Source organism: Nelumbo nucifera, chromosome 2 (genome assembly GCF_055504915.1).
Source record: "Nelumbo nucifera cultivar China Antique chromosome 2, China Antique-T2T, whole genome shotgun sequence".
Classification (NCBI taxonomy): Eukaryota; Viridiplantae; Streptophyta; class Magnoliopsida; order Proteales; family Nelumbonaceae; genus Nelumbo; species Nelumbo nucifera.
In genome coordinates this window covers 29379099-29523277 of record NC_142650.1, presented here as the reverse complement: position 1 = coordinate 29523277, position 144179 = coordinate 29379099, and the positions used below count along the sequence as shown (strand labels likewise).

At 36.2% G+C, this 144179-nt stretch overlaps 4 protein-coding genes, 1 long non-coding RNA gene and 1 pseudogene across 9 annotated transcripts; 3 read left to right on the top strand and 3 right to left on the bottom strand.

The window, feature by feature from the left end:
• The first annotated feature begins 22620 nt into the window (after window positions 1–22620).
• On the top strand, window positions 22621–24181 carry LOC104588581 (uncharacterized). 4 transcript variants are annotated; one of them, XR_016083147.1, is made up of 3 exons: window positions 22635–23391; window positions 23849–23984; window positions 24070–24181. XR_016083147.1 is itself a non-coding variant. In XM_088899415.1 (2 exons), the coding sequence occupies exon 1, from the start codon at window positions 22747–22749 to the stop codon at window positions 23377–23379; it is 633 nt and encodes a 210-aa protein (XP_088755541.1). In that variant the 5' UTR covers window positions 22621–22746; the 3' UTR covers window positions 23380–23391; window positions 23849–23990. The 4 variants fall into 4 exon arrangements, 1 of the variants encoding a protein (XP_088755541.1); XR_016083146.1 differs by having other exon boundaries at window positions 22635–23528; XM_088899415.1 differs by lacking the exon at window positions 24070–24181 and having other exon boundaries at window positions 22621–23391; window positions 23849–23990.
• Window positions 24182–57060: 32879 nt separating this feature from the next.
• On the bottom strand, window positions 57061–58438 carry LOC148802035 (uncharacterized). The gene is made up of 2 exons (XR_016082228.1): window positions 58299–58438; window positions 57061–58160 (listed from the first exon to the last, which is right to left on the bottom strand). It is a non-coding gene; the product is annotated as an uncharacterized LOC148802035 (long non-coding RNA).
• A 1035-nt stretch (window positions 58439–59473) lies between these two features.
• Window positions 59474–65013, top strand: LOC104588582 (Major facilitator superfamily protein). Its single transcript, XM_010246575.3, has 3 exons — window positions 59474–59797; window positions 62774–63684; window positions 64117–65013. The coding sequence occupies exons 1-3, from the start codon at window positions 59474–59476 to the stop codon at window positions 64601–64603; spliced, it is 1722 nt and encodes a 573-aa protein (XP_010244877.1). The 3' UTR covers window positions 64604–65013.
• Window positions 65014–65946: 933 nt separating this feature from the next.
• On the bottom strand, window positions 65947–69352 carry LOC104588583 (uncharacterized). The gene has a single exon (XM_010246576.3). It carries the CDS (start codon window positions 66971–66973, stop codon window positions 66251–66253), a length of 723 nt encoding a protein of 240 aa, XP_010244878.2. The 5' UTR covers window positions 66974–69352; the 3' UTR covers window positions 65947–66250.
• A 5608-nt stretch (window positions 69353–74960) lies between these two features.
• LOC109114088 (putative LRR receptor-like serine/threonine-protein kinase At1g56140) lies at window positions 74961–111125 on the bottom strand (annotated as a pseudogene). Its single transcript, XR_016082438.1, has 24 exons — window positions 110731–111125; window positions 106749–106953; window positions 102829–102900; window positions 95584–95655; window positions 95341–95412; window positions 93154–93225; window positions 92992–93063; window positions 92811–92882; window positions 86953–87024; window positions 86796–86867; window positions 86629–86700; window positions 86406–86477; window positions 86253–86318; window positions 86045–86110; window positions 83966–84010; window positions 83812–83836; window positions 83317–83329; window positions 82738–83123; window positions 81854–82052; window positions 81602–81769; window positions 81188–81306; window positions 76105–76501; window positions 75858–76008; window positions 74961–75723 (listed from the first exon to the last, which is right to left on the bottom strand). The product of XR_016082438.1 is annotated as a putative LRR receptor-like serine/threonine-protein kinase At1g56140 (transcript).
• Window positions 111126–130214: 19089 nt separating this feature from the next.
• On the top strand, window positions 130215–137852 carry LOC104588584 (calcium uptake protein, mitochondrial-like). Its single transcript, XM_010246577.3, has 7 exons — window positions 130215–130718; window positions 131094–131161; window positions 133940–134175; window positions 134332–134415; window positions 135282–135495; window positions 136801–137097; window positions 137216–137852. Exons 1-7 carry the CDS (start codon window positions 130343–130345, stop codon window positions 137429–137431), a joined length of 1491 nt encoding a protein of 496 aa, XP_010244879.1. The 5' UTR covers window positions 130215–130342; the 3' UTR covers window positions 137432–137852.
• Window positions 137853–144179: the final 6327 nt, after the last annotated feature.

Sequence of the window (144179 nt, the reverse complement as noted above, 5' to 3'; positions counted from 1 at the left end):
TGTGTCATCTATTACACCAACACATTTTTATAAAAATATATACAACGAGAATTTAAATGCAATTTACTAAAAATTAATTATTATTAAATAAGCAGAATATGTGGATTGTTATCTCAAACCATGGTAATACTTAGAATTGTTTAGAATCTCAGGCAAAACAACATTAAAGTCTCTTAGTCACACAATCTCTTTTCCATATTCACATAAAGCCTTCGATACAGAATTAAAGTATCGAGATAATGTTTCCCCTAAATGTAAAAACAATCGGTTGTATCTCGAAGCGATTTATTGTATTAAATTATCTTCAATGTCATCCAAACTTGTTTATTAGTAAAGACGTATTGATTATCTTTGACTAAATCTCTCTGTCTTAAAGAAGCTATCAAATTGATCAACTCATTTGGGCATTTTAAACATTTCTAAATATCTTTTACCATTGTTTAAATAACATTATACAAATAGTTTGGTCCAATTAATAAGTTGTCATGATAATGTGTTTTTTAAATAATATCATTCTATTTCTTTGTAAATGTATATAATAAGGTTATATTAAGATGTTTATGACTATATGCAACAGTTGCTCTTAACTTATAGTATCATCAATTTTTACTTGAACACATGTTAATGTTTAACAATCAATAAGAAATAATATCATATATAATGTGATAAAAAATATATTCATTAAGTTATTTTTAAAGGAATCCATAATCTCATTAAAATCCATTCATCAAGTTGCATTTAAAGCAATCATTAATAAGAAACAAAGTTTAATATATCTAAGTGAACAAAATATAAAAATAAAATAAATTAGTCTCTCGTGCCCTAAGCTTCCTATCCACAATCTTAGTAATATATTTCTTCATAAGTTAAAATGGCAGCGTTAGATACCATTTTTTTGCAAATGGCTTGTAAAACATTTTATAAAATTTGTAGTAATGCCGATACTTTAGTAATATTGTGTTTATGCCACAATAATCTTTAGTAATATTGCAAATGGCTTATAAAACATTTTATAAAATTTGCAAATGGCTTGTAAAACATTCTATTGTGTTTATGCCACAATCTTAGTAATACATTTCCTCCTAAGTTAAAATGACAGTGTTAAATACCATTTTTTGTAAATGGCTTGTAAAACGTTTTATAAAATTTACAATAATCTCGATACTTTAGTCATTTTGTTGTGTTTGTATCTACCATCATGATTGCGATTAATTATTTTTTCATTCTCTTAACTATTGCATTCAACACAGATACCAATGAAGCTATTCTTTTATTGACAAGTTCAATAAATTATGGCATAACTTCACCGATGTCCAATGTCTTATTCTTTCGACTTTCCTTCCTAGCATTTGAAATAAAAATTTTAACAATATCAGCAATAATATCATCACTTTCATTCACCACATCCTCAATAAATTGTTCAGTTTCAATATAATTTGCTTGAAATCTAGAGAAAATTACACCCTATGTGCCAATGTGGTAGCAGACCAACCAATAGGAATTGTCCTCCCAAATATCACATTGAGATGATCATATTCTGGACAACCCATGGTGCAGAACCTCTTAGCTGTAGAAATAACCTAACAACAAAAAGAAGAGATATAAATAATTAAATTCAAAACCAAGTTACAAACAATATAAAAGTCTTCCAAAAAATGTTTGAGTTATACCGCTAAATACATGCCCCATGTCTTTAATGATTTTATGACCGTATGTTTTTCTTCATTCCAATCATACCTTGTCTACCCAAATCTCAAATTTGAAAACTCTTTATACCTAAACATTAATTCTTGAATCTTATTGCTAAAAGACTTTGCGTTAAAACTTCAATTCAAGTTTAGTGGAAAAACTCATTTTTAATTTCATTCCATGCACTGGTCTTTAAACACCCTCCAGTCATCCTGCCTTTTTGGACTTCTTCAACCAACAAATCAATTAATATGTTTTTTTGGCCCAAAGTTTAATTCACTTGTCTAATTGATGCACTATTAAATATAATATTATTTATCACACTAGTAAGCATCTATAAGGCTCCGTTTGGTTTGTAGGAAGATTTGGATGGGATGGGAAAGTGTAAAAAATTACCTTTCCATTGTTTGGTTTTATATATAGAAAAATAATAGGAAAACACTGTTACGAGGGAGAAGAGAGAAGAGGAAAATGGAAGGAGAGAGAGAACTCCACGACTAAACCTCCGATTTGTGTTTGCGTGGATCTGAGTTCTGCCATGGCGGAAACATCTTCAATGGTGGTTACTAGTAGTAGTGGTGGTGCAGCAGCGGCGGTGGTGCAGTAGAGGTAGTGGTTACCAACAGTGGCAAAAGTTACTAGTAGCGGCGGTGGTGTAGCATTGATGGTGGTCACCAATAGCGGCGGGGTAGAAGATGAAGATGAATAAACTTAAGTTTTCTCAAGTTTTTCCATTGGGTTGCACGGTTTTGGTGCGACCCTGATTCCACAATTTTGGGATCTCGCATCCCACTTTTTTCTCATCCCATTCCCCTATTTACCTTGAAACAAATGAGAGAAAAATATTCCCTTTTTCTCATCCCCATTCCACAAACCAAATGGAGCCTAATAGTCATTCATATACCAAACCAAAAGAAAAAAAAATAAGAAAAAAAACAATGGATTGTAAGAATCAAAAGGTATAAACTAATAAAATATCACACACACTAATACCATTAAATGGGTGATGAAACCATACTTGTTATGATAATGCCCTTAAGCAAGTAAAAATGCTTATTATAATCTTGAAAATGTTGAACTAAGTGTTGCTTATGTTTTAAACAAAAAAAGGAAATAATGAAATTGGCTCATAAATTAAGACCTCATTAAAACAATATCTATAAAAGATTATATGGAAGAAAACTATTTAGAAATGTTTTATAAATAACCAGTAACTAGTTAACAACTAGAAGAAGAAAAAAAAGAAGAAAAACACTAACTAGTTAATAACTAAAAGAAAATTCAAGAGTGCATCAATCGGATATTGAATTTTGTTACTCTAGGAAATATTTGTTAGCACCAAAATATTTGTTATACACAAATATGGTATCATATATGTGTAAATTAGCAAAATAATTTTATTTTATGCATTGTTTGTCTACTTTGTTGGCTCTAGTGGATGTAACAAAACTTACCATTTGATTAGGGTTCTCTTTTACAGGTCCCATACCTGGAAGGATTTGTTGTTCTCTATCCATGAAATGATGAATATGAAGGATTGACTTCAATGTCAAGCCTTCATTTCTTTTTTTTTCATTTTTATTATAAATAGTAAAATGTTATTAATGAAAGCAAAAAGAAAAAAAATACAAGAAAGAATAGTTTTGAGAGAACAAAGTAACATAAACAAATAGTGTCTATTAATAGGAGATTGTACAATGTAATAATTGATACATCTCTGAGTTTATTAACTTAATTTTTAGTTTAATTATTCTCTGATTTTAAAATTAGTGAGAATCCTTCATGAGAAGATCCTGATTTCATAAATGGATGAATGTTATTGTTCACCACTGTGTTTATCTTTGTACAAAGAAGTAAAATTATGTTTGTCATTGAAATCTTAATTCCTTTGAATTGTAACATAAAAGAACTAGAATTCTAGCATTATATGTAGTATTCATCCATACCGTTTTTGGTTCAAGAAACATCTATTGTTGAAGTAAAATTAGTAAATGATACAATATGCCATGATGGAAAAGTTTTCCTTTTTTGATACCAACCACATAGTTGACCAAACCTACCATGATGTCTGTTTATATACTACAAAGGTAATTCTTGAAGCAATGCATTGTTCTTGTTAATTTGATAGATTTGAAGATTTACTTGCTTATAAGATTTTGAATATAGTAATGAATTTTATGCGTTTGATTGTTGATTATGGAAATAACTTCTGCAAATTCTTATTTTTCCTAGTGTTTTCTAAAATTCTGAGTTGCTTATCTTAAGTGGATTTTTGTTAATAGCACTTTGTTTTGATGGTTGGGAAATCATCCCCAATAAAAGTATGTGTTTTGGATTGATAGCAAGCTCCTTTTATTGGAATGAGTTGGAAGCTAAATGTGTAAGGAGTATAATGGACGCTTGGCAACAGTAACATCAACTCATAAATAATCCTTGTTAGAAAACTCTGCAGCACTATAGTCAATGGTTGCTAGGTTGGAGGAAAAGGCTTCAATTCTAATAGTGGTTTTACTTGGGAGAAGCTTGGAATGGACAATGGAATGAGAATTGTAACTGCAACTGTTCCTCTTATGTGGTATAAAAATTTGCACATGAAACTGCAACTGTTCCTTCTAGTTTTGGATTGTAGCACTTAGTGTTTTTCTTCAGAAGTGCATGCTAATCCTTTTCTTGATTAACCATTTGTGTTCACTTCTAGTTGCTTTGTTAATAATGGCTTTTAATTCTATTTGAAACTTTTCTCATCACATTCTGATTTGCATGAAATTTCTGTTCACAATTGGTTGGATTATGGCAACTCTGTAACGGTTCCTGATGCAAACCAATTTTGAATGATGTTATGCCTTTCTTATCTGACTATGCTTTTTATATGCCTAGTGATAGAACTTGGTTGTACTTGGGTGTTTGTGGCATATGGGTCTCCATACTTACAATATATCTTTCTACCAGTATGAAAAGAAGAAAAAAAAGTGGGTGGGGGTTTAAGAGCAAGTGATGAGCCTAGAGACTTCTATAATAAGAATACATTTGAGTTGATTTTGGTGGATGTGTCAGAGATGATGTAGTATTAATGTTAAATTTTTTCCATCATTATTTCTTAATGACATTTTTTTCTCTCTTTTTTCTTCATATGAGCTCAAATGTAGCTTTGATTTCAGTAATGTCCTATTTGTATGTTTTATCTCTAACTTCCTTGTTATGGTGGTTTCATGATGTGATTGCCCTATCTCTTTATTTCCAATTCTTAATTAGAGATTAATGTCATTTTTTTTTTTGTTTTTTTAATGGAGTTACACAATAGGGGGTAGCCCATCACCCAAAACCCATATCACCCCCAATCCCAGTGCAAGTGGGATTCGATTCCAAGTCTTCACTACAATCGGCCAAAGACAATTCTAACCAATTTACCTTGCAATGCCATCCTAAATGCTTATCAATACCATTCACTATGCATCTCTATTATGAGTAGGATATTAAACCTATGCTTTATAAGTGCCTAATAAGTTTTCTAATATTTCTGACTCTGCATTTGTTATTTACAGATTCCTACGTGACACAGTGAAGCCACATGTGGTGCATCGAGATATTCGTGCCAGCAATGTAATGCTTAATGAAGAGTTTGGAGCACATTTAATGGGTGTAGGACTCTCAAAATTTGTACCATGGAAAATACTTCTAGAGTCTTGCTCATCTACTAGTAGGATGGCATCTCTTAAAAGGCTTATGTGAGAAATTATCTATTCGCTTTTTTATGATGCTTAAATGGAGGAAGGTACAATGATCTTAGATCTTTATACATAGGAATATGAACCAAAAAGAAAAAAAAAAAAAAGATTTCTATGCATAAGAACTAAGGTCACATAAAGCTGCAAGAAATTATTATGGGGTTAAGCTTATGAACGAACTGCAGAGCAAGGGCTTAAAAGCACTGTTGGAGTCATTAATTAAGTTTGTTACACTTACATTCTTGGGTTAGGGTTCCTAAACTGAAAATAAATTTCAGTAAAAAATGTTCTTAGTAGATCTTACTAAATCCCTTCGCTATATTGGCAAAAATGTGTTTTAGATTTGTTTCTTTAAACTTGACCTATATTTGTTTTCAAAAACTAGAAATTTAAGTATAAATGCCACTTTCTGAGGCACGATTATTTTCATAGGGTTTGTAAGCAATGAAGAACAAGTTCAGTAGCTGACTTCCTAGATTTCATTCTATAGTTTGGAAATTATTATTCCTGCTTAGTTTACAAGTCAAGCTTACCAATGTTGGACATGATATGTGCCTAACTACATGGATATATACTTTGCAACATCATGGCTTCAAACTTATATATGTGTCTTTATGAAGCACTTTTGTATAATCTGTTGAGGGATTGCAAAATATTGCTCATCCTTTTACCTTTAAAAAACCCCAAGTTTTCCTAATTTAACATTTGAATTTTTTATTTTTTTATTGCTAGCCACAATTTGGGGTGGTGATAAATTATCTCCCAAAACCTTTGTCTTCTTCTGTGGCAGAGATTTGTTTGCCAAAGAAAACTAAAGGTGATGAAGAGGAAGAAAAAAAGGTTGGTTCTTTTAATAATTTATTATGTGGCATAACTTGTGAAAGCTATTAAGAGAACAACAACTTCAATGAATTACTTAGTACAGGCTTGCTCTTCTAATTCTTCTACTAGTTGAGTAGTACTGAAAAACACAGCTAGTGGAAGTTGACTTGCTCTTCCACATTTTAGCAACCTTAACAATGAACAGTGCCACAATCACAAGGAAGCCACTAACTAAAGAGATCTCACCTCATTAAGGATCCCTTACCCTTAGGACCGGTACCAGTGAGTGAGTGAACCTCATTATTGATCGGTTGGTCCTAAGATCATATGTATTATGGCCTTTCGAAAGAAAGGGATTCCAATAAAATTTTCCATACTTACTGAATTATAATAGATAGGGGTGTCAACGGTATTTAAAAATTCGATTTCTAATTTAATATTCAACATAATCAAATTGAATTCGGATAATTCAAATATCTAATCAGTCGAATTTGGATATCTTATTCTTACCGAATAGTTAATCGGATTCGAATTTGGATATGACCTGATTCAATTTGATAAATATCCGAATTCGATAGATTATTTAATTCTTATATATAAAATATTTTATATAATTTATATATAATAATTAAGTTATATAAATAATTTATATATTTTATATATTTATTAATTATCTAAAATAATTAATTAGTCAAACTTGAATCAAACCAAATATTCAAATATTTAATCGGATTCAAATTCGGATTTTGCCTGATCCGATTTGAATTTGGTCTGTTTACACCCTTAGTAATAGAAGAGAAATTTTAAAGAGAAAAAGAAGTTAATAAGCTATTTCATCAGATCTGGGATGTAATATGGTTCCGAAGGATGAACCGGATATGGACAGTTCCAATAAGATTTCATTCTTGAACAAAAATCCATTTTTTGATTTATTTTATCTATTCCATGACCGGAACAGGGGGGATATACGTTACACCACGATTTTGAATCAGAAGAGAGATTTCAAGAAATGGCAGATCTAGTCACTCTATCAATAACCGAGCCGGATCTGGTGTATCATAAGGGATTTGCCTTTTCTATTGATTCCTACGGATTGGATAAAAAAATTATAATTATTAATTAATATGATAATATGAAATTAAAAATTTCAATTAATATGAAATTTGAATTAATTATTAATATTAATTAGTTTCATTTTTAGTTTAGAATTCGAATGAATTTCATTTTTTTAATTTAATTCATTTTTATTGAATTTGAATGATAAGATATTCCATTTTCGAAATTAAAAATTTTGATTTTTCAATTTTCTATTGTTATTTATTCAATTTTAAAATTTTACTTCATTCACAAATTATTCCGATGAATCTAGCTATATAGATAATAGATAGATAACTATTGATGTTGATATCGGTTACTAGATCGAAATTTTATGACGTTCACAAAAATTTAAAGATCTAATGTCACATTTAGTAAAGATTTATGATACATGTATAGGATGTACTCAATGAGTATGAGCCTACCCCACAGATGTATTAGAAATGATACCTTGGAACGGATGTAAAGCTAAGCAAATTGCTTATGCTCGAAGAACAGAGGACTGTGTAGGTTGTAAGGGAAATAGATCGAATGGTTTGACTCTCCAATTTGACAACTTGATTCACTCAATATAAAAATATGATAATATGAAATCAATATCACTTAAAGCTAATTTACATCAAATTAAACTTAGATATCAATATCATATCGTATGACACCAACTCCTACTAACACGTATTCAGAGTAACTGTCACCAAGTCTGCACTTGACCTGAATGTCAACTAGACATACGAAGATGAGATCATATTGGAGAGTAGAATAAAATCAGTCTTACATCTTCCCAGTGTAGTAGAGGTTGGAGCTCCTTTTCTGTATTCTTAATCTATTTTTTTTATCCTTATTGACAAAAGTCATTAATCTGCAAACCCCCTTCCACAAACAGGCAAACTCAAAGAACAACATCAAGAATAAAAGGTAAAGTACACACAAAAATTGGAGTTATATCTTCTACAAAAAAAAAAAAAAAAGAGTTAAATCGAACTCCTAAGGCTATGTTTGGTTTGAAGGAAAAGGTAGGGAAAGGAAGAGAAAGGTAAAGAGACTTTTATAAATCTTGTATTAATTTCCCTATCTTTCCCTTCCTTTCCCTACCTTTTCCTTCAAACCAAACATAGCCTTATTGAATTTCTCAAACATTTGTGATGACTACCCGTTTAGTTATATAAATTTAATCCATCAAGATCAGAGTGGAAAAGAAAAAATAACTCAGCTCTCTTAGTCCTTTGTGTAGTAAAGGAATGGTATAATAGAAAAGCATGAAACCAGGGGCAGACACACAATATTGCTAATTACTTATTTGGTGTTTAGGAAGGAAAAACAACCAGTTTGGTGAATAGACGAAGAATCTACCTCTACATAGAAATATACATTAGTGATTAGGATACGTGGATAACAACATTTACCTTTTCCTAACCAAGACTATGAAGAACAATAAGACGACAGAGCAAAAACTGTAAATTAAAACACAAAATACGGTACATACAGGTCAACAAAGGAATCATCGCAACGCTATCCATGATGGATGTCTCCACAATTCTTTCATTGTCTTATGTTCTGGCAAATATCAAAGGTATGTATCTTAATGAAATTGATCAAACAAGGAAATGATCGAATGCATATTAACAAGAATTTATAAACATATATATGGTTTAAGAGCTTGACAATCATCCTCTATTAATTTTATGATCAAACAAGGTGTGTATCTACCAATACGTATATAAAATCATTCAAATTCAAACACAGTTAGTAATTGTATATGAAAAACATTCAAATTCAAATTCAAACAATGTATTCAGAATCAAACACAATGAAGAACATGAATATAATGAACAGCGAATCACAATCAGTAATTATGAAGAAGAAGAAGAAGAGGAGAACAAGAATAGACCTGTGCCAATGCTTCTCCGTTGTTGGGGGTTGAGAGTTTCTCTCAGTTGAATTTTGGTCAAAAAAGTATCAGAAAGCTGAGAAATCCAAATAGACCATAAGCTTGGCTTTGAGCTTCTCATATCTAGATCACTTTGGTCGTATAGGGTCTTTTGGTCTAGTGGGCTTTTAGTAGCCAAAGAGAAAAAGACCATTTTTGGTAAAAGCCCAGAAAATCTTTCAAAAAGACTTGCCAAACAGGGCCTAAGTTTCTTCATATACATAAAAAACATTTTCAAATCTCAGGGTGGGCAATTGCCCACACTAGCTTTTAATTTGATCCATAATTGTATATAAACACTTAAAAAAGCTGAAATTTTGGGTTTCTTCAATAAGCATTTATTTTGGACTTATCTCGCAAATGCCAATGAGTGTTTATTGGTGTGGTTCTGATCCAAAATAAGTGTTTATTCGAATAAATACTTATTTTTAAGCACTCCCAAACTTGGCCTAAAGATTAACCCACAGTCCTGTCAAATCAAGCTCGTGTGAGAGACCTGGATCCTACCTCCCATTTGAATCAATCTCAAATTACCCTTCCTAGATGGACCAAGCCTCCTCATGATTAAATAAAAATCAATACGGATGGATCTTGGACTCCATCAAAAGCGGTGGTGGGTGTTGTTGCTCAGGATGAGTTAGGAAATTTCATAGCGGCCATAGCTGCAACGGTGGCTTTCTCCTCCGCTGAAGAAACAGAATTCAAAACAATCCTGGAAGTGGGGTAATCATTTCAGCCCGGCTTGAGCCCAGGCCCACATCAGACCCGCAAATTTTGGGCCATGCTTTATATATGGTCTATTGGAGTTATAACTTAGTTCCACTTATCATAAGCGAAAAGCCCAGTCCAACCCATGATCACCCCTATTCGAAAGGCTTCATGTTTCAAAATCCATCTCCTTGGATCCAGTGGTCTTGGAAAGTGATCCAAAGGCCGTTTATCCAAGTCCCCTCGTCAGATTTAGAACCCCGTTGGAGAGCTTGTTACTTTGAGTTGGGATCACCTGTCAATAAAACACATTCCAACCCTCTACCAACATCATCTCACACCGCACATTCCAACCCTCTAGGAGGCGTTCTTATTTTGGATTTTGAGAGGGGAGAGTTGTCAACACTTGGATTTTGGGTATCACTTACCCGTTTCATAGGTGAGTAAATAACTTTTCCACTTATGGAGAAAGTTGTCAACACTTAAATAGGATAAAAATGCCCTTTTTAATAATGAATTTTTAGAACTAAAATGATTATTATCTTATTTAAATGAGAGATAAAAGAATATGAATAAATACACTTATTCAAGAAGTATTTCTCAAAAAAAATTTATCCAAATAACTGCATTTATACGAATAAATTTTTCGAAATACAAACAAGCCTAGATTGTAAATCAACAAATCCCAAGAAAATTCTCATCCTGTATTTGGTCTCATACCCCACAGTCCTGTAATAGAGATGCCCACGGGCTGGCCCACTTTGCTCTAAGGACAAATCCGATCCTTTGGTCTTTTGCTCCAGACTTTGTTCCATCTATTGTCTTTAGATGACATGTAATTACTCTGTTGATTTAGTTGGATAATTTGCCTTTTGGCTTCAATCAAAAAGAAAAGAAAATCATTTCATATCACTTCGATTCATGTCCTTTTTATCTATACCACTGGCCCTTTAATTTTATCTATCACAAGGGATAAAATAAAATTAAAAACAATATATGTAGAGTTGTAGTTGGATAACCAACTTGGCATCTGGAGGATACCACTTGCCGCTACCCTCACCTCAAATAACCCTGACCCCCATAAAGAGAAAGAAAAGTGGATTTCTCTGCAAGGCTCCATGTACCAAAAACAAGTTGAGTGAAATTAGGGTGACCAGCCAACTGGTGCAAGACCGTTTATTGTGGGCCCATTCGAATCTTTTATAAATCGATAAAGTCGATCAATATGGGCTGATCCAATCATCATTGGTTACATGGATCTTGGTCCAAGGAAGGTTTGTTTAAGCAGGCCCACTGATTGTGATTAAGAAAAGTTCGAAAAGAAGAAAAAGTGAATCCATTAATACTGTTAGCACATGATTAAACCATCAGAAATCACATCCTTAACCATCAATCAGTGTCAGTCGACATATAATTAGGCTGCATTTAGGATTTATCCCTTTTTTACTGTTAAAATGCTCTTCTGGGCAATGAATTTTTAACTGAAAAAAAGAGATGAATCGGCTTGGAAACTGGAAAAACAAGTATTCCACCGCCCACAGCACAGGAAGAAAGACAACCCAGCACTAGGTTTTCTTTCTTTTCCTCTCTTTTCTATTCTTGGGATCAGAACACTTGGCCCTTTATGGGGAAGATCGAGATGGGGAGTATCATTAGTTTTATTAATTTGTTTAATTATTATTAAATGTGGAATAATTTGATTCCTGAGGTCTTGGGTTTGGTAAAGTGTCTACATCTGATCAAATTCAGCCCCTCCACTGGTGTCCACTTCTCGCTCCAAGTGTTAATCGATAAGGTGTTGTTTGGTCAAGTACTGACTAAACCTTCTAATTTCTCCGTCTACATGTGTAAGCTAACTAACAAAACAAAAGGATAGACCGCCCCCCGGAATCAACTGACCCTACCCGGTAACTGCATTTCTGATTTCCTGTCTGCCGACCTGATGAAAACCAGTGTTCTACGTTTTTTTTTAAACAAATTTTTTCTCCTTTTTTTTCTAAAACAAAATAAATTTTAGCTTGTTTATTCAAAATTTTGAAATGGGTTTATGGTTCATTCATCAAAGTACCATTTTATCCACTGGGGGTGATGGGTCTAACCCACCGAGTCTAATCATGACTCGGATGAGTAGACTCGTTTGAGGATGAATTCTCGGCCACCCTGAGGCTGATGACTCAATTGGGTTTCAAAATTCTAAAAGATATTTCAAGGCTAAATTGGTCATTTGAAGTGATAAGGACAGATACCCAAGTGGGTTAAATTACTTGCATGCCCATAACCTCGAATTTACGATAACCAATTAACCATAAACAATCTTCAGTAAAATTGGTGGGAAGTAGGGGGTATTAAGGTCCTTGGAATAAAAAAGAGTTCATATAAATCCCCCCATACCTGCGTCACCCATTCGAGTAGTTCAACAAAAAACCCAGAAGGGATCAACCAATTCTGAGACGAAATCATCATCAACAAAAAACATGGCGTCAAGAAATGTATCTTCAAACTCAAAACCTCAAAACCCTGCTATTCGTACATGTTTGTGTTCACCCACCAATCACCCAGGTTCATTCCGGTGTAGTCTGCACAGAAATTCTCGCAAGCTTTATACCCGATCTTCAGTTCATGTTGTCTCCAATTCCACTACAAACCGATCAGACTGGAGGATGGTCGACAAGCCCAATTTGTTAAAGGAATTCCTCATGCAAATCATCAAGCCATCGAAGCATGATCTGCGAAGGAGAAGCAATTTCCAGCCCAAGCCAACCAGGTTTTGTCTGATGAATAGTAACAGTGGTGGTGTCACAGTTTCATGATTATCATAGACGATCAGTTTTGTTGTTTTGTCACCCCAATTTTTTTAATTTTCTCTGTTTTGTAGTTGTTTATGTAAATATGAGAGCATGTACACAACATTTCACGTATGATGAGTATCTTAATGGCAAATTGAGAGAAGAAAAGGGTTTAGATTCATCATCAATTCTTTCCTGAGATTTATTCATATATTTAGTTTGGATGGTTTAGTGTGAGAGAATTCTCTTGAGTGACTCAGCCCTCATGGCCTCGTTAGAAGGATTAAATACTGTTTGGGATTTTTTTTATTAATATGTTCTTTTCATTTGCTGTAAGTTGCAAGTAATTTGGTTCAGAAAATCAGTAACTGGTCTATCCTTCAATTTACCACAGAAAGCCGAAAATGGTGTTATGACGTTAAGTACAATGTTCTGATATTTTGCTTTCAGTTGCATTAACCGAACCCTAAAAGAAGAAATGAAAATGGGTCCATTCCTCGCAACATCTTTTCTTGATTACAAGCAATGGTCCTATTTTTGATGGCAGGCATGTGTTTTCTAATGCAAATGCAACACGACAATAAGATTATTTCATTCCCGGCTGGCATCCAAACATGCAAACGTACTCTCCACAGATTGTGAGAGAGAGGAAAATCTAGATGCTTACTTGATCGAAGCTGAGGCCAGAGTTTTTTTGATAAATGAGTCCTGAGTTCTGGCATCACTACTGGTTGGAAGGATTCTATCTGTTGTTAGTTGTGATTTACGATGCAAGAAGCTGCTCTACCTCTTCTTAGTTTGTGTAGCCCCTGTTGGTCCTCCTTTCTCTATAGCCAAAACAAATGCACATGGCACAGGCGCACAGCCACGAGTGGGTCGAAAATGATAGTGGAAGATTCCATTTATTTTTTCCTGATCAACACATAAAATGATAAAATTCGGCATCTTTTTGTCCACTAAAACAAGATTAATAGTGACAACACAAAAAAGTAGTATTGGTAATTCATGCACACTTGACAATGTAGAAAGAGGGTCCCTTGGAATTTGGAAAGGATCCCACCGGGCCAGGACTCGGCCCATTGGAAGCATCAACCCCTCCTAAACGCCCCCGCCTGGCCAGGACCCAGCCCATTGGAAGCATCAATCCCTCCTAAATCCCCCCGCCTGGACAGCCTGTTAAAAGCATCCAAATCTAATAAAATGTTGATAACTTGGTCCATGATGACCATCCCATCAAGGTCTACTGTGTCACAAGCAATAATTTGAGGGACATTTGGTGGCCATGGCTGTTGCTTGCATGAAGTAGAATTCATTACTACTGCTTCACTCGGAACCCTAGTGCAACTCGCCCCTTGTTTTGCAACTTGGGTTTCTTTGGATTCAGTGATTTCATTAGTTGAGAAGCATTTAATTAATGGTTGGTCACCATTAATTCCTAGGTTGGTAAAGTCTATCCATTTTTTGGGCCTGGGGGAGAGCTTAGTAAACTCATTCAGGAGTTTGTGTTGATAAAATGGGCCTCACAATATTTCACCCAATAAAGCCCAAAAAACTTGTGTGGGTTCTTAAGCAGTGCCCATGTTCCCCTTCTAGAGATAGCAACTATTAGTAAAAGTCGTGAGAATTTATCCTACTGGGTTCCGTTTGGCAGTTGAGAAATTTGCAGAAACTGTTTAGAGTGGCCTAATGTGTCAATTCTAACAGAGTCCTCTAATGTGTAGTGTTGCTTTTGACCCCTGGAATGGCAATTTGGAATGAGAGGTTTCATGGTTTGGTCCAAGGTTTTTAAAACTGACCTGAAGAACGAACTGGTCAGGGGTCCGGTTCCCAGGTCGAATAGTCTGACCATTTGGACTGAACGGTCGGCCTGTTCTGATAAAAAATAAAAAATGGTCAAAACCGTTCAAACGGTTAATCGCCTGGGTCAGTGGTTTGCTGACCAAAATCAACGGCTTTTGGCAAAAAACCGATTCCCAGTTTTCCGGTCCAACTGTCCGGTCCGGTCCGGTTCTGAAAACCATGATTTGGTCAGTGCAATGTGGGGTAAGAGATGAACGGTCGGGGCTCCTTCGAGGAGATTGTAGAGTGGGCTGTGGGCATGGGCTAATAAACTTATGTAAATGGGCCTTTCATGAGCTTCTTTCTAGTATCGGGGCTAACACGTCTGGAAGCATCTCTCTCTCTCTCTCTGGTATTGTAAATGTTAAATCAGGCAGAATAAATTGAAATAGTAAAGAAAGGTATTCAGCTTAAGCCCACGGTATGAAACCCACAGATTGTTTTGTTTTCGGTAGGACCCATGGTTTCTTCTAGCCCATAGACTTTATGTACTACCCCTCCATAAACCCCAAAATACTGGTACTAAATTATAACAACCCTAACATAACATTTGTTATAACTTATTGCCTGATAATGAGAATAACTTATGAGGTTTTTTTTTAATGGTAAAGTGAGATAAGATATAAGATTAATTAGAAAGCCCTTAAATGGTAATTCCTTAAGACCTTAACTGCTATATACCACTGCATATAAAAAATAAAATATTAAAAAAAAAGAAAAAGAAAATGCTATTTACCCCCTAGTTGGCTTAATGTATGGCAAGTACAAGGTTGTTTTGTAAATTTATTCATTCATTGTTTAAATATAAAGTTTGTCTTGATTTTTTTTAATTGTGTAAGATATCAGGTTGTTGTCCATTGTGGCGTAGGGCTGTAATCGGGTCGATTAATTCAGATCCAATTATCTGAAATCCGATATATCAATTTTGGATGGGATTTAGATTTAATCCGAGCCTGACTTATCATGCTTAAAATGAAGAAAAAAATAAAAAAATTATAAAATAAAAATTAACTGGTACATATATAATATATTTTTATAGATTAAAATTATTAGATTTATTAATTTTGAACTATATAATAATAATAATAATAATAATAATAATAATAATAATAATAATAAATTCAAGGCTGATGAATGTGATGGATCAATAGAATGTAATTGTCTAAAGTTCCATTGATGATGGCTGAACTGAATGAATTATTGCTTTATTCTTTAGTGAAATAAGTCATTAAGTACCTCTAAGTATTTTATTATATGACTATTTTATCTATTAAAAGACAAAGCAACAAGTTATTTAAAAAAAAGAAAAAAGAAAAAAAAAAGGATTTTTAAAATACATAAACAAAAAGTTAATCAAACCAATTGTAATATTAACAAAACTAAAGCGAAGCAAATAATCGCCATCACTCAATCACTCATCAGCAAGAGCAGACGAACGGAAATATCTTTTGGACTTGGTTTTGAAAAATAGAAAGCTTAGAACTTCTCAATTAATTTGGGCTGCCTTTATACTTATGAAATAGAATGTGTGGAATCTCACAAGCCACAAGTGGTTTCTTGGTCCCAAAGCCAAAGCTGACTTTTGAAGGAAGAAGGTTGTATCAAGAAAATGAGCAAGTCAAATTGTGGGCTGTCTTTATTGGGTGCCTTTGGGCCCATAGATACCACCCTCAGTTTAAAGCCCGTTGGTCTCTTAAAAAGTTGAAACCTTTGCTTATGTCAAGAGTTATGACTAGATTACAGGTCGAACATGAGAAGCTGCAAATCTTTACGGCTACGATTTCAAAATGATGATCCTTCCAAATTCATTTGTTTATGCTTGCATGGTTGGAGATGGAACTGGGAACCGTTTTGAAAGCCAACACATTTTTCAGTTTTCTTTTGTTTGGTCAATTATGTAGCGAAGAGTAGTGCAAAAAGTGAATGTTTTATATCGACCTGGTTTGGTTTTGCACCCACAAAATTACCGTCTCTTTCTTGGTTGCAATGGGTGCAAGCACAAATCCCACGGTTAAAATCAGTCAGTTTTATATCGACCAACTTTTGGAAGCAATCTTTGTTTTCATTTTGAGTGCAAAACCAATTGGAAAAACAAATTTACTTAATTTTGCTTTTAGTAAAAGAAAATGTATTCTTATCAAACATCTGCGAAACACTAAACGGAATGCAAGTTCACTTCAATTTTGCATTTACACCCTTGCCAAATGCAGTCAATTGAATTTGAATTTCATGCAATTCGGTCAAGGGCAGAATTCAATTCCCTTTTGGGCCACACCGAAGTTGGTGCCATTCTGGTGAGATGAGACTCCTGTTAATAATGTTAGGTGTGGGTTTAGATTTTACTGGTAAGTAGCATTTAGACACTCAGTCCTCCATCAACAACAACTAACTTACTTTTGCAAGTTGCTTAAAAGTTTATAAAAATAATAGCGGAATTGCTTGGCGGTATCGAGCACACAGAATTTAGAAAACCCAAAATGATGAGTGATGTTAGTTGAATAGTGGAATCGGATTTATGTTTTTATCCAACCAGATGGGATAAGGCTTTGTTTGATGGATAAATCGTATGCTTGATTAACTTATTACTACTGAATTCGTCCTTTATCTAATCTTGATCAGTACATACATAGTATGGAAAATTATTGCACATGACAAATCCTTTTCTATTGAATAAATAAAAGGGTAGAGTAGATGATGCTTGGAAATCAACCATCTTTTAATTTTTTGTATATATCCTAGATTCCTGCTGTGGCCTATACAAGCAACTATCTAATGTCTCTGTTAGGAGATCACTGGATCAAGTCTTGAAGTAAAAACACAAAATATTGAATTTTCTTTTTGGTTATTGTATCCATCAGAAGGAACACATTCCAAACCCTACGAGGTCATGTCTGAAAGTTTCCAACAACTTACGCCCAGAGAACATGATCCAAAGGAATCTGGCAAAAGAAAATGGCCATTGTGAGGAATCGGGCTGAACACAAAATCACTTAGTCAACCACTCAACCAGGCTTTGATACCATCTCAAACGATAATTCAACCTAAAAAAGCTTTAGATGTTAGGAGAGATCTAGAATAAGTTTTCATTCTCTCAACACAATCAAGCCAAAAGAAGGACAAAATCCCCTTCAATTCAAACAAGGAAAACAAAGAGTGGAAGGAGACTGAATGCTCTGCCACTAGGACATTTGTATATTGCTAGTAAGGGATTTTACACAGGAGTTATTCTGATATTGATAATTGACTTATAACCAATGAGGACACCATACACATCATGATGACATGGTTCACCTTTTTTTCCATTTCAGCTAGAAGCTGGGCGGCACTAGAGGCCAATCTGGTGGTCCAGCATTTCAACAATACACTCATCTCTCACTATTTCTTTATTCTGCTCTTGATCCTTTTTGATTTCTCTGATGTCTTAACCAACTCCTAAAGCTTTTCATTTCTCCACTTGCTTAGTGATAACCACGTCAGTGACTGATATGAGAAGAATATATAACTTTGGTCTTGTTTAGTTTAAGCGCACTCATATACATGACATGATCCCCTAATCTCCAACAGCTTCATCTCTTCTCCACACTTCCAACCACTACTTACTTTTTCTTAAATCATGAAGATCAGAGGTTTGTTTGTCTCACTTCCCAACCAAATACCTACACAAGCACTATATGTGTGTGGATGGGAGCTTTGGGGTATAATTCTTTTAAACAATTCAGCACTTGGATCTTGTTGGCCCACTTTTCATGGATTACCTCTTCCAAAAGAAAAAGTTTATTAAACAATTATCGATTAATTAGAATTGATGGGTGACATCAATTAATCCATTTCTATGCTGAGAGATTTCCATAGGTTATATAAACCTTGGTTTTATAATATATGGCAACTTACGCACAAAGTTCAAAGAATCAATACGCATGATATACAAAATTGAATTGTATGTTACATGATTCAGAGGGGCGATAGTCTTAGAGTACTAACCCTCAAAAGTGCCCAAGTGTCCTACTAACTCGCAGTATTTAGTGTATTGGTGGATTCAAAAACTGATATGCATGATACTTTGAATTTTGCTTGCACATAAGCCTCCGTTTGGTAAGAGTTGAAAATACAAAAATAATCAGTACAAACCGATCTTGATATTTATATTTACTGTCATTTCCAACACATTGTACTCTTACCAAACACTAGCAAAACTGAATGAGAGTGAAAATATGCACTGAATCTATAATTGCATTCCTCCCAAATGATCTCATTTACAAACATAAAGGTGCCGACTAATCCAAGCCTATCTAACCAATTCGAGATTGTTCACTCTAGTAGAAAACCAATTTATTGTAAACAGACCAAATAAGACAAGGGTATAACTAGGGGTGGCAATTGGGTGGGTTGGGTTGGGTTTGGTTTAGATTGAGTTTCAACTCAATCCATCTAATCCGTCAACCTATTAATGACCCAGTTATATAAAATTAAATGGGTAGGGTTCAACCCAAACTCACTTTAACCCAATCCAACCTGCCCAAACCCATTAATCTCACATTCATGGACTTAAAAAATAAACTCTCTCTCTTAACAAATAAGTTGGTTATAGCTTGATGGTTATTGTAGTTATTATTTACACAAGTGGTGAATGTTCAAATTGCATTACATGCATGTTATTTTTACACAAGCAATGAAGCCATTTGACTATGTTTGGATTCCAAGTTTGACCGAACCACTTATGCTCAAACCGGTCAGACCAACTTAAACCACTTAGGTTCAAAGGTGGCTGAACCATTTAGATCTGGATCAATTTAGTCGGACTGGACTGGTTCAGTCAATGGTGAATTGACTTGGACCGGACCATATCAGGTCGGTCCCGAATTTGGGTTGCGGCGTGTGGGATATTGGTCAAATGGACGGTCCAGATCAGGCAAAGCACGCGAAGGCTGAATCATCTTGCCCAAAAACGTTTTGGAATCGGGTTGACCCGGATTGACTTGTGTTTGGTCGGGTTGGAGTGTGTGAATATTGGTTGGACCAAACAGCCCAAATTGGACAAAGCAAATGGCACTAAACCATCCCGCTCAGGGTCTATTTCAGATTCAGGTCGACCCGGATCAGTATATGTTGGATCGGGTGAGACTGCGTTGAATTGGTCCAAACTCAAGCTTGGGTCAAATTGATTTGGATTTATGTTGGGTGAAGTATATTGATTCAAGGCAAAACTAAATTTAGTTAATTATTAATAGAAAATTAATGCATTAATTATAAATTATTTAATTCAAATGAAGAAAATTAAAAAAAGGCTAAGAAATTAATACTTATATCTATAATGATTAACTCAATGGTTATCAACAACCCAACCCTTTTAAATGAATGGATTGAGTGGATTAGATAATGGATGGATTAGGTGGGTTGGATTATAAATTGCCACCCCTAAGTATAACATGCCTAATTAACTACACAAAATTGCATTGGCCTTAATACCATTAATAAATTAAATTATTAATATTATACATTATTGATAAAATGAACTAAAAATGAATTTAAAATTATACATCATAGAAACAGGGGTTTGGAAACTGGAATTGTAATGGCCTATTTTAAGTCCCCGCATTAGTTGAGAGGTATGAGATTCCAACTCCCATTCCTCCTCCCTCCTTGGGAATTGAGAATCTCAAGCATGCCAAAACAAAAAAGACAAGTGACTTAAACCCCACCTTCTTTGAGAGTTTTGACAAAAAAAAAAGAAAAAGAAAAAGAAAATCTTCTTTAAGAGTTGCGCATATCTTATGAAATCCCATACCAATTCTAGAGATTTTGATTCCAATCCTGACCTTGAACCAAACAGATCCTAGACTTGAACTCTTTAACAAATTTCTAAATTTACCAATAAATGCAAATTAGTTTTACATAAATAAAGGCAATTTTTTCTAAATATTACGAGATTGAATAGTGATAAGATCCGTGTTCCATCTAAAACAGCCACGCGTCTTAATAAATAAGACTAGTAATGATTCAACTTCAAGTTGAGGTCTATTATTGGCGGGAAAATCGACTTCTTGTTCCACCGTAATTGATTTTAATAAACCCAAGTTCCTTCCCTTAAGACATTAAACAGACAACACAACTAATAAGAAACAAACACTTGTTTCAAATACACTGCATCGGGAGCAAAAGCCAGCCAAGTGAATAAAAGAACTGATTGGGTAATTGCCACGTGGCAAAGTCACTTGGCAGCAGTAAACAAGTAAAGAAAGGATCCTCCTTAGCGGCAGATATCGACAAAGGAATACCAGAAGAATTAGGAGCAGTGGAGCACACGTCGGTAGATTCCATGGCAATGGCGAATAAAATATTAATTCTATGAATGTTAGCCAAGAGAAGGACAGCTAGCCATTTCGGGAGACGCTGTCAAAAGTCTATAAAAAGTCTATAGTCTATACTACTTGGGGGCTTCGGGAGCGACGTGTCTTCTCCGCGGGTTTGTCTTGAATGGAAGAAAGAAAGTGAGAGGGAGAGAGAGGGAAGGGAGAGAAACTTCCAAAATAGTTGGTTTGTTCGAAACGGCGCAAGGTAGGGAAGTGCGTGTGGTTTAAGCAGTTTACAATATTTCTGTAGCCGTTTTCCCAGCGTTGAAGCAAGGAATCAATTTTGAATGCCGTTAGTTTTGTAAGGACTTGGACCGTGTGAAATTCCTAAACTAGCCCTTTCAACAAAGGCGACTGACTCCGGAGTCTTTCTTGACCAGATGAGATGTTGCTCTGGTGTCTTCCTCTGAAAAAGACCGGAAGACCGAGATGTGCCTAAAATCACCCCACTGAAAACTCGAATTAACATTTGTTTGTAGTGCAATTTCATTTGCACTGGTGGCGCAAAATCAGAAAAGTTCTGTTTGTTTCTGTCAATGTCATGGATAAAATCTAAAGCAATGTAAAGTAAAACCCAAGTTCAGAACTTGGTCTTTTTTTTTTTCATTTGTACTCTCATGAATTTGTATTAACTATTTAAGGCATATGAAATTGCACTGCAAACAAATGGAAAAGACTGAAGATAGAAAGCCAAATTGTCTATTTGACGTAGGGGTCCTTCATCCTTGGATTTGGTATCGTGCTTTTCTTCTTTAAATTCATTCCATTTATGGTAAATACAAACCAAACCACAACAAGACCTAAAATCTAGAGGATTATGATTCTTTTTGTCACGTGGCAGACTCATAGAATGACACGATATCGTGTTAACAAATAGGCCCACCTTAACCTCCTTCCATGTGGGTTAATAGGTTCGGAATCTGACCTTCCACCCAACCCATTCCAAACGTAACATCATCAGATGGCATCCAGCCATCCACTGTTTGGACAAGCTTCGGTTCCAATCCAACCCAAATCCCATGCCCAGAATCCACTGAAAAGCCATCCAAAATCCAAAACCCATGACCTTAACTAAGAGACCAACCTAGGCATAAATATCTTAATGGATTCATAATCTTAACCATGAGATTTAATGGACCCACTCCGGTGAGCCGTTGCCCTAATTTATAGTCCCGGCCCAGCGGTAGTTTCATCAATAAATGGTTAGACTAGAGTCATCTTCTTGCTGAGTGGACCTTGGCCCATGTCATCATGTGCAATTGTGCACCCAAATTATGCATGTTCTTTCGGCAAAACTATCTACTTTATTTATTTATAAATTCCTTTCCAAAGCGCTCTTATCCAACTGTTGAAGCCACCGGTACGAAGTATATTTACTTAAAAGTAAGGGTGTTTTTGTCAATTAAGTTATAATGGTATTCCTGTAATTTAATTATATATGAGGGGTATTTCTATTTTGTGTACGTTACAGTCTGGCACTGGCAGGCTTTATACTCCTCGAAAAGCTCGGCTGGTGAACCAACTCAACGGCCGTTGGATCCGAATCCAGAATTCTAACTCACGTTCAGTTTAACCAATTCAACGGCCGGTTTGGTTAGGTTAGACGAGAAGAAGCAAGGAAACCCTAAAAACCGACGTTACTGCTACTCTTCTCATTTCTCTATAAATAGAGCGCTTCAGGTGCTCAAAGTTTGCCAAATTAGAGAGCCTACGGGCCCTTCTGAAGAGCAAGATTCCTCTTTTCTCCTTTTCCCTCTCTCCCTTTACGCATCTGTTTTACAAGCTTTCTCTCTCAACTCTCAACAATGGCGGCATCTTCTTCTAGAACCAGATCCAGTGGACCAGTCCTCTCCGTATCGAACGAGTTTCGTTGCTCGATCCCTCCTTCTCGAAGATTCTCTTCGTCGACTCTGTCGTCATCTGCATCGGCGTTCGCTTCCTCAAGTTCGAGTTTTTCCTCTCGATCTACTGGTTTCTTCCATAGATCGGCCTCCCCGACGCGCGTTAATCTCTACGGCCCCGCGCCACCGTCTCCGTCTGTTCGATTCTCTATTGGTCGTTCGATTTCGCCGAGCAGGTCGATTGCCGTTTCCCCTCGCAATCAGGTCGTGAAGAAGCAGAGCAATCCGTTGTCCGGTCCGTCTTCTCAGAAGAAAACTTGCATGTGCTCTCCTACAACTCACCCGGGGTCGTTTCGTTGCAGTCTCCACAAGAATTTCAACAACCACCATGCGGTGTCCTATCCGTCTAATCGGTTGAACGCGCGGCGGTCGGCTATGACGAATTCCTTAGTCCGGATCGGGACTGTTGAGGGCGATTGGGTTAAACGTGCCTTGGCTGCTTTGATCCGACCTTCTTCTCACCACCAGAGGAGAAGAGCGGCGTTCCAGCCACGGCCAAGCCGGCTTTCGTTTATGTCGAAGGCCGAGGGTTTATAATCCTTTAAGCAGGTTCGTTTATTATATTGCCCCTTACCCGGTCCTCCTATAAATGTTTTGTATTCTCAGTTTTCCGGTTCGGCGAAGTCAGATTCCGGCGAGATTGGTTTTGCAAACTGATGGGGAAAGGAAGGCGGATCGACTGACAGGTGAATAGGCAGATCTAAACAGGGAAACCCCCCGAATTTTTGTACTTCGGAGGCCCAAAAATTCCACTCAGGACCATCCCCCTCCCTATACTCCCCTTGTATATACAGATTTGCAGCCATTGAAGGCTATTGAAGGAGTTATCAGAGAGTAAAATTCCTCTCATTAAAACACAGCTAAAATTAAAAAAAAAAAGAAATCTGACTGGCAGATTCACCTCCATCAGAGACTAATTCACTAAAATTGGTTTAAGTTTGCAAGAACTGGTTTGGCACCATCGTCGTCATCATCTCTCAGTGGTTTCCGTGATCTTTGTTTGCAGAACGACATTCGCCATTCCGTTTCCCGTTAAGTTTCCCGTGTGGTTTGACGTGTTCAGTATTACGTGCATGCTATCTGGACCATGAATTCTACATACGTCGTATTAGTATTCGTATACATGGTTGCGTTTCGTGAAGGTAAAATTACGTATTTATTATTTATTATTTGTATTATTTTAATATTTTTTGATGATTTATATATGTTTTCTTTTCTTTATTGCAGCTTGCAGGTTCGTTGAAGACTTTCCTTAGTTTGAATATTTTGCTGGAGTTTATAAAGTGAGAGAACGAATCCTAGTGTTTTCACATTGAGAATTGAGATGAACTAAGTGTTTTCACATTGAGAATTGAGATGGACAGAACCAACCACCGAAGGGCACCTAAATTGAAATAAAAATCTAAAATTAACTAATTAAAAATTATTTAATAAAAATAAATTCTATAAAAGGGACCCACAAGAATTTCCTCCAAGACAACCAAGTGGAATCTTGTGTCGGATTTCATATGTGGGATCCGTCACCTTATTCCATTCAGTTGGTCGTTATTGCTAGAGAAAGTTTGATAAGGGCGAAATTAATAAATAAAAAAAGTATCTTGAATACATTAAAATGGATCAGTGGACTGGAGATTCAAATTCAAGAGGAAGAGAGCGCCAGCACCCTGTTTCTTCCCGAGTTCGGATTCACCGGAGGGAAGAGCACCCTGTTCGCGCTTTTTTTACTTTTAATTTTTATTTTGAAAAAAGAGTCTCGAGGAACGGAAAACATATCCTTCTTTGCCTGGACCACTGGTTATGTGGGACCCATTTATCCGAAACCGTTGGAAATTAGGATAGGAAGGCAGGTACAGGGGCGCAGCGCATAATTGAAGCGCTGCCTGTGTTGACAAAACCAGCGGCGGTGGGGAGAGTTCTGCGGGAGAATTAAGGCGGTTTCGAAGAGGTACGGTTTGTGTGAAGAAGATAAAACATGAAACATCCATGGCGCGGGGCCCACAATCCAACAATAAAAAGTGAACGGAGGGTGACCCAAATCTGCAATTATGTTTTAGCATTTCCTATCTTATCTGTCGAAGCCTTCGCTATCAAGGGCCTTGGCCTCAGCCTCATCCTGGTTTTTTGAAATGCCAACCCCTATTAATGACATTCCCCCTCTTCTTTTTTTGAAATTTCTAGACTTTGGTGCCCTATGGTTTTTGAGCTCGCCCTATGTTTTGCCTTTTTTTTTTCTTTATTAGGAATGATCCTCGTATTAAGTACGAGGTCATTAATTTGAATTATTTCAAAATTTTAAATTATTTATATTAAACATTTATTTAAAATTTTTATTTGATTTAAGAGAATTACCACATTTTATCTATAGAATGATTTCATAGTAAGGGGCAATAATTGTATTATTTAATTTGAAATTTATTATTTAACTATAAAAAATTAAATTAGAAAAATTAGTATGGACTTACATTTTGTAATTGACAATCTATTCTGACCTAATTTGTTTGAAAATTACTATTAATTTATGTTATTTTTATTATGATTTAAGAGATCAAATGAGGTTTTATTTATAAGCGATGACCCACTTTAATTGGTATTTATTATTTATTTGATAAATTTATTTTTAAAAGCTAAATTAGGTTATTTAAATTTAATTTACAATTAATAAATTATTTTATATAAAAGAATGAAACACAAACCATTTTGTATTAATTGTTTAGTCATTTTTATGAATTTTATTTATTTTTATTTTTATCTATTTAATATTTTAAATATTTTAAATTAAATTATTTGTTTAATCGTTACTTTTGAAATGGTTATATTTGAATAAAATTTAATTACTATCATAACATTTGAAATAGCCACTTTTTAGGGATTAAGATGGTATATTTAAAAGAATGGAGTTATAACATTTTTTTTTTGTGAGTGGATAGATTTTTCTAAGAAAGAGTTTAATCTCTTGTAAAATTCTATTAATTGAAATTTTATAGTGCCATGTATCTGAAGGGCGGGGCTCTTGCCTGAAGACCTTCCTTTGATAGATTGGAAGATCGTATGCGCTGCCGCGCTGGCACCTGTTCTCCTGAGACCTAACTGGTTTCAATGGATTCAATTTTGATCTTTTTCGGTAAAGAAAATCCAGATTCAGTGCTGAATTTGGATCCATGATACCCAGATCCCGTTCTCATTGGTCAGTGCTAAATTTGGATCCATACCCGGATCCCGTTCTCATTACAACACGTTGCTCTCAATGGTTTGAACAGGGGATTTAGCCATATAGGGATGTGGATGGGTCAGGCGGAGCCGCCAGAACCAAACCAAATCGACCAACGCCTGTATTACTATTGCATTTCCTGATTGTAATTGATTGGGTTAATTACAGTGGGGTTGAGAACGGTTTCGATTGTTCCGGACCAGTTAAGAACAAAATCGATTATGTGCTAACTTAAGAGATTGGTAGGTTAACTTTCAAATTGCATATTGAAGGTATCGCTTGCAATTATAAACGGGTCTTGTCAGGTCAAATCCCATCCGACTAATAATTGGTTCGGTTCTGGCCTTCTGGGCTGCTATTATAGATCTAATATGGTCTGGTTCGAAACTGGTCTATACATTTATTTATTTGAGAGACCCAAACCCGAACCAACCAGTTGTCAGCACCAATGGAATTGCTTAAAATCTGGTATCCTTTTAATTCAGTTTCCACCATGAGACACAGCTAGTTGTTAAATCTGGAACCTTGAGTTGAACTCTCACAGCCTCTGCTCCCTATTCTGTCTTGATCCAAACACAGCCAGTAATATTTAGCATCGTTACTTACTTTGCTATAGGTGTTTGTTATATATGTTGCTAATGGAAATCTCTCTCAAAATAATGGCATCAAAATATCTCAAACTTTTATTAGCTTCTTGGGAAACAAGCAACAGACGAATGAAGTGATTGCCATCCTTCCCAGACTGATACAGGTCCCTAGAGTGTTGCCCCACCCCATTTATGAGTTATCTCCTAAATTACTGTCCCGGGGCCAACCTGTTCCCTGAATCCTGATGGATTTTCCTTTGCTGAGGGTCCCTCATTTCATTTCAGGAGCCATCCATCAAATTGCCCTTAGATTCCAAGTTTCCGAGCATTGGAACAAGTCCCATCTAAGATTAATTCAATTCAATAGTTAAAACTTAAAACCAAGTCTTTTAATAAAAAAAATACTGAAAAGTGTCCTAGTCCTGGTCCACCCAGCTTTATTCCAATCCATCAACTGACCCTTCTGCTCCTGTAAATATATCTGGGACCAACACTTTTTCAATTGATCCATTAGGGGGGCCCCTCTCTCATACAACTATACAAGGGATGAAGGGAGACATTACACTGGCAAGAGATTCCACTAAAGTTCATAAAATCTCTTGTAGGTTGTGTAATCAAACAGCTGATCACTTTGTCAAGTAAGAGAAGAGAATGATGAAGGAAAAAAAAAAAAGAGAAAATCTCTGGCTTTGGAGCCTAATCTACATAAAGATAAAATCCCATGATCTGTGTGATTATGGTGAAAGTGTGAGATGAAGCCACGGGACACCACCTATTTCTGCTATTTGTGGCCAATCTAGATGGTTCATCAAACAGTGGACTCTTTTGATCAATGACGTGTTCATCTTGCAGTCCAACTCAGCCCTACACTACTCATTGCATCAGAAGAAGACGATTGCTTGGGACAAGTGGCAAAGTTTTCTGGGCATGTCATGTGGACTTCTCAAAACAAGCAGAGGTCCATCCCTTTAAGTAGATTGCTTTTCCTCTGTTTAAGTTTTCTCCATTTCACAAGAAAAGAAAATGCTATGATGTTGTTGATTACTAGAAAACAACACCCAGCATTTCCTTTCATATAGGGGCCACAAGTGAAAGGAGGGGTATTATGTAAGATTTCAACATCTTGGGCCTTATGTGGGCTCAATAGCCCAAAAAAATCCAAAGCAAGTCACATGACAAGGTTGGATCCTTCCCAACGACTCAGACCTTATCGGCTTACCTTGAACGCGTTGGGTGAAGCTGATTTATTAGCTACAAGCCTACAACCTAACACAACACAACATCAGCAGTTTCTCTGCTTTGCTGCTTTCGGTTACTAGATCCTTAAGTCGGTTGGAATGTCCACATTAAGCGTCTGTCTGCCAGCCCATTCAGTGATTGAAGGAAATAAAGAGAACTGGATTTGATCTCCAGACTGGCATAAACCTCCTCTGTCACTATTGCCCCTCATGTGAGAGGCCTGAGGCCTAAAATGGCCATCTATGAAAAATCATGATTTCCTTCGTCTTTCCACCACCATAAAGTCCATGTAACTTCAGATTAGGTCGATCAAGCTCTGGGCCTTCTGGCCTGATTGCTGATGACATGATCCAATAGTTTAGATGGTCACTCAGCAGTCAGCACCATGGTTTTTAAAACCGATCCAGAGACTGAACCAGTCAGGGTCCGGTTACCAGGTCAAACAGGCCAATCGTTTGAATTGAACTGCCGGACGATTCTAACAAAAAAAAATAAAAAAATTTAGAAAGGTCAAAATCGTTCGAATGGTTAACTGCTTGGGTCAGTGGTTTACTGACCAAAATCAATGATTTTTTGAGAAATCCCGATTTTGGGGAAAAATGAAACCGATCACCTGCCCTGTTCCTGATTTTTTCGGTTTGACTGTCTGGTCCATTCTGGTTTTGAAAACCATGCTCAGCACCCCTCCCCTTGAGGAGGCGCAGATTGGTGGATTCAAACCTGTGGAAGGGTTAGTGGTGCCACTAACCCTGTGGGACTGGATTCAATCCTCACACTGTCTTCACAATACTTGCAGTCATGCATTTGGAATATCTTATATTTTTCATTTACAGGAGAATGCAGGGCTGAATTCGAGCCGAATACTTGACTATTCGAACTTGGCTTGCTAAAATTGTGTTCGAGCTTAAGCTCAATTTGAGCTAGAGATTTAAGCTCGAGCTTGGCTCAGTTCAGAGCTTGCATGTTTCGAGCTTGGCTCGACTTAAGCTTGACTGTAAGCCAAATTTTTTTCTAAAAAATAAAAAGTATACATATAAAAATAATTTTTTTTTTATTTTATATACAAAAAAATAAGAATTATAAAAATTATTTATCATTATAAATAAAAAATAAAAATATTATATACAAAATATTATTATATAATAAAAATTATTTATTTTATATATGTATATGTATAAGTATAAGTATATGTATGTATATGATAAAAAATTATTTATTTATTATATTAGATTTATGAACCTCACGAGCTGAACTTTATTAGGCTTGAACTCAGTTTAAATCGAGTTGAATTGAACTTTTCACGAGCTGAACTCGAATAACTGATGAAAAACTCAGATCGTAGCCACCCCCTAGGAAAATATTCTAAATGCAGGACTGTAAGTGTTGTAAAGACGATGTGGACACAAATTTTGTGAGGACCGAATCGAGATTCTAGCCCATTAACGGGGCGTAGCGTATAGCACCCCGCTCTTATGGGAACCAAAGCGGGTGTGCTTCCAACTGGTTTCTGTTTGGAGCAAGGCATACTGGACCACTTGAATATAACATGAATTGGACCGGTTCATTGTCCAGGACTCTCCATCAATAGTTTTAATGAAGGCGGAGGAAAATGTCGAAGGACAGCTGAGGATGGATTCCTCAGTTTTGCATGAAAAGAGTTGGAATGCAAAGAATGGTAGGTAATTGAAATGGGGTCTTACAGTGTGGGACAATAGGTCATAATGGCTGCAAGAGTATTAGGGTTGGTTCACCCACATGAAAGCTTGTCCTGTCCTTTTGCTTCCTCAATTGACAACATGTTCAAGCGTGGTCGATCTTGGCCTTTTCCTCTAGCTATGGCTCTAGTGCATGTACTTAGCCATGTTGGAATTCGGTCTTGGTACACCAATTGGATAAGGAGGAATCTTAGCTATGACATGGCACAACTTGTGGCTATTTTTTTTTTTTATAATCTTGACATGTGTCAGTTGAGATGGCAGCCCAATGAATTGAAAGGAAAATCACTAGATGTTTTGAATTTTAAAACAAAGGACTGTGTTCATGTTGTATTTGGTTTGATAGAAAATAAAGAGCAAAATATAAAGTTTTCAAGAATTCATCTAAACATAAAATTCTTTGGATCCATTTGTAAAGATGCAAATATAAATATGTCTAGTGTAAATACAAATGCTGTCATTTTCATGAATCTTGCATTTTAAAAAGGCTGCCTTTGGAAACAATGTAAATAGAGTTTAAATCCCTATTCAGGCCCTTCAGCGTAAATTTGCACTTTGTTTCACTTTTGTTTGTTTTTAGCAATATTACATTTATACATTGACAAATGATAGAAACACATTTTTTAATACATATTTACATTGATAATAAGATATAAAAGTATATTAAGAAAAAAGAAGTAAATTTGCATTCAAGTGGGTTTTTGATAAAAAAGGCATATGCTTTATTGAAATTCATGTTTGCGTCCATTACAGCTAAAAGTATGTTTGGTAAGAAGGTAAACTTGTCAGTGCAAAACTAACCCAACTTTACAATTTATATGGACTATTACACTTTATATATTTGCATAATTTCTAGACCTGTTCATGGGTCGGGCTGAGTCGGGCTCGGGCCGGGCTTTTACTCTTCATTAATGGAAATATGTTAGGCCCGAGCCCGGCCCGACCAACGGGCCTACAACTTGGGCCCGAGCCCGGCCCTGATAAAAAGCCCGAAGCCCGAAGTCCGACCTAATAAAAAAATTAGAATTTTTCCCTATTCAATAATCAATATAAATCAGAATTTATTTACACTAATAAAAGAATATAAATTCAAAATTTATTTACATTAAAAAAGAATATAAAGAAGGGAAAGAGGATGTGGAGAAGAAGGGTTCGGATGGAAAAATAAGGGAAAAAGGTGAAAAAAAGAGGGGTATTCGACTAGAGTTTTTAGGTTTAATTATAGGTTGGGCCGGGCTGGGCTCGGGTCGGGCTATTTTGGCAAATCCCAAGCCTGGCTCGAATTTATTGCGGGTCGGGCTTTTTGGCCCGAGGTTAAGCCCACGGGCCCATACACCTGTTCAAGCCCGTCCGGGGGCCAGGTCGGGCCGGCCCGTCGGGCCACCCGGCCCATAAACTGGTCTAATCATTTCCAAACGCAGCCAAAGCTTCATATGAAAAGAGTGCAGATACAAGTTTTTGCATTGAACATATTTGTATCATGCTCAGATTAAAATAAGTGTAAATACAAATAGGATATGATATCTTTAAATCTTGTATTTACAACTTTACCTCAACTCTTTATCTTTTTATCAAATCAAACATACTTTACCTCAACTCTTTGCTTGAAAATCAGAAAGCTAAAAATAGTAAATTTTTCGATTTTTAATCCAATGGGTGCTAAACGCGTAGGTGGGAGTATCCAATGGAGGCGCACCCATTGTTAATTACCACTCTATATACAAGTGTGTAATTAAAATGGATGAGACCACTAGATATGTATGTGGCTAGTCTAGAAGGTCACTTGTCAAATCAGGGTTGGCTATATTAAAGATTCATGTCACAGAAAGCCCTGTTTAGTGTGTTTAAGGCCATGTTTGGGAGTGCTTAAATTAAAAATAAGTGTTTAAAAATAAGTGATTATTCGAATAATCATTTATTTGCATTTGGCACACAATGTTTTCAAGTTCTTATTTTTTAAAATAAACACTTATTTTATATCAGGCGTTTGGTAATCTTTTTCTCTAATAAGCACTGAAATAAGCATTTGTGACTATTCTGTCTTCATTTTCTTTCAAATTTTTAAAATATACCCTTTGAAAACACTTTTATTAAATTACTTTTAAAAATATTTTTATGAAAACACTTTTATAAAAGTTCTTTTATAGAAATACTTTTATAAAATGCTTTCATAAATGTATTTTCATAAAAGTGCTTTTATAAAAGTGCTTTCATAAAAGTACTTTCTTAAAAGTGTTTTCATAAAAGTACTTTCTTAAAAGTGTTTTCATAAAAGTACTTTCACAAAAGTATTTTCATAAAAGTAATTTTATAAAATTCAACTAGGAATAATTTTGGAAAAAAAATTGAATAAGTGTTTATTGTATAAAAATTTAAAAAATACTGGAAATTTGAACTTAAAAAAATAAGGATTATTTCTCAAATACCAATAAGTACTTAATGGCCTAAATAAATACTTATTTTGAATAAACGCTTATTTTTAAGCACTCTCAAACATAACCTAAAACAACTGTGGCACACAAAAAATTGGATTCAGTGAGAACAAAAACTAGTTAAATCAAGTCTAATATATAATATGTAATAAAAACTAAGCTTAGCTGTTTGTGAATTAAGGCCTTTATCAAGTTGCAGCAGACACCTACATGTGGATCACATGCATGCATATCCATGACCATCGGATGGTCAGTCTGTCGTCCATAAGTTATATGGCTAGTAATAGTATATCACCCAATTAGTATCAAAGGTGCAATATATGAATGATAGAGCTCAGCTCCTAGCAACATTAATCATTTAGTTAGGGCTTCGCTTTCAAAAAAAAAATAAAATCAATCAGTTAGTTGGTAGACTGGTAGAGTAGATACTAAGTATATTCCAGCAACTATTGATTAATCCAAAATTTAATAATCTTCACATGAAATTTGCTCCCCACAATTGCATTTCTGCTAATTTATCCATTGTTTCTTGGTTTTATTTGTAATGTATGGAGAGGATAAGATCCAAGATTTTTGTGGCATAACCAAATAATTAAGAAAAAACAGTTTTGCAAATGGAGTTAGTTTAAATAGAGAAAATAAGGATTCTTCCAGGTGTTTGTACAGAACTGTTTTTTGCTTTTTAGCTTCTGTTTTTTGGTATGGGTTCATTGCTAGTGAATGTGAAGAGATAGAGCTGGTTTGTGTAGTGTGAAAAATACCCTCATGAGCTTTACCCTTGGGACTACTTTGGTCTTTAATTTCCTTATTTAGCCTTACCTCTCCATCCAATATTTGATTGATTAGTAGCCCATAGAACCATGTGACTTGTGTATGAAGAGTTGGCTGAAAACCAATGGAAGTACTTGCACTAATGGGCTGAGTGTGTACATGCTGGGTCCATATATCTGTGTCCTGATGGAAAAATTCTCAATGGGTTTCTTGCAAGGACAAACCATCCATGTGCACATTGCCATCTTCTCTTGAGTAGAGTGTTGGTTCAGGAGATTTCAAGCTCACTAGAAACGATTGCACTGTATAATGCTTTTCAGCCCCATGACAACTCTGAAGGGATTCATATATCTTCACATTGCACTGAGTATAAATCAGTTCATGAGTCAGGCCAATTACTGTTTTACTAATACAGACACTGTGCAAAAGGACCCTGACCTTGACCGATACTTCCATGTTTTCATCTCATTGAATGTGTCTCAAGTGTTAGGTGAACGAGCATCCCACGTTCATAGAGTCTCAGAGCTTCACGGGATGTTACACCTCTGAAGTCTATCCTCACTGCTTGAAACATGACATTTTGCTAGTGTCCCCACATCAGAGAGGTTGTTCATCAATATAATTCAGCATTCATTATTATTTAGTGGGTGCATTATTGCACAACATGGTGAGCAGAATTCCTTGATGTTGTTGGACCTCACAACCCATTAGCCAGCTGATTATTAGTTTGTTTATTTTGACCCAATATCGGGTCGGACCAGGAGGCTGAGTCAACTCTATTAATAAACACAATTCCACCAGTCTTTATTAAAAATAGATTTTTTTTTCTTAGGTTCAGATGGATGCATCTCAACTTGATATTGGGTAAAGTCCAGGTTGGGCTTCTTCATATAAGACCTATTAATCGTTTCAGGGAATAAAAGTGTGAATTCATTGATAGAAATGGAAATAACTAGTTAAAATCCCAGCATAATAAACATATCCTTCTGCACAAGATTTGGAAGTTTAAGTCAAAAGGAGAATTTTTTCCATTACAATTGTGAACAAAATGGAGCTAAAATATAAAATTTGGTTCATAAACAATGCTGATGTTTAATTTATATATACATAAAATCATGGTTTTCAAAACTGGACCGGATGATCGGATGAGAAAAACCGATAACTAGTCAGGTCTATTTTACCCCAAAACTGTTGATTTGGTCAACAAATCGTTGACTTGGGTGATAAAACCGTTTGAACTATCCAACGGTTTTGGCCATTTTTTTATTCTTTTTTATTTTTTTGTCAGAATGAACTGTCTGTTCGGTTTAAACCATTAAAGAATTGGACCCGAGAATCAGACCCCTGATCGATTCATTGTGTGATTCGATTTTAAAAACCTTGCATAAAATAGTTAAACGGACTGTTATAACAAATCATTAATTCCCATGGTACAACTTAGATGTTCATCAATTTGTTTCTAGAACAATTTTAGCTATTAGTCAAAATCAGTCTATATCCTTTGTTTCTAAGTGATCATCTCCATTAAGACTTTAAGACAGCAAGTATATCCATCAAACCCAGTCAACCTCCCGACACAAAGCGTGGATAATGGAATGGGTTTGGTCAGCTTGCATTAGGCTCTTCCTTCTCTTACTTGCCTTCTTTCTCTTTCAAGTTTTGATTAATCACTAAAGTTATGTTTGGTTTGAAGGAAAGAGTAGGAAAATTTATACAAGATTTAGCATTTCCTACCTTCCCTATTTTTCCTTCAAACCAAACGCTGCCTAAATAGAAATAATCAATTTCTTGTTGAGGCGTGTTTGTTTAAGCAGAAATGAAGACTTCTATAAAACAGGGAGAGAGAGAGAAAAAAAAAGAAGTTATTGCAAATCAAAACCCTATACAAAATTTGTACCTTTTATCCCATTTGTACTTCCACAAAAAAAAAAAAACTCTTGATCTCAACGAGATCAAATGTGAATAGATTTTTATATATTTGACTGTTTTGTTGTGTCTTGAAAATATCAACATAAGATTTATATTACATTGTATTCGGCCAGGCCCGTCTAAACTGCACCCTAGCTGTTATAAAAGTGACGTTGCTTGGTAAAATGGCAAAATCTGGGTTGCAGTATTAAAATGCAAGTCAGAGTGTAAAAGCAGCCAGTTTTATGCAAGAAACGAAATGGGGATATCAATCAGAGGAAGGAGGATGGAGGAGGGATCTCCATCTGGCACCAAAATGAAATGGGGAATCGAGGATGTCAAAATTGAAGTACTGCATTTAAATTATATGCAGATCAGCTGGTTGTACCACAAAATGAAACACTTTTTGTGGATGTATTGTCGGTAAAATTCTAAATAAATTGTCTTAATAATAGCAATCATTCAATCTATTGGTGTGGGTTGATCCATGTGTTTTAATTATGAACGAGAAATTGCAATATAATGTACCTTATGTGTAGTTCAAACTGAGATGCACCCTCATTACTACCACATCCTATCGCATTCAGCTAATCTAAATATAGCTATTGATTTCTAATTTTGATGGGCCAAGCTCATAATCTAAGGACCGCCATTGCATGTGATTCATAATTTACATGCACACCAAGGCTTGCCCTAGAAAATGGTTCTATATCAAAAAGAGTGACGCTCTTGTTTTAAACCATGTCTTGAAAATTGAGAAAATGTGGTTTGATGTCGAATTTAATGTTTTCTTTAAAGACAGGCTATTGTTGCCAATGATATAATGATGTGACATCATTTTGGACGTTAGATAATATAGATCAACACTGAAAACAGTTATCCATTACTGATATCAAATAAAACCGGTACTATTTCCTCAAAAATACATCTTATGTGGCAGCATGGATGCCAAACAAAAAAGGGAAACCATTTTTTGTGAGAACAATATAAAAAACCCTCATCCATACAATTTCTCAGCTCTAAAACAACTGCATCGATTCCAAACACATACTTCATGTTATTCGTATCAGCTTCTAAGTTTTATCTAATTGATGGTGAAACACTATCAAACTGTTTATGCCCTACTCGATGTGAACTTGCTCAGTGAGTCATCCTTCTTGCAAAAATGATCAACTCCTTTGAATTTCAGGATCCCAAGAAAGGTACCCAAACGTTGAAGTCTGAAGATTTGTGGATTTGACAAATCCGATTCTGCCTCTAATTCTAAACCCTTCCGGATCTAAGCGCAACCTTGGTGGTACAAGTTTGAGTCGTAAGCTCAACTCTGATTGAACTAAAACACCATCAGATTGGAATAATCAGTGGAACCCACCATAGTCTAAATGATTAAATCCAATCTGACCAACTTTTGAGTCGTTCTTATTGGATTATTTGTTAATAACTATAACTTATATAGTTCGGAAGTTTCAATCAGAGAGTATGCAATGGCAGTGTTGTACTAAAACACGTAGTATTCAAATGGAGTCGTCGGTGCAGAATTTGACCGTCGTTGCATGTCGGTTAATGTGGGTCCCTCGCCCTCCAATCCCCGTCTTTTCAGGGCGTGAACAACGTATCCCACTTGGGCACTGCAGCCCAACAAAGCCTAACCAATCTAATTCTAGGACCCACAAATGGACCGCCAGATGTTGATCCTTTTTTTATTTGAAAGAAAAAATGAATTGGGCCTTATGGCCAATTTGACACTTGAGATAGTTAATAGCTAATGAATGAACAGAATAAGGTAATTTAGAGCTAGAGGTATTGTTGGGAGAAGAAATCATAAAAGGGAAAAATGAGAGTACTCTAATGGAAGCAGTGGACCAGAGACTTGGGCCAATAGTGGAGAGGGAGAATGGGCCTAAACCCAGAGTCGACTCGGGCAGATGGGAAAAGAAAGAATTGACATTTCACACAGGCCAATTCATACAGTGAACTCTCGGGGAATTTTGGGTCTTCATCTATATTGCCAGGTCTAAGATGATTTAAACCTTGTCAAAATTCAATTTGACAACCATTCCCAATTCCCAAACTCTTCTTCCCTTCATTTTGAACACAAAGAAAAGGATGGCAAACTCTCCAAAGAAAAGGACAAGCTCCAAAAATGCAACTATCATGTGTCACAGTGTCAGATCAGATCCACACAGAAAGAGAGAGAGAGGGTCAGAGGGAGAACTACATTTTTTTCTTTAATAAGCAAATACAAGATGGGATAGTGACGTTGGTTTCGCATTTTCCTTCCCACCAAAATTTTATAGTTGCTTGCCAAGTTATGCTTCCCAGGTTATAATCTGTAATGGTTATGGATGCTGAGTTGATGATACACTAATTGTATGTTTGGTTTGAATGAAAAGGTAGGGAAAGGAAGGGAAATGTAGGAAAATTTTAACAAATTTTGTATAAATTTCCTTGCCTTTCCCTTCCTTTCTTTACTTTTTCCTTCAAACCAAACACAAAAGCTTGCTTTAGCTTGATTGGGGCTGTCTCAAGAAGTCAAGATGATTGTTACGTCCAAGATGGATAGAGTCCTTTTTTTTTTCATTTTAGTTTCTATAAGCTAGCCTACAGTTCTTCTTCTTTTTATTTATTTATTTATTTAATTTTTGGGTTCATGAATAATGAACTACACACGGGGTAGATCATATCCAATCTAAATTTTTGGGTCCACTAAATTTGAATGAGATTTTGAGATGGCTTTTGTTCCAATTAAAACTTCAAGATGGGAGCTAAACCATTGAATAGTGGGTGCTAGGGCTGTAATTCGGTCGGATTTAGATCATATCCAATCTGATCTGCTTACTGGTTACCGGTTACTCAAAATTGAAATCCCAATCCAATATGAAATCTTATCAGATTTGGATTTAATAGATAGATAGACTTTTTTTTTTTTTTTTTTTTTTTTCTTTTGGTATTTGGTGCCACACACACGACTAATAACCCCCTTTCCCAAATCAGTGGTTGCGGGAATCGATTCTGCATCAATGTTTGAGAAAATCAAGTAACATACCAATCTTATTATAAAATCTAATTATAGATATATAGATAAATAGATAGATGTAGATATATATTATAAAATCTAATTGACTCAGGCCATGTTTGGAAGTGGTTATGTTAAAAATAAGTGCTTAAAAATAAGTGCTTAATAGAATAAACACTTATTTACATTTGGAACTCAGCTTTTTCAAGTGCTTATTTAAAAAAATAAGCACTTATTTCATCTTAGGCATTTGGTGTTTTTTTCTCTAATAACCTCTTAAATAAGCAATTGTGACTCTTTTGTCCTTTTTTTTTCAAATTTTCAAAACATCCAATACAAAGTGAATGAATAAAAATACTTTGATAGAAGTGCTTTTATAAAACTACTTTCATAAAAGTAAGTAATTTTGTCCGTAAAGTACTTTTATCAAAGTGCTTTTATAAAAGTATATTCGTAAAAGTGCTTTCATTAAAGTACTTCCATGAAAATACTTTACTTTTGTAAAAGTACTTTTATAAAAGTGCCTTTGTAAAATTGCTTTTATAAAAGGATACAATTGGTATTCTAAAAATTTACCATGGATAATTTTGGGAGTAAAAATTTGAATAAGTGCTTATTGTATGAACACTTAAAAAAAGCTGGAAATTTGAGCTTAAAAAAATAAGCCCTTATTTTTAAAATAAACACTTATTTCAGACTTATTTCCAAACACCAATAAGTGCTTAATGGTGTGGTCGCCGCCCAAATAAGCACTCCCAAACATGATGGCCTCAGTATCTTAATTGGATTGGATGTTGGATCAGGTCTTAAGTCCATTGGCAGCCCCAATGGGTGTTAATGGGGCTTTAAGTTGGGTTACCAATTTGAAGATTTTACACTGGATGGGCTTGGGTTTCCATCCTGGGCCCATTAAAAAATTGACAAAATTGAACCCACCCAAGTTGCACCCGTAGGTGTTGATAATCCTAATATAGAGCAGATGGCAAATTATAAGGGGCATCAAAACTGGTTAATAGATGATTCGATCACAACTAATAAGTGAACATCATATGATATAACATACGAGGAAAACCCATTGCTGCCTTGTGCATGTTTTCGTGTTATTGTTTGAAACCATAAAATATTACACTTTATAGGGTATAATTTTTTTTTCCTTGTAGACGAGGGAATATGAAAAAAACAATATTCAGAGTAAGGTATTATTAGTATGTATAGATATCACCAATACTCCTTTTTTTTTTAACTTTTTTTTTTCATTTTATAATCATTAAAGGGCTATGGCTACATTTCTAAAGTTTTAAATTTTATCAATCATTTTGTATCGATGTACACCATACATATACGATACAATTAATTTCATCCTTGTTTTCAACTAGTGCTGAGTTTGGATTTGGAAGGAGAATAAATGCAAATATGTAGAGTGCAAAACCTTATATTTTATATTATTTTGTATGCATTTATGCTGTACATATTTGCATTTATACTCTCAGTTTGGAAAGAGTACAAATATAAACATGTACAGTATAAAAACATATAAAATAATATAAAATGTAAGGTTTTGCACTCTACATATTTGTATTTATACTCTTTCCAAACTGAGCCTAATAAACAAAAGTTGGAATATATTGTAGTTTGTATTAACCGTTTTTTTTTCCTCATAGATTTTAGTGGCCATTGCGCTAAAATTTCATGGTGACAAGCGTCAAAACACAGATTGAAGTCTGAAAGCAATCTCTTTGTGCATAAAATAAGCTTAAGTCTGTGTCCAGTGACTCCAGTCTCCCCTCCCAATGCTACAAATAACTGGGATCAATATATTGGGTAAATGTTCCTTTAACCATAGTTCAGCCTGATCCCAGATTTTGCCAGAAGCAAGCTAAGCATGGGCTTTTATATTTTACATATGGTCCTGAATGTGCCTACAATTTCAAAGCCCATTATGTACCAAGCCCAGTTAACTTGAACTTGGCATTTCAAACACTAGGCCCAGGACCAGCCAAGCGAGCTCGGATCTGCTATCCATAATATGTTGTCACATCCCTACCCATTGCGCATTAGGAAGATGCTCCCATATCCAATACATGACAGGTGCTCTGTGGGAGAAGTTAGTGGATAGCAGAGATCTGGAGTGCAGCCAAACCCGAGCCTCACCTTAGAGTGAACAGACTGAGGCAAATATGGAATAGTAGAAACAGATTAAATTTTGCGAAATGAGACCTCTGATCCATCCTCTTGTATTGATAGGGGGTGAACAGGTTATTATCACAGATGCAGAACTTGTCGGACACCTCTAGCTGCTCCCAGCCCGACCCTGTTAACAAAGTCTCTAAAGCTGTTCATCGTCATATGTTCTGTCGAGTGCTTATGCAGGGGCTGGAGTTGCAATTTTTGATGATAAGAAAGAAACAGTTTGTAGCAGCCTCGTCATCTGCTGTAAATCCAATTAAGATCACCGCTTTTTGCTGAAGCTCATCAAGCCATTCTCTCATGTCTACGGTTAGACAAGTTGGTGGGGAAAGACCATTGCATTTGCTTTTCTTTCTGTCAACATTTGTTGGTTAATTGTTTGAACTCCTCAACGCATTCCCCTCTAGCGAGATCTGGCCTATTTTTGTTGATATTTTGGCTGAAAAACTTAAGCTATCTTCTTCAGTTATCTTCTCTCATACCTGTAGGAAGGCGAATGGTTTAGCTCATTTTCTTGTTGGCTTTTCCTGTGTAAAAGGGTCATGGTTTGAAACAGTCCCTTCAATTCGTGTCTTTGTTCTTCTGTGTCCATATATGGATGTTTCATCCTTTTATTAATGAATGATTCCTTTGATTACCAAAAACAAAAATTTGCGAAACAAAGTACAAGCAAACAGAGGCCTATGGATCTATCTGGCATGTACTGAACTATTTGGCCTAGGCCCAATCGAAACCAACCGAATTCAACATGGTGATTGGTGAGAATGGTTAAATTTCTATTAAACAATATCTTCTCTACGTTTTGATGAATGGATACATTACTTCTCTATTTGGGTTCTTTTCTTCTCTTTCTTCGTTTCTTTGTGCAAAGCAATTTATATGGATTTGTACAGAGACATCTAACCATGCGGCATTATTTGCTAGAATGGATGGGAATCTTAAAAGACTGAAAGGGATGGACTGAGACTTTATAGGTGGATCATGCTTAGGAAATTTGGTGCAAAATAAAACTGTGGTCCCAATCTCAAAATGGTTAGGTTTGGAGACAAATCTTTAGTGGGCTTTACTAACTAAATAGACTGAGATGAAAGGTTAGGTGTCCACATAAAATCCAAAACAACTCAGAGTCCATGTTGGAGCTTTCTGTCTGATCTTACCCAAATTTCCAACACCATACTTATACAGTAAAGAATTCCAAATCCATCTTCCTTTGCCAGGAAAATTCCAGCTTGTTTAAGTTAAGCAAACATAAACACTACTCCATATATTTTTTGGTTGAGACACTTTATTTGGGTTATTGGCTTTCTTTAAGGCTATGTTTGGTTTGAAGGAAAAGATGGGGAAAGGAAAGAAAAGGTAGAGAAACTCATATAGGCCCCGTTCGCTTTTCAGTAAGTTATTTACTCGGGTAAATGCAATTACTTGTGCATTTACCCATGTTATTTTATTTTCTAAGTAAATAAGCCAATGACCATTTTAGCCATAAAAATCTATTATTAAAAAGGACATTTTTTTTCCACTCAAGTTTTGGCAAACTTCCCCCTGGGTGGGAAAGTTATTTACCCACCTAGGAGTACCCAGGAAAATAAACTTTCCATGGTCCCCACATAAATATGAAAAAAGAACATGGGGTTCTTGGTCAATGGGAACCAAAATCCCATTGACCAACTTTCTCTCATCTCAAAATCCCAAAAAAGAATGCCCCCATAAGATTTGTAAAGATTTCCCTACCTTTCCTTTCCTTTCCCTATCTTTTCCTTCAAACCAAACACAGCCTAAGGTTGTTTGATTTGAAGGAAAGGTAGGAAAACCCATATATTGTATAGGTTTTCCTTTTTTCGTTACCTTTTTCCTTAATTAACTGAAATTTCTGACTAGCAACCCATTACAAGAAAAATTGGTTATAAACGGACAAGTAGAAAAAAGAGTGCATTTGAATTTGCATGTATATCATACTAGCAAGACGCCCGTAAAAAATATAAAAAAATGTTGACCCGTTTCCGTATCATCATATTATTTTTTAAAATGGAATAATATCTTTTATACATGACATACATACAAAGTAAAAAAAAAAAACGAAAATATATATTAAAGTCAAAACTTGAAGCAATGAAATGATAAATGTTCATTTAAATAATTATAATATTTATTACAAAAAATATACAATATTTTGAAAACTTAATTATTTATATATTAATTGAAGGACTATTTGGATGTTTAAGGTTAAAAAAATATTTTGATTTATTTTTAAAAAGCTAAAATAATAAAATTATGTTATTGATCAAACACATGAATAAGAAGCAATCATGGATATACGGTTAAGGGGTAGGGAACATCTACTATGAGTAACCTATAGATATAAGTTTAATGATGTCCAATTTAAGATATAGGCTTTAATGTGGAAACTTACAAAATTTCCTAACTCCTTCAAATGGATTAGTTTCTCAATCTATGTATATAGGACCTCAAGTTTCTTGAAGTTTTGAATATATTACTAACTTTGTGGTAGAACGAAAAAGTTTTATGAATACAAATTTTTTAGATAACTGGCACATCCCTGAGTCTTATAGCCTTACACTTACACATTGGTAGGGAAACTTGGTGAATTTGCTCAAAGATGTGATAGAATGATGATTAAGTTTCCTAAAAAAACAATTATATGTATGTATGCTCTAGAAAGCCCATGCTATTATTTGCATATAGTTTCAAAATATTTTAGGCACATGACATACCCAAAACATACTATCCTCTCCTGCCTCCATATCCAAAACAATCATAGGAACCACCACAACACCAAAAATCATCTAGGATCACACCACCACCCAAAGAATTCATTCCATCACAATATGCTCACAATCACTAAAGAGGTCCAAAAACATGGAACTGTTTGAGAAGACTAATCGATTTCAAGAAGAAACCTCACAACCCAACGTAGATGCATACTTTTAATAGAACTTGGAAGCTAGCACAATAGATAATTGCAATTGGAGACATGACCCACCTCAAAGATCTTAAGCCTCCCACAAATCCCAATGCTCAGTTTGGAAAGAGTACAAATGCAAATATGTATAGTACAAATACATACAAAATATAAGATTTTGCACTCTACATATTTGCATTTGTACTCCTTCCAAACTAAACCCAAGGGAACCAAACCTAGCGATTGTCTGGGGCATATAACATACACACTGAGGCAATAAGGCGCCATTCATTTAAGATGAATAGATGACAAATTTCTACTTGAAACCAATTCCTCTATAAAAATATAAATATAAAAAATAAAAAAATAAAAAAAAAATAACGTAAGAGGACGTTATAACAAAATGTAAATAAAAACCTACAAATATATATCTAATACAACTTCAATCTACTAATTCACAAATGCAACTGCAAGAGTAAAACATAGGAAGGGGGAAAATGAATATTAAACAACCCTTTTCTAAGAGTAAATTAGGATCCCAAAAACAAAATATATAATTTCATGGATGATAAAAACACTATATATATAATTACAAAGATGAGAACAATGTACGATATCAGTTGAAGTGGAATATTAGATCTCACCTTGGAGTGTATCCTTTAGGCATATCCTGGGTAATACAACCAAAGGGTCATCTTTGTATCTAGGAAAATGGAGCTGAATATTGTCATAGAAATTATCCATTGGAAAATCAACGATTGCCCAAGTCCCCTTGTCCATATTTTGTTGGCAATAGTGAAGAACCTACACATTTGCACTAGTGGAAATTGAAATTGCAACTCAACATACATCTATGTACATAAAAGAAGAATGTAGAGAAAAAGTTGAGATCATTATTTAAATAGAAGAAAAAAAATTGCAAAAGAATAAACATGGGGTACTTACCAAATTAAAGTAACTGTCTGCATGACCAGCAAAACACTAGAAATTATAATCTAAATAGTTCTTTCTTTTGACATAGCAGAGGGAAACAATTACATCCATTTATTTTGCAAAATAAGAACAGAGGGGGATCATGTTTAGATAATGGGACTGAGAGAGAGAGAGAGAGAGAGAGAGAGAGAGAGACCATGGTGATGCAACTGCAAAAGGTGTTTACATGTGCACATCCTTCTCAAATATGAACATCAAAATGATTGGTCAAGCCCAACCTACTAAGTGGATAGATGAAGCCCTAGTCTAGCCAGTAGACTCCACCCCCACCCAAATGCTTCAAATTACATATAAGTAATAAAGGTTTTCATAGTGTAAATTATTGTGTCAGCAAATTTTGATCATAAGGAAAAATTGCTATGGATTACAGAATAATTTTTCAATGTACCTAAATCGAGTGCTATTTTCTTTTTTACCATAAGATGCCAATTAGGTAAATATCATGGAAATTTTGTTCTTAGGTCTTTACATCAAGTAAGCACACCATACATGGGTACCAATGAAAAACCCATAAATGAATATGACACACATTCAAAGGCATTTGGGGCACAAATCCCAAAATATACAAACATGATATCATATCAGAACTAGTAAATTTGGTATTTCTAAATATCTTGGATCAGAACACTTGCATGTAAAAGCTAAGATTTTGTCAAGTAAATATAATCCAAAGAGAATTACTGAAATCTTACCTACATGTTTAAGAAAATTAATAGTGGGAAAATAAAGTCATAGATAAAAGCAACAAATTGACCACATGTGTTTATACTACAGAATGAACAACAGAGAAGCAATGATTTCTTTATATTAGTTCACCCATTGAGTTTGCAGGAACAGGTTGGTCTTTGATGTCTCATGGTTCCTTTCAACTTCGAAAGACATCCAGAAAACCACTTTGACTGGTTATGAGAACCAAAATAGAAGGACTTTGGTTTGAAGTTTAGAAAAGTGGTGGTAAGACATTCTAAAATGCTAAAATGAAGTTTAGAAAAGTACAAATGCATACAAAATGCTTTTCTTAACACATATTTAAAGAAAATGCTAAAGTTCTAGAAAAAACCACTTCAAAAGTACCGATGCACACAAAAACCGGGTGTGTAAAAAGATCTAGAAAAGTTTTAAATAGAGTTTAGAAAAGTACTTGAAATTGTTGGTTTACTCTTTAATCATGGTAGAGGATACTTCTTGAGTAAATTCCAAGAAATATAAACCCAACAACTTGCAAGTATTGGGAGAAATGGGAGAAAATTAGTAGCTATTTAAGCAAATTAGAAATGTATTAATAGAAAATTAAGAATGTGTTTACCAAAAAAACCCAAAAAATATAAAAAAGATGTTGATAGAGGCCCAAAAAATATAAAAGACTGTAAGTAATGGGAAAAATTAGGTTTGGAAAAAAGCTCAGAAAATTAGAAATGCATTGACAGAAGCCTAGAAACGTAAAATTAAAAATATACCTAAGTTGAGCAAATGATCTTATCTCTAGGCTTTCAATAAACATAAACCCAATCTGGAAACCTAGAAAAGTAGAAAGAAGCCCAGAAATACTTTGAGAGAAAAATATAGCTCAGTTGAGCGAATGACTTTAGCTCCACAGATGGCTTGAGTGAATGATATGATGTTAATAGGTAAACTAAGTTCCATAACGGTGAATCTACAGAGGCATATATGCAGGCAACCATTAACTTCAAATTAACTCAGAGTTTTTAAAACTCAGTAAGAGTCTAACGAAATTGAAAAACTGACCTCTTAAAGATTAAAACTCAGTGTTCTACCATTACTAATAGGACGCAGAATCAATCTCTTAGAGATTTCTTAAAGTTACTTGCAACCGTTGGTAATACAAAGCATACCCTACATTAAAATCGGAAAACTGACCTCAAGAAAAAAAGGGGCAAAAAAGAAGAGCCTATACTAAAGTGGGAATGTGGACTTCAATAAAAAGTGGGGCAAGGCAAAAGGAAGTGGAATAAATGCGAAAACTTATTGATTAAAGCATTTAAAGCCGCATACATGCAAGTGCTGAGAACGGAGAGGCCTACGTGTGAGGCCTGTGGTGAGGGCCCTCGCCTCTCCCTCTTTTATCTTTATAATATAGATATAGACTAGCCCAATAACATTGTTATCCTGGCTGATGATGATTTTATCAAGCTTCGACCTTATAGGGGTATGGTGCTATGGCTAGATATGGCTGCAACTTGGGCCATGTTAGTCCAAACCAAACTCAAAAAGTCAAATTTGGTTGGGCCAGGTTGATGATTGGGTTAGGTATGACCCCTCAGGCAACCTAACCCAACCTCTACATGTTTTTATTATTGTTATTGTATATGTGTCAATCATAATCCATTTCTCTTCACTCTTGAGTCCTAACCTTGATGACAATTTATTAGTAGATCAATGTATATGCAAAATCTACACTATATATAAAAGTGTGAATGCAATGTGAAACTTTTTTGGACTAAAATTATGCTCTACTTTTTTGTTTGATAAAGGGTAAAAAAGTCATTTGGTACAATTTTAATGCTATCTTTAACGGCTAATAAAATGTCCATAATTGTGTATTTAGTCCATCTCTAAAGGTAAGGTTGAAAATGTAATTGCATTTATTACTTCCCACCTCATTTAATCCCATCTCATTAAGTCTTATACGTAAATTATTAACTCCCATTCTTTCTTATTAAATTAGATCTATGTCAATATTTTTAACAATATAAACCCATATATTTTAAAACTGACTAAAAAACCATTTTTAATCCAAGTGGTGGCTAAGCAATTCAACCATTCGAATCAAATTGATCAACCAACGAAGTCATAGTTAGCTAATAAAATTTTTAAAATATAAATAAATACAAAAACTTACAAAAAATGTAGAAAAAATTAGACACATTTATGATATTTTTATTAATCAAATTAAAAAAAATAAGTGTAATAAACAAGAATTATTTTTATTAGTAATGAAAATGAAATAGTTCAAATTTTATGTCAAACATATTAACCTTTAATGTCATAAATAAATAATAAAAGTTAATAAAATATAAAAATACAAAAGGACTTTTTGAGAAAAAATTAATAAAGTTTAATGAATTTACAAAATTAGATACATTTTGAAACATATGACAAAAACAGTGAGTGGGACAAAAAATAATTCTTTCTTGACCAAATTGCCCCGTATTAAATCAACAAATCAAATTGTCTTCCTCCTCCAGGGATGACGATGGCTAAGTCAAGGGAGGAAGCTGAGCAAGTCATGTTTGGCACTCTAGAAAGCCTCTTCGCCAATACCTCCGTGAAATCTAAGGACGTCGGTATACTAGTCGTGATCTATAACTTGTTTAATCTGACCTCCTCGTTATTCACCATGATTATCAACAAGTACAAGCTAAGAGGTAATATTAGGATCTTTAACTTTAGTGGAACGGGGTGAAGGAAAGGGAAATCGATCATATAGATGGCCGAACCATGCTAGATGGTTGGGTGAAATTTCAAAAAAAATTTTTACCTTCCAGAAATCGTATTCTCTGTTTTAGAAAAATTGCTATTTTCTAGGATCATTCGTGCACCAAAACCAGACCATATTTCAAACCAATAGAAAGGGAGAAGTATACCTGATACGGATTCCACGAATGTAGCTCCCAAAGTGGTAGTTCACGCCCAAAGAGAGTTCCAAAACTAGCTTCCACTGAAAATGGCACAGCTTGAATTGAAGCTGGTTCAACAATACAGTTTTCAGCAAAACTGTGATCCAACACCTCAGATCGAACAAGGGAGGTGAGCATGAATTTTCTCTGTATTTTTCTTGCAAAAATCAGAGAGGGAACTAGTCAATATCAATCCAAGAAGTGGAGGTCAAATTAGGGCTTCTAGGGTGGCAAGAACAAAGAGTAGTGTGATATCTGGAGTAGCTCGCCTCCTCCCTATTTATAAACCTAAAGGAGCACCACTCCTAATCTGCTTAGGAGGTTCCTAATCCAAATCTTTTTTTTTGATTTGGACTCTAAGTGGATAAGAATTATCTTATTATCCTAATGGGTGCTCCATACCCTTATCCAAACCTATATTCGCCCAAGTCACATGACTGTTTAAGCTGTCATGTGACTACTTGATTAATCTAATTATTCATGGGCTTTAGGCCCATTAAGCAAGTGGCTCGCGTCCCTAAGTAATTTCTGGCCCATTTGTTTCACTTTGTATGGCGCGGGACCCCAACAATGACCTTACAAAAGCCCATATGGGTTCGGCCCAGTCTCTGTGAAAAAGGCCTGGCCGAATTTACTATCAAGTATAGTGAATTTCTGAGTTCATCAATATGGGCTCTTAATGGGCCCAACATTTACATTAAATGATCCTTGAGTCTAGCCATCCTATGAAGGCCCAAGGACAATGGACTTAAGTAGTATATAGCCCATCAAGTAAACAGCCCTAAATGGTCTTTTACACTTAACATCTCAGCCCTTAATGATCAAACCTCTCCCCTAGCTGCAAAGTGCAGTGTTACACTCTCTGCTCGGATGGGTCCCGGGAATTAAAACCTTTTACAAATATTTTTCTTAAAACATAATATATATATATATATATATATATATATATATATATATATATATATATATATATTATCATATAAATATATTTTGTAAAACAAATCTCAAACAAGTTTGAAATTGACTTCCAATAGTTTTGGTTTCCATTAGAGAGAGTGCAATCCCAATCATTCACTTTGTCCGACAAAGGGGCTGATCTTGTCACTACGATCACACACTCGAGTGAATTTTCAGACTGCCCCAACATACCTAGGTTTTGACCCCCAAAGGATCTCACTGATTGGCATATAAAAGATAGCCCAATCTAACACCCAGTGCAGTACCATAATCGAGCCTGTTATGTGTAACCTTCTAGTTTTGCCCACCAGTCTCCAAGATCCAAGGCATAAATAGAAATTGGTCCGGGTTTAGTATTTTGAACAAACACACACTGCATGTGCTTCGGGTCCAACCCTGGCACCTAAGACAGGTTGTCCCAACTTTCTTAGCAGCACATCAGTGTCAACCTTGACAGGATAAACTTCCCCAAGTCTATCCAATGGCTGAAAATAATCTAAATTAACACAAGTCTTATAAGTGTCCAGTTTAAGGGTAATTACATAGAAACACACCAATTATAACATGAATCAATTATGTAGTTTTATTCATTTACAATAGATGCATCAATACATCAATTTGATTGGAACTAAGGGCATACACTGTCTAACATGGGGATGCATTTTTGGGGTGATCGCCATCGACTTAGCCAGGGACATGCTTCAAGTTCACTGCAACACTTTGTGCCGTCATCGTCAACATTGTGAACACCCAGAACTGATGTTTTGTGAACAAGAAATTAATGCTAATACCTAATTGCCTGTTCCATGTGGGTGGATCGGCGATTCTATTATCGAATAAGTCCTCAGACAGGCATCAAGCAAAATACAAGCTCCTCTACATCGTGAGGACCCACTGCGGATCCGATGACACAACGTTCCATTGTGTGTACCAAGAGCAGGACGACCAAGGTAAAACTAGGGTCTCGCTATCGAAGGATCTCATGTCCATTGCAGGAAAGGAACTTAAGACCAATAATACTTGTTCCTACAAGACTGCATATGATTTATATCAACAGAGAAGGAAACCAAATAACACGATAAAATGGGTTAGCGATGTTCGGTGATGGTGATCCACTTGAGCTCCTCCAAGGGGTTCCATCAAATGGTGCAACCACGTGTCTTTATTTTGTGCTTCCTGTAGATCAAAACAAAGCTATTAACAATTGAGAAGCGACTTTGTTGGGAATACAAGAGGCTCTTCAAGTCTTGGTAAAGTCTTGCTTGCAAACCAAGACTTCGCTCCGTGAGGAAGACAATGTTACCATAACTTCTATTTTAAGAAGGGTCAACTTGGTCAAAAAAATTTGCTTTATGTACTGATCAGTGATCACTGTTTTCACAACATGTTTTAAATCGTATCCAGTTTTGTAAATTCATCCAACTTTATTATTATTTTTTTTTTGTAAAAAGCCCAATACAATAATAAGAAAAGTAACCATGACATATTAGAATTATTTTCACACAAAAAATACAAAAAAGTTATAGAAAAATTGAATAATCTATAATTCTATATTTACATTACTATTAAAAATCCCATTAAGATTGTGGAATTTTTTTTACTAAAATACTTATTTTTGAATTTAGTCCCTATTTATTTATAAGGTTTAAATTGTAAATTGAACTATAACTTTTCACTCCATTCGATTCCCTCTATTTAGATCTTACATATTTTTGATAAATGAACAAAATATTGCACCAAAAAGATTAAATATTATAAAAAGAATAATCTATCCAAGTAGGCCTACCAATGATACTTGAAGCTTCACAACTGATCTGATTATCACATATTTGGATGACGTGTTTATGTAATTAGATTTGGATTTGCAATCTACATCTGATTAATAATAAAAAACAATATATATATATATATATATATATATAAACAAAAAAATAAAAAATATATAAAGTTTATAGAAAATTTTGGATATATTATTTAGTATCATTATCATCATCTTGAATTACCACGTGCAAAGTACATGCACACTTAATAGTACCAATAAAAAGTATGATCAATATATGATCATATAAGTTGAGTTTAAGTCTCTCCTAATCAAAGATTAAAATAGGGTAAACTACAAAGACCACCTTGTACTATGAGGTCAGTGACAAATACCCCATTGTACTTTAATTTGCAACAAAGGCTCCCTAAACTTTAGTTGTTAGACAAAGGTCCCCTCGTATTCTGTCAGTTAAATTCAAAAAAGATTTATATTTAACTATTAATGTTTTTAAATTCCCAAATTATCATTTTCTTAATTTTTAAATCCCCAAACTAAAAACACTAGAAATCCCATATGAAAGGGAAGAACTCCATGTAAATAGAATCAAAGCAAATGAGGAGGATCTGTAAACCATTATCTTTAGGTGCGTAGAAGACCTTATTGTAATTTTTAGAGAAAAATAAATTGAAACCATGAAGGGTTGCAAGGATTTTGACGATCATTCAAGGCAAAGAGTGAAGCTTTCCCTACATTTGATCTTCGAGCATGACTAGCTATGAGATATTGGAATTATTGGATTGGATTGATAATTTAAGAGAAAATAATTTTTTTTAAGGGAAAAGGGTTTTTTTAAGAGAAAAGGGCAATGCAAAGAAAATTAAGAAAGACTTCATGGGTATTTTGGTAATTTAGTATATTCTGTCATCTGACTTAATGGTTAAAGGGGTATTTGTCGCACAATGAAAGCTTAGTGGGTCTTTGTAAGGAGCATGGTTTTAAATATCAACACCCAACATATCGGCCAGTGTCGGTGCTTTTTTTATTTTTTATTTATTTTTTTTTTCAAAACTGATTTAGAGGGGTTGGTTAAAATCCCGACTACCCTCTGAACCATGGCCTGAACTGATACAACCCCCCTATAAGGATGTATCGGGAACAATGGCCTCCCAATACTATCGGTCGATACGAAACAATACTTTGAACCTTGGTAAGGAGTTCTTTGTCACCAACCCATAGTACAAGGGGTCTTTCTAATTTACCCATTAAAATAATTTGGAGATTTTATGAGGTTGGGAGAAAGGTTAAATTAGAATTAGGACTGCGGTTCAGAACCTCGAATTGGGCCTGAATTGATTTAACCCAACCTAACCTGGCCTGACATGCACTGGGTTAATGGGTTAGTAACGATAGGAACGCATGCACGGGCCCACTATGGGAGTCTGCCTTCCACAGGTTTGAATGTGCACGTCATTAAGGGAGGGATGCTGAGTGATCAACTGAACTAGGGGCGATTGGCAATTTTAAATGTTTAAGCAGTGAAAGAAAAAGAAAATAGGGTTAAAGTACGAATTATGAAATAATAGCCCCTTATAAACCGGATATTGCCTGTCAATTCAGGGTCAGGATTCATCTCCCTTGTACAATAAAACTATAAAATCCTGACCCGAATTGACCAGTCATTCTCCCAACAAAATAAGGGTTTGTACGTTATACCTTTGGTCCAAGAAAGCCTAACTATCACGGCACAGAGCAATGTCATGGACCATCCGCGCTGCAAAGGCAAAGTCTGATCCCCATTCCCTATAAATAATGAGTTACATCCTTACAGCTCAGTCAGTGCAGCTCAATCAAGCCCCACTAAACGGGCTCATAAATACTAGGTTCTTATTGTTACAACTGTATTGTTGGTTGAAAAAATTAATAAATTTAGTAAATCTTCTCGAGATATATAGGCTGAAAATGCCAAACCACATGATTCGTGTGTCTCTTCTTTTGTTTTAAAAGCTGACCCGAAAGTTGATTCGTTTTTGTTTCGGGGTCGCAGGTTAGATGTGCAAGTGTGTGTAACATGCATTTATAAAGTATAATTATATTTTATATGATCTATGTGTGTTATTTTATATTTAATTTATATTTTTGTTCGATTTTTAATTTTTATTTATAAAAAATGCCAAAATTTGTGATTTGAGGCCGAAAAAGGGTTATTTTATGAAAAATAATGGGAGATGATGCCTTCGTCAACTTGGAACACATGGATATCAAAAAATTGTCTAAAATAAAAAGAAAAAAGATCACCCCAATTGGGCATCCAAGTAGGGGTGTCAACCATATTCAAAAATCCAATTTTGAATTCGAGATTTGACATAATCGAATTGAATTAGGATAATTTAAATATCTAATTAGTCGAATTTGGATATGACCTAATTTGATTCGATTAATATCTAAATTCGATCGATTATTTAACTCTTATATATAATATATAAAATATTAAAATGTTTTATATAATTTATATATAATAAATTAAATTATATAAATAAAATATTTATTTTATATATTTATTAATTACCTAAAATAATTAATTGATTGAATTCCAATTCAAATATTAGTTTTCAATATCCATCAGATATCAAATAAAATTCGAATATCAAATTTTCTAATTGGACTCCGAATATTGCCTGATTCGACTCGTTTACACCTCTACATCCGAGCACAAAGTTATAGTTTCGTGAAGTTTGCACTTGAGTGTGCAACCCATGACCTGTTGACTAGGTTGAACTGGTCATGGTTCAACTACCTGGTCGGACAAATGTTTACCAAAAGACAAATTTTATGAGAACCAAACCCATAATCATGACTGGGTGATGTTTCAACGGTGGATTGAAACACTGCTTTATATATATATATTCGCATTTAAATCTTTGTTATTCTTGATTCTTTTTCATAATGCATCCACTTTTATGCTGAAAACCCTTTCACTTTATTCTTGATTCTTATTCGTAATACAAAGAAAACAATGTTTTGATTGTGAAAACGGTGAAAAATACTCAAATCCTTCGTTTGAAAAATTTTAGAAACCAATATAACCACGGGAAAACAAAGAGAAATTTAAAATGCTCAATTTGAAAAGAATACAAATACACATACAAAATAATATAAAATACATAAATTTACACTCAGCTAAGTGTAAATTTATGTATTTGTATTTCTTCCAAACTCAGCCTAAGTGTTTTTACCCATGAAAAATTCTTCGCTAACATCCTTCGATAACGAAATATGTATCTATCAAAATTCAGCTGTCCACATCAATCTCTTCCTACTACACGATTTTTTAATTTTTAAAAATTAAAAAATAAATAAATATGAAACATTTTAAGATGAGAGAAAATATACCATACTGGTTTGGTCACATGTATAGACAGAACCCGGAATAAGAGGTGATGTTGCAAGTTGAAGAGATTAGAAGGGCCAGCATAGATAAAAAAGGGCATGGGTCAACTTTTTTTCTTGTTTTTTTTTGGATAAATTATAAAGAACCTCTTTGTACTATGGGGTCTGTGACAAAGACCCCCCTGTACTTTCTTTTGAAATAAATATCCCTTTTGTACTATGATCATCAAATAAAGATCCCTTTCATTAGTTACAATATTTTTTAATCTCTATATTACCCTCTGACAAAAAAACACTGTTCATTTTCCCCGACCTCATACATTAACAGTAGCGGCACTAATCTCATCTACCTCAGATTTTTTCAAATTTCTCTCTCCCAAATATTTTTCAAATCCAGAGTGCTATATTCATGATACACTAATAGATCTGGAGAATAAAAATCCAGAGTGCACTAGTGTAAATCCTACGAGGATCGCATTCTATAAAAGTATCATAGACAAGTTGCACCTACTTCATATGCACCTTCTTCATAAATGATATATCCCATTTAACTAAGCTGCTAGGAGGGAGGTTTGGAGACGTTAATCCTACGGGGATCGCGTTCTATAATGGTTTCATAGACAATCTCCTACTGAGAGGTGAGCCAGAGACTTGGAATTTAATTCTCACCAAATCTGCTCTGATATACCTCAAGACTAGAATTCTAACAGTATGATAGACAATCTCCTAAGACTCCTGTGTTCTTATTGTCTGTAACAAATTTAGGCTTGTGTCGTTAGGGATCGAACCGTTTGTGACCTTGTATCATCACGACCTGCTACAAGAACTGGAGGACAGATATGGGAAATGGCTGAACCCTCTAATACAGTAATGCCATGAACATTTGTTTCTCTAATTACCTGAATCTCGTTTAGATTTTATGAATTATAAAACACAAATTTCTGGGGAAGTCTGTGCTTGTGTCTCACTGTTACAAATCTTGTGATGAAATCGTGAAGAGAGCTTGACTGGAAATAGAAAATGGGATTTTGATTTTGTTGGTGCTTACTGTTGCAGGGAAAATTTTGTGTATTTTGCGAAAATCTGATTTAGGAGCTTTGGGGATCGGGTGAAGTTGTGGAATAGGTTGAATGAGCCCAACGCGTATGCTGTTTATGCGTATCTCAGGGGAGTTTATCCACCAGCCCATTGCTTGAGATTGAACTTGTGACTGTACTTTACAATATGGTGTTGTCCCATGCCACGCTGCTAATTTGTACCGGATTTTTATCCTCCAGATCTGTTAGTGTATCATGAACAGTGCACTCTGGATTTGAAAAAATCTGAAGAGAGAAATTTGAAAAAATACGAGGTAGATGAGATTAGTGCCGCTACTGTTAGTGTATGAGGTCGGGAAAGATGAACAGTGTTTTTTTGTTAGAGGGTAATATAGAGATTAAAAAATATTGTAACCATTTTTTTGAACAGAAAACTAATGAAAGAGGGTCTTTATTTCATGATCATAGTACAAAAGGGATATTTATTTCAAAACAAAGTACAGGGGGGGTCTTTGTCAAGAGGAGTCTTTATAATTTACCCTTTTATTTTTATTTTTTATGAGATGGATCAAATTAAATACTCATGATTAAATAATAATTAATAAATATGAGCCACATGATAATAAACAGAATTGAATTGCTAAATATAGGATTCGTATAACCAACCCATATAAACGGTATAAAGCGTGATGATGGAATTAAGCATTCATAATTCAATAATGGACAGAATGGTCAGAATTTATATAACCGGCACCATATAAATTATATAAGGCTTGAACGATGAAGATGTAATCTATTTCTTGTATTGAAATTTAGACCCACCCAACATCAAATCTTGTGGTTAAGAGAATAAAACTGTTGACAGTTCTTTCGCATCTGAATTTGTTGTTGACACGGCTCAAAACAATTCAATAAACAAATATCCTGAACGGACCTGAAGAAACGATGGAGAGATTTTTTTTAAAAAAAGTGGTATATGTTATTAGAGACAGGATGTCTGATGTTCATATGGGCTTAATGTCAACATCCATTAAATCAAGGCGTGCCGACCAAATAATACAACTTCGATTCGGGTATTACTTTCAGGTTCCACTTGTTTGTCTTTTATTTTAGGGAAAATTCTCGATCAATGAGTGATAATTTGTTGGTTTTTAGGTTTTTTTTATCAAATAATAATAATAATAATAATAATAATAATAATAATTTGATTCTGAACTACAATTCAGTACCTGCAGTGATAGTTATGGGATTTGATACTGCATCAACGCTGGAACAAACCAGCTAACATACTAATGTGTCACAGCCCTCGGTTGGTAAACTGTCATCCTCTCTGATGTCAGGCTTATTTACCATAAAAAAGAAATTGATAAAACAAGAGTTTTTTAATTAAAATCATCTTATATTTGATATGAAATTTAACCTTTTAAATATAAAATAAAAAAAAAAAAATCATGAGACCTTTATATATTTTTAGTTGGCTTGAAATGCTCTAACAGAACCAGTGAACTATGGACTCGCCACAAAACTCAAAACTGGTTTGATTCGGACTCGGCACAAAATTCAGAACCGGTTTGATTCTATTGGGTGGACCCAACCCACGCACAAATACAAATATACGGTGTGTGCCTATACACAAAAATCTACAGTGCAGTGCTTTAGAACTCTGCTTCAAAGCTCTTGCTGTTCCTTACGCTTGGTCTTCCAGTAATCTGCTTGGCAATGCTGTATTTTGTTAGACCTTGTACTCCAGCTTCTGGTGAAGACTCTGCTGAACATGGCCATTTTCTTTTCACTCAAGCTGCTAGCATTGTTCTTGGCTTCTATCTTCTTATGACCACAGTGTTGGATGATGTGCTCCCATTTCCTATACATTTCTTGTTGTAATGGTCCTGCTTCTTATGGCACCACTGTGTGGTCTGTATTTTGAGTTATTATTGAAACGTATTGCTGGCTCGGCTCACACTGATTATTGAAACAATCAGCAGCACCAACTTCAAACGGCAGTCCAGACACGATTTTTCTAAAAGTGGATCAATAGATAGGTCATAGGTAGGATTCCTACCTATAATTTTGGTTTTGTAGTGTATATGTTTAGCGTGAAGCATGCAAGAGTCGCATAAGAATGCTTCTTTCCACCCATGGCATAATATTTATTATCTCAGTCCCAGGGTTTCATAACCGGAGCGGATCAGACAGTTGAATCAGAAGACTGGGAATGGTTCCGTATACTCTATACAAGAAGAAGATACATAGACATTTTCATTTACCTACCTTTCCTTTCATTTTTCCTACCTCTGGTGCCCTTATCAAAATAGAGCCACATGATTAAACCCATGTAACTTTACAGAGGCTGTAGTTGGAATTTATTCGAATTTAACAAAATTAATTCATTTTTAATTTATGGATAACAATATAAACTTATATTAAATAAATATATTATAAAATAACCGGGCTCATAAGATGGGGTTAAAGTATATTATCTGAACTATTTTTAATTTATTTTATTGATAAATACAATATTATGATCATTTTTAATTTTGGATAAATTACACGAACCTCCCTAGGCCCTTACTATGGGGTCAGGGGTCAGTGACAGATACCCTTAAACCTTAATTTGCGACAAAGACCCCTTAAATTTTTACATTGTGAAATATCTCTTGACATTAAAAAGAAAGTATTAAAATTAAATTACTAAAATACCTTATTAAACTTTTTCTATTTTTTGTCTCTCCATTCTCTCTTAATTCTTAAAACCTCATGCTCTCGACAGCTAAGTCTCCCAGCGTCGCGAGGCAGTAACTGTCCCTCAGCCATCAACGACTTTTAGATCTGAACCAGCATCGCCTCATAGTACTCCTTCAAGGGTGGCCTCGCAAACCCAGCTCCGACCGCCCCACCCCACGGCCTCACCAAACCCACTACTGAACACGCTGGAGTTGGCGAACCCATGCATCATCCTCACGTACGCATCTCGAAGTCGTATGAGAAGCCTCTTGGGTGAAGGGATGTGGATGAATCGGAGCTTCGACGTGATCCTGATACGCCAGAACCACTTCTGTTCAGACGTACCGTCGTAAGCTCCACCTGGGCCTTTTGACGATGGCCACTCCTGTCCAGCCGCTCGTACTCTCTTCTCTTCCAGTACCCCTTCCACCCCTTCAATAGATTCGCAGACGCCCCTTCCATCTTACACCTCACCAACTTCTATCTTCTTCTTCTTCTCTCCTGGAATCAGAGAGAGATGGTTTCACCCCCAACTCGTTTGTTACAGCACCCACACCTGTTCTTCACCTTCATCGACCCCTCCGCTCTGGTTGCCGCCGAGTTCAAATCCGCCGAATATGACGACAAAGTGGAGTATCCCAAAACAGAGTAATTAACGGAAGATGAAGGACTCGATTGTTGTGGGGTTAAGAGATTTCTCGACAGCAGCTTTAGCAGAGGCGGTTGTGCTTCCTTAGCGCATAGCCGGTGACTTTCCGTAGCTTGGCATCTCTCCTGGGAACCCATTTCTCCGGTCTCTCACTCCTGGATCCTTCTCGCTCGGTGGTTTTCGTTTTCCTCAAAGCAATGAAAGAAAGCAGATAACGATATCAGCGAATCACGTTTCGGGAAATTCCTGAGTTATAACCAATCTTTCGATGCAAAACACAAATAGAATCATCAATTATCACTTCTACAAAGAAAATAGATAATTACCTTTTTCTAAATCAGATGCCGCTGCAGTCCGTCCGAGATTGAAATCGGATGAGCAAAGTCCCTCTGTTGCTGCCCAACAGAAATCGGATGTCGCTGCAATCCGGCCGTCGAAAATTGGATGAGTGAAGTTCCTTTGTTGCTGCACAACAGAAATCGGATGCCGCTGCAGTCTGGCTGTCGAAAAGACGAGATGTCGATTTCTGTAATGGACCCATCGGTTCCCGGGGCAGCGAGGACGACATAGTAACGGTGGTGAACATAACTATATAAATTAAAGAAAAAGGTAAAATTAATTATTAAAAGTAGAATCTTTTTTCAAATTGATTAATAGAAAGCTAACGGAAGGGTCTTTGTCTAACGGCCAAACTTTGGAGGTTTTGTGGCAAATTAAATTTTAAGGGTATTTGTTGTCACTAACCCTATAATACGGAGGGTTCGTAAACGATCTCAAATCTTAGTCTCTTCTGTTTCAAAAAATTAATAACTATTTACAAGAATCTAAATTTAGGATGTTTAAATAATTAATAAAAAAAATTAGATTAATATTTTTAAAGAATTTTTTAATTCTTCAAATATTATTTAGCAGTTAATTAATAAACTAATTAACGGCAAATACAAAATTATTACATTTTAAAATTTAAATATTAAATTTTTACATTTTAAAAATTCAGAATAATCGTATTTTAAAATTCGAAGACCAAATTATCACTCGAGCCAAAATACAGAGAGTACTGATCGAAAATTTCGAAGGATGGTAATCTTATTTAAATAGAACCGATTTGAATCCAGCCATTTAGAGCCCTGTATTAGTTAATTAATTAATTACTACGATGGAAGCACTCTTTTAAGTTCAGATGAACCTGCACCCTACAACGTCCCAAACCACATCTCTGCTGTGTATTTAGAACATTTCTCGATGATAGACCACAATCGAAAGATGTTCTCAATACACGGTGGGAATATGCTGTAGGACGTTGTGGGGCGCAGATGTGAACTCCTCTTTACTGGCTCCACCATGTCAGTAATAGGCAGAACAGAAGGCGTGAAACCAAAAAACAAAGGCGTGGAGGAAGGTAATGACTTTAGCTTGGAGTTTAGGCGTTAAAAAGAAGTGGAAAGAGAGGAAAGGACAGTCAGGGCTCTGAAGCTGATTGGTAGTTCTCTCTTCTTCAGTAATGGTGGTTTTGAAAGCTGGGAGTAGACCTCCATGGATCGGTCTCGGAGCTGCTGTCTGGGTTCAGGTAGCAGCTGGAAATGCTTACAATTTTCCTCTCTACTCGCCTTCCTTGAAATCCGTACTGGGTTTCAATCAGCAGCAGCTGACCATTCTTGGAGTTGCCAATGATATCGGAGAGAATTTTGGTCTCCTTCCGGGTGTCGTCTGCAATAAGTTGCCCCCTTGGGTTGTTTTGTTGATCGGTACTCTATCATGCCTTTTGGGTTATGGAGTTCTCTGGCTTGCTGTAAGCCAAACTGTTCAGTCTTTGCCTTTCTGGTTGGTGAGTTCATTTAATTTTCTTTTTCTTTTCTTTCAACATTTTTTCTTTCTTCTCAAGTATCATTTGAATTTGGTTGGATGGAGGTAATTTTGTTAACGAGTTTTTTTTTTCTTTTTTTTTTAATAATTCAGATTTTGATGACTGGGTTTGGTGGACTGATTGGTAATTCAGTTTTGGTTGAGTTTCTGCCTAATGGGTTCAGTTGTTTATAGAGTAATTTGTGGCCGATTTTGTGTGATCGAAAGTTGAAACCTTTTGCATGTTATTGAGATCTTACAGGTTTTCTGCAAATTAGATCCTCCTTTTAGAATCTTCTTAAACAACTTTTTGCCGTTTGCAATTTCCATTAGTAGTTTCTGTATATACTATATACTTGGGCTGCTAGTGGAACCATGCGGGAGATACTTCTCTTCTCAGAGCAAGCTTTTGTAAATCAGTAGAAACCCCTGCAGTAGCATGGAAGTGACTTTTTCTTTTTGTTCCTGGTTAGCAAACCTTATATAGATTTCCCTTGAATGCCCTCAACAATAAAATACAGCAAGAACGAAACAAGTGAATGTTGCCCTCTAAGTCTCTAACTGATCCATAAGGCCGTAATTCAAATTGAATGATCACTTAAGCTCCTTATGCTGTGAAGAGAGGAGCCATTGATACTTGGGTGAGCGATACAATTGGAGATTTTAGTTTTAATGAAGGTCGCTAATATGTTTCACATATCACACTTCCCTTATGATTCTATGCCTTAATTTTCCTCAATCTGTGCTTGTGTTTTGGTTCACTAAATAAATAACAACAATAGCAGAACATTCATATCTGATATGTTGAAGTAACATCAAGATTGTAGCAAATAGTTTTGACTCTTTTGATTGCAATTAGGAGTACAATTCGATTTACTCGTTCATTTCTCATTCTTCCAACTGTGAGTCTTGTCTAATTTCCAGACTGATGCATATTGATCATGGATGTAACTTTGGGTTGGGCCAACGTGAACCTAACCCAACCCAACCAGAAAAAATAGGCTTAGTTAGGTTGTGTTGCATTTGGTGAAATGAGAATGGGTTTGCAGGGCTAAAAATAGGGGTGGCCACGAGTTGAGCTTCTCACGAGCTATTTGAGCTCGGCTGGGCTCGGTTTAAACTGAGCTTCGAGCCAAGCTTAAGCCCGATATATAGGCTCGTTTGGTAATCGAGCCAAGCTCGAGCCTAGTGAAGTTCGGCTCGTAAAGCTCGTGAGCCTAATCGTACACATACATAGATACATACATACATACATACATATACATATAAATATTTATATATAATAAATCATTTTGATCAAAATATAATAAATATTTTTATTTTTTATGTATAATATTAAATAATTTTTATAATTCTTAATTTTTGTATGTAAAATAGAAAATTTATATGTATAATTTTTATTTTTTAGAAAAAGCTTGGCTTGCAATCAAGCTTGAGCCGAGCCGAGCTTGAACTTGTGAGCTTTTGAACTGATCCGAGCTTGACGAGATCCGAGCCAAGCAGGAGGTTTTCCCCGTGGACTGACCCGTGACGAGATCCTATTCGCGGGCCCATAACACATCCAATTGATGGGAAGATGTTACTTGTGTGAAGCTGCAGGGGAGAATGTGTTACATTTGTGCTTTGGTTGTCCATTCTCCAAATTAATTGGTAGATTTTTCTTTGGGCTTTTCAAAATTAAAATAGTGGAACCAAGGACCCCTGGAGATATTTTGCTCGCTAGCCTACAATGAGAGAAAATATTAAGGCAAAGATAGTTTTGTATACTTTTTTTGAGTTGTTTATAGAGTTAAATTGTGGCAATTCCTCATCACCCTAGCTGATGTACTCATCTTTTTTATCAATAAAATCTTTGTTTTTTATTTACTACAAAAAATTCTGTTGAAAAAAAATTCCAAGAAAGCAACTGGAGGATAAGAGCAGGAATCTCCTCATCACTTAATGGTCTCAAGATGGATTCTCCTTGGGCTTGGAAGGTAATTGATAGGTGGTGGTTGGATGGATGCCTCATAGTCTGATGGACTATAGATGTTTAGAACTTTAGATATGTTATTAAGGAGGCTGAGACATTAGCTTCTAGGCTGAATTGCTCATTCGGTCGGGTCCCCTATATCAGTTAATGGACTTGCAATTGTTGGGTGGAGAGGGGTTCGAGAGAGCTAAGTTGCATTTGGATTTTGGAGGGATCTTGACCCAAACAGCAATATTTTTTGTATTCTTTTCTATGTGATCTTGATGCTATAATGTGTTGGCTATGTATCATGTACTTTGTTTCCTTCATTCCTTCATTTGTACTTCTGAACAATGGAAGTTTTCATTATTTTTCTGCAATAGAATTCGTTTAATAATCTTTTCTGACAAAAGACTGGACTCAAGAAATGTTTATCAAAGGCTAGAATCAAAGAATATCCTTGCAAGTCAAGATGTGTTACTGTAATCAATAGGCATTCATTATTATGTATGTTATAAATCCATATATTTTATGCCTAACTTGCATTGCTCGAGTGTTTAATCTACTTAACATTCGAATGTAATCACTGGTTGTAGCATGAATAAGTTATCCTTTGATAATAAGCTTTAGTGATTGAAGCTATTACATGGATCAAGGACATCTTCTCCTAGCAAGTTATTTTGTGCAATTAGAGCTCAGATCTCCTGAAAGCAAAAACCATGTGAATACTCTGAGAGCACGGCATCCATCTGAACGTTGGGAATATTTCATATACCTGTATGTTTAATCTACTTAACATTCGAATGTAGTCACTGATTGTAGCATGGATAAGTTCCCGATGTGTGGCTGGATGCCGGTCTCTCACAGTGATTGCACAGTTTTTGCTTTCAGGAAATCCCAAATTGTGCAATTATCCTCCCTCTTATATGGTCTTAGAATGCCTAAAATCCAAGCTTCATGCATTTGGGTTTTGGCCTCACAGTTTAGTTCTTTTTTATGATATGACAGTTATGGATTGCACTTTGTATTGCCACTAATAGCAGCGCATGGTTGGGAACTGGCGTGCTTGTAACCAACATGAGAAACTTCCCTCTTAGTAGAGGAACTGTTGCAGGTATTCTCAAAGGTTATGTGGGAATCAGTGCTGCAGTATACACAGAAATCTACAGTGCAGTGCTTCTGAACTCTGCTTCAAAGCTCTTGCTGTTCCTTACACTTGGTCTTCCAGTAATTTGCTTGGCAATGCTGTATTTTGTTAGACCTTGTACTCCAGCTTCTGGTGAAGACTCTGCTGAACATGGCCATTTTCTTTTCACTCAAGCTGCTAGCATTGTTCTTGGCATCTATCTTCTTATAACCACAGTGTTGGTTGATGTGCTTTCTCTAAGTTCTCCCATTTCCTATACATTTGTTGTTGTAATGGTTCTGCTTCTTATGGCACCACTTGCAATCCCTGTAAAGATGTCATTGTTCCGAGCTAATCCCAAGAAACCTGTATTACATAGCCATGCAGTTGGTTCCTCAGATTCTCTGTTTCCAGGAGAAGATGGTTCAGACAAAATTGAGCCATTGCTAACTCCGTCTTCATCAACAACAAATGTTGGAAGTTTCCTAGAAAGCGATGATGCTTCAGACATTGACATACTTCTGGCTGAAGGGGAGGGGGCTGTCAAGAAGAGGAGGCGACCCAAGAGAGGGGAGGATTTCAAATTCCGAGAAGCTATTATAAAGGCAGACTTTTGGCTTCTCTTCTTGGTTTACTTTCTTGGAGTTGGGTCTGGTGTAACTGTTCTAAATAACTTGGCACAAATTGGGACTGCACTAGGCGTCAATGATACAACAATTCTGTTGTCTCTCTTCAGCTTTTGCAATTTTGTGGGTCGTCTTGGTGGTGGTGCTGTTTCTGAGCATTTTGTTAGGTCAGTACTATTTCTCCTTGTACTGTTTCTGAGCATTTATTTTTCATGTTGCTTTACTACTTGCCCCCACCCCACCCTTACGAGGAAATAGCATAAAATGCAACTATGCACTAAAGGAAGTATTTGCTCATTGTGCTGGTGGAATATAGCCCAAAAAGCCATCTTGACTGGACAGTCTCTCATCTATGAGCCTGTAAGCTTTGTGAAATAGAATCAATTGATTGGATGGTTAGGGTGTTAAATAGTTCTGATATTTGTGCTATGCACCAATACAAAGTCATTCTATATAGGACACTCCATGTTGTTGAAGCCATAAACCATTTGGTACATTTTACAGAGGTAGAACCCACAAAGTTCCAGTCTGCACTTGTATTTCCTTGTGATCTCTTATGGTCTTCAGATTTATATGGCATTGGATATTGCTTGTTACAGGTCAAAGATGATCCCTCGAACAGTATGGATGACATGCACGCAAGTAGTGATGATTGTGACATATCTTCTTTTTGCTTCAGCTCTTAATGGTACCCTCTATGCTGCGACTGCATTACTTGGGATCTGCTATGGGGTTCAGTTCTCTATCATGGTGCCAACTGCTTCTGAGCTTTTTGGGTTGAAACACTTTGGTATTATTTACAATTTCATGTTGCTAGGCAATCCTCTTGGTGCATTCCTCTTCTCGGCCTTGCTTGCAGGTTATGTATATGACAAAGAGGTTGCAAAGCAGCACGGTTTGAATCTGCTAGGCTCTAGTGCCTCTTGCCTTGGTCCTAATTGCTTCAGGTTAACCTTCCTGGTTCTAGCTGGTGTTTGTGGTCTAGGCTCTATACTGAGCATAATCCTGACTATGAGAATAAAACCTGTTTATCAAATGCTTTATTCTGGAGGTTCATTCCGGATCCCTCAAAATTCAAACCATTGAGATCATCTTAATGAAGGGCTAGGAGTTCGCTATCTCCTTGGAATATTAATATTGAGGCAAAACCGTAAAACCACTGAGGGCGCACCTTTCAGCTTAGCTTCTTCAGTTACAGCCCTAAATTTCAAGTCATTCTAGCTGTTTCAAAAATTCAAATCATTGATATTATCTATGTCTTTCCTGTTCATTTTATAAGGTTCAACATGATGGAATGGTAGAGCTCCAGTTTTCCCTGAAAAAGTGTTCCTGTTTTTCTGGATTAATAATCAAAGGGACTATTTTTTTGTTGTAGTTAGATGTATCTACCATGTTTCAAGTGTAGAAAGTCATGTTTCCAACTTGTTGTAAATGTTATATATGGACGTAAATTTTGAGATAGATCGATTAAAGTATGTTATTATTGTTGAGGTGAACATAGAAAATTACAAACATATAATCCCAAGCTTGTTGCCTACTGAAGGCATTACAGCCGTTGCTTCAGCTGTTATTTTCATTCCTGCATTCTCCCTTTACTCCCTAAGCATCAGTCACTGTCCCATGCCATGTCTCAGTCTGGACTTTGTATATTGTGTCGGCAAAGTAAGCCAAGCTTCGGATTTACCCATTTTATTGGGTTTCAGGGTGAGTTTGGGAGCATCTCATCACTCAGCTGAAATTACCATTGCACATTTCAAGTGCATAAATGTTACACTGGATGCCGAAAGACCTGCCTGGATATTATTTGGAAGCCCCAATTCATTTATCAACTACTTGGAAATTAAATAAGGAATACAAACCGGCGGAGAGATGAACCTAGAATAATCAGAAGGGAAGCTAGTAACCTATTTCTCAAGAAGACGAGATGCTTCTTTGTGGCTCTTGGGGCGTATGAAACCGAGAATCCATGGGGCTATTGTAATGAACTGCAATTGTTGATCAGATACCTGATGTGCCAAAGATGGTCCACAGGTTCCCCATGCAGAAAGCGAACTAATAAAACACCCCCTTCAATGACTGCAATCAGTATGCCGCATTTGATGCTCAGAATGATTCTTTATTTAGACAAAGTGGCTTCAATTTCAATTGCTCTGTGTCTGTTGACTGATAGAGTGCTCTTCTGATCTCCAGTGATCACGCAATACCCGACTGATTCATGGATGAGTCACAGAGAAAAACCTGGTTTCCTTGGATTACTCGGTCAGGGACTATCCCTTCAAGTCCTTGAACTTTTAATATAGAAAATCACTATTAATGGAGTCTGAATTTACTGGTTAGACTGATGACGTCTCTCAAGTTCATTTATTTAGAGAGCTCTGGGCCTCAAAACCGACCACCACCATCACCAATTTTTTAAAGCTGGATTGATCTTTGTTAGTAAAGTAGCACATGTCTTATTAATAATTTCAATTGCAAACCAAAATTTTGGTCTTGCTGCCAATTTCATGAAAAAAGTAAAAGAAAAAAAGAAATACTTTAGTGGACACTCGTGACATACGCACACAGACCCTTGGCGGTGCTCAAGTGGGTCTTTAGCTTTACTCGACCCATCATATAAGGATTAAAAAAAAAAAAAAAGCAAGAAGTCTTACACACAAGCCAAAAATCTTCTGGTGGTAGAACCAAAAAACCATCTCTCACCATTTGAACAGAGGAGGGCAAAGGAGGAGAACTTCATGTGGGCTTCAAATCCTGAAACATTGTATCCCACCTGATCTGGACTGCTGTCGACCAGTAACCGTCATCACCTACCTTCTCCTCATTGCCTAGATTGTGAACAGGAGCCTTTGCCCCTTTATCAATGGGAGGACCTGCTGCATCTTTTGAATTTCCATTTGTGAGCATCAAAGGTGCTGGCTTGAGCGACATCAACCTTCCTTGCTTGAGCGTCATCGTCCTCTTATTCCTCTTCAACATGGCTCCCTTCCACCTCTTACCATAAGCAGGCTGTGGCACTACAACTAGTGCAGACTCATCGCGATGAGCCCAAGTGCGAATGTAATTGGAAAGACGCCTCTTGGTTTTCTTGATTGCTGCTAGAAACCTTGACACAAGATGCGGGCTTCCTCCCTTCTCCTTCTTAGCAAGCTTGAGTATCTCTAGCCTATGCTTGGCGATGGAGATGCCCATGCTCTGCAAAAACTCGTGGTTGAAGTAAGTTATATCCTCCTCTTCGAGCTCATTGTGAGCAAAAGCAAGGCCATACTCGTACACAAGCGAAGGCTCGAGGCCAGTTTTGGATAACCAAGCAAACCAATCCATGGCTGTGATATGGGTATCTGTGTAAGATGAGCCAAGATATATAAAGCAGAAGGGAAGGTGAAGACTAATGAAAGGTAGTCTGTAAGTTGTTGGGTGGTTGAGACTAGAATGAGTGATAGTAAAAAGTTGTTGCATGGGACCCTCGTACGTGATCAAACTCTCAGGAGTAAGGTCTAAGGGTTTCTTTTGAAAAGATGGGCATCAATCACGGCCTGGAAAAAAAGAATAGAATGGGAGCCACCACTTTCTAGAGGACCGTGTATAGTGGAAGGGGTTAGAAAAAAGAAACTAAATTTCAAACTCTCAATCACTTTCTGGAAGAATTCCTTTTGATTTGGTTGGTCTAAAGCAAACTTGTGATCCAAAATTCACAAGGCTCCATGTGAAATTTTAGAGTTGTTTGATCTACCCCTTCAGTGCATACCTTCCATTGATGAAATGCTTTCTGAATTCTGATTGAATGATTCTGAGATATTTTCAGACCATGGCCCTCTCAACTGATAACGTGATTCAGGAAACTTACAGTGGATTATAATTATGAAGTAACCATAGTCACATCCAAGTATATGGGTGCTTGGGCGACAACCAACTCTGAACCTACTTTAACCTGAAAAAATAATTTGGGCTAGGGGAGCCATGAGACATGTATTTATGTTGGTTAGGGTTTGTACATGACTCTTGATTATAGTAATGGCTTAGGCTACCACCATTAACCAACTTTTGGTTTAATATGTATTTACTGATAGATAACCCCAATACCTATAAAATTAATGTTAGTTTAGGGCATTATTTTAATATATCAAGATTTGGTACCATGTGATTGCCCAGGTAGCATCAGACAGTGCTACTAGCTTCCCATCTTTTGGATTTTATGAGGTTGACCTCACCTTATCAGAGCATTTGATTCTCCATCTAACGGCTGTTGAGCTTGGTCAACATTCTAATACAAAAGTAATACTGTCTATGAATATAACTCAATATGAATATGGATGTAGTAAGCAAACATATGAGAGTCTATAGTCTGACAATTCATATTTTGACTTGGCCCTTCATTGTTTGGTGGGTTTAGATCAACTGCATGTAGTAAGTTTCTTTTAGCATTATTATAGTATTATATGTTTGTGAGAGTTCTTTAGCAGTCACGCTCACTGACTTCATCTGTTAGTGCAATTGATGTTTATCAGTGAACTGATGGGAACACTGCAAGTCTAAGTAAACGAGAAAGCATTACTGCATTAGAGCTTCCCAAGTGATGATTTGATGGATAGTGAATGAATCCATGCTAATGGAAGGAGCAGGGATAGGAAAAATCAACAGTAGAATGTTGGGTATAAAGAAATCCAATTCAGTAGTAATCTACAACCACCTAAATTTGTCTCTTCTTTCGTCTCATGCACTGATTTCTTCTGAAATAAATTACAGAGCTCAAATGGGTCTTTGTCTGGTCCTCACTGAGGCCATGTGGGTCACATGGAAGGGTTGGGACCGATTCCTTGTTTGCTCCCGTGACTTCTCCCCCTCCATCTCCTCTGGACTAAAATCCAAACTAATTGAGAATGACCCTGTTGATTTTTAGGGGTCTCAAATCCCTTTGGTTTCCAGTTACTAGATCTACTACATCCTTGTCAAAAATTCGACCCATTAAAAAATTCAGTCTATTTGGGCATGTGAATCAGTGAATGGGTGCCCTAAAGATATTTATGCCCATACCGGAATATATAGAAACATATGGACTTATTTAGACAAAACAGACATTCTTTTGAGATTTAATATATCTAATCAACATCAACAAGGACCTGAATAAATTGATCGCTTTGTGCCTGACAAAAGGCTATTAGTCTATTACTCAATTTATCACCGGGAGATGTTTCCAATACACGGCGAAAATGTGTGGTGGGATGTTGTGGGAGGCAATCTCGTGGGGACTGATTTGAATTCGTTAATAAGCTATGTTTGGTGAAAAATTTAGACAGCCTAAATCAGCTGACAGTCAGTTGTTTGAGGGGTTTTATGCTTCAGTCTCTTGAAATAGTCTATGCCTTAGCTGAATCTTGGGCTCATCCCTAAACGGGTCCAAAACCTTTTAGCTAGCAGTCTTAATTTTGATAATGTTTTAGAGGCTGAACCTTTTTTTGCCTTTGGATTAGATGGTTTTAGATCAAGTCAACAGTTTTTATGAAATTTAGGAAAACTGAACCTAGAATCATAGTCAAGTGATGGTTCCAATGGTTAAACTATTGAAAAAACTTGTATTTAGATTTTATATTGCATTGCAATATTTATATAATGACACAACAGTATGATATTTGAAATTTGTATATTCAAGGGAGCATTGGTGATATGTATGGTTTGTTTTTGAAAACAAAAACTACCACATTAGCAAAATATTATGAATTTGCTGATTTAGCAGTTGTTTTTGTTTAAAATAGCTAGCTGAAACCTCCTCTGACCATTGTTGAAACTTCCTCAGAATTCGGTAATTGCAATCACTTCTCCTGAACTTTTTGACACAGTTGCAAGTAGACTCCTATTAGAATTCTCTAATAAAAGGCACGAAAATGTCCAAAATATCCATGTAATTACTATTTATGCTGGTTTCTACATAAAAAAAAAAAAACAATACAAGCTTTATAAACAACAAAAAAAAAAAAAAGAATTTAAAGTTGTAGCTTTACCTTTAAGTCATTGATATGAAAAGTAAAGTTGGAGAATAAATCTATTTCAGAAAAAGAGATTGGAAGGGTATGGGCTAAGCCATTCATATGAAGAGAAAAATTAGAAAATAAACATTTTGGTCTAAAGTAACTGTATGGGTATTTTGAACATTTTCATGCCTCTAACATGGGTAAATTTCTTAAACTACCTTATGATTTAGCTAATTGACTTAGTATACTCTTACTGTTTGAAAATTGACTAATGCTACCCCTACTTGGAGAATAAATCTATTTCAAAAAAAGAGATTAGAAGGGTTTGGATTGGCCATTCATATGATATGAATAGAAAAATTAGAAAATAAACATTTTGGTCTAAAGTAAATATATGGGTATTTTGAATATTTTTATGCCTCTAACAAGGGTAAATTTCTTAAACTACCCTTATGATTTAACTAATTGACTAAGTATACCTATACTGTTTGAAAATTGACTAATACTTCCCTTACGCTTAACGTTCCGTCGTAAACCATTCAAATGGCCATTATGTGACTGCTATAATTTTCAAAAGTACCCAACTTACCCTTCTTATAAATTCGGCACCGGCATCTGTATCAATGTTATGCTTCGTGTCCTCTCGTGACTCTCCCTCCCCTTCCTTCATATTTGAATACTTCTGAAGGTCTCCAACCTCAATAGAAGACTTCTGTTCAATTGGTTTATCGTCTTCATGAACTTGGCCCGAATTTCCGGCCATGAACTTTCTAGCTAACAAAGTACCCTACAGGTAGGAGAGATGGAAGAGTGTCTTCGGTTTCTATTGTGACACAGGCTGGAGGACTTCATTCAGATTCTCTCTTCTGCCTCTCCTTACATTCAACATCGATAACGTTCGGTGATTTCTCACTGTTTCCTTGGCGGTGTTTCTGCCGCCATCGCTGTATCAATAAACATCAAAACCCATCGTTAATAAAGGTTCTACAAATGGAGAGAGAGAACGGTGAAACAAAGGAGAGCAGAGGCAGGGAGCGAGAGAGAGAGAGGGGTGGTGGAACAGGTGAGAACGAAGGTAGAGAGAGAGAGGCAGTGGAACTGGGGAGAGCGGAGACAGGAGAGAGAGAGAGAGAGTATATATATCATTTCCGTTCACGGAGATTCATGCGGTTGTAAACTTGTAATTCGCATGAGATTTCTCTCACGATCAGCATTGAACTGAGAAATCTTTCTCTCTCTCTGACGAGATCAACCGGATCGAATTCAGAAGCTCCGTGAATTCAGAATTCAGAATAAGTGAATAACTGATACACCGATTTACTGGCTGTAATTCTGTTTGTCTTCATCTAGAAACAAGGGTCTTGAATGAAAGCTCCGCGGGTTCAGAATTCAGAATAAGTGAATAACTGGTGGATCGATTTATAGGCCGTGGTTCAGTTTGTTTTAATCTAGAAACAAGGGTCTTGAATGCGCCAACACAGTCTGGAGATTGACAAATTGGTTTTCTGGTGTTGAAGATTTGTTTATATCGGTTGGTAAATTTCTGAGATATCAGGTGCTCTTTTTATCCTTTTCTTTGCTCTTGCTGACATTACTAGCTGTGATTCAATTTGTTTTAATCTAGAAACAAGGGCCTTGAATGCGCCAAAGCAGTCTGGAGATTGACGAAGTGGTTTTCTGGTGTTGAAGATTCGAATATATCGGTTGGTAAATTTCTGACAGGTCCTCTTTTATCCTTTTCTTCGCTCTTGCTGATATTCTCGTCTTTCAATCGACTCGTAACTCTATGGTCTGGAGATTTGTCAGTGGAAATTGTTTGTATTGAGTTGAATTGGTAATCCCAACACCGTGGGCGATGACAGGGAGAAAGATGGATTGTGCGCCAGGTCGAGAGACATAGGGGTAGCTCCAACCGGCAAAAGAGTCCTTTGGAAAATCAACCGATTACTATAGCCGGAACTATATCCAATTTTTGAACATTGAAAGAAGAAAGATGGGTAAAATAGTCTTTTTAATTCTTTCGTTAATGGATAAACATGGTCAGGAAGTATTAGTCAATTGTTAAAAACAGATAGCCTTAGTTAATTTTCAAACAATAAGGATACACTTAGTTAATTCACTAAACCATAAGAGTAGTTTAAGAAATTTACCCTTATAACAAAGGGTGTTTATTTGTAATTATGTTAGAAAGTGTAAGGAAGGTGGATGCAATTATCAAACTTCATGGAAGGTTTCAGCAACAACCAGAAACTAGAAACTTCAAGGAAGGTTTCAACAATTTACATTTACCCTAAAATAAATAAAGTCATGCATTGACCAAAGCCCCCTTAACTAGTTTCGACCAAAGGTATTGATACGATACTCTCGATACAAGGCATATCATATCCGTATCCATGATCATGGATACAGGATATGATACGATTAGATACATATCTTACGAGTCATGCGTATCGATACGATATGCCTTTGTATCGAGTCGTATCACATCGTATTAGTGGATACAGTCCGATACACACCGACACAGAGGTGTATCCATGTCTAGCTTGACAAAATTGTACATTGAGTACTTTTGGATTGTTTTTCATCTTTAATACAAGTTAAAAATAATGTTATGAAAACTAAAATAAATAATTTAAGATTTAATTTTTCCAAAAAACATTAATAAAAACTAAAAATTATAAAAATAATATATTTCCTCTACCTCAAGTGATTTATATATTTTATTTTACACATGATTACATGTTAAAAACGATAACATAGTTATTAATTGAAAAATAGTTATTATATAAAAATACTAAATAAATAAATTTTCCCAACAAAATTAATAGAAAACAGAAAATTATAATTATAAAATCTAAAACGAATAATTTAAGATTTAATTTTCCCAAAATATTTAATAAAAACTAAAAATTAAATATAATTTATTTTATCTACCTTAATGATTTATTTGTTTTATTTTACAATTATGTGTGAAATAAAAATATTATATGTTAAAAATGAAAACATATTTATTATTTAAAAATAGTTGTTATTTAAATAAAATACTAAATTAATAAATATTCCCAAAAATTAATAAAAATTGAAAGAATGATAATTATTGTACAATGTTTGAATGTTCTAGAATCCTGGTATTGTTTATTATAATATTTCTCTTCATATAACCTATTGAAGTATGCATTTCTCATGTCTTTATATCTTATTCATAGATAATTCAGCTTAGTTTAATATTATTAACGTATTTATGTGATTTGTATGCATTTCACTAGCATATTCAAGTGTTTTTATATTTTTCGTTCGTATCCATGCATTTTCAAAACATTTCCGTATTCGTATCCGTATCCAACTTATCCGATACTAAACCCAATTCTGATACCTTAATTTCAACTTTTATGTGTTCGACCTTCTCCTTCCTTTTAACTCAATCTTGGTCTCCTACACTCTCAGGAATAGTATTGTGGCTGCCCACACTTTGGCTAGGTATTGTAAACCGTGATTGCTTGGTGCAACCATACAATGAATCTGGCTTATAACCCATTCAAAAGAAAAAAAAAAAAATAAAGATATTATGATTATAAGATTCAGGGATTTCTCCCGCCTTCTGTGGTAGGTCAGTGCCGAGTTAAATTCATGTTAAAACATGAATTTGTCTTTCACACTTCGGGTGGGAACTACCATATTAGCTTTTGGTTCTGCTTTTTTGTTTATGTTTTTCTTATACCACCAAAAAAAAGACATGAATTGCCAACTTAATGGTGGCTTAATTGGCACGTTAACTGAGTAGTCTCAGATGAGATGTGGTTTCAAGCCCTACTATCAGTTCTTATCACTTTTGAGAATAGTTATTAATGTTGTTAAAAAAAGTATTGTATTATATCAAGAAGAACTGAATTGCAACTCTTATGAGGCAAAGACAAGTAATCAATAGTTCAATACAAAGAAAAAAAAAAACATGACTTAAAAAGTAATATAGTGAATTTGCAATCATTTTGAATTACAGGATCCTTTCCAAGACAAATATTCTGACAACTGCTTTAGAAATTTGCTTGGAATCATTTCAAGGATAGGTTGAATTTGCCTATCCGATCCACTAAGCTTTCAAGGAAAGATTCTCCAGTCCTCTTAAGGGCCCCTTTGATAAGGGTTCGGATGAGGTAAGCACGAAGTTGTAAACACGTTAAATGAGCACTTGATAAATATTTTGATGTGCCTATTAGATCCAGTCCCCCTTATAATGGCTTAAGTGGATGAACTGAATGATTCTTTGCTTTGTTTTTAGTGAATAAGTTGAATGTGATCTAACATTCAATCTGAATATCTCGGATTTGGATGTTGTATTTATGTAATCAAATCGGGTTCAGATTTTTCTATCTACATTCAATTAATAATTGGATCGAATACAAAATTTGCAATATGCATCTGATTAATAATTGGATTGGATTGGATTTGACTCAACCGATTAAAATCCAAATCCGATTATATTGTAATATTTATTGATTTTAATATTTAAGATTTATATAATTATAATTAAAATTATAAAATGTATATTTTTATATATTATATACAATAAATTCAGTATGTTATATTTACATTAATTTATTACTTATAAAAGTTGAAAAGTTATTAACATTTTTTTTTGTATTTTAAAAATTTTGATTAATTCAGATCGGATACTGTTGAGAAAACAAAAAAAGAAAGTCTTCCCCTGAGAATCATAAAAGCTGATGTGGTCAAGTTGAATTTTAGAAGTCCAAGACAAGACCTCATTGGTCCACTGCAGCCTATTCTCCAGCCAATCAGCTGAAAATTTTCCTTCACGTAAAGCGAGTCTTTCTTTTTTTTTTTTTTCTTTTTTATAGATGCCTTCATGAAGATCTTAAAGATCCTCAAACAGAGTTATATCGTTATTACCATCTTTGAATGAAGCATCAAATTGTCTTGTCAAAGGGTCTTTTGAGCCCTACGTAAGCCGAGCCTAAGCCCATCCCAGAGGGCTTTTGGGCCAGGCTCAGGCCTTGATACCTGTTTGGATTTCTAGGCCAAGCCAGGCTCTGGCTATAGTTCTTTTCTGGTTGGATGTGCCCAGCCTGGATTAAATTTTCAGGCCCGTCCACAAAATCCTCTTGGATTTCCTATACAGACATGGTAGAGCCCATCTTGCTTGTGGAGTGAGGTATCCATGAATTACACAAACTCGTTTATTAGTACTACTCAATTTTCACTTTCATGGCCATTCTGTTAGGCCTGATTGTCTAGGGATGCAAACGGATCGAACCGGATTCAAATTGAGGTATAGTCAAATTCGACCCGATAGTACAAATAGTAAATCCGATTTCATTTGATCTCACAAACATTAATTTGAATCTGAATCGTTTAAAATGTTGGATATCCGAATGAGATTTAATTTCTGAAAATTTATAAAAATATAAGTTTATATAAAGAAAAACAAAAATACAAATATTTTTTCAACTATTTTCGACCATCAATTTGAGACAAATGCCTATATCTGTTATTCCAAACCTTTGTCTACACAGATTACAGAAGGATTGTGTTATTTCCATTCAAACCAAGATGTAGATCTATTACAAAATCTGGATGGAATGAAAGCTATTCAAGTCTGAGACTCTGGACTTACTGATATTCAAAGACCAAAACTCAGAGGTTTTCTTACTGAAGAAATTGAACTACAAATAACATAGATGGTTTTTTATTTGATTTTGTCCTTCAAAACAAAAGCATAAAGTCTATTTCTTTTACCCAAGATCATTTGCAATGCAACTACTTGGTGATTTGTGCTAGTAGATAATTCACTTCAAAATTAAAGAATATGATTTATAATAATGACGTTCCTTCTCCAAACTCATGGAGCATCGGCTGAGAAACATTCAATGGGGAGAGGGATGGATCAGGCACTGTGCCTGAGGTTGATGATGATGTCTTGAATCCACTCTCAGATGATTTTGACATTGCGGTTGTCGTCGAAGAAACATTGCTCGTGAAGCTGCCGGTAATGTCATTGAACTGCCAATCTGTTAAATAACCAGGTCTAGTTGTAACTGCACTCACTTCAACATCACCTGCTAGCATGGCTACAACACGCGACATGGATGGGCGCAGCGTTGGTGATGCTTGAGTGCATAAAAGTGCTACTCCTATAGCTCGGCGAGCTTCCTCTTCATCAAATTCATTTAGTGTTGAATCCATCAGCTCCAATTCATGGTGATCTTCACGTAGACTCCATGCCTGGATGATTTCGAAAGTAAAACTATATAAGGATTGATATTACCAAGTTACTGAATCAACTGGCTACTACCGATGAAATCGAAAACAAAGAAGAATCGTAAGTATATATAGATAATTTGTTTTTTCTCTCTTACCCAATCAAGAAGACAGATCTTTTCTGGGTGTGTGTTTCTGTTTGAATTCGACCGCCCGCTAAGGATCTCTAGAGTGACCACCCCAAATCCAAACACATCAACCTTCTCTGTTAGATGCCCACGAAGAGCATATTCTGGTGCTAGATAGCCACTGCGCAGAAACAAACCACAAACCAGAGCCAAGAATGTTACTGTATAAGAACAAAAGAATGGTTCAAGTCAGTTCTCTGAAGAAAATATAGATTACATTGTCCCTGCAACACGAGTGCTAATGTGGGTCTTGTTTTCATCATACAGCTTGGCCAAACCAAAATCTGAAATCTTAGGATTCAGCTTAGCATCCAAAAGAATATTGCTAGCTTTGACATCCCTGTGTACAATCCTAGGCCTTGATTCTTCATGAAGATAAGCTAGACCTCTAGCTGTTCCCAGGCAAATAGTGCTTGGTCGAGGCTCCTGTTTTCAAGATACTCATAAACCAAATGCCGTTTATTTCCTTCAATGCAGCACCCGTATAACTTCACTAGGTTTCGTTGCTGAACTGCGGATATGGTAGAAATTTCCGTCAGAAATTGACTCTTTCCATGGTTGGATGCTACTGAAAGTTCCTTCACAGCCACAATCCTCCCATCAAGAAGTGTTCCCTGTAATTGACAAGTGTACCCCTTTATGAATGCATTTGCCAAAACATGTAGATTTCTTTTCTTGAGGAATTACTGCATCAAATTTTGGATACCATATATTGTCTTGATTCTTGTTTTAACCATAGATGGATTTTTGAAGTTTGCATACTAAAAGTTCCTTGCCTTTAGTGTCAAAACCTTCTGGTTGAACCATATAGACATCCTCCTACAAGTCATCATCTAAGAATGTATTCTTTACATCCATTTGATTAACTCCCAATCAAAATGAGCTATAAGTACCAAAGGTCTTTTTATACTCGATGCACTCCTTTTGAGTAAAACCCTTAACTACAAGTCTAGCTTTTTACTTTCAACTTTACCTTTTGAATAATGCTTTAAATACCCATTTGCATCTAATGGATTTAAGTCCCTCTAACTCATCCTACATGGAGTCTAACCATAAGGAGCCTTTTCAGCTACCACTGACTTAAAGGAAATGTTGGCAAATTACCTTCTACGCCAAAATCATAGTCACTCTCTTGTAGATAAACTATATAATCATCTAGGATAGTTGTTCTTCTCTCTTAATTTGTAACCTTCATAATAGCATTAATGTCAGTTAAACAGGGATTTTACGTGAGGTGTTTTTAATTTTAGTATTTGGTTTTTTCTCAACTACCACATGTTGAGATTCAACACTCCCATTATCATTGCCATCTTCAATTAACAAAGAATTCAGGGTTTCTAAAACTTTGGCACTATTAGATAGGAAGTAAAACCTATAGCCTATTTGATCATTTTGGATAGCCAATAAAATAACAACTCACTATTTTGGGATCATATTTTCTTTCATGTGGGTTATATATCCTTGCCTCTACAGCACATTCCCAAACATGAATATGACCCAAACTAGGTTTTCTGCCTATCCATAGCTCAAAATGAGTCTTGGATACAGCCTTAAAAGGCACTCTGTTCAGGATATATATTGCAGTCTTTAAGCCCATGAGGATTCTAGTTCGGTAGAATTACTTATCATGCTCCTCACCATATCTTTCAAGGTGCAGTTTCTCCAACCAGTTACACCATTTTTCTTAGAGGCACCTAGCATGGTGTACTATGCAACTATACTATAATCTTGCAAAAATATAGCAAATGGCCTAGGTTACATCTAATATCACTAAGTCTATTATAGTATTCACCACCATGATTAGACTAAACTACCTTAATTTTCTTGTCAAGCTAATGTTCAACTTCTATTTTATACATTTTAAATGCATCTAGAGCATCTTATAGGATAGATAAATAAATATATCCATAACGGGAAAAGTTTTCTACAAAGGTAATGAAATACCTTTACCAACCCTAAGAAGGAGTAGGGAATGGTGTTGGACAGTTTTGTATGCCCTTAGCTCCAATCCAATTTGATGTACTTTTGACATTTAGTGTAAATAAATAAAGTGCATGTTTGATTCATGTTGTGTGGTGTGATTCTGTGTAAGACCCTAAAACTGAACACTTAATGAGACTCGTGTTAGTTTTAAATGTTCACAGCCATTGGATAAGTCTGGGGAGATTTATCCTACCAAGGCTGATACTGGTGTGCCGCCAAGTGTTGGGATGGCCTGTCTCGGCCACCAGGGTAAGACCCAAGGCACATGCAGTATGGGATTACTCGAATCCTTGAACCGGACCAGATTTCCAACATTGCCCTGGACCTTAGAGATAGATGGGCAAAACTGAAAAGTTACACCTGACCCCTAGACTCGATTATGATACTTCACTAAGTGTCGGATTAGGCTGTCTTTGATATGCCAATCAGTGAGATCCTTAGCGGGGATCAAAACCCGGGTATGTTGGGACAGCCTGAGAATCATCTGAGTGGGTGATCATAGTGACAGGATCAGCCCCTTTGTTGGACAAAGGTAATGATCGGGAATGCACTCTCTCTGATGGAAACCAAACTGCCGGCAGTTGATTTCAATCGTTGGAATTTTGTTTTGCAATATATATATATAGATAATTTCGGTTTCAAGTTGTTTGCAAATGGTTTTAATTCCCGGGGTCCATGTGAGTAGAGAATGCGGCACTGTTCCTTGCAGCCGAGGGAGAGGTCCTCTCTTGTCGGGCAGTGCTTGATCATTATAGGCTGAGAGGTTAAGTGTAAGGCCATTTAGGATAATACCTGATGGGCTAATCTTGCACCTGCCCACAATCCTTGGGTTTTTATAAGATGGCTTGGCCCAAGGACCACTTAGTGTAAGTGTTGGGCCCATAGGGTTCATATGATGGGCTCAGGGGTTCAGTAGGCTTTCTAGTGAATTCGACTAGGCCTTGTAATAAAGGTTGGGCCAAACCCATGTGGCTGGTGTGTAGATCAATGTTTGGGTCTCACGCCATACAAAGAACCCCAACTGGGCAACAAATTGGAAACTAATTGAGCACTGATTACTTAATGGGCCAAAAGCCCATTTCGAATTGGGCTGATATGATCACCCACTTATGGGGCGGATCTGAGATTAAGGTTAGCTAAAAGGATTAGGGTTTTAACCTAATCCACTCTTAGAGACCAAATTTAAATGAGATTTGAATTTGGTGATCTCCTAATAAGATCAGGAGTATGCTAACCTAATCTGCAGATAGGATTAAGATCATCCCCTATCCAGATGCTGATTTGGATTGGGATAACTCCTAATGGGATTAGGAGATTTCTTAATCAAGAAGAAAGAGGAGAAACCCAAAGGAGAATTAACAGAATTCGAACCTAGGGTTTTAGAAAAGAAAAACCTCCTGCGAATTGAGATAGGATCTCATTCACTCCAGAGAGAAGAAAAGCAGCATTCGCCATCTTCATCTCCAGAGTTCTCCTCTAGCTGCCACTCACTGCACAGTTCGATCTCTGTGTGAGGGAAGAATCAAGAAATCAGTTCTTGATATCAGTTTTGCAAAAGGAACTGATCAAGTTCGGTGCTCATTGTTTCCAGAGGATTCTTCTGAAGAATTCAGTGTGTAGGACGCACTCTGTTGGTTCCATTCTACAGTTGCTGTGTCATCTTCAGCAAGAGCGGATCTTGGTGTCTTCTTTGGCCATGAACACCAACTTTGGGAGATACTGCTTCTCTGGATCAGGTATAATTCCTCCCTTGTCTTTTGGTTCAAATCTGGTTCGGTTATGGTTCAAGTAGGATCCTTGAATATTGTATTCTAAATTTAGGGAATATGATTCCCAGTTGGAAGAAATGTAGGAAATTTTTGAAATTCGCCCACCCATTCCGCAACCTTTTTGGCGTCCATACGATGGATCCTAACATTCTTTCAAATGGACCATAAATATCTATATGGATTAATGCTAAAAGTTCGTTACTTGTGGTTAGGGGTGCTCACAGTTAGGTTAACCGAACTGTGGGCTTATTTTTGGAACCAAACAGGTATCATTGGTTTCTGGAAAACCAGTAATCGAAATTGAACCGAAGCCGATTGCTTAACTGGTTCAGTTAACCATTGGTATGGTTCATCGGTTTTTTGATTTTTTAATATTTATACTATATATTATAAAAAGTATATAAATATATAATAGAAAATCAGAAATATATATAAAATATTATATGTATACTGGTCAGTTTGAATAACCTCCGGTTTTCTATATTGGTTAACTGAAAGCAAACTGGTACCTTTGGCCTTTTAAAAATACTGGACCAAAGCCGAACCAACCAATTTGGTTTAACCGGTTTTTCAATTCGATTTTGGTCGGTTTTTCAGTTTGATTTGGCTTGGTTTCTTAGTTTTTCCTGCTCACCCCTACTTATGGTAGCACCTTTCTTTTAGACTTGGTTAATTTTCCTTTTATCCATTTAATGCAAACACTAAGATAAGAAAATTCTAGTGTGTTTAGAATCCCCTCTAGACCAACCTTTCTAATCTTTCTCTAGACTTATGGCCTAGACGTTTGTGCCGTAACATAGAAGAATTATAATCCACAAGGCTATGTTTGGTTCCAGCGTTTGAGAAAAGAAGAGATTGAGCCAAGATGGAATCAAGATCAAGTAAATAAGGCCCATCAATTAGGGAATTGAAACCGACAAGTTGAGAATCATAAAATAAACTCAAAGATCTATCATAAAAACAAAATTCAAAACCTAATTAGTTCAACTTTGAAATAGAAATTAAATTCCTCGTCATTGAGGGAACAAAAATAATATCTTTTAAATCAAGGACAAAAGTACTTTGGAGAATTAAACAAACTAGGCCAAAGGTTTTTGACTTCAAATTCTACCCCATTTCCTGTGGAATTTGTCTTTTGATGACTACTAATCCTTCGTTGGTTTAGGAATCCCTGCAAGGAATTTGTAAATGTGAATGGTGGTTCCTATGTCAACCTACTACTAAGTGTTTGATAGGTAATAGCTAAATTGGACTCAAAGCATACTAGAGATAGGATGCTACCTTTCTTTTGAAGACATTGTTTGTAACCATGGCATTCTTTCTTATGTGGCCTATTTTGTGACACTAGAAACAACATGTCACTCTCTTTTTCTCCTTTGGTTCCATGTTTCTTTCCACACTTTTGACTACTTTTCTTTTCTTTCTTCTTAAATTAAGTTTCCAATACTCATTCCACAAGATAAGTATGATTTATTCAATCTTTTGATTACACAATGCTACGTGCAATGCATTATGAATTTGCAAAAAAGAAAAGAAAATGCATCTTACCTTATAAACTGATCCAAATCCCCCCTCTCCCAACTTATTTTTAGGATTGAAGTCTTCTGTAGCAGCTTTTAGCTCAGAGTAATTGAAAATGTGGGCCTTAGGGCCAATTGCTAGAAGCTCTGCAGATTTATATGCAAAAAAATTAGTATACTAGTTCTCATGGTTACTATTTCTGTCATATTTTGCTCAAACATTTTTGTATTTTTATTAGCAATGAGCAGAGTTTAGATGAAATCACATCTACTGTGCATTAGGAAATGAACTTTCATCAAAATTATGAAATCAATAAATAAAACTGAAATGAAACTTTAATTTTTTTTTTCAAATATATATTGACACCTCAAACCAAGAATTCATTACAAAGTCAAAAAAAGGTGGAAAACTATTATTACTCTACATTATTTGCCAATTTACCTTCCTTGTTGTTAGACCTTGAATTTTTTCTTCTCAAGTAAAAGTAAAAGATTGCACAAACTATCAACAAGCATGTAACAGCAACAACAGCAGCTACAATACCGACAATCAAACCAGTCCTTTCCTTCTTTTTTAAAGGTTGGTCGCCACTAACAGTATGGTTGAAATCTGAGTGTTCAGTATCATTAGTCAGTTGACAACATATTCAAGCTCAATACTATAAATTCACATTTCAATTCTACAATAATTTACCTGGAGTAACACTAATGGCTGAAATCAGTGGCCCGTAATCACCTTGATTAGGTATACAACACGTACCCTTTCCGGCCCAAAAGAGATGAATTTCGAGGAAGTTTTCAGACACTTGAGCCTTTATGTTCTTTTCAACAACTCTTTTAGAGACCCCACCTGCCTCTTTTCTTATATCAAAATCTTTTGACCGTAGACTTCCCTGGAGCACTCATCATATTGCCGCGCTTTATAAGTATGTATGATTTTTGACAAATTATATATTCATATATAATCAATAAAATAAATAAGACATTAGTTAGTTGATCTTACTAAATATATTGCTTTCTTATACTTTTGTTTTCACAGTTTTTTTTTTAAAAAAAAAGTAATAGTTGAACTACTCCATGCAAATAATTTGCATTACGAGTGAATGTAGGGTATTTAAAAAGAGAAGAAGAATAACTAAATTGCAAACTTCAACAATATTAAAAAGAAATCTTGGGGTTGTTTTATAAAATTAATGTTTTTGTTTTCATTTGTTTGTAAAAGTGTCACATCGGCAAAAGAAAAAAAAAATGAAAGTTGAAACATGTTCTTAGACTGTGTTTTAGTTTTTAACAAAAACAAGTTGCTTTCCTTTCAAAAGAAAGATGAAATACAAGGCAAAATCTATAGTGCATCCATGTGCAACAAAAGACGAAGACCAAATATATCTTTTGTTCATATCTTATTAAACATCAAAGTACGTAAAATTATATTTTGTAAAACATAAATCAATAAAAAGTAAAGATATCTTTTAATGTAATTGGTTGAGATCTAGATTTAATAACATGTAGTAAATATTGTATTAATGAATGCATGCTTGTACTGTTGAACTCAAGAACAACGATAAAAGTTATACATACTTGTACATAAATGTCAAAAACACGTCGGCCATGACTCTGCCAAGTGAAAGAGCTTGCATCATCCAATACTATCTCCGCAAATTGTAATTGCACATTGTAGGTTCCATTCTCTAAACCCAGGCCATAGTATCTTATTGATCCTGGAGATTGCCTTGCTGTCAGGAAAAATTCAGGATTTAAAGTTCCTGTGATTTGTGCTAAATTGATACTTCGGATATATTCAGGGTTTTTTCTTTCATTAAATAGTCCAACATTGCTAATTCCCCAATTCCTGATATTTGAAACAAAATATGATGCTGGGCCAAGAGTTTCATTGTCTCTCTCGAATTCTACTCCAGTAGAAGATGCCATTTCTGGACCACCACACTTGATTGAAAAATTGTAAACTACAAGAGAGTAAATCAATTAGTATGCTTTTAGTTTATTTTCAACTAAGTGCACTTACATATATATATAATTTGTTTGGGATAATATATACCTCTTAACAAGTAATGTAGGTACCATTATTAATTAAGTAATTCTAGGGCATATATCCTTGTATAAAACACCACCATTATACCATGGTGTTTTCTGAAAAACACTCTACTTGATCCTAATTAAAGGGTATCCTCCAATATGAATTATTGAAAGTTCCAAAAACAAATTAAAACCATTTGATTTAAAAACAAATTGGTTCTTAAAACAAACTTGGAAACATGGTCTTGGTTGTATAGGTGCTTTTTTTCTTTTCAAAACTGAAACAAAAGAAAAGTGCTCTTTAATTTCTCCCATGAAAAGCATGTTCTCATTATCATGTTTCGTTAATCATATAATATCTCTCTACTCAATTTTTTTTTTTTTCATTTTAAAAACCATCATTTTGAAGGTTTCAAAAACAAGATTTTTTTTAAATAAAACCAACTTGTTTTCACTTATCAAAACAAAAGCATGTACAATTTAATAGCATGCCTCTTTTTTTTTTTTGTTGATGTGAAAATTTCAAAATCAAATGAAATGATGAAAAAGCATCCATGTTATAAAGCACCATTTGAAATGTTAAATGAACAAAAGTGGAAGGAAAAAGAGATGGCTTACATCGTGGTTCAAATTTCCAAAATCACTGTATGCACAATGATAATGTTCTGAGAAGCGAGAACATAATATATAACAAAGTGATGTATTTCCTTAGTAGCCATGCAATTGACTAATTAAAAATGCTTTTTGATGGTTTCATAATATGATAACTAACCTGCTATTTGATCTATCAAATATGAAGTTGTTTGCTACCAGATTCCTGCACATTTTATTATGATAGATGTCAGCTATAATCAATACTATGTTATTGGTAGGAATTTCCGCAAGTGATAAGCAGAAGTTGGCGTTTAAAGAAATAAAGGTGGGCAAACTATCCTAATCCAATTTTCCAAGGGATACTTGTTATTACCTCCTTGGATTCAAGGTACATCTTAAACCGATTTTCAAAGAAGATGAGTTTCTCAAAGTTAAGTTAAAAGGAAGTTTTTTATATGATGAAAAAAAAAATTAATTTCAATTGTGTTCAAATAGTCTCGTTACTTTGATTTGGGTTGGATCCTTCTATTGTTCTAAGATTAACCATCCCCATCTTCGAATGAATCTAATCTATACAATGAGAATTATTTGAAGTTCATTACTTGAGTTATTGGGAATGTCCTACTTGTACTACAGAAGCAAGACTATATGTAGAGGTCAACTTGTTGAAAGAAAACCCTTCAAGGGTTTGGATAAGAACTACGAGAGAGGATTTTTGGTAGAAGATTTAATATGAGAATCTTCTATTCTGCTCACTATAATAAGCTTAGAGATGATAAATAAAAATGTTGAAAGGTAAAAAAAAATATAAACATGGAAAAGTAAGATATTAATAAAAAATATGGCATGTTACAGATTAAAGTAAGAGAGTGATGAGGTTAAATCTAAAAAAAATCTTTCAACTGATGGATGCAATAATTAGTTGTTTTGTGACAGTCCTTGGGGAATGTGTGTTGTATGATAAAAGAAAATTTTTGTTGGGTTGTGGTAGAGGATAACACTGTAATATTTAAGGGCTAGTTTGGTGTGAGCCAAGGTAGTCAATAGATAAGCACGATGGTATTAGAAGAGTGATCCAACATGACAAAACTCATACCAAGTGGTGCAAAATGGTGACAAAAATTTTTATTATAGGTGCTCATCAAAATGCTTCTATAAAACCATGTTATTGGAAGAAGGTTCAAAATGACATAGAAGTTAAGGAAGATTAACTTAAAAATAATGATCAAGAAAATATTTGTAATGATGTGTGGAGTTGCTGCTGATATCATAATGTAGATGTCACTTCAGTAGTGAGCAAGGTTTTTAAAACCATATCGGACAACAAACTGGTTAGGGGTCCGGTTCTTAGGTCAAATGGTCTGACCATTCGAATCAAATAGATGGTCTATTCTGACAAAAATTAAAAAATAGTCAAAACCAATGAATGATTCAGTCACCTGGATTAACGGTTTCTGACTAAATCAACGGTTTTTGGCGAAATAACAGTTCTGAGGTAAAACAGAACTGATTCCCACTTTTCCAGTCCGGTCCAGTTTTAAAAACCATGCTAGTGAGTATCGAGACATTAGATTAAGATGGGTTAGCTTAGGTTGGTGGTGTGGTGGTGGAGCACGTTGAGGATGTGATGGTTGGGCAATACAATGTAAAGAGTGCAAGCTAAGACAATATGACTAGTAGCTTGAGGGGAATATAATTGAATAATGATCAACACATAAAGGTGGAAAAATTGAATAAAAATGGATGGAGGATTAGTGAGAGCCTACAAAGAGATATCAATATCACATGGGGTTAAGTCTTGTCATACTAGTGAAAGATATTCATGTAGTGAAGTATGAACTATCTTCCAAGTGATGATGCAAACTTAGAACCAAGATGTTGAGGTCCAATTCAATAATGATAAAAACTCAAAGCAGGGAAAGATATAAAAAGGAAATTACATGTATGGAGAAAGAAGTTTAGAACCAAAGATTAGGTGGCAGTGAAAAAAAGAAGGTTTGCAAGTCAAGAGAGGAACTAAAAGCTTTGACAAATAAATAAATGAAAGCAGTTAATAGATCCATGACAACAAATAAATACTATCACCCTTGGTATTCCTCATGAAGTCTTCAAGGGTTCAATTTTATGTCTCTCTGCCCCTCCTAGGTCCCTTTATAATTATTCATAAACTTTTCCTTAAGAAAGGAGTATTCAACTAATTAAAAAGAGAGTAGTTTGATAAAACTAGAAAAGTAAATAGTAACATTCTTGGACATACACTTGAAGAGTTGGTGTCACCACCCATGAAGGAAAACTTCCTGATAGTTCATTGTATGATAAATCTCTGCATATAAAACATTTGGAAGAATATTAGTGTGCAAATCATGCAAAGGTAAAATAAATTAATTGTGTTATCATAAGAATTCCAATTGTTTTTAGTATTTGGAAAGGTAGTAAATTCTATATGTTATGTTATGAGGACATACATGACAATAAGACTTTTACTTGTTTTAGCAGGAAGACTGCCTGATAAGCTGTTGTTACCAAGAGACCTGTTCATTGCAAAAACTAAAAGGTAATTGTATGGAAATAAAGTTGATATCTATTGAAAGATGGAGGGGAACTCCTTTGTTACTTACAAGCATCGAAGAGACCTTAAATTAAATAGAGAGTTTGGGATTTGTCCTGTCAAATTATTGAAGCTTAAATCCCTATCACCAAATAAACAAAGGTTTTGAACAAAATCAGTAAAGACATTTCTTTCCCCTTTTACTTTTACTAAAAATAATTAAGTAGAATGATTTTGTTGTACAAACACAGGTACCCAAATGAATTTTGATCAAATAAAAAATATTTACTTACAAATATTGCAAATTTTGGAACTCTCCAATGTACGGTGGAATAGTGCCAGATATCATACAATTTCTCAAAACTCTAAGAAAAATGGCACCTCATATTAAATGAATGTGACTAGTAGAAAAAGAACTTGGACATATAACATTACCATATCAGGACAAAATGTATCTTACAATGATGTTAAACTCTTCATATCTTTAATGAAATCCATTGTTGAACTTGTATTAGATAGCTCACCTATTCTCCTATACAATAATATACAACAGTTACTGAAACAACTACATTAATGAGAAAAATCTAATGAAGGAATAACAAAAAGCAAAAGCTTACAGATCAGTTAAAGAAACCAATTTAGAGAGACTAGAAGGCATTGGACCCTCAAAATTATTCCCTTGCAATCGCCTACACAAAAATTAATTATTTCATCAAGAAATTATCAATTAAATGTAAAATTAAAGAAGCTCTACATATGTAAAGGATTGTTATAAGTGATAAGTCATGTGTTGCTACTAATAATTTCTTCTTAACTACATAGATAAATTTATAATACTCAGAGAAAAACACAAACTGCATAAACTTCTTGTTAGTGGTGTTAGTGAAGGGGTATTTCAGTCTTTGTACTTGTTGAGAATGCTGATGTGTACTGTTATGTTAGTTCGAGTGCCTCTTACTTAAAGAAGGGCACTCAAGTCTTTTTCAATAAGTCAATAATATAATAATAGGTCTGGCCGAATCAAGGGATTAACTTTTTTCCCTAATTCGAACCAGCCTTTCTCTCTTTTCTCTCTTCTCTCTTTTCTTCTTTCCTCTCCTACTTCTTGCTGTCTACTTTACTCTACAGTCAACGAACAAGACAGAATTCTATGGCAGGTCAAACTTCAACATGGTATCAGAGCCAGGTTCACCAAATCAGACTTGCTAGAATTCTGCCTTCTGCGCATTCGAATTAGGGTTTCACTTGGGGTTCTCAGTTGTGAGTTGGAGACTGGGAAAAGGGCTGAAAAGGAGTGATCGCCCTCTTCCCTAGGAGGTCTCTATGCCTCCGATTGTGTCGTTGGTGATTGGTTGCTGTGGTTTCTAAGCCCTAGTTAGGGCTGGTACGTGTGGTGCAGTGGTGTCTCAGCCCTTCGTATGGTTGGCCTTCAGGCGATGAGGTAAAGTTTTTTTTATATATTTTTTTTTGTTATGGAATACATGAGAGGTGTAGTACAGTTCGCATGATGGGTTCTCAGATTGCAGTATGCTAGGGTTTATGCTAGGGTTTATTCTGGTTTGTGTGTGATTCGAATGGCAATAGTGTCTACTTAATGGTGAAGCTTCCTATAGTTGTGGATTAATGTTGGTGGTGTTACAAGTGTGGTTTTCAGCTTTTGATATCGCTGAAATCAGTGTGTAGACCTCGGTGAGTAGGGGTTGTGGTGTTGTAGTTTTCAACATTTAATACTGCTGAAATCAGTGTACAGACTTCGGTGAGTAGGGTTTGTGGTGTTGCAGTTCTCAGCTGTTGAAATCAGTGTGCAGATTTCGATGAAGTGTCTGTGTGTAGTGTGCAGTGTGTAGTGCTCCTAATTCAGTGCTCAGAATTAAGGGAGTTCGGCAATGGCAGATAACAGTGATAGTAAACCTAGTGTCATGATATCTACTGACTACCTGAATGTCCAAATGACCTCCATTAAACTGAATGGAGAGAATTATGTCCCTTGGGCCAAGTCTGTAGAGGTTTTTCTGAAGGCGAAGAAGAAAGTGAAGCATATAAGAGAGGAGAAACCCCCCGCTAATTCTCAGGAGTATGAAGACTGGGAACAGGAAGATACACAGATCATTACATGGTTGTGGAACAGTATGGAACCCAAAATCAGTGTGAACTTCATGTTTCTTGACACAGCCAAAGAGGTGTGGGATCATGCCAAGAAACTGTATTCAGGTCAGGATAATACCACTAGGGTATATCAACTGTATCAGGATTACTTCAATCTGCAACAGGGAAATCAGAGCCTTGAGGAGTACTATGCCAATGTGAGGAATATCCGTAATGAGTTAAATGTCTATCATCCTCTCACTTCAGATGTCAAAGTTCAACAGCAACAGCGAGAGCAGCTTGATGTAACACGGTTTCTGGTGGGGCTGAAGTCTGAGTATGAACCAGTACGAGCCCAGATACTAGGGGGATCTGCTCTTCCATCTTTAGAGGAGGTGTTTGCTCGTCTTCGGAGGGCTTCCATTGGATCTATGGACTCTAATGTCTCCGATAAATCAGCATTTGCAGTGTCAAGAGGCCGAGGTGGCAGAAGTGGGACTCGAGGAACCCAGCCTGGCAGGAGTGGTAGTGGTGGATCTACACACATCCGTGGTGGTGGTCGTACTGGAGGCAGAGATTCAGGGGGAGCTCGTGGTAGAGGACGTGGCTCGGGTCCACGGAAGTGTACTCACTGTGGTTTGGATGGACATACCATTAACTACTGCTATGACTTACATGGTCCTCCCTCGACGTGGGCCAACCATGCCATGACTAGTGACACCAGTTTCAGCCCTACACAGGAGAAACGGTCAGCTGACCCGATGCCTTCTACTCCCTCAGATGGTCCAGGCAAGGAGATGGTGAGTGTTCCTCGTGATGAGTATGAGAGGTTTGTTCAATCCAAGTCGCAGCAGAACACAGCTTCCTTTGCACACTCAGGTATGGCTTGTTTGGCATCCACACCCAACCCCTGGATTATTGACTCTGGAGCCTCCGATCACATGACGGGAACTCTAGGTGTGTTTTCATCTCTCACTCATTGCTCAGCATCACAATCTGTTACCCTTGCTAATGGCTCCACGTCATCTATCTGTGGTGTTGGTAATGTTGACCTAGACCCTGTATCCCTATCCTCTGTTTTATATGTACCTAAGCTTCCATTTAATCTTATGTCTGTTAGTAAGCTGACCAAGTCACTTAAGTGCTCCATCACTTTTTACCCTTCTATGTGTGTTTTTCAGGATCTCAAGACGGGGATGAAGATTGGTGGAGGGCATGAAGCCGGTGGACTGTATTATCTTGATGGTGGTGGACGAACGTCAACGGCTCTTCAGTCATCCATTTCTCCTCTCCAGTGGCACTGTAGATTTGGTCATCCTTCGCTGAAAGTGTTGCAGTCCTTAGTCCCTTCATTGAGTCAACTTTCTGTTTTAGATTGTGAGTCTTGTCAATTTGGGAAACACCATCGTGTTCCCTTTCGTTCTAGGGTCGATAACCGTGTGTCGAGTCTTTTTTCTTTAATTCATTCAGATGTTTGGGGTCCTTATAAAGTGATGTCATATAATGGATACCGATATTTTGTTATTTTTGTTGATGACTGTTCAAGAATGACGTGGCTCTATTTAATGAAAGAAAGAAGTGAATTATTTTCCATCTTCCAGAAATTTTATGCTGAGATCCGCAATCAATTTGGTGTTCACATCAAAATTTTCCGTTCTGATAATGGTCGTGAATACTTGTCCTCATCTTTTCGAGAATACTTGGACCACCATGGAATTATACACCAAACTTCATGTACCTATACTCCGCAACAAAATGGGGTTGCTGAGAGAAAGAACCGCCATCTTGTAGAAACGGCACGCTCCCTCATGCACCACATGAATGTTCCCAAAACTTTTTGGAGCGATGCAATGCTCACCTCTTGTTTCTTAATTAATCGGATGCCCACGTCTATCCTTGATGGTCGTTCTCCTTTTAGTGTCTTATTCCCCAACATGTCTCCGTTTCCGCTTTCTCCTCGGGTATTTGGGTGTGTCTGCTTCGTTCATAATCTGAGTCCCGGGACTGACAAGTTAGATGCACGTTCCCTGAAGTGTATCTTCCTTGGTTATTCCCGAACTCAGAAAGGGTACAAGTGTTATCATCCTAGTTCTCGTCGTTCCTTGGTATGTGCTGATGTTACATTCTTTGAGTCTACTCTGTTCTTCGTGGGGTCCGGTGCTGCTGCTTCCCCCACATCACCACCTCCTCTTCCTCTTCCTGTGGCTGATCCACCTCCTTTGGTTCCAGTCATGCCTACGTCCTTGCCTCCGGTGCCACCATTGGTTGACCGTCCACCCATCCGTCACGTGTATACACATCGCCCACGTGTACCGGCTGCAGCTCCTCCAGCTTCATCACCGTCGACAGATCCAGCTCCAGCTTCGACACCAGCCTCCGACCTAGATCTTCCTATTGCCTTACGGAAAGGTAAGCGTACTTGCACCCTTCACCCTATTTCCAATTTTGTTTCACTTACCCACCTCTCCGCTTCCCATCGCCAGTTCATATCTTTGTTATCCTCCGTGGTTGTTCCTAAGGATGTCCAGGAAGCCCTTACCTCTCCAGAGTGGTGCCGTGTTATGGAAGAAGAGCTCTCTGCTTTGCATCATAATCACACTTGGGATCTCACCGCTCTTCCTCCTGGGAAGCAGGCTGTCGGTTGTAAGTGGGTGTATAGTGTTAAGTACTTGCCAGATGGTCGTGTTGAGCGCCTGAAGGCGCGGCTGGTTGCCAAAGGGTACTCCCAAACCTATGGCATTGACTACACGGAGACGTTCTCCCCGGTTGCTAAGATAGGATCAGTTCGTGTCGTCATCTCCCTTGCAGCTATGTCTGGTTGGCCTCTCCATCAGCTCGATATCAAAAATGCCTTTTTGCATGGGGATTTGCTCGAGGAGGTCTACATGGAGCAACCACCTGGGTTTGTTGCTCAGGGGGAGGATGGTAAGGTATGTAGACTTAAGAAGGCTATTTATGGACTTAAACAGTCCCCTCGAGCATGGTTTGGTAGGTTCAGTGAGGTGGTCAAGAAGTTTGGTCTGAAACAGTGCCAAGTTGATCACTCTGTCTTCAGTCTTGACTCTTCGGCAGGTAAAATAATATTGGTGGTGTATGTGGATGATATCGTTGTGACTGGGAATGATAAAATGGGCATTGACAGATTGAAGGCATTCCTACAGGAACACTTTCAGACAAAGGACCTTGGCAAGTTGAAATACTTTTTGGGCATAGAGGTAGCAAGATCTAAGCATGGCATTAATTTGTGCCAGAGGAAATATGTGCTTGATTTACTGGAAGAAACAGGATTGTTGGGTACTAAACCGGCTGAGACACCTATGGAAACAAATACGAGGCTGAGCAGTGATATAGGTGAAGTGTTTGAAGAGCCTGGCAGATACCGACGACTTGTAGGCAAACTAAACTATCTAACCATTACTCGGCCAGATATTTCATTTGCGGTTAGTGTGGTGAGTCAGTTCATGCAGAAACCTTTGGTCCCACATTGGAATGCAGTGCTAAGGATTGTGAGGTATCTGAAAGGAGCTCCTGGTCGTGGTTTGCTGTACAGAAGTGGTGGAAAACTGGTAGTAGAAGGATACACCGATGCTGATTGGGCAGGTTCTATGTCTGATAGACGATCTACCACAGGCTATTGCACCTTTCTGGGGGGTAACCTGGTAACATGGAAAAGTAAGAAGCAAACAGTTGTGGCAAGAAGCAGTGCAGAAGCGGAATATAGGGCCATGGCACATACTGCTTGTGAACTAGTGTGGCTGAGGAACCTTCTACAGGAGATAGGATATGACATCAGTACTCCAATGAAGCTCTACTGTGACAATCAGGCAGCGGTTCATATCTCTTCCAATCCAGTGTTTCATGAAAGAACCAAGCACATCGAAGTTGACTGTCATTTTGTGAGAGAGAAGGTGCTGAATGGGGTGATAGAAACTGCATATGTTAGTACGGGAAACCAGTGGGCAGACTTGTTTACAAAAGGCTTGAGTCGGGGGAGAGTGGACTACATATGTAACAAGCTGGGATTATATGATATATACTCACCAGCTTGAGGGGGAGTGTTAGTGGTGTTAGTGAAGGGGTATTTCAGTCTTTGTACTTGTTGAGAATGCTGATGTGTACTGTTATGTTAGTTCGAGTGCCTCTTACTTAAAGAAGGGCACTCAAGTCTTTTTCAATAAGTCAATAATATAATAATAGGTCTGGCCGAATCAAGGGATTAACTTTTTTCCCTAATTCGAACCAGCCTTTCTCTCTTTTCTCTCTTCTCTCTTTTCTTCTTTCCTCTCCTACTTCTTGCTGTCTACTTTACTCTACAGTCAACGAACAAGACAGAATTCTATGGCAGGTCAAACTTCAACACTTCTACTCAATTAAAGATAATTCAGCTTACAAAGCAGTAAGCTTTGTCCAATTCCCAATGAAGTCTGGTATTTTTCCTGACAATTTATTATCAAACGCCCACCTAACATCCAAAAAGGTATTTAATAGAAAAATTAAGTATATGATGTATTTAAAAACCTAACTGCTAATTAAAAATTAAATCAAATTAGTCAAAATCACAATTTTCTTACAAAGTTTCCATGTTTACTAGGTTCTTAAATGTTGAAGGAATCTCACCACCCACTCCTGAGCTGTCCATCCAACTACATAATAGAAAAACAATACAATCAAATGTCAGCTATTTCTTTCTTTTGGTTTCCCCTTTACTAATTAAAGCATAGAAATGAGCTTACATCTCCTTGAGCTTGACTAAATTTCCAATTTGTGGAGGAAATGCTCCAGAGAAGTTATTTGAGCCAATAGCCCTATATAAAAGACAAATTTGAGATAAAAGAATTTATAACCAAGATTCAATAATCTTATCATGAAATGATTAAGAAAATAATCAATCATCGTATTGAAAACTTAGTTGATTTATCAACTGTGGCAATCAACCAAATTTGTTAGATTGTAATCTATTCTCTGATGTGTGTGTGTGTCTGAGAGAGAGATGCAACTCTATTCAGGTCCAAATCTCTTACACTTTTCCCTCAACTTTCTTGAACATGATCAGTCCAAGTGTCCCCTTAATTAGATGTGTGTAAAAACTCATTCATATGAGAATATACATGTAATGATGGGATACATATCACACATTGAATAATATAATAACTTTTGACTTGTTAGAAGCTCAGGATCATGAGTAAAAAATCAATATGTCAAAGCAATCATCCCAGTGATTGCTTTCAAGGTATCTGAAAGGTTGTTAGAAGCCCATGATCATGAGTAAAAAAAAAAACAAAAAAGAAAAGCCAAAAGAGCACTACAACTTCAAGAATCAATAACTTTTGACTTGAGCGTCCATTAATATGTCAAAGCAATCATCCCAGTGAGCATTATGTGCTTGTAGACCCAAAATCCAGGGGTGTCAATTGGACTGGATTTGGTCCAATCCGGTCCAGTCCAATATGAGTCCATTGCAAATGGATCTGGTCCAATTCAGTCCAATAAATATTTTGGACCAGTCCAAAGACTGTCCAACTGTTCAAATTCCTGTTAATTTAGATTGGTTTCAATTCAAACCTGGTCCATTGACACCTATGTTCTTATCTTCTATCAATGGACAGATATTGGCTCAACCCAATATAAATTCTTTATGGACGGACCAGGTCCAATCCAATATGTCATATTGGTCCATCCAGTCCATCCAAATTCGACATGTCTTATTGGTCCGTCCAATTCATCCAAATGAATTTTGATTTGGATGGAATCCAACCCAAAACCGGTCCATTGACACCCCTACCAAAATCCATCATTTTTTCCCACAAAAGTGGACTTTTCTAAAAGGTTTAATTTATAGTAAGTTTTACATTTTGTTCAATTTAGCATATTCTAAGTGATCCAAGTTTGTTTAGGAAGCTTTATTTTTAGTAAAATATGACATTTTAAAAGAGTTTGAGTCCAATTAGAAATTTTACTATTTTTTGGTGGTTTTATTATTTCGAAAAAGCTAAATGTTGCCTATAAATAGGCCGTTATACAAGCTTGAATTCAAAAAGTTGAATATGATTTTCTTTGAATTTTCTCTACTACTTATAGATTCGAGGTTTTAATTATTTCCTTGAAGAAAACTTGCAAGAGATATGATCTATAGTCATTTTATTCCTCAAATCAATATATGAACAATCAGTTCTGGTTACAAAAAGAACTAGATCCATTTGAATTGAGAAGATACATTGAGCTATTGTGGTTGATAGGAAATCCAAGCAATAGTACTCGCAGTGTATTGCCATGCATGTACTTTGGAAGAAATTATCTTAGGAGGGAGGAGAACTTTATAGTGGTGATCGAAATGGGCTGGATGGTTTTGTTGGCTGGGCTTGTTGGTTTCTATCGGTTCTTCCTCTGCCTCCAATGTCCTATACATTTTTTAATTTTCTTCTTTTTAAAAATTCTGTACCTTTGTCCAAAGAAGATTATGGAATCTAATCTAATATCCATGGATAATGTGGGGTGGCTCTTTCCATGATGTTTTATATTTAAAAAAAAAAAATTATAAAACTAAGTTCGTACATGAAAAGCCCTCCCTCGAAGGGTTGCACTCAGCTAGCTCTTCAGGACTGAGATTCCTCTACCCACTCACCCTTCAACTGAGACTGAGAAGCACGAAACAGCTTTAGGTATCGATTAATATGTGGTTTGTAATTCGTTGTTTCATTTCAATCAATTAAAGTAAAGCTGTGTTTGGTTTCAAAAAGAAAAGGTAGAGAAAGGGAAAGATGTGAAAACTTGTACAAGCAAGGCTTGATAAGCTTGCACATGTTCAGTTGCCTTAAGCCCCCCTCCCTTTTTTTTTACGAACCAAATACAGCCTTAAGAATGAATTAACCAAATACAGCCTTAAGCTTGAAAGGAAAAAAAAGTGTATGAGAATATCTTACAATGAAACTAGTTCCTTAAGGTTTCCAATCTCCGGAGGAATGGTTCCAGATAATGCATTGATACCAACTTGTCTGGTGAGAATTAAAAATTAATAGTCAGAAACGCAAATTATAAAACGAAGTAATTGCATTAATTATGCAATCTCAAAAGATAATGGATTTGTACTTCAACATTAATTATGCATTTCCCTTTGAATCAATTTTCTTTTCTCCTTTTTATTTTTCTTATGGAATTTGACTTACAAGTACTGCAATTTGGATAAGTTGCCAAGAAATGCTGGTAAGGAACCTGTAAGATAATTTTGATCCAAATTCCTGCAAACAGAAAAAAGAGAACAATAAAATTTGGTATCAGTAGCGGTAGTAGTAGACGAGTGATCTGAGCACATCATCGAAAATTTATGTGCTACCCTAAAACCATAACATCATTTTGTTGACGTGGTAGTAGTCTTTGATTTTTTTAAGACAATTCGTATACCAGCCTACTAAATGCGCATGGAATTATTCTCTAAGTTGTTCTGCAACTCGATCCAGAAGTTGGAGAGAGATTTCTGATCATCTGATGGGGTGATGTTGATGGGAAGAAATCGATACATTTAAGGGTAAAGTTGCAACTTGGACGGGTTCTGCTTAGGGGTGGATTTGAGCCGAGTCGATGAGTATTAGGCTCGAGCTCAGCTCGAAACTGTTCTACAAGATTTGAGCTCGGTTCGAGCTACAACCTTGAGTTTGAGCTTGGCTCCAGTTAAAAATGCATAAGCTCGAGCTCGGTTCAAGCCAGAACCTTGAGTTTGAGCTCGGCTCAAGTAAAAAATTCATAAGCACGATTTTGGCTCGGCTCGAGCTTGATTTTGAGAAAAAATATTTTATAAAATTAAAAATTATATATAAAAAATTTTTATTTTATATTTAAAAATTAAGAAATATAATAATTAATAATTATAATATTTTTATTATATATATATTATTTTCTATAATTTTATTATATATATTTAAATATATTCGAGCCGACTCGCAACCCTCACGAGCCGAGCTCTAGTAGGCTCGAGCTCGAGCTCAATTGAAACCGAGCCGAGCCAAGCTCGAACAGCTCGTAAAAAGCTCAGCTCGTTGCCACTCCTAGTCCTGCCAAAGCTTGAACCAATTCAGTCTAAAATTTTACATGAGCTGGACTTGGATTTTCAGTCCTTGTGTTGGGTTCAGGCCTAAGAATTCAGGGTTTTATAATTTTCAAATTGAGTCCGAATCTAGTCCTTGAGTACCCCAAAACCAGTTCGAGCCTAGTCCATCCCATCCCAAATACATCAAATTACAGTACGGACTGAGCTTGGATTGAAAAAATCGGACTTGAACCTTAAGCCCAAATTTTACAATTAAGCCTAGATTGACCATAATCATTCACCCTTATCCAAAGGATTGGAGCTCCATGATGCGCCCCAAAGAGGAAAGGGGTGTGATGATAAGGAATGTGATCCTAAAACATAAAGCTTAGATACTGATGTGGTGCCTTTTAATCTCCAAGAGTGAATTAAGGACCCAGGTGCTGAAATCCAAATATTTGAATCACATTGTCCTTTCGGCATGTCGAGGAACGGGTCGTTCCTTCCAACCTAGGATTGATTAGCCTTCAATGTTCAAATAAAGGTCAAATAATAGCTATATTATTTTTCTTATAAAAATCTATAAGAAGGAAGAAAGTGAAGGCAACTATGTGATAAACAAGGGGTTTAGCAAGAAAAGCAAGAGTGGTTCATGAGCTATCAAAAGATTTGATCTATTAAGCTCCATATGAGCTGAAAATTTGAAAACCCTTCGGTCTAAAAGATAGGAAAAACCCATTTGAGCCTAGAGTATTTATAGTGTTATTTTGCATCTTGGACTATTTGCTTGTACTTTCAGGTCTAAGGATGTTCATCCAGGTCTAGTAGGCACCCGAAAGCCCTGCTGGTTGTAAAGGTTTCACTGAGGTTGTTTGAGAGGTTGTTGGTTAGTAAAATTTTCCAGAGGTTGTTTGAGGAAATGATGTAGGTTGGGGATTTTTTATTCTTCTAATCACTGTTTTTATTTCACACACTTAAATTATTCAATTTTCTACAATGCTTTTTATCTACCTCAGTAGATTCACACCAAAGTCTAGGAAAGGAGAAAAATCAAGAAAGAAGAGTGAGAGATTCACCCCCCCCCCCCGCAGGTTAGGCTAATTGGGCAATAGATCTTTGATTCTAGTTTATAAATATGTGGTTGTATTTCTCATATTAATCAATGCATTCTATTTTACATTTCCTGAAATCTTACAATATGATCCCAATAAGTGTAGTTATTGACAGAAGATCCAACAAAATCGATGATCTTTGCCCGATGTGTGGATTTTTAGATGAAACTATAGATCATGTTTCCGTTCAGCGTGTTCTATATCAAGGGTGTTGTGGTTTGGTTGCTCAATGGGATTAAAGATGAATAATAACAGATCACATACAGTGGTCTAGCTCGAGAATTGGGCATGTGTAGACAAAGCCAATGGGTCTACATTGGTCTCTAAGTTGGTGAGGAGGGGCAATGGTGCTCAAATGCAATGCTAACTTAGAACAAAAGTGGGTGGAGGTATTTGCAAGTGTTGAAGCACAAATTACAAAGTTATTCAGGCGTGCTCAGAAAGAGGCTGGGTTTGAAGCCCAACCTTCTAGTCATTCAATGGTGGAAAGGAATAGTACTTGGAGAGGTGACCTTCATTGGGACTATTGATCGTTACAAAGCTATATTAGTCATCAAAGGTTATAACCAAACCCTTGGAGTTGATACAATGACACCTATGCTCCTATAGCAAAATTGGTTATAGTGAGATGTCTCTTAGCTTTGGATGCAGCCCGTCATTGGGATTTTCACCAAATAGACATAAGTAATGCACTTTTAAATGGTGACTTATATGAAGAATTTTACATGATGCCACCTTCGGATTTCTTACCAACGGGTGACACACGAGTTTGTCGTCTTCAAAAATCAATCTATGAAATCAAACAAGCATTGTGCAACTAGTTTAACACACTAGCTAACGCATTAAAGCATCATGGTTTTCTTCAATCTACAACTGATTGCACATTGTTCGTTGATTCTCGGCCAAATAGTTTCTTGGCAGTTCCTATATATGTCAATGATATAACCATTGCCGGAAATGATTCTAATTGCATAGCTAGACTTAAAAATTACCTCAATAACTACTTTCACATTAAAGACCTTGGAGAACTTTGTACTTGGCATTAAAATCTCCAGGACTCTAGATGGTATCTTTCTTTACCAAAGAAAATACACTCTTGACATCTTATTTGAGATGAGCATGCTAGGGTGTCATCCTAGTTCCTTTCCTATGCTTCAATAATAACAACTAACTCTTGCAAAAGGACCTCCATTTCCATTGAAGATTAGTTGGATAGTTGATCTATTTAGCAATTACCAAACCTGAACTCATATATTTAGTGCATGTGCTCAGCTAGTTCATGAGCAAGCCTAAACAAGCTCACTATGATGTTGCAATTCATGTTCTTAGATATTTGAAGTCCACAACGGATCATGGTATCTCTCTTCCTACCAACAATGACCTAGTCATTTGTGACTATTATGATTCAGACTAGGCAGGATGTCCTGTCACTAGGCATCAATAACAGGTTACTTCACTATGTTGGGCTCTTCACCCATCTCTTGGAAGACACGTAAATAGCCTACAATCTCAAAATCTTCTTTAGAAGCCGAATATCGTTCCATGGTTTCTCTAACTAGTGAACTAATTTGGCTTAAGAGACTCTTTCATGATATTGGATTAAGCCATATTCAGCCCATGACTGACTTCTGCGATAATAAGGCAACCATACATATTGCTCCCAATCAGGTGTTCCATGAGAGAATAAAGCATGTTGAGATTGACTATCACTTTGTTCATGAACATATCCAAGCTTGGCCTATTGCTACCTCCCATATTCCCACCAAAATCCAACCAGCAGATGTTTTCACCAAGGCCTTGGGCAATGATCAATTTCACATGTTAAAATCTAAATTGGGTGTTTGTCCTCCTCCTCCATCTCCAACTTGAGGGGGCAATATTACAGAATCTGTTATCCACATGTATAATTCTGTTTTAGAGTCCACGTGTACAATTCAGTTGTAACTTACATTCTAAAGTCTTCTATAATAAATTATAAATATCCGATCAAGATTAACACAAGCTTCCATTAATTTTACAAGATTAATGCAATCAAGATCACATCTGTTCATTGTTTTTCTCTCATTGGTTGGCCGGAAAATCACCATAAAGCAAGGGGCGGATGGTTCTTTCTTTCTCCCACTTAATCTCTTGGATCTTTTTGAAAGTTATGTGCTCCGAGCATCTATTTCATTTATTGATCAATTTCTGAACATAGGTTCTGTTTGAAAACATTTAGAAAGAAATAGAGGAATTTGAAACAAAAATAAAGAGTTTATTGGCCGAATCTAGCTTTTCTTGGTCGGTTTTTGATGCAAAGGTTGGCTGACGACATCTTTGCTTTAGTTTGGATGCCTAAACTAAGTGAAAGAAATGACTCTATTTGGCTACCATGGTCACTGTATTGAGCAACCACTATAGCTCGACCCGGGTCAAGAAGATAAGATCTATGCGTCGGGCTTTTGTATTCGACCAAGATCCGATTCGAATCCACTTTGGCATAGATCGGTTCGGATCATCTTTCTGATCTCGTCGAGCCCAACCCAATGATTTAATTAATATTATGGTATAATTATTTAAATATAAAATTAAATTACATTTAATTGTAATTAACAGTAATCATATATAAATTATATTTAAATTTAAGTTAAGTTATAATTTAGAATTAAACTATGCTTAATTATAATTGATAAAACTAAAGTCTGTTGAATTTTAAAATATATTTAAATTATGTTTTAAACAATAATTAACAGTAATTATATTTAAATTATATTTTACATACATATAATTTAAGTTATAACTTAATTTTATATTTTAAATTATAATTAAGAGTAGTTATATTCTAAAATTAAATATTATCAATAGTTCAACTGTAAGTTTAATTATCAATGAATTATAATTTTTAAAATAAATTATAAAATGGAAAAATAATAGAAAAACTATATTATTCAAATTAAATTCACTTTCAATCTATAATTAACAGTAATTACATTTAAATTGTATGTTAAATTTGCACTATATTTGAATTATATATTTAAATATAATTTAAGTTTTAAGTATAATTATATATTTAAAATTAAATTACAAAATGACAAAATAATTATTATTTTGAATAATTTATAGTTTTATTATTGAAAATAAATATCCTGTCAAACTGTAATTAACACCAATTACATTTAAATTATATTTGAAACTGTAACAAATATAATTAAGTTTTAAACTATGATTAACAGCAATTATATTTAATTTATATTTTCAATTTGAATTGTACATTTAAATATAATATGAGCTATAAATATCAGAAATTTTTGCTTAATTACCAAAAATTGTCATAATTTAGTAGAAATGGACAGAAATTAGCCAAGAAAATAACCAAAAATCAAACACCAATATTTCTTAAAATATGATAATTTCTAGAAATTAATATTAATAGCACAAAATTACCAATTACCAATAATTAACAGAAATGAATTAACATTGATAATGTCTAGCAAAAGTTATCCAAAAATTACCAAAAATGATTTAACATTATTTCCAATAAATATGATAGGTTACCAAAAAATAATCTAAATAAACATTAATTATCGAGTTACTGTTAAAATATTGTATACTTATTTTATAATAAATTCATAATAAAAATGATCAAAAATTACAGAAATTATAATAAAGAATATGATAATTAATAGAAATAGATAATATGATAACCAAGAATATGATAAATTAATTACCAATATATTCAGAAAAATATGATAATTTCCAAAAATTAACCAAAATAACAGAAAATTACCAATAATTTCCAAAAATTGTGATAAATTATTAGAAATGAACAGAAATTAATTAAGAAAATAGTCAAACATAGATTATCAATATTTTGGGAAAAGATGATAATTTCAAGAAATTAATAGAAAATAGCAGAAAATTATGAATAATTAATAGAAAATGTATTTGCTATTATGCATTTCCATTGTTTTGCTTTCACTTAACAAAGTTCGCGCATAGCATGGGTTCCCCTCTATTTGCTATTAAAATAATTTCCTAGGTTGGTCCAGGTTGGGCTCATCACACGAATGAGCCCATAAACATTTGGTAGGACCCCCCCCCCCCCCATACACAAATTGGGATCTGCTTCTCACACTAGGGGTGCCCATGAAAAACCGAACCGAACCAAGAAAACGGAACCGCAAAATGCGGTCAAGTGAATTGGTCGGTTTGGTTTCGATTCAGAATTTTTGAAAAACAGAAGGACCAGTTCAGTTTTTGGTTAACCTATAAAAAAACCAATGGTTAACCGAACCAACCGGTATATATATTTATATGTATATTTTATAAATATTTTTAATATATGTCACATATTTTTTATGTATTTTATATAAATATATATTCAATATATATAAATATATACTTATATTATATTTACAATGATCTATTTATAAATATATTATATATTTTTAAAATATTTATAATATATTATATATCATTTATTATTTATAATATAATATTATACATATATTAATATAATATATATTATAAATATAAAAAACCAAAAAACCGAAGAACTGAACCGATTAAAAATCAAAACCAGAAGACCGATTAACCGGTGGTACCAGTTCGATTTCAGTTTGGCAAAATGAAAAAACAGATACTACCGGTTTAGTTTACAAAAAAGAGACATGGTTCGGTTAACCGAACCGTGGACACCCCTACCTCACACAGGGCGCCTCAAACCGACCTTGTAGGCACATCCACCATGCATTGGGAATATCTCCCGTTAGTAATAAAATATAAGTATGGGAGATGTTCCTAATGCATGGTGGGATGTGCCTGTGAGGTCCGTGTGAGGCGCCCTGCGTGAGAAGCAGATCCAGTCTCTCTATACACACACATCAAACACAAGGTTATGCTATAAAACATTCCTGAATTGTTTTACTCCTATGCCAACCTCCCTCCCTTTCCTGGATCTGCTACTCACAGCATCGTTGGTCATGTGTATAGAACATCGTTGTGTTCATTCACAATTGGTTATGTAGAGTTTTATGCACAGTGTGTGCTAAGCAGCAGATGCCAATGCTCCCAACTCAAAGATCATGCCAACTAAATGATAAAAAAAAATCCTTATTTGAAATACATCCTAACTAAATATGGTACTAGGTTCCAGCATTGCTTGACTTCAACACCTCCTAAATTGTTACTGAGATATCCGGGGGGGAGGGGTTTGATAAATGGAAATGACTTTAGAAACTTAAAAAAAAAAAAAAAAAGATTAATAGAAAGGTAGTTGAGTAAACAAGAAGCCATACAGATAGGTAAGTTGACTCAAGTTGGATAGCTCATCTGGAATTCTTCCCCTCACATTTTTTGCATAAACTTTCCTGTCAAAAAAAAAAAAAAAAAGAGAGAAATTAAGTGAAATAGATTAGTATAAACGAGATTAAATTTACTTCTCCATTTGATGGCGAAACGATTTACCATGGACCTACATAGAATTTTACCGAGTAATATGGTGAGTAATTAAAATGGTGTGTTTCTTTCAAACATTTACTCTGTCACAATTTATTTGCAATTGGAAAAATATAAGGTAATATTCTTGCCAATGTTTATATCACTTTTCAGATTAGTAAGCCCACCATTGTGGTTCATATGTTAAAGCAGGCCCTAACCCACATTTTCCACAGCCCCATTCAGAAAGAAAATAGTGGTTCCACAGGTATAACTTCAAACCAATCCGAATTGAATCAACCAATTAACCAATTAATTGGTTCAGTTATTTATTCCATCTTTTTTAAGATTAAAATTATTGTAGTTTGATTTTTTTTAATAAAATTATTTATTTCATCTATTTTCAACATTTATTAATTGTTTCCCAATATCTCACACTATATACACCATTAAATTATGGATTTTTACATTTAAATGACTTATTTACAATCATTTAAAACTTGTAATTATTGTTAGTAATATACTTTTTAAGATATCTTTGAATTTCCTTAAATATTTATGCATATCTTGACTTTTCATCCCTATCTATGCATATCCGAAGTTTTTGATACATTGAACTTTAGTTTAAATTGTAAATTGAACTACTACTTTTCACCTCATTAAATTCCCTCTATTTAAATCTTATACTTTTTATAGATGGAAAAAAAAGATACACCGAAAAGATAAAATACTACAAAAAGATGAACATAGCCAAGCTAGTAGGCCTGTCAATGATACTTGAAACTTCACAACTCAATACAACCACATACAAAGCACATGCCCACTTACTATTAGACATGTTCATGGGCTGGGCCGAGCCGGGCTCGAGCCGGGCTTTTAGTGTTCATTAACAGAAAAATAATACGCCCGAGCCTGAGCCCGGCCCGACCAACGGGCCTAGAACTTGGGCCCGAGCCCGGCCCTGATAAAAGGCCCGAAACCCGAGCCCGAGCCTGAAGCCCGACCTAATAAAAGAAAATCAAAATTTTCCCTATTCAAATAGACATTATCTATTTTAATTCAGGTGTTTTTTCCCTTATTTAAATGAACAATGGGCCTACAAGTGAATCAACAACCTTCTCAAATCAAAAAATTTATTCAAATGGACGTCACATAAGGTTTTTACTTAGGTTTAACTATAGGTCGGATCGGGTTTACTTAGGTTTAACTATAGGTCGGGCCGGGCCGGGCTCGGGCTGGGCTATTTTGGCAAAGCCCGAGCCCGGCTCGAATTTTATGCGGGCCGGGCTTTTTGGCCCGAGGTTAAGCCTGCGGGCCAAAAAGCCTGTTCAAGCCCGTCCAGGGGTCGGGCCGGGCCGGGCCGGCCCGTCGAGCCACCCGGCCCATGAACAGGTCTACTTACTATATATATAAAGTATTAAGATTTTGGAAATTTTTTACTAAAATACCCCTTCTCTTGAATTTGGCTCATCTTCATTGAGAAGGCAGAAAGTGTAATTACAACAATACTATTAAATGCATCTAATTACCTCTCATTAAGTCTCCTATTTAAGGCATTAAATAAATCTTGTTCTCTCTCTCATTGAACTCAACATTTAAGTTACTTTTGTTTCTCATTATTAGATTTCACTAATAAATTCATGCACAATAATATTAATAGAATGAAATTTTATATTTTGAAAATAAACCTAGAAATGAAACCATATTTTTCATCTATTTGGTGGGCAAATAGTTCAATCATATGGATAATTCCATGGTGTCATAAATAAATAATAAAAATTTAAAAATATAAAAAATAAAGAAACTTTGTCATATTAAAATAAAGACAAGCATGATAAAATAGACATAATTTTATTAATTATGGGCTTGGAATATACAATTTAAAACCGATGAGAAGTGAAACTTTCAAGTCAAATGGGTTAACCCATGATGTATAATTTTTAAAAGTAGAATAATACAAAAAAATTATGGAATAATTTTGGGTACATCTATAATATTATATATTAATCATATAAAACAAAAATAAGTGTGATAAATAAGAGTTATTTTTATGAATGACATAAATGAAATACAAAATTTAGAACCAATTTGAAAATGAAACCATTTTCATATGTACATGGCAAATCAACAATCTAACCTTTTAGTTCATCACATTAAACAAAAATAAAGTAATTTGATACATTTATATATAATGTTATATATTTATCTCATTAAACAAAAATAAACATGAAAATAAGAATTATTACTTTTATTAATGATGGAAATTGAATACATGACTTAAAATCAACTGAAAAAACAAAATAGTTTTTTCCATCCAAGTGGTGGGTTAGTTGTGCAAATGTACATGTCAAATGGGTCAACATATGTTGTTATAATTAAATAATAAAATATATAATGTTCTAGTAAATGTAGAAATTTGGACACAGTGTATAATATTATATATTCATCATATAAACAAATAAGTGTGATAAATAATAATTGTTTTCATTAATGGTGAAAATGGGATAAAATTTAGGAAAAAAATAAAGGGCACTAATGTCTAACACATGACCCCACTAACTATGTCAAATGGTTCAATGGTTTAATTAACTAGGTTAATTAAATGGTTTTAAATTGGATGACAGATTAATCAATCTATTCAATTGATTTGACCATAATACTAAAAATCAATATTTAAACAATATATTGGAATTGCATTTTCTCCTGTAAATAAGTAACTTTTATTATGTCTTAAATTAAATAATTAAAAATAAAAATATAGAATTTTTTATAAATTTGAAAAATTGAATATGTCATTAATATTATATGTTCTTTATATTAAACAAAAACATGTTTGAAAAAATGAGAATTGTTATTAGTAAAGATGGAAATGACTAATAATATATAAAAAACCAAATTGATGTCTTAACTGTGATCCATTAACCCGGGCAAATAGGTTAGTGATTCAACAATAATGGTCATTTGATTGTTCACCAAGTCAATGTTTTTTCTTTTTCTTTTTTTTGCAAAAAAAAAAAATTAGTTTAAAACATACTCAAAAAGTGACAAGCTAATAAACCCAATTGTTTGGCTCAACCACAAGTTGAAACCATTGATAAAAACTATAAAAACATTTAAAGTTAGGTATTTGAGTTAAAAGACAACATATTCATAGTACATCATGCTTTTATCATTTTTTTGTTACACAAGTTCTAATAAAAAATACTAAAATATTATTATCATCATCATCATTTGAAACTGGCACATGCAATGCACGTGCACATTTAGTAGTATATTATAAACATGAAAATCTATGATATCTAAAAAACATGGTACCAAAGGGATTTGACCAATCAAAGCACCCCCTTGAATTTAATAAATACCACTTGATTGATCACCTCTTTTGTTATACCGGTTAATTGGCTATAAGATTTTCCATTATGATATCTTTCTTGTCTGATTGTCGAACCCATCATAAAAACATATGATAAGATATATGACATATATTTTAAAAATATAGATAATATATTTAATATATGTAAAAATTATATATATATATATATATATGAATCACGGCTTTTTTAACTAAAAACCAAAATTTTGAAAAAAAGAAAACATAACCTGATCGATTCGATTACCCGGATGTTTTCATTCGGATCGTCAATTTTGATACCACTTGCTGTAAAGCAGTATTCATGCATGGACATAAAGCCGATTTATAGGTAAACTTTGCATTCTCTGCACCATTAGAATATGAAAAAAAAAATGAAAAAGAGAGAAATAAGAATTAATCAAGACGTACAGATGTGTCACGTGACAAATGGTTCCATCATTGCTACTGCAGTCGCATAGAATCCCTGGATTATAGTTTGTACTTCCCAGTTCAGTTGTTTTATTGATAGCGGCTCCGCTACACAGTTCTCCACTTATATTCCAGCCATTGCTGACTGCTGAGATATCCGATGAGAATCGTTGCCATCGTTGGAAAATTGAGTTTAAAGCCTTCGCTGTGATATAAAAATCAAATTACGTAAGTTAGACCAGTATTCGTTCCATAAACCCTATTCGCTCTGTATGCTCTCTATTTCCTTCCATGCATGTCCCCCTTTTTATATGGTTGCTTGAGTTGTTTTAAAGTCAAAATATTGCTTATTACCAAGTGATGGTGGTTCAGATGGTATGGTCTCTAGTTAATTGTAACATAAGATAGAATGGTTGGTTTTAAAAAAGTGATTTGGAATTGGAGTTGTTTTAGTCTCCATTTTTCATGTCAATGGTTCAATCATTTAGAGTTTTAAATCCAAATGATCTGACTGTATGGTAAGGCTCAAAATATTGATACGTTTGAGAGGCTATCGGGCAATTCGATACTGTTTTTGTTGTTTTATTTATTTTTTCGCAATTGGTTCAGGGGGCGGTTTAGGGCTCCTTCACCCCTGAACCGGTCAAACCCCTGATACACTCATTATAGGGGCATATATCGGAGGGGTCCTAAAATGATACATATCAACCAATATGTACTGATACGTATCGATACTTTGAACCTTGCTGTCTGGATCAATGACGTTTTAAAAATATTATAATAACAAATAACTGAATAACTGATTAACAAGCAAGACACCCAAATAGAAGTAAACCATTTTATGGCTATTTTAGATGATGAATTTGGAATTGAGGAGCAATTGCAAATTGCAAGTATTATTGTTTTAGTTAAAATGACAAGCAAGGAAAAAAAGGGTATGGAATTAAAATGGGAATGGCCCATTCTACTTTTAATCATTTTGTTCGGTGGAATTAGAATCCCATATCCGTGAAATGTCATTTCCTCATTTGACTTGAGAGAATGACCATTCTCTCCCCCTTAGAAATAAGAATTCATTTTAGTTTATTCTGATTTTGATTCCCATCTGAATCAAACAAATAAGAGTAATAGATTATTTCAATTCGAACTGCAAATCAAACAAACCCAGATGGGATAACATGCCATGTGAAGAAAGCTACCAAACAGCCAAAATATTGCTTGCATGCATGTGGTACTTCTAGCTGCTAGTAATATGGCAAATCTAACCACATGATTCAACCCTTGACCTAAGCAGATAAAAAAAAGAAGAGAAAAAAAAAAAGTCAAGTAACAATTACAGATTCGGTAAATGTTGGGGTGCAATTTGGATCCGAGTGAATTGATAATTTTTAAGTTTTTAATGGGCCCAGTTGTGAATGGGAGCCCAATATGTCAGCCTCCCTATTTGCGTTCGCAGTTTGCACCCCTTGGTATCAAAGTAGGAAGACACGAGACATGACCCCCTCACACGAGACATGACCCCCTCACAGGAGCCCAATATGTCAGCCTCCCTATTCTTGTGGGGGACTGATTTGATCTCCTTGGAATGACGTGAAGTCTTATTTGGTAAAACCCCAACTGCAAAATCCGACTTTATGGTGAAGCTATCTCAACATCTTTGAAGTATATTTATCAAGGCAACTCAATCAAGATAAAAGCCCTCCTAAAACGGACTTATTTTAACTTCTTAAGGTTAAGGGGACGTTCACCAAACATGAATGATTACAATTTTATTTTACAAGTTAGAATCACCCTAAAAGAAAAACACACAACTTCCAGTTCACATCGGTGTCCCACACGGCATGCTTCCCAACCATATATTGTTAACATCTTCCCAATAACAAGTGTGACGGGATCTTCTCCTCACAAATGAGCGAATCACAGGCACATTCAACGTGTATTGGAAATATCTCCCGTGTATAATAACTAATAAGTACAGGAGATGTTCCGAATGTATGATTGAATGTGCATGTGAAATGCCTGTGAGGCGTGAAATGTAAAAAGTAGATCCGATCTCATAACAAATACAAAAGATGTTCCCAATGCTTGCTTGGATTAGATGTGAACGTGGGGCGCCTGTGTGGCGCTAGAGTGATCTCCACAAATTCATTGTTAATAGTTTGATTTTCATGTTTTGAAATTTTATCCATCGTAGATGCATGTGACAATGTAGGGCCAGCTTTCAACTGTCTATATATGTCATTCTAACACCCCCAAGCTTTTATTTGGGGAAAAGATTCATCTGAACTTTTACATTCCACTACTTTATCTCCTCAGTATTTAGGTAATTTTCTCACTGTCATGCATATGTTTAAATATTTCTAAAATCCCAAACTGTTATTATATCATTTTATGAGACCATTTTATAAAAAATTAATAAAATACAATAAAAATAAAAAAATAAAGAAAAAGTAGAAACTTGCAAAAAAAAAATAACAAAAACACAAATAAGAAAAAAGAAAAAAGAAAAAAAAATACCGAATGGTAGAATAGTACAAAAGATCACAAAACTTTGAATATACATTTTCGTAACTTAATTGTACTGCCAAACCCACTAATGGGGTGGGGTGGGGTGGCGTGGGGGGGAAATACTGGATCTGATTAATTGTACTGCCAAACCCATTAATGGGGGGAACGGGTGGGGTGGGGGGAAGTGCTGGATCTGAAAGTTGAGAGTGGCTAAGAGGTCTTTGTCACAATTCACAAATGAAAGTTCAGGGAGTTAAATTTCAGTACCCCAATTCCCAAAGTACGTACAGATTGGCAAAAAATAATTTATTTTATTTTATAACAGTGGACTGAGCTGTAAAAACCCCTTTATTTTATTTTATTTTATTTTATGATATTGATAATCTTCTATCTCAAAAGAAGAAAAAGAACAATGTTCTTTTATCTTGAAGAACAGAAATTGCTCAATTCAACTTAATTGACTTGATTATCAGGCGAATCAGTTATGTTTTTTTTACCTGATCCACAATCGATCGAGATCGTCCTGCTACCCTATAATCTAGCTATAGTATTGCTCAGTAATAAATTAAAACAGCATATTAAGATTTAAGCATAAAGAGCTAGAGTAGTTTATATCTATAAAAAAAACATATTTTTTTTCTTGTTTATTTGAAGAGTTTTGAAAACCATATTGTGTCTCCAAATAATTTCGACCACCAGCTCAACCTACTGAGGATCCAGGATCCAGCAATGGATCCAATTCATAGGTAACCAGCAGACCTAGAGGCCAATGACAACGGAGTTATTACAATCACAATCAAAAACATTGAACGAATGTTGATCATGATTCACCGGAGATGAGGACTGTTGGAAAATGGAGTCCCTATAATTTTGGAGGAGAAGTTCTGATGCACATCTGAAGACACTATCTTTAAAACGTTATTTGCCCCCATTCAGTTTCACCGAATTTTCTGTTAGGTTACATGCAAATCCATTCCCAAGATACAACAGAGCCTTGGGCGAGAATTTGCAACCAACAAAATTGAAGAATCTCCGAAGAAACTTTGTGTGAGACTGTAGCAGACCGGATTGAGAAAGAGAGAGAAAGTGGATTTCGAACATTTGTGTTTTTGAAGTGTGATTCATGCTCCTTAAATAGTTTATGAAGAGGTATGAAGAAAATATAGGTGCTGGTTCAGAGAAGCATCTTAAACATAAAAAGTGGTTAACAGTCATAGCTTATAATTTTTCAATGTAGGACAAGTTCAAAACCGAGTTTTATAAGAAAAAATCTAATTTTTTAATCAAGTATGCAGAAATGTAGTTTCTCATGTAATTGACCAATCGAACCCATTAGATTTAATCTCTTATGAGATTAAAATCCAACAAGGACCAAAATTTTTTGTTCACCAAGTGCTTAGGCCGGTATTCTTTTAGTGAACTGGCTCTTATCATAGATCCAGCAACCAAATACTAGAGAGAAAGAGAGAGGTACCTTCAATGGGATCGGTAGTTTGAGCTTGAGATATATCGACCAAGTATAACAGATAAATGGAGCTGCAGATGAATGTGAACGCTAACAATGAAGAAAAATTGGGAACCGCCTTCATCGTCTCTCAGTATTCTCTCTCTGCAACTAGTAAGAACAGAATGTCTTGAAATTAGGAGACGCTTTATCTCATAATGTCTTTCCTCATATTTCACCAAAATACTTAAACATCTCTTGGCCGACAAAAGCCTCTCCTCTCTTTACTCTTCTTCCATGTCAATTTTTTATAATTTCTATTTTGCCCTTTATCTTTTGACATTTTCTAATAAATAAATATTTTTAAATATGAAATTTATTGAAAAGTCATAGGGGAAGTTTTCTTTTTTAAATTCAAATCCATTTCCATTCATGTTTGGAAATAATTACTTATTACTGTTTGGGAGATTTTTTCCAAACCACTTGGTGAGACACTTAATCAGTATGTATATACTTTTGTGGAAATGACAAATATAGACTTGAAGAGTTGTCCAAAACAGAAAAAAAAAATGAAGAAAAAGTGAAAAGATTAATGCATTTAGAACAATTTCTCAGCTTGGAGTCACATGTCGCCTTTGCTGGTTCATGTTAGAGATCAAATGGAAAAGACACTTGATGGGATTTAAAAATATGAAGACAATTTTGTCCCAAAAAATTAGAGTGCTTAAAACAAGCTACTCCTGGTTGCTTTCTTTTATTACATATTTTGAAAACAATTCACTCTTTTTACACCAAATACAGATAAGCGATTATTTGCCACTTATTATGTAATCCCAGCACAAATAAGCAACTTGTTCAACTAGCATTCGCTGACTCTAAAACCGATTTTCAAGCAATTCTAGTTCTGGGTTAGTTTTTAAAACATCCCAAAAGTGAGTATTAGAACCTAAACTCTACTTCCCCTTATTTGACAACCATCCTACATCCTAGAGCCTCTAATGCCATTTTTTAATATTATTTTTCAATTTTATCATAGTTCTAAATACATAAAAAATAATACAAAATACAAGGTTTTACGTTCTATGTATTTATATTTATACTCTTTTTAAATTAAGACTTAAGTTTAATTTGAAAAAAAGTACAAATATAAATATATACAAAATAATATAAAAGATAAATTATAAACACCCTCCTGTACTACGACCGTGAGACAAAAACACCCTTCCGTTATCTTTCCGTTAAATCCACCGTTGTAATATTTTTTTAATCCCCATACTAGTCTTGTAAAATTCCTTTCTTCTCTCTCTCCCCTTATCTCTCTTCTTCTTCTCCTTCCCCTTTGTTAAGAGACATGTACAGCCCTTTCAGCTCAGTAAATTTGCCAAGAAACTGGGGAATTGTCCCGTTCAATTCGTTATAGCATCTAAGTTCAATATCTGTAAGCCTATAGAATTGGAAAGAGAAGTAGGAATCTCCCCTACAAGCTTATTGTAACCGAGATTAAGGACCCGCAACCTCCTCAGGCCTTAAAATTTGAGCGGCAAAGTTCCAGAAAGCGAATTTCCCTCTAGATCAAGCGCTTCTAACTTCTGCAAACCCCAAAGTTCATCCGGAATCACACCCGTGAAATCATTAAACAGCAATGACAAAACCCTAACCTCAGTGAGCTTCCCCAGCACCCGCGAGAGTTTTCCCCCAATTTTCCACGACCAACAGAGCAACTCTTCCTGATTCCAAACCCATAAAACGGAAACTGAGAAACTTTGGAACAAGAGAAAGCTTCTAAATTACTTTTGCTGCTGCTGCCACGGCCGCCGCCTCCACCACCTCCGGATATATTGAGCACTAGAACCCTCGACTTGGAGTCGCAGAAGACGCCTTTCTTCTTCCTCCTCCCTCCCTCCCTCTCTCTCTCTCTCTCTCTCTCTCTCTCCTCCGCTTTTGCTCATTTACAGTTTGTTTGTTTATCACAGCTTTCAAATCGAAGACGTTCAATTCAATAAAGCAAGCCCAAGCCATGTAAAACACGCTACATAAACCTTACTTTAATGTGTCTACACGGAACTATGGGTTCGAAGCAATTGACTTCTTTTTTTATCTCGGGTAGATTTATTAGTTATAGACCTCCATTGCTCTTTTTCTACTTCTTGGGCGGTCATCTTGATCTTTTCCGTCCTGGAATCTCGGTTTCTGTATCTTCTCTTCATTTCTCTCTGTCTTTCGGTTTCTTCTATTGCAGACTACCAACATCATTAACCCTCCCCCTTCTCCACTCTCGCCACGTTACCTCTCCTCTTTTCTTAATCATCATCTGTTGGAACAGAAGCTCACTGACCGCTAGAACCTTGTCTCTTAATCTTCTCTGGGTGGAAAGAAGAAAGGTTAAAGGAAAGAAGAGAGAGGAAAGGAGAGAATCCTAATCATTATTACAAAGGTAATACAGGGATTAAAAAATATTACAACAGCGAATTTTAAGGGAAAACTAACAGAAGGGATTTTTGTTCACGATATAGTACAGAAAGTGTCTTTGTTATAAAACAAAGTACAGGGGGTTAAAATACAAGATTTTATACTCTATAATTTTGTATTTATACATACTCTTTTTAAATTGAGCCTTAAAATTGAAGGAAAACATATTAACTTCACAATTTCCTATTTTTTTGGGGATTGTATCTCACCAATCGGATTAGATAGGGAAGGAGGCATTGACTTGAGTTGGCTCGAAGGAGGTATTTATCAAAGACAGAGACATTAATGAATAATGAATTAGACTACAGTCCATTTATAGCACCATTATTCTTTCCCTGGATGAGCATCACCGAATTTCCATTGCCCACTTGACTATGTCAAATTTTCAACTGTCATACTAATTAATTTAATTCACTCATATCCTCTCGGTATCTAAAAATAAAAACAGACGGGCGCATTGACTTGACCCGAAAAGTAGTCATTCATGATTTTGTTTTTCTTTATCTTTTTGTGTGTCTAGCCATCAAGAATTACCTACTCCGACAAATTATTCGACACAAATAGACTTTGATAATGACAGCACATAATATGATTAATTATATAATATTATTTTGAAAGATTAATTAGATAATATGGCATAGTCTTCATCTCCCACACAAGAGTTTCCAAAGGTTCAAAGCATCAATATAGGATTGGTCTTAAAAGAATTGATGTGTAAGTCAGTTTTTCTTGTATGATACTCTTACGGGGGTGTTTTACAACTTGAAGTGTTGTTGTTGCTAGTTTCAAAAATAACTCGAACTCATAAGGTTTGAAAATAGATTATTTTTCATTAAAAAACAAAAAAAAATATGTTTTAAATTTCTGGTTTTGAAAATATTTTCATCTGACTATTTACTACATGTTAGATAAATCATATAATTTCTACACTATAGAATCTGCATGCTTTTTTTTTTAAATCATTGTTTTGATAGTTTGCTCCCGGATGGAGGTGATCCGATTCCTAGTAGACGATGGACTCAGTAGATTTGTAAAAGACGAATCAGAGAATTCGGGGACGTTTATTTGGCGAGGTTGCTCCGATGCTTAATTCAGTAACTTGCGAGCTGATGGTAGTTTAGAAAGCAAGAGAGCTAGTGAGCAGAGATTACGCGTACCTTTCACCCCCGGGGGGTGGAGCCTTTATATGGTGGAGTCCTCGCGGGTTTTGCGGAGTGGTTCCGGGATCCTCGTTACGATGAGGTCTATTTTCGAGTTGATTGGGGATAACGCTGCTAGCAGATAAGATTTATCGCTTCCGCCCGAATCGGATGGGGGAGATAATTCTAGCTGTTACGAGGCGTGATCCCGTAAGGCGTGGAATATGGTAGTGAGATCTTCGGGGTTGCCATGCCGAGGTCGGTCAATATTACCCGAGCTAGTGCCCTTTGGATCCGACCTGGTACGAATGCCGAAGTGCCTTGAGACTGAGGTGGTCCTGATGCGATCATGCCCCGAGGTGGTTCGGTTATCCGAGCTCGAACCATTACAGACTTGGTGCATAGGAGTGAGTTGATAGCCTGCAAGTTAGGTCGTGTCCACGTGTCCCCCTATTACTAGGTCGGGCCAAATCACCCTACATCAATTGCCCCCCATTCCCCAAGTCAAGGGTCCTGACCCGATGCAGGGAGTTCATGACGAGACAAGTGGATTTGGTCCGAGGTCTGGGCAGCTAGGCAGATGATTCATGGGTCGGACCTGTTTGGCCACCCGGCTCAACCAGGAAAACCCAGGTCGCACCTGGCCTACGGGCGGATGTCACACGATCTATAAGCTCCGCGAACGTCAAAAAATGCGCTAAACCGATTTTATCCTTGGGGGTCGCACAGCCGGTTTTCCTAGGAGTCGTTGGATCGCTTCGATCTCGACCGTTAGTTCTCAGACATAGCGGTTATAAATAGGGGGTTCACGACTCATTTTTCTCGCCACAAGTTCTGTGATAGAGCTCTCCTGAGGTCGCGTCGGAGTCTTTCAGCTCGCTCTTCTCTTTGTTTTCCGATGTCATCATTCTTTCCGGTGAGTCCGTGTTTTCCTGTTCTTCATTTGATTTTTAATCATGTCTAGTTCTAACATAGATAGGCTTTTAGGTAGTTCTAGTGAGGTCGAGGGTGTCGTGGTGCAATACGCGGCCCCTGCTGGGGAGGTCAACTCGCCGCAGGGTGACTCCCCTCTTCAGTCTTTAGTAGAAGCTTCCGCTCCCAAAGTTGAGCCATCTCGGCTCGGGGAGACCAAGATTCAAGAAGAGGGTCCGTCCTCTAGAATGGAGGCCGCATCTTCTTCCCGAGTTCGGGATCTAAACGACTTCGGTCCTTCTACTCTAACTTCTGATAGGCTAATGTACCTAGTAGCTCGCTATCGTCTTCCCGATAGCTTGGTTTTTAGCCTTCCCTTAGGTTCATATCTTTGGGCTCATGATCACCATGAGCTCGCGGTCTTTGAGGAGCAGCTTGCGGCCGGGCTGCACTTCCCGCTTCACCCTTTCATTATAGAGGTAGTTAAGTTCTTTAACATTACCATCGACCAACTACACCCGAACTCTATTCGAAATGTAGTTGGTACTATCTCTTTGTTCCACACCTACAACCGGCCTCTGTCCTTAGACACCTTCAACTCGACCTGTGCAATCAAGCGAAATTCTGCCTGTCTGCGCGGGGACGTCAGACAGAGCTACTACATCTGACCTCAGCCTCGGTTCAAAATCCTGTTCGGCTACCCGGAAAAGATCCCAGCCTAGAAAAGGAGGTATTTTATCGTCCGAAATCCTGAGGGGTGGTCTTTTCCTACCCACTGGAGGGTAGCTACCAAGAATCCCGGGGTGAGCTTGGATGCAAAAACTAGGGTAGTCGTCAACTCGTGGAGGGACCTCGGCCTCGAGATGAAAGATTTTTTGGCCGAGGAGAAGCATGTGCGAGCTGGTCTGAGCCCTCCTGGTAGGTTTCCACCTTGGTTTTTTTTTTTTTTTTAAGGTCCTTTTTAGTTTGTAGCATACCCTTTGCTCTTGTAGTTACCATGTTGGAGGTCGATGCCGAGAACCTTCTCAAGAGCTCTCAAAGAGGGAAGAAAAGGAAGGCTTCGAAGAAGCTTCGCCGGGAGGCCGGTCCTTCAGCCCCTAGTTCCACCCGAGGTCCTGGCCGTGGAGCCGATCTCTGCCGAGCTTCCCAGGGAGGAAGTTCATCCTCAACCTCCCATAGTGGACCTGGACGATGACTAGGATGAGGATGCTCAGCCTCATGAACCGGGGAGCACTTTTGTACCCGAGCAGGAGAGCGTCCAACCTCAAAGGTCGGAGAGCACTTCTACACCGAGGTCCAAGTCCTCCAAAGAGAGCATAATGACTCTTCGGCTCGCAATGCACAAGAGCAGGGATGTCGTCTTCCCGGACGAGGTCGCGAAGTGAGCTAACATGTCTATAGCCCTGCTCGGAGCCCGAGCTACCGGTTACTGCATGGTGGTAAGTATCTTATTTTACAGTTTATTTCTTTGTTAATTTCAAATTTACTTACCTCAATTTTATTTTCTAGGTGAACTCTGCCATTCAATCATTGAGGTGTCAATCTGAGATTCGTCTGAAGCGGGCTCTGGAAGCCGAAGAAAAGGCACGTGAGCTTCATCACGAACTGAACATAGCTCGGGGCAAAATACTTCAGGCCAAGAATGGAGCTTGAGGCCAGCAGGAGCTGATTTTGGCCATGACCGAGGAGAAGGAGAAGCACGAGGAACTAATCTCCGCACTGACCGAGGAAAAACTGAAGCAACAGGAGCAGATCTCGACGCTGACCGAGGAGAAGGCGAAGCTTCAACGGGAGAACGAGAGTCTCGAAGCGATGATCCAGGAGCAGACTAAGGTCTTCGAGACTGCCATCGAAGAGGCACAAGTTGAAGAAAGAAGCCACGCTGTCGAACGCTTCAAGGAATCCTCGGAGTTCCACGATCTCCAGGTCGAGTATGGAGCGAGTTCCTATCATTCCGGCTTCAAGCTGTGCAAATACTTAGTGCGGCAGAAGTTCCCCGATCTTGATTCCGGAGTCCTCACTATGTCAGGCCTTAGCCCGAATTGTCGAGTTACCGAGTTGGACAACAAGTAAGGATAACCAAAGTAAAAATTTATCTAAGTGTTTGTTACCCCGAACTGTCCACTTGGACTATTAGTAGGGGCAACTTTACATATTGAACACCGAGGTGAGTGAGGTTGCAAGGTATACACCCGACCTGTCCGTGCATGGGCTACTCATTAAATGTCGGTTGTCCCTAACGGGCCCAACCTGTTGATATATGCCGAAGTGGATTGGACATCATAGGGCTCACACCCGAGGTGTCTACACTTTAGGCATTAGAAGCATTTGCCTATGCCGAAGAGGCGACTAGGTCTTGTATGCCCATGCCGAAGAGGCGACTGGGTCCTATGTGCCCATGCCTAGGAGGCGACTGGAACTTATATGATGTTGAGGTCTTTTATCAGCTCGACACTTTTAGTCCTTAGACTTCTGGGAGTGGCTTGCAGTCTGCTCTCCAGTTAGACAATCACAGGTAGTATCGCCTTAGATTGCTGACGTTCTTCCATGCCCGAGGTACTTGTTTTCCTTCTAAGGTTTCAAGCTCGTACGTACTTTCCCCGACCACCCGCTTTACTCGGTAGGGTCCTTCCCAATTCGGTCCGAGCTTACCAGCACCGGGCTCAAGCACTACAACTTTTCGAAGAACCAGGTCTTTGACACGAAAGTGCCACTTCTTGACCCGGGAATTATAGTACCGAACCACTCTTTGCTGGTAGGCTGCGGTCTGGATATATGCGAGGTCTCGTACTTCTTCCACCAAGTCGATGTTGGTACGGAGCTCGTCATCGTTTGCCTCTTCGTCGTATGCCTCTAGGCGTAATATAGGTACTTCGATCTCGGTTGTGATTACCGCTTTCGTGCCATAGGTGAGGTTAAAGGGGGTTTCACCTATCGTGGTCTTGACAGTGGTTCTGTAAGCCCATAGTACGATGGATATCTCATCTACCCATAGCCCCTTAGCTCGGGCTAAGTGAGCTTTTAGTCCGCGGAGTATGGCTATGTTCGTGACTTCCGTCTGCCCATTTGCCTGAGGGTGTGCTACCGAAGTGAAGTTATGTTGTATCCCCATCTTGGCACACCAGTTCTTGAACTTGATATCTTCGAACTACTTACCGTTGTCAGAGATGAGCACTCGAGGCAATTCGAAGCAGCATACTATGCTCTTCCAAAAGAAGTTTTGTACAGTTCGAGTTGTGATTGTTGCTAGGGGTTCCGCCTCTACCCACTTTGTAAAGTAATCCACTGCTACCACCAGGAATCTCCTCTGTCCTGTCGCTGGCGGGAATGGTCCAAGAATGTTGATTCCCCACTATGCGAAGGGCCATGGGCTGGTGAGGTACTTCAGATTGGAAGCAAGTTAGTGATTGATGTTGATGTGCCTCTAGCATTTATCGCATTTATGGACAAGCTCGAGTGCATCTGCCTTCATCGTGGGCCAGTAATATCCTTGTCGTAGCACTTTCTGGGCGAGAGCCCTGCTCCCCAAGTGTTCGCCACACAGCCCTTCATGAGTGTCGTGGAGAATGAGCTTAGCCTCTGAGGGTCGCAAGCAGCGCAAATAGGGCAGCGTGTAGGATCTCCGGTACAGCCGTCTATTTATTATGACATACTTTGTTGCCTGTTGCTCTACCCTTCTAGCCGCGTTGCGATCTACAGGGAGGGTCTCATGAAGCAGGTAGCTTGCGAGTGAGTCAATCCAGATCGGCTTTGCTTGTGCAACAGGAGCAACCTCTTCTGCCCCCCCCCCTTCGAGAATGTTGGGTCGAGGCAGATTCTCTATGTACACGGTCCTCATGGTGTTGTCGCTTGTGTTGGCTAGCCGGGACAATGCATCGGCCTCAGCGTTCTCAGATCTTGGTATCCGCTTGAAGAAGTACGATTGGAAGCCGCGCAGAACTTCCCTGACCTTGGCTAGATAAGCAACCATGGTGGGGTCGCGAGCTACGTATTCGCCGGTGACCTGGTTGACCACGAACTGCGAGTCGCTGCAGATGACGACGTGTTTGGCTTGTACTTCGCTTGCTAGAGCGAGTCCGGCTATCAGTGCTTCGTACTCCACCTTGTTATTGGATGCTACGATCTCGAACCGAAGCACGTACTCCAGATTCGTCCCGCTTGGCACGTACAGAATGATGTCGGCTCCGCTTCCTTGCTGATTAGATGAGCCGTCTACATGGAGGATCCAGGTCTCCTCGTCCCAAGTTGGCCTTGCTCTAACCGGGACTGGTGCCACACTGGTTGAAGCTTCCTCTCTGTGCTCGGGCTCAATTAATTCAGGGACTGCAGTGCTGAAGGTACATTCTGCAACGAAGTCGGCTAAGGCTTGGGCCTTAACCGCCATCCGAGGCTCATACCTGATGTCGTACTCACTGAGTTCGATGGCCCACTTTGTCAATCTGCCAAAGACCTTGGACTTGAGTAAGATTTTCCTCAGAGGTTTGTTGGTGAGGACGACAACGGTGTGGGCTTGGAAGTACGGTCGAAGCTTCCAAGCTGTGATGACCAGCGCATACACCAGCTTCTCGATCTCTAGGTACCTTGTTCTCTGCGTCCTGCAAAACTTTATTGACATAGTAGATGGGTCGTTGAACCTGATTTACTTCTTTTATCAGTACCGAGCTAATTACCTCATCACTTGCAGAGAGGTATATCTTTAAAATATCTACCTCCTCGGGTCGGGTCAGAACCGGGATACTGGTTAGTTATTTTTTGAGCTCATCGAAGGTGAACTGGCACTCTTCGGTCCATTCAAAATCCTTGCTTTTTTTAATTGCCTTGAAAAAAGGTAGGCAGCGATCTGTCGACTTGGACATGAAGCGGCTCAGAGCGGCTATACGACTGTTTAGCCTCTAAACCTCCTTCAATTTACGAGGTGGCCTCATATCTAGGATGGGCTTTACTTTGTCAGGGTTGTCTTCGATGCCACGTCGGTTAACTATGTAACCCAGGAATTTACCCGAGGTGACACCGAAGACACATTTGTTAGGGTTTAACTTCATGTTATATTTGCGCAAATTTTCAAAAACACAATGCAAATCTTTTATTAAACAATTTGAAAATTAAGTTTTGACGACCATGCCGTCTACATAACATTCAACCTTGTTGCGGATCAATGGCTCAAATTTCTATTTACGAGCCTTTGGAAGGTTGCCCCAGCATTTTTCAGTCCAAAGGGTATGACCTTGTAATAGTACAGGCCTAGTTCGGTTATGAAAGTCATTTTTTCCTCGTCGGCAGGGTCCATCTTGATCTAATTATATCCTGAGTACGCGTCCAGAAAACTCAGCAACTCGTGCCCTGAGGTCGCGTCCACTAGACGGTCGATCTTGGGGAGTGGGAAACAGTCCTTCGGGCAAGCTCAATTCAAGTCGGTATAATCGACGCACATGCGCCATTTACCGTTGGCATTTTTTATCGGAACGGGGTTAGCTACCCAGCTCAGGGGTTGTCGAATGCGTCCTTTAACAGGATGTCTGCTGAATTGCCTGAATCAACCAAGACGCGCTTCACCTCGAAGTCGTTGATCCTCAACTTTATGACGAGCGCGTCATCATGGGGGTATTGAATCCCGCGTGCGTCGTCTTCCATGAAGAATATAGGATCTTCGAGCCTTGGCCGCTTTGGAGGGTTTTGATCTTCTCTTTCTAGTTCATGAGCTGAAGTCTTCATTGCTGCCAAGATGCAGCCCGCAACAATAGACCCCGCCAGTAATCATGTGGATTACCCCGTGGATGGGTCTCTCTTCGTGTAGTTGTCTCTGCGGCTACTCAGTCTATCTTCTGCTGGACTCAGGAGCATCTCTTCTCTTCTCCCCCTGCCGACATGTCTGATCTTTATTATCTTTTTGTACAAAGTTTTTCAAGTATTCGCGATGGATAAGTTCTTCAATCTCGTCGCGGAGGTTTCTACAATTTTCGATACTGTGAGTGTGATCTCTATGAAAATGACAATATAAATTTTTGTTTCTGGTATTAGGATCCCCTCTCAACTGAGGTGGCCACTTCACATATGAGGCGTCCTTGATCGCCATGAGGATCTCTCCTCGCTTCGCGTTGAGGGGCGTGTAGTTCGTCCTTTCAACCGGAGGAGTTCGAGAATGCTGATCTGACTTGTTCCCTCCCCTGGATGGTTCTTCCTTTCTTCACTTACTGTCCCCGTTGGCCGAGGCATCGCCATCTCGTTTCCTCTTCTCCGTTGGGTTCTCACTTTTTTGGTTCATCTCTTCTTCTATTCCAATGAACTAATCAGCGAGCTTGAGAAACTCAGTGATGTCCTTGGGCTTGTTGGCTACCACATGCCACTTGAATTCTCTATGGGTGAAGCCACTCTTCGCTGCTGTGAACCTCACAGCGGGATCCAGGCCGGGGATCTGCAAGCATGTGTCATTGAAGCATTTGATATAACTTCGAATCGACTCTCCTTCCCTCTGGACTATATTGAGGAGGATTTCCTGTGACCTCGGGCACTTCTTACTGGTGATGAAGTGCGAGGTGAACATTTGCACGAACTGCGCCCAACTCTTGATCGTCCCGGGTGTGAGGTTCCTGTACCACGTGCGAGCCACTCCTTTGAAGGTTGTGGAGAAGGCAACGCACATGCAAGTTCATCAGCCCCAGCTAAGTACATCTGGGATAGGAAGGAGTCTACGTGATCGTTCGGGTCGAATGACCCGTCATACTTGTCCAGCGGAGGTACCTTGAAGTACTTCTGCATTGGTGTAGCTAGGAGCTTGGAGGACAAGGGAGATGGCACAGAGAGGAGGGGAGCAGTCTTCGTGGTTCCCGAGCTCGCCTCTTCTTTGCCTTTAGGTTGTTCGGGTTGACTTTGAACCACAGCTCGGCAAGCCTTATGACGTCGCTTCTGCTACTTCTTGACTGGCTCTGCATTAGTGTTGCTGGCTTCCGTGTTGTCGGGCACTGTTCCGACCTGGAGCTGCTCGGACTACTGAAGGCAGTTGCTGTGGACAGAGGGGCCTTGTCTAGAGTCTATGGCCAGAATCCCGAACCGGTTTCCTGCGAGCAGAGCTTCAAGCTGCAAAGGCCGAGGTGAAGAAGCTCTAGTGGGCTGAGTGTCTCCCGACCTATTCACTTGCTACGAGGCGGGAGGAGTGACTTGTCCTTCCCTCCTGCCATAGGACGAGACCTGGCTCCTGAGAGGATTCTGGATCTGGGAGGTCTCTCCTCGGCGAGGAGGATGATCGTTCTGGCGGTGAGACTTGTTCTGCTGTGTTGCCGGATGCCGAGGTGGAATTAGCTGTGGATTTTGCTGCAGCAGTGGGAACTGCTGCTAGTATTGTTGTTGATAGAAGTGATGCAAGACTTGTTGCTGGTACTGCTGGACCTGTTGCAATTGGGCTTGAATAGCCCGCACGTAGTGTACCAGGTCATCGATCTGGTTCTGCCCAACTACAGGGGGAATTACAGAAGGTTCAGAAAAGGTTGCACCCACCGTAGGAGGGAGTGGGGCATTCACCGGTGCTATGACCCGAGGCACGTTCAGTGTTGGAACCCCATTTGCAGAGAGAGGCACAATGAACTGTCCAATGCACATGGTTGGGACCTGAAGTTGTCCCCCAGAGACGTTTATGTCAGCGTTCTATCCGGCATTACTGGAAGATACAATGGATGCTTTTTTGAGGAAAGGCTTTTTGTATCGTTCCCATAGATGGCGCCAAATGATGTTGCGCAATCCGGCTGCTCCCAGCTGGTGGTGATCTAGATCCTAGTAGACGACGGACTCGGTAGATCTGCAAAAGGTGAACCAGAGAACCCGGGGGCGCTTACCCAGCGAGGTCGCTCCAATGCTTAAGTCAGTAACTTGTGAGCTAATGGTAGCTTAGAAAGAAGGAGAGCTAGTGAGCAGAGATTACGCATACCTTTCACCCCCGAGGGGTGGAGTCTTTATATAGTGGAGTCCTCGCGGGTTTTGTAGAGTGGTTCCGGGATCCTCATTACGATGAGGTCCGTTTCCGAGTTGATTGGGGATAACGCTGCCAGCAGATAAGATTTATCGCTTCCGCCCGATCGGATGGGGGAGATAATGCTAGCTGTTACGAGGCGTGATCCCGTAAGGCATGGAATCTGGTGGTGAGATCTTCGGGGTTGCCATGCTGAGGTCGGTCAATATTACCCGAGCTAGTGCCCTTTGGATCCGACCTGGTACGAATGCCAAAGTGCCTAGAGACTGAGGTGGTCCTGATGTGATCGTGCCCCGAGGTGGACTTGCCCTGAGGTGGTTCGGTTATCCGAGCTCGATCTGTTGCAGACTTGGTGCATAGGAGTGAGCTGTCAGCCTGCAAGTTAGGTCGTGTCCACGTGTCCCCCTATTACCAAGTCGGGTCAAATCACCCTACATTAGTTTCAAATTAAAAACATGTATTGCTTTTTGAAACAAAACCATCTTGATTTCATCTTTAAAAGCATAAACAGAGTTCAAAAACATGTTTTGCTTTATAGGTGATGTGGCGATTTCAATAACAAATGAAAATAAAAGCATTCATGTTGTAGAATGCCCCCATAGATTTATGCTATGTTTGGTTCTATGGTGTTTATTGGAAAAACATCACCACATCAGTCACTTTAGCATTGGCATTTATTGTGCATGAAATCACTATTTGGTTTCAACATTTATCTAATAAACATTAAAATAAAAACGCTTGGATTTATGTGCATGAGGCATTAGGGGGAACTTCAAATTCTGGTTTCTCCCAACGCCCCAATGTTTATTGAAATGAAATGCTTACCTGGAAGCTGAGGTGGAAGGTAGCTTTATGGGGTCTTTCTTGAAACGGCCATGAAACATTCAACCAAACAATAAATGTTTAAAGTAATATTTTTCGTTTAAATGATTATCTTTGAAACACCGCATCTATAGATTCCCATAAAACCAAACACATACTAAAAGTTCAATAAGGTCTAGGGAACCTCTTCCAATGTCTATATAACAAATTAACAATGATTAGTAGGGTCTATGGAAGGTGGCAGGATCTGTTGCAAACATTGGAATGTGAACCAAGCTATATAACCCAACCACAAGTGAATACACCAATGTTTTGTAGGGTTCCATACATACATAACACTAGCATGTTTAGTTGTGATCGATTATATAACCAGTTATATAATGGTATGGCTAATTTACAATTTGGACTTTTTAGTCATAGAGATGTTACTAAATCTATACTATATATAGCAGTGTGGATGTAGTGTGAAACTTTTTTTTGGACTAAAATTACCCTTTATTTATTTGTTAGAGAAAGGATATAAAAGTTGTTTTATTATAACTTTAAAGGCAACTTTGGTGACTACTAAAATAACCATATTTGTGTATTTAATCCATCTCTAACCGTAAGGGTTGAAAATTTAACTTCAATTATTACTTTCTATCTCATTTAATCTCCTCTCATTGTGTCTTATACTTAAGGTATTAAATTCCATTTTTCTTATTAAAACCAATATTTTTAAATTATTTTTTACTAATAAATGCTACTAATTAGATCTACAACAATATTTTTAACAATATAAACCTATATATTTTAAAACTGACTCAAAAACAAAACCATTCTTTATCCAAGTGGTGGCTAAGCAATTCAACAATACAAATCAAATTGATTAACATATGAAATCATAGTTAGGTAATAAAAATTTTAAAATAGAAATAAATATAGAAAACTACAAAAAAATGTGGAAAAAATAGACACATTTGTAATATTTTTATTAATCAAATTAAAAAATAAATGTAATAAACAAGAATTATTTTTATTGATAATTAAAATGAAATAAATAATTTAGAACTGACCAAAAACGAAATATAAATATTAATTATAAATAGTTCAACTTTTGGGTAAAATGTGTTAACCTTTAATGTCATAAATAAATAATAAAAATTAATAAAATATAAAAGCACAAAAATAAAAATACATAAATTTTGCAAAAGAAAAACATTTAGACACATGTATAATATCATATATTTATCATATTAAACAAAAAGTAAGTATGACATATTAGAATTATTTTTACACAAAAATACAAAAAAGTTATAGAAAAATTGAACACATCTATAATTCTATATTTACACTATTATTAAAAATACGAATAAAGATTGTGGAACTTTCTTTTGACAAAAATCAAGGTTTTAAAAACTGACCAAAAAAATGGAACGACTTTGGCTTTCGGTTTCAAGGTTGGCGGTTCAATTGTGTAGTTTGAGCGAGTCAAATTAGTAAGATGTAAAATATAGTATTACTTTTATTTTTACCATTAGATAAAGATTAGGTTAAAGTCCACCGTATATATACATTGTTATGATAGGGGAGTGTGAGACTTTTAGAAGGAGGTGGTTGGATAAAGCTGAGAAGGAGGCGGTTGGTTAAAGAGATTTCTATCTAAATCTCTTTCAGATCCCATATCGTTTGCTTCATTGGTGTATCTTAGATTTCTAATATTAGAATAATGTTTAATGTTTAATCTCTCATCTCTTGCATCGCCTTTTTGATTTGTTCATTAGATTTGTAATTTTTTGTTTCTACAACTTAAAAAGAATGGATAAAATTAGCAAACTCAAAATATCCGATCTAAGTTCTACCTTGGCAGAAAACCTCCAATCTGTGTTTGCGCTGATCTAGGTTCTATCGTGGCGAAAACATCTTCAACGGTGGTGGCGGTAGAAGGTAAAAGGGCAAAGGAGATTACCAGCAATGGTGGTGGGGTGGTGATTACCAGCAACAATGGTGGTGGAAGAAGGTAGAAGGGCAAACCCAGTAGCAGTGATGGTGGTGATTACCAGCAACGGTGGTGCAGCAACACCAATAGTGGTAGTGGTTTCCAGAAGGGAAGGAGAAAGTGAAGGTGGTGGCGGAAGAAGGTAGAAGGGAAAACCCAATAGCGGTGGTGCAGCAATGGCGGGGCAGAGGATGAAGATGAAGAAATTCGAGTTTTCTCAAGTTTTTCCACCGGGGTTGCACTGTTTTGGTGAAACCCCAATTGCACAATTTTGGGATCTCACATCCAACTTTTTTCTCATCCCATCCTCTATTTCCCTTGAAGCAAATGAGAGAAAAATGAATACTTTTTGAATATTCCCTTTTTCTCATCCCCATCCACAAACCAAACGGAGCCTTTAAAAAATTAATATTACGCTTAGGGGAAAATTCTTAGGCTTTAGATCAGAACAGAAAGGGATGTAGAAATTTATCTGAAAGTACACAAATTGGTTATGAGATTAAAAATAAGTAGGTTTAGGGTTTTGTCCCAAAACAGAACCCAGAGCCCAAATAAAAATAGGGATTTTTGGATTTCAATCCCCCTTAGAAATCTTTTTTGTAGACCCCTCCTAGTCTACAAGTAGCCCCCACCCCCCTATAAACCACATCCTACTTGTGAATTTGACATCAATCCACGGACAGGATTCAGTCCACCCCTAGAAATCTTAGCTCCACCTAGGGGTGGGCTGAATCATAAAAAACCCATAAAATATTTGTGCCCTCAGAGAAACCCAGAAGACAAAAAAAGCAAACATTCTCTTAATTGTAAAAAAAAGGGTAAAATACAAAAACCTCCCCTGAAGTTTCTAACAATCATAAAAACCTCCCTTATAGTTTCATTTTAACAAATACCTCCCCTAAACTTTTGAGAAATTCAACATAAACCTCCCTTCTGTTACTGTTCCAAACGGAAAACGTTAGATTGATGCACCAGTTTTTTCCAAATACCCATTCTACCTTTTTATAAATGATTTTACATACAAAATTACTGAAATAATCTCATTTTAACTCAACAAAAAACATATTTCAGTAATTTTGTATGTAAAATAATTTATTAAAGGGTAGAATGGGTATTTGGAAAAAAATGATGCACCAATCTAGCATTTTCCGTCTAGAACAGTAACGGAATGGAGGTTTTTGTTGAGTTTCTCAAAAGTTCATGGGAGTTATTTGTTAAAATGAAACTATAGGGGAGATTTTTGTATTTTACCCAAAAAAAAAATTGAACTTTGTTAAGGATTGGCTTTATTGGGGTGTGGACTCAAGAGGTGTTAGTAGTGGCCTAAAAGATGAAAGCTTCATACACACTTAGATTCTTGATGAGTTGTGTAGGAAGTGGTGTTGTACCCTAATCTTATGGGGAACCAAGAAAGCCTGCAAGAGAGAGTTTTAGAGAAAGTGGAGGAGGTTGGCAAAGGTTGTTAAAGACCCTTAGCTTTGTTTAGGTGATCTAAACCTAACTTTCTCCCAAGAAGAAAAAGGAGGAAGGGTCTGTAGTCAAAGCTATCTCTCTGGCAATAGACAACTGCTAAGGGAGTGCGGACTCAAAGAGATAGTGAGCCATGGCCCTTTCTTTACTTGGTCAAACAAGAGGGAGGATGCTAACATCATTAGAGACAAACTAGCTATAGCTTTGTGTAACAGAGATTGGTGGGACCTTTTTCGAAAGGTCAAATGCAAAATCCTCTGCTCTTTGGGTTCAGACCATAATCCCCTAGCCTTGAACACCTAGAAAGTCAGCATTGGAAGAAGAGGCCCTTTAAGCTTGAAGAGATGTGGATAACCCATGAGGATTGTGAATCCTATATAAAGAAATTTGGGAAAGACAAAAGAGTGGTACCTCACAATCTATACATGTTTAGAAAGCAAAAAATTTGAAAAAAGCTTTAAGAATCTCGAACAGGGATATTTTTTGTCATGTCTAAAAAAAGAAGTCCAGTCTGATTTAGAGAGGGAGGAAGCAAAAGATAGGTCTCAGCTGGAACTTAAAAAAAAAAAAAGAAAAAAAACAACAACAACAAAAACAAAACTAGGAGACCTAAAGGGTAGAATGGAAGTTCTATTAAAAAGAGAGGAAATTATGTAGCACCAAAAATAAGAGTCAGCTGGCTGTTGTATGGGGATAAAAACACTAAGTTTTTCCATGGAACAGTCAAAAGAAGAAGAGATTAGAATAGAATTACCATAATCAAAAATAAAGATGGAACTTGGGTAGAAGAAGAAGAAATAGAAAAAACCTTTTTTGAGCACTTCTTTAAAATTCTTAAATCTTCAAATCCAAGGGACATGGAAAACTTAATTGCACACCTTGAAGGTAAAACTGATGAAAATGATAGAGCTTCTTTGGGAAAAGATGTCTCAGAAGAAGAAATCAAAGAGGCACTCTTTCAAAAAAAACCCAAGAAAGGCTCTTGGGCCTGATGGTTTCCCCAACTTGTTCTATTAAAAGTATTGGGAATTTGTAGGGGCAGATGTGGTAGAAGCAATCAAAAATTTCTTCCACTCAAGGCAGCTACAAAAAGATCTGAATTCCACCTTTATTGCTTTGATTCCAAAAGTTAAAAACCCTGAAAATTCTGTTTAGTTCAGGCCAATCAACCTCTGTAATACCAGTTACAAGGTTATTTCAAAAATCCCAGTGAACAAATTAAAACCTTTCCTAGTTAAGCTTATTAGTTTGAACCAAAGTGCCTTCTCTCCAGGAAGACAAATCTAGGAAAACATTCTAATTGCTTGAGGTAATAGATTTTATGAGGAAAACATGAGGGAAAAAGAGATTAATGGCTCTCAAACTGGACATGAATAAGGCATACGATAAAGTTGAGTGGGTGTTTTTGAGGAAAGTGCTCTTAAAGCTCAAGTTTGGAGAAAAGTGGATAAATTGGGTTATGGAATGTATGACTTTAGTTACGTATGATTTGTTAATCAATAGTTCCACTGGAGACACTATTTACCCTAAGGCCCTGTTCACTTTTTGGAAAGTTACTTATCCGGGTAAATGCAGTTACTTGGGTAAGTTTTCCCCAGGAAGCGCTTACCCAAGTAAGTGCATTTATCCATGTTCTTTTATTTATCATGTAAATAAGGCAATGACCATTTTAGTCATAAAAATCCATTATTAAAAAGGGCATTTTTGTCCCATTCAAGTGTTGGCAACTTCCCTCCTACATGGAAAAGTTATTTAACTACCTAAGAGATGGGTATCACTTACGAGACTGAATAAGTGATACCCAAAAAAATAAACTTTCTTTGGTCCTCATATAAATTTGAAAAAAAAAATGAGATTCTTGGTGGATGAAAGCCAAAATCCCATTGACCAATGAAAAGGCTTAAAGGCAATCCAGATGGAAGGAGTTATACTAGTGAAAGCAATCCACAACTATGAAAAGGCTTAAAGGCAATAGATAAATCTTGCAAAATCTAAAGCTCATTAAAAGCATGCAATCTACAGGTCTTGTTATAGAAAGTGACAGTAAAATTTTGGTGGATGCAATCAATGAAGGTGGCTGTGAAGCAGCTCGTCAAGCAATGTTCTTATCTAAGGATATTCTGAACTTTATTTAGTCAAAAAATATAGTTTTCTCCCCAGCTGGGTGAGGGAGTTATGAAGTTATCTAAAAAGGACTGTTACTTTGTATTTGATTTAATCTAATTCTGTGTTTACGAAAGAAAACGAGAAATCAAATTTCTATATATAATATCGACATTAATGAGCACCTATATATATAAAATAAAATAAGTGGGATGCAACTTGTAAATGCAAAAGAGTTGTGATATAGTAATACTTTTTACACGTGTCCATTGAAGGGTATTAATGTCTTTTCAGCACCTTTAGTGGATGGATACATGCAGATGCAGTAACGTCAACACACGAGAATAGGACTACCAACCATATCTCTCTAATGAGACAGACAGCATAGACATCATTCGATGATGACGTTGATTTCTCTAAAAGGATCCACCTTTATCGCATATACACGTGTATGTTTCAGATACGGAGATGTCAAATCCTCGTATGGAACTCCCGGAGAAGCGCCACAGCGAAAACGGAAACGATGGGAGTCAACGTAGACCAACTAATTAACCGTTAAAATTAAAAAACCGCCCAAAATAAAATCTGCGGACTCTGCGTGTTTTTCGAATCAAACCATTGCAAACCTTACAATTAACTAACCGGAACTACCGGTTTTCCCGGTCAAATCTCCACGCTGTCCGTGTTTCTGCTCCTCACCTCTCTCTTCTTCCTCTCGCGCTTCTTTTTATTCTTCTCCTTATTAGCAATCGTTCTTGCTCCCTCCGTGTGAATCAGGTGAATCATACTATGTATTCCTGCGTATTGCTGACGAGATCTTCACCGTCGATCCGCCGAGTAATCGGAATCCAACGGCTGAACATTCGCCCATTTTCGAATCAAGCAGGAGGATCAGCTTCTTCTTCATCGGCGAGCTTGTTTTCCGAGTCGAGCATTGACGACGATAAGCGGAGAGACTCTGTACTAGGTTTTTTCTTGAGGTCTGTTTCAGGGGTCGTTCTGGGCTCGAGTCTTGGGTTCTGGTTGTGGTCTTCCTCTGCTGCTGCAAATTCTTCCATCTCTTTAGCTGATTGCGCGCCAGAAGATACTGCAGAGGAGCGGCATCCAACGCATTCGTCCTTCCGTCATGTGGCGCAAGAGAAGACATCTAAGTTCCTCTTTGGAGGTATTTTCCTTTCGTTCTTCTTGATTTTAATTCCTTCGTAGTAAATTTTTGTTTCGATGCATTTCCTCTACAAAGAGCAAATGTTTTGTTAGATCTGAGTTGGTCCAACTGTCACTGTATTAATATGTTTAAAGTAACTTCTCCTTGTTTCATTTCGGTAAATTAGGTTGGAAATTGTGTAACTATAACATTAATGAGTTATTAGAACAGGGTCCTTTCAAGAAGTTTCTACCTGTCACTCTATGCTTGTCAGCCTCCTGAGGTTTTACCATTCCACTAAGAAATAGTTCCTTATCTGATCATGATGCGACAATATCGGTCTTATTAATACCATGCATTATTTGTTATTTACAGTTAGCTCTATTTGTTTTGCAGAGGCATATAGAAGGAAAGTCTTTTTTAACTATGAAAAACGCATAAGGATGAGAAGCCCACCAGAAAAGGTATCAACATCACAGGAACTTTAGTAATGACCGAAAGAATGTTTTATCTTCATTTTTTTATCAGCATGATAACTTATGTGTCTTAATTTTTTGAGAATTGAAACATATGGCCCTTCTAAGTTGTTTGTTCTTTTTGGACACTAGGAAACTTTAATAATCTTTTAGGATGAAGCTTCCTTGGATTTGGTATGAAGCTACTTTGTATCCATATCCTTTAATATATGTATAACTTTAATTAGACTGGATAACTAACTATTAATGATTTCTTATTCTTAAATGGTTTCTTGACAAACCAATCATATGAAAACCCAAATGATTGCCTTCCTATAAACTCTGCTCCTAGATCCAGGCTGTGCCTCTTGCATTATAAGGGCATGCCAATAAAGCTTCCTAGATCCACAAATTGAAGACCAACCAGATTTAGGAAGAAATAGAATTAGCTCCCAGTAACTGAGCAATGAAGAAGTAAATAAGTTGATGACTCCTCATCACTGGAGCCCCAAATTGAAGTCCGACCAGATTTAGGAAGAAATGCCATTATCTCCCAGTCACTTAGAAATGAAGTAAATGGGTTGATTACTCCTCACTCCTAAGGCACATGATGAATACATGTCTGGATATCCTCTTTTTTTCCCTTTCTATCAAATTAGAAGTATTAATTCTACACTAGGTTGTTTTCTAAGAAAAGGCAACCTTTGGATGCGCAAAGGTGCAAAAGAGAACCAAATTTTTCCCAGGGAAAGGTTTAGCTGCAGACTGGCTATGATGGATTGTAATAGAAAAAAAAAAAAGATTTGGTGGAAAACAAACTAGAGGAGTTAAGTTACTATAACCTTCAGTTAATTCCTGGGGAGGCATAAACATCATTTAAGGACTCAAATAGGGAATCAACTTCCTCCACCTCTCAATTACAAAGTGGTATTTGAATGACATGGTTCCAACCCTTTAAAGGGTCTTTAAACACAACTGTGTCTTTGTCGCTAGAGGCAGAATGCTATCTACAATTTATCTTCCATCAGCAAAAATTCTTTGGCCAAGGGAAATGACTTCACCAATGACCCCTCTTAGCCTATAAGATAACACTTCTACAATGACATTATGTAGACCACCCAGGACCAAAGTTTTTTATTTCATGGTTCCTTCTTTATTAATTATGTCAATGATGAAGCTTGATTTATTGCCCTGTCAACATTGTCTGAGTTGTGGAAATCATCAAACACTTCTATCAAGTCTCCTCTTTTGTTGTCCCAAAATTCGTGATAAAATGCCATGTAAAAACCATCTAATACCAGTGTTATTCTAATCAAGATAGTACACTGCCTCCTACTTATTAAGTTCCATTTCACATGAGGAGGGTACCATATGGAATTTTTTATGTCAAGGGGGTAGTAGATGAAGGGATAGAAATAGGAGAATTGTAAAACAGCAAGTTTTGAATTAGTTCTTAGTTTTGCGAACATCAAATTCAAAGGTGTTAATTGGTCTTACCGTTGAAGGAATTTTGAGATAACTGATTTGGCCATATGAAATTCCTGAGGAACTCCTTTGATTTGTATCTAGGCTGTCCTTTCTCATGGTTGAGGAACCATGACTACAGTTGGTTCTTTCTATAGGGCCCACATGTGTCTTATTACAATAAGCCGGAAATTTCCAAAGTGCTGTTTTATTATAACTTCTCGCTTTGTACTGTTACTACTATATGCTAGTGGTGGTGAATAAACATGCAGAACTTAGAGAACAAAAGCACTATAACAAAGCCCTTGTTCTCTGGAACTAATGCACATGAGGGTTTTTTATAGTAGAATTGGTTTTACCTGTTCAATATTTGCTAAATTTTGTGTTTGTATGTTATATTAAGAGAACATAGTAAAATTATTGCAGTGACCAAGATTACTGAAGATGAGAAATTTTGTTGTAGTCCTCAGGAAGGGATTCTTGTCTTCACTCTTCAGTAGATCATGGAACTGACACTATATGTATGTAGTTGTGTAATAGTCAATGTAATCATTTGAGGTCCTATAATTTAATATTGAACTGAACTACTGATAAAAGAATATGGCACTGAATAGACCAGAATGGTAGTACAGGACTCTTGTAGCCAACACCGTATAGTTGGGACAAGGTTTTATTTAGTTGAGTTGAGTTGTATTAGTAAATGTATCATATAAATTTGTGCCCGGAAATTCCAAATGTCCTTTTAGCACTTTTTAATGATGTTTGTATACTCTAAAAGTTGTTGGAGTGACACATCACTCTACAACTTAGCCTTTATCAATTTGGTGGTCATGTCAAGTACATGCTGCCAGCACTAATGATGTTATGATTGTTACCCAGGAAGATGAGGTATATGTGAGGTTTCTAAGAACCATGTTGGTGCATTATGGTTGTATTTTACTGGCCTTATAGGCAACAGAAACTCTATTCACCTTGCATTGGTTCATTTGTTAAGATTGATTCTGAGGTCATTATTGGAGGTCCTTGATTATATCTTCATCCGGATAGAAAGGTAAGATCTTTGGCATCCAGCATGGATATCTCATTTATATGGGTCCAAACATCTACCAATTCCTTGCAGATTACTAGCTAAGGAGGAGATGAGATTTTGGCTTGTACCAGAGGCCTTCTGAAGGGGGTTAAGCCATCGTAAGCTGGCATTTTGTCAATGTCCTTGCCATTGATATGGAATAGGATTTGAGTTAAATAGGCTGTCACTATAATTATGTGTTTTGGGAGTATTTCTCTAATTAATACCTTCTTTCACCGTGTCTTTTTTTCCAGATTTTTGAGTACTTCGCATCTTTTAGGTCTCCAGAAGGGGAAGTATTTATGACACCAGCAGACTTGATGCGAGCAGTTGTTCCTGTATTTCCTCCATCTGAATCAAATCGTGTTAGAGAAGGGTATTTGAGAGGGGAGAGGAGAGGGGAGAGAACTCCTGGCGAGTTGTACTGTGCTCCTTCGGATTTCTTTATGCTTTTTGATACTAATAGCGATGGACTTATATCTTTTGCAGAGTGAGTTGTCAATTTGTGATCTCTGTATTGCCAAATATCAGTAATAGGACTTGATTTTGTCATAGATCAGTTTCAATTGAAGGATTAATCTTCTATCAATGTTTTGTTAATTTAGAGATGCTCTGGGACCAATCCATCCATTCCTTACTGTAACAGGTACATCTTTTTTGTTACATTACTCAGCATCCCAGAATCAAGCTTTTCTGTGGCATTCAAAATGTTTGACCTTGATGACAATGGGTATGTATCCTGTGATTTTAAAGCATTTTACCTTGAGAATAAAGGATATCTATCTCATGTTTACATCAAGAATTAAGTAGAGTTATAGCCGTGCAAAGTTCCTTTCCTGCCTTTTTTTAGTTTAAGGATGAAGATATTTTCAAATTGTGCTTCTGATACCTATGCTATATGAAGTAACTATTTATATGTTGTTCTTACAAAGAATGTTACTCTAGCCATGAGAATGTTGCTATATCCAGGTGTCATAGGCCATCATTAAGAATAAGCCTTGTATTGCAATCTTGGAAGTTTATCATGTTGGGCAATGATACTGATCACCTTTATATTTAAATTTATTTAACTTGATAAAAGTAAATATGACTTGTACCAAGAACAGGTGTAATGGAAGCATATAATCTTGTTGTTTTCACCTTATGGAGTTAATTTTGTTATGAGTTACATGATACAGTAATTGAGATTTATTTCGTATTGCTAAAACAAAATTTATTTGTATATATTGACATTTGATCCTATCTAGTGAAGTTTGAAATCAATGGATACAATATGTATTTATTTAATGTCCTTGGGCTTAATGACTTCAAGGGCCTCAATCCTAAAGATTGTGCTTTTAATCAACACGCTGTTTTTTGTGTAGAGAGTGGTATATTATAAAGTTTCTTTTCGGTTTTGGGCTCCCATTTTTATCTCTATATTTATGTATGAATAACTTTTTTTTTACTAGTCATTAAAGAAAATGCTTGAGGCATCTAACCATTTTCTTATTAATCGGCAAGACAAGTCATATTTATTTCTACATTTATCTACCAGTGGGCTTCTATTTGGTTTTGTTAATGCCTTTAGTACTGATTGATTACATTCATTTCCAGAGAGATAGACAGGGAGGAGTTTAAGAAGGTGATGGCTTTGATGCGAACACATAACAGACAAGGATCTCGTCACAGGGATGGACTGCGGACTGGGTTCAAAATTGGGAAGTCTGTTGAAAATGGGGGTCTATTGGAGTACTTCTTTGGCAAGGAAGGAAAGTCATGCCTCCAGCATGAAAAATTTGTCAAGTTTTTGAGGGATTTGCATTATGAGGTATATCTCCCTTTTCTTCCTTGTGATTTGGTTAATATGCACTAATGGTTGTTTGATGCATGTAGCATTTCTAGATTCCTTTTTTTTTTTTTTGTATTGGACATTTTATTGGGTGCCTGCTTCACATTACATTTTGGAAACTATCTTATCCCATGCTATGATTTAGTCTTAGTTTACTAAATAATTAAACTAAGTTCTTGCAGTTCAAAACTAAGTTGTTCAGGAATTTTTAGAAATATATTTTCTTGTGGATTCTTTCCAATGTAGGCTTTGTTGATTATAGTTAACCATGACCCAGTCATTTTAACCTGTGCAAAGGACTAAAAGTAGCAGATCAAGCTACTGTGAAGTAGAGAATTTTTCCCTTTTTTTCCTTTTTATTTTTGTGTTTTCTGGGGGTGTTCCACATGAATGAAATGAGAATAAATGTTTGGGATGTTGAGAGAAAAAAAGTTTAGTTGGGATACAAAGGAGGAACTGGGAATAAAAAAAAAAAAAAAAACGAAATGTGGTGAACTGGGTTATTTTGAGCTCAAGGTCCCTGCATATAATGATTAGACTCCTTTATGAAAATAAGCATGGGAACTTTGCACCAACTCAAAAATGTAATAAGGCTGTAATGTGGGGAAATAACAAGGTGCAATCTTTTGATGGACTCTTGGTATTGAAGTAGGTTTTTCAAGATGGATTTTCTACCATTTTATATAGGTGATATCCAAGCCTAGCACTGGTTTGGGGTGTACTGTTCTGTTGCCATGTGAATGATTGCAAAGGCAATCTCCTAGTAAACTTGTTAGTGAGGTTAAATAAATAAAAAGTTCTTTTTTTTACAATTGAGAATCACCGTCCTTGTAGATTTTGGACAAGACATTCCATTAACCAACAAAATTATCTTCATCTTTCCATGGCAGTTGTCTTTCTCTCCACATGTACCCTCCATCCTTTTACATGTTCAGAACTGTTGGAAATATCCATAATTCTAGTTTTCTTTTAATGTTCATGGTCAATCCAACTAAAGTTCGGATTAGTGGCTCATTTAGATACTAATTTGTGTCTAAATCTAAATCCATCTTTCTTAGGAGTTAAGGTGCTGGTACTCTCCTGCATCAAGGGGGTTTCTGGAAGCTAGTCTTGTTTTTGATATTTTGTAGCAGCAGATATTTGAAGGGAAATCGAAGCCATGGTTACATTGTCTATTATCTTCTAGTTTCTGTTGTGTATTCTTCAATCATCATTATTTGGTTACATGGATCTTTACCCATCATGTTTTCTATGACTTATAAGTACTCCTTCCTAATATTACAGATTTTGCTGTTGGAGTTTGCCCATTATGACTGCATGTCACAGGGAACAATATCAGCCAAGGATTTTGCCTTGTCAATGGTTGCATCTGCCGATATGAGCCATATAAACAAGTTTCTTGATCGTGTTGATGAATTAAACAATGAACCACAACTCAGGGATAACCGCGTCACATTGGAGGAATTCATGAGTTTTGCAGAGCTACGTAAACAATTGCAGCCATTGTCTTTGGCTATTTTTAGTTATGGGAAAGTAAATGGTTTGTTGACAAAGAAGGATTTACAACGAGCTGCCTCCCAGGTGCTACTACTACTACTACTGCTACCGCCATCACTCCTTAACTCATCCTTCAATTCCTGGCACTGGTTTTTTTTATCTCCCACATCTCATTTCTTCTAATTTCAAAATTTTGTACCAGGTTTGTGGAATTTCTCTCTCTGACAATGTCATTGACATCATTTTCCATGTATTTGATACGAATCGAGATGGGAGTCTAAGTTCGGATGAGTTTGTAAGAGTTCTACACAGACGGGAAAGCGATGTTGCACAGCCCACAGAGGAAGTAGGCCTCATTGGATTGTTATCATGCTGGATGAACTGTGCAAAGAACTGCTCTTTTGCAGGGATGTTTTAACTCTTTTAACTTATTCAGGGCCATCAAGGTTTATTGGAATTTACGGCTCCAAGATATTGATCGACTTAGAAATGAGTGATCAAACAGTGTGGGAGCTGGGATATTTTTCACCAGTGAAATATCGCCAAAATATTTCAGGTACTCATCATGGAGAGTATAAACAAGCAATTCTTATTAAGGATTGTATTGATGGACTAATGAGTACACTTCTGCAGAACCTTTGTTATAAAAGAGGATTTACAGTCTCTATACTGAGTGATGGAATGGAATGTCTGCCTGAACGACCTCTTTTACTTATTGTACAGTTGTTAATATTTGTACATATCTTCCCAACTTTTATTCTTTTCACTTACCTATTTATGTAAACACTGTGATGCCTCAAACGCAGTGCCTAATAAATTTCAAAATCTTTTTCTACAAATCTTAAAATGTGAAGTTCATGTTTTAAACATTCATGGAAAGTATGCTGGATTCCCAATGTGCAAATGCAGTGGCATGTAGGGACAATGTTGGGACTGTTTTATTGATAAAAGATCCCTACCATCCCTACGACCCTAGATGAGTCTGGATCTGCTCCTCACAAAGTGCACCTCACATGGACCTTACAGCTACATCCCACCATGTATTTGGAACATCTTTTGTCCTTTGTGTTGTTATTCATTGAGAGATATTCCCATTTACACGGTGGAATGGGGCTGTGAGGTCCCTCTGAGGTGTGCTTTTTGAGGAGCAAATCCTGATTTCCCCTAGATATCTTGGTTGGCTGATGAGCCAGTAGTTGATGCTTACTTTGTGTTTTTCCAAATGACCTCATATGCAATGCACCTCTCTCTGTCCCCACCTATAGTTCACTTTTTTTTTTATAACAAATTGGGGTGCAACACGAGGACTTCCCAAGAGGTCATCCATCCTATTACTACTCTTAATTCTCCTAAAATGTGTAATTTGTAATACCAAAACAAAAAAGATACCCCCCATGGAAGGGTTGCTTCTTCTAGCGATCTAGATGGTCGGGCCTCCTTCCAAAACCAGTTAAATAGTAATAAAGTGGGGCCTTGCCTTAATAAATGCAATACCTACGACAATAATACATGTATTTATACCCATGTTCTTTAAAAAGTGCTAGAGAGAATAAAAAACATCTGCTAAAGTAAGGGTCCATTTGGTTAACGAATAGGATTGAAATCAGAATTGAAATCGAAATCCCTCAGAATCATAATCAAAATCACTTGTATGCTTATTTGGCTCAATTAGGTATTGGAATCAATTGAAAATTTTCAATTTTGTATCAATATATTTATTATTTTTTATTATTTTATGAATATATAATTATTATTTTATTAGTACGTTGTTATTATTATTTTATTGGTATTTTCTTAATTAATATCTTAGTACTTATCATTAATTTATGAATATTTTATTAAAATATCATTATATTATTATATTATTATTATTATTTTCTTATTAGCTTATTAATATTTTATTATTTTTATTTATGAATAAATTATCATTTAATAAATAATATATTATTATTTTATTATTACTTTATAAATATGTTACTAATATTTTATTATTATTTTAATTATTAGTATACTCTTATAATCATCATCATCATCTTATTATTATTATTATTATTATTATTATTATTATTATTATTATTATTATTATTATTATTATTATCATTATTACTTTCATAATATTTTATTATTTAATTATTAATGTTTTGTCATTAATTTAATTATATTGTATTAATATTTTATTTATACTTTATTATTATATTTAATAATTAATATATTTTTTGTTATTTTTAATTTATTAATATTTTATTAATATTAGGATTTAAGGGGAATTTTGTCATGAGTTCTTTACTTCTTGATATAAACATTGGAATGAGAATCCTATTCCCTAGGGAGGGGGGCCTAGGATGTCCATTCCCCCAAGAACGGGAATCAAAATTATATTCCTACCAAACAAAGAGTAGGAATTAGAATGGGCCATCCTGATTCCGATTCCAAGCACCTATTATTGAAAATCAAATGGACCCTAAATGAGTAAATGTGCATGTGTGTCATAGGTGACAAATTCAAATAATAATAATGATGATGATGATGATGATGATGATGATGATAATAATAATAATAATAATAATAATAATAATAATAATAATAATAATAATAATAATAATAATAATAATAATTTTAGTGTTCTTATCAAAACCAATGTAATAAAGATAAGTAATTGAAGCATGTTATATTGGTGAATTTATTGTCTTTCCAACCAAAAGACCTAGCTTCAATTCTTCTAACTTGTTGATATCAATGTTTTAAACAATTGTAGATGAATTAAATAGTCAAACTATCACTCAAACAAATTTCTAAGTATGTTTTAACTCCTATCACTTTGTTACCAAAAAGAAAAAAAAAAGACATTGACTTAGTCAACAATCAAATGACCTAAATGGTTGAACTACTAACCTATTTGACCATGTGAACAGGTTATGGATAAGGCATTAGTTTGCATTTTTTTGTATTCTAACCTCCACTACCATTAATTCTCGTTTGTTGCACATTTTTTTTTTTTGTTTAATGTGTTGAGAATATTATATTAAAGATACGTTTAAATTTTCTATAAAATTTATAATATTTTCTGTATTTTTATTTTTATTATTTTAACTTATGGTATCACATGTTAAATTGTCCGATTGAAAGGAAAATGTAGTTCCAATCAATGTTTAGAACATTGGTTTTTTAAGCAGTGTTTTATATTTTGTAATCAAACCAACTAGTCATGAGATTGGTTGACCCATCACCTAGGATCTTGGGTCCATTTACCACCGTATTGCTTGCTTATAAAAAAAGCATGACTTAGTCAGCAACACATTGACCTAGTTAATTGAAAATTGAACCTCTGGGATCATGGTTAAACATTAATTATTTTCTCTTTTCGATTCCATCAACAATAATTATTCATCACATTTTTTAGCATGATAGATAGCGAAAACACAAATCAAGCTATTCGAGCTCAACTTGTGAAAAGTTTGATTTAGCTAGGTCTAAATTGAGCTTTGAGCTGATACAAGTCCAATAAAGCTCAGCATGTGAGGCTCGCAAGCTTAATCAATATTTTATATAATATATATATATACACACACACATACAGAATATTATATATAATATAATATTTATTTTTTATATGTATAATAATAATATTTTTATAATTCATAAGTTTTTTATATGTATATTTTTTATTTTTATAGAATGTTGGCTCACAATTGAGTTCGATCTGAGTCAAGCTTGAACTTATGAACCTTTGAGTTGAGTCAAATTCTAGCTCAAGACTAGCTTGAATCAAGCTCGAGGTCAAGCTTAGCTTCATAGTTTTTTGGTGAGCCAAGCTCAAATAACTTGATATTCGACTCGACTTGGCTCAAACCCACCCCTAAATTGATAGATATATAGTATTAGAGATATAACCATATTTTTCTACAAAAATTCTATATCTTTATGACTTATTGTATTTTTATCTAGTTTATTAAATTTTTATTATATGAAATAATGGGTTAACCCATTTAACCTAGATGGTTGAACTATTGACCTACCACATGAATGGAAAATTCATTTTGCTCTTTGGTCAATTTTAAATTTTGTACTGATTTCCATCATTACTAAAAATATGTATTATTTTTACACACTTATTTTTCTTCAATATGATAAATATATAACGTTAGAGATGTGCTCACTTTTTTTACAAAATATTTATGTATTTTTTGTATTTTCTTGTGTCTTGATGTTTTAAAATATTTATTATTTAATTAATTATGGCATCATGGGTTGACCTATTTGATCCAAAAGGTTGAATCATTGACCTACTATGATGATCATTTTTAGATCAATTTTGAATTTTGTATTTCATGTAGATCATTAATAAAAATATTATTGTTTATCACACTTATTTTTTTAGTAAGATTATTATATAATATTGGAGATGTGTCTAACTTTTCTTTTTTTTTGTAATTCTCAATAATTCTTTGTATGTTTTCTATTTTTTTTTAAATATTTAATGAGAGATATGTCCAAAGTTTTCTATGATTTTTCATTTTTTGTTTTTATCTATTTTAAGGTTTTAGTATTACTTTTAAAAATATAGGTTTTATATGTTTAAAGTTATTTTTCGTAAATTAACCGGTGGAATCTAATGTTAAGAAACAATGATACCTTAAATATAAAATTTAATGAGAGAGAAATGGATCAAATACCTTAAATATGAAATTTAATGAGAGAGAATATAATGAACTAAATAGTAGTATCAAAAGAGTAATGTTTTTAACCCATTGTTGACATCAAACAATTCGAACCATCACCTAGTTGACTTTTTGGGTCTAGTTATTATAAAACCTGGTGTTGCCCCAAAAACAGTTGAAAATTCAACAAAACCATCAACCCGGACAGTTGAGTCGTCAACCCAATGACTCAGTTACTGGGTTGTGGGTTGTAACTATGTATGCAAACTTCAGGAGGCCATAACTTTGCATTTCAATCTTCGATTAAGGTTTTTTTTAGGTAACTTTTTGAGATCTATGCGTCCCAAGGAGCCAAAGGCACCTTGCCTTGTTATTTTCATGAGAAAAACCCTTTTTTGGCCTCAAATTACAATTTTTAATATTTTTATATAAAAAATATAAAAAATGAATTAAAAACATAAATTAAATATAAAATAATACATATATCATGTTTATAATATAATTGTATATTATTTATTGATAAAATATGTAATATATATATGTATAGACATTGACATGGCACGGGACCATGACCCAGAGGCAAAAATGGTTTGGCCTCCGGGTCGGTTTTTAAAACACTGTGAAAGAGGGTATGTTAGTTAAGAAAAATCCAAAAGCCTTAGAGAGATATTCCTACTTTTTTATAGTAGCCTAGATAATGGGGTAATAAACTAATAATAAGTAACACTCATGATTTTAGAAGTAATGTGGTGTATTCTAGGCAATTAGGCCTCATTTGGTGTTTTTGAAATGACAAGTTTTGGAATTCACCACACCTTTGTTGATATTCTAAAATGTGACCTTTTGGTATATTGTAAAAGCATTTAGGCTCCGTTTGCTTCACAGTAATAGGGGCCCAAAATATGAATCAGAATGGACTATTCCGATTCCAACTGTTTGATTGAGTGGAATCGGAATTCCAATCCCATTTCTGTTGGAATGGCATTTTTCCATTTGAGGGAATGGCCATTCCTTGTCTCTTTCTTGGAAATGAAATCCCATTCCTACTGATTTTAATTCCTATTTCTATTCCTGTTTGAACCAAATAGATTGATTGTGAAAATAAACCATTCTGATTCCAATTCTGAAGGATTCCGATTTTGATTTTGATTCTGGTTATGAATCAAATGGACCTTCAGATTTAAAATATAAATATTTTTGTCAAAATATGCTAAATTTGAGTATCCCAGGTATGGTATATATATATATATATATATATATATATATATATATATATGAATGAAATTTGTCTTTTAAGATTAGAAAACCTCTCTTAAAAAGATTTTAATTTGTGTTGTTCGAGTCTTTAAGATAAAACCATTTGATTGAGACTCTATTTTTAGTGTAAAATCTATATTACTTTTTTAATCCCTAATCCAAAAGTTCTTATCCAACTGTTGACAGCTTTTTGGCCCTCACGAAGCGTGCTTCAATAAGTGAAATGAAAAGAAAAATGGTAAAAACCATACCACCAAATAGCAGAATGGCTTTGACCAATCAAAATCCTCCATGAATTTGATAAATACCAACCTCTCTTAAAAAGATTTTAATTTGTGTTGCTCCGGTCTTTAAGATAAAACCATTTGATTGGTTGCAAGTCCGTATCACGTCTTTCCGGTATCTAGCCGAAGGTTTACGAGAGCGTTTGGTACCGTGAAGTCCGTGACCCTTTCTCCTGGTGATTTTACTTAGAAAATTTGTATGGTAAAGTGTTTAATGTGAAAACACGTACGGCTACGGTCACACAGATGTTGAAAGTTGGCCGAATTGGTAGAAACGCCAGCACCTGACCATTTCTAGACATGGGCTGCCGAATTGGCTCCCACCTGGCATCCTACATGGCTACACAAAGTTGTGTTTTGCTGTATGGCCGCCTAGTACTGGAATATATTTTTTTTCTTGGGTTTGGATCGTTAAATCCATACAACACCAGATCTGCGTGCTAAGGTTACTGACCATTAGATCACATCTTGGTGTTTATCCGTGCGATTATCCGCCAGTCAATGTTAAATGTTTTTGAAATTTGTCTTATTTGAATAAATAAAATTAATCAGGACCATTAGATTTAGATATAGATCATCATATCCCAACCCATACCAAACGGGACGCACGCCATAATTGTCCCACCCACTAGAATCCGGTGTTGGTGCTAAGAAGTAAGAAGTAGACCGGTTGAGAGTTGACCCTATTTAAATATCTAATCTGTCTGAAGAAAAAAATGTGTGGATTCTTGAAGCTTCCGTCGAGGTGTTGAAAGATTTGAAGCGGTGGCACGACTGCGCGGGACTTGCTCAAAGTCAAAGGTTAAAGACAAGTAATGAGCGTAATCTCATCCTCTCTCTTTGTGACTTGTGAGTCCACTGTCCACATCAATCAATTACCTCTCTCCACGTTTAACCTCATCCCCATGTGCAAGTCATGGGCTCCGGGCCGACTGGTGTGAATTGACGTTGGCAGAGCTGTTGTGAA

Bases quoted from the DNA above. Each gene is read 5' to 3' on its own strand.
- LOC104588584 (XM_010246577.3), top strand. From the start codon at position 130,343: ATGTATTCCTGCGTATTGCTGACGAGATCTTCACCGTCGATCCGCCGA. The intron at 134,176-134,331 runs GTGAGTTGTCAA...TTACTGTAACAG, and splicing joins GGACTTATATCTTTTGCAGA to GTACATCTTTTTTGTTACAT. The intron at 134,416-135,281 runs GTATGTATCCTG...ATTCATTTCCAG, and splicing joins TTTGACCTTGATGACAATGG to AGAGATAGACAGGGAGGAGT.
- LOC104588582 (XM_010246575.3), top strand. From the start codon at position 59,474: ATGGTGGTTTTGAAAGCTGGGAGTAGACCTCCATGGATCGGTCTCGGA. The intron at 59,798-62,773 runs GTGAGTTCATTT...ATGATATGACAG, and splicing joins AGTCTTTGCCTTTCTGGTTG to TTATGGATTGCACTTTGTAT. The intron at 63,685-64,116 runs GTCAGTACTATT...TGCTTGTTACAG, and splicing joins GTTTCTGAGCATTTTGTTAG to GTCAAAGATGATCCCTCGAA.
- LOC104588583 (XM_010246576.3), bottom strand. From the start codon at position 66,973: ATGCAACAACTTTTTACTATCACTCATTCTAGTCTCAACCACCCAACA.
- LOC104588581 (XM_088899415.1), top strand. From the start codon at position 22,747: ATGGCGGCATCTTCTTCTAGAACCAGATCCAGTGGACCAGTCCTCTCC.